At 42.3% G+C, this 130,551-nt stretch overlaps 1 protein-coding gene across 3 annotated transcripts; it reads left to right on the forward strand.

Annotated features, from left to right (window-relative positions):
- The first annotated feature begins 9,466 nt into the window (after positions 1-9,466).
- On the forward strand, positions 9,467-121,524 carry Ube3c (ubiquitin protein ligase E3C). 3 transcript variants are annotated; one of them, XM_006988920.4, is made up of 23 exons: positions 9,467-9,636; positions 24,260-24,313; positions 27,136-27,210; positions 29,576-29,722; positions 33,898-34,013; positions 37,903-38,060; positions 40,144-40,297; positions 40,612-40,832; positions 41,711-41,862; positions 44,468-44,655; positions 55,231-55,317; positions 59,264-59,421; positions 59,760-59,992; positions 69,637-69,741; positions 71,522-71,609; positions 73,414-73,511; positions 75,069-75,201; positions 78,573-78,820; positions 92,254-92,466; positions 98,479-98,667; positions 98,768-98,834; positions 103,593-103,723; positions 120,088-121,524. In XM_006988920.4, the coding sequence occupies exons 1-23, from the start codon at positions 9,571-9,573 to the stop codon at positions 120,256-120,258; spliced, it is 3,252 nt and encodes a 1,083-aa protein (XP_006988982.2). In that variant the 5' UTR covers positions 9,467-9,570; the 3' UTR covers positions 120,259-121,524. The 3 variants fall into 3 exon arrangements, with proteins under 3 accessions (XP_006988982.2, XP_076422839.1, XP_076422840.1); XM_076566724.1 differs by having other exon boundaries at positions 9,625-9,919; XM_076566725.1 differs by lacking the exon at positions 9,467-9,636 and adding an exon at positions 12,081-12,241.
- The last annotated feature ends 9,027 nt before the right edge of the window (positions 121,525-130,551 follow it).

Below are 130,551 nucleotides of genomic sequence, written 5' to 3' on the forward strand. Positions count from 1 at the left end.
GGGCACTACTTGACCGGCTATGGTGTAGCAATTTCCTCAGAGTTGAAACATTGCACCCTGCCAGGAGGATCTTTAAGGCTTAGGAACTTCTAAATTGAAGCATTCCACCCTGGAGGATAGCTTCTTAAGACTTAGGAGGTGGACTAGTAAAATGAGTCAGCTGGTAAAGGTGCTTGCTGCCAGGCCTGAGAGCCTGAGTTCCATCCCTGGAAGGAGACAGCCAACTCAGGACTAGCCAGTCTTGAACACTCCACAGACACCTCAAGACAAATGTACAAAGATGTCACTGACTGCCCTGGCTTCTGAAGGCCCAGCCTCAGCCAGGCCTATTAGACACAGCTGATGCCAAGCTTTACAACCATAAGCCTTAGGAAAACATTTCTGTGGCCTGAGGGGATGCACTTCCCCAGAGGAGGAAATGCTGTGATTGGTGCTCAGAGGCAAGGCTAGGGGTGGTACAAACACCCGACAGAAGCAGGCGATTATGCTCCTCACGAGTTGCCTGGGAGACACTCTCTTATGCTACCTCCCATGGTTTTGCAACACCAGTTCCAATGAAAGTTTCTCTCCAGTGCTCTTTTCTTGTGGACCTTCAGCGGGCTGAGCTGGGACCATGAGGAAAGAAGCAGCCGCAAGCTGTGTTAGCGAAGACCATGGTGACAGCTGAGAAAATGTGAACTCCACAATAGCATGACAGTTGAAGACCCCACAGGTGTGACCAGGACCCCAACACACAAGCTTGATCCCACTTGGCACCACCTGTGTGGTCCAATGGTATCCATGGCTGCCTGGGAGCCTGAACCCAGCTGGTGGTGGTTCAGCCATGGCTGCCCATGTCTGAGTAATCCTGACGATCCCTGGTATCTTGTTCCTGACTGACAGTGGGAGTCTTGGCTGGCACGCAGCCTCCCAAATGCAGAGGAGGGCATATTCAACGGGACCAACGGCAGCCATTGAGTTGTAGATGTCGGGTAAGGGAGCAGCTGAACAGCTGGACAGCAGCCAGAGCAGTGAGCCCACTGAAGAAAGCTGGAAGAAAAAGAGAACTCAGAGGCTCAGCCCCCAAACACGTCCAACCAAGAAAATTGTCAAGTTTTCAGACGACGGGTCTCAGTCTCCCACCCCTAGCCAAGGGTCCCATCCCTGAGGCCGCCGCAGGAACACTAGAGGGCTCCACTTGCCGCTGCTACTGTGTGACCTACTGGCACCGCTCCCTGCTGTCAGAAACAGGAGGAAATGAAAGCTTCCAGAGACTAACACTTGAAGAGCTTCTCCTTGGCCAGCTAGGACGTCCATGGAGAGGAGCAGAAGGAACGCAGCCAGCCGATTCATGGCAGTAAGTGCACGCAGAATTTCTCTCCCCGTGTCCGGCTCACTTCACTTCCTGTAGTGTCCTCTGGGTTCACTCATGTTGCTGCAAATGGAAAGATTTTCTCTTTTTGAAGGTTGAAATGGTGCTGGGTGATGGTGGCGCACACCTCTAATCCCAGCTCTTGGGCCGTTCAAATCACCCAGTCTCACAGACTTCCATACATCATAAAATCTGAGGCTTTAGTGTAGCACAAATCCTAATTAGTCTTAATAATAAAAACCCATGCTGGTTGGTGGTGGCGCACAGCTTTAATCCCAGCACTCAGGAGGCAGAGGCAGGCGGATCTCTGTGAGTTCGAAGCCAGCCTGGTCTACAAAGCAAGATCCAGGACAGCCAGGACTAAACAGAGAAACCCTGTCTTGAAAAAAACAAAAACAAACAAACAAACTGGAGCCAGATATTGGGGTAAATGCTGCAAGATCAGAGAAGCAGAGTAGCAAACCACTAGAGAGTTCTTACCTCTACAACTCCCCAGACTGAAAAAGAGTGAGCTCCTATCTGCTCCCACTTTATACTCCTCTCTGCCCAGCCATATCACTTCCTGTCTCTGCCTCCCTAGTGCTGGGATTAAAGGCCTGAGATCCCAAGTGCTGGGATCAAAGGTGTATGCTGTTACGCCCAGATCTCAGGGACCCCCAAAAGACCACCACAGAGACTGAATCCAGCATGCAAAAGCAAAGAACCTTTATTTTCAAGCTCTGAGCTTGGTGCCTCTGTCTGATGCAGCGGTGAGAGGAGACAGCTCTCTGAACCCAGGCGGGGCAGAGTTTTTATCACAGCAGTGGTTGGAGTGAGAGGATTTCCAGGGTCCAGGACCTCAATTGGCTGACAATTGTCTAGGGGTATCTATAAAACAGAAATAGATGTGTGCTAGACTCAGGGACATCTTGCCATCTTATCTAACCTTATCTAATGGTTGGAATGTTTGGGATGTCGGGTAATTCCCCTTAGATGTAGGCCTTCCCTGGGTGGGATCAGTTTATGGCTTTTCCTGGGTCTGGGTGTTGCCTGTCAGTACAGTAAGCCTGTCACAGAAGTTGTGCCTGGGCCTCTAAGCCTGTCATGGCAGCTGTGTGGTCAAGCTGTTTGGGGGCCCCCCTACATGTGCCACCACTGCCTGACTCTGTTTCGATTTTAGATTGAATCTCTCTTGTGTAGCCCAGGGTGGCCTTGAACTTGCAAAGAGCAGTCTGCCTCTTCCTTCTGAGTGCTGGGATTAAAGGTGTGTGCCACTGCCTGGCCTCTCTGGCTAACTAGTGGCTTAGCTCAGCACTCTGATCTTCAGGCAAGCTTTATTTGTTAGATCACAAATAAAACATCACCACACTTTAGCTCTGTGATATGTCCCTTTTTTATTTTATTTTATTTTGAGACAAGGTCTCTCTGTAACTCCGGCTGTCTTAGAATTCACTATGTAGACTGTAGATGAATTTCTTTCTTCCTTCCTTCCTTTCTTTTTTTTTTTTTGAATTTTTTTGTCATTTTTAAAATTTTTTTTTGAATGCCGAATGCCATTTATTGAAGGAGGAACGAGGTCTTAAATACAGGCTTACAGCACAATGGGAGAACCCTGGAGGGCAGAAGTTAGATACCAATGTTTTACAATCTTGCATCTAAGCTGTTAACACCCATTATGCAGGATACACAGACAAGGAACTTCTCTCTCTCTTTTTTTTTTTTTTTTAGTTTTTTGAGACAGGGTTTCTCTGTGTAGCTTTGCGCCTTTCCTGGGACTCACTTGGTAGCCCAGGCTGGCCTCGAACTCACAGAGATCCGCCTGGCTCTGCCTCCCGAGTGCTGGGATTAAAGGTGTGCGCCACCACGCGGAACTTCTCTTAAGCATTCAGGAGGGTGGAACCCGGCAGGAAATTAGCATAGGAAGGATATCAAGGTCAAGGTCAGCAAGCAAGGCAACAGCTACCCAAAAAGGGGGCCAGGATGTAGACGAATTTCTAAACAGTCTTATTAAATAAGAAACACAGAGCCAAATACAGGGGTAATAGCTGAAGAGATCAGAGAAATAGCAAATAGCCACGACTAGCCTTAGTATACCAACATGCAGTATCTTCCCCAGAGAGAGCGTCTTCCTGTCTAACCTGCACTTTTATTGCCTTCCTGTTCTGCCTTCTCATTGGCTCTAAGCCCAGCCACATCTCTTCCTCATCACTGCCTGTCTATACAGACCTCCAGGTCTCTATGGTTGGTACTGGGATTAAAAGCGTGTGTCACTTGGCTGTGTCCTTGACCACACGGAGACTCTGCCTGCCATGTGATTGGATTAATGGGATGTGCTACCCAATGCCTGACTTCTGTTTATGGCTTGCTATGTGACCTCTGGTCTCCAGGCAAACTTTATTTATTAGCATACAAATAAAATATCACGTTTCAGAACAAATAAAATATCATCACAATAGACCAGATTGGCCTCAAACTTACAGAGACTGTCTGAGTGCTGGGATTAAAGGTGTGCACCACTACACCCAGTTTGTGATAGGTCCCTTATCTAGCATGTATCAGGCCCTAAATTCAATTCTCAGAACTGAAAAACAAAAAGTCTACAATAGTTTAAAATGTGTTGATTAAAGTGGGCTGAGAGAAACGCAATAGAGTCTGTATTGGTAGACAAGGAACCTAAACCAGCCACAGGAAAGAAGGCGTTGCTTTAGAAATCAGCCTACAGGAGAATCAGGGCTGAGAGCGAAGGTACAGCCAGCTGCAGAGATCCAGAGCAGGAACAGTGGGTTCAGGTCCTGATGAGGAAGCAGGTGGGCCTGCTATGAGGCTGAACCGACAGAGGGGGACTGCGCCAAGCTGAAACTCCAGGGATAATCGTTAGTTCTCTGCCTGTTGGTCTTTGACCCACACACCAGGAGTCAGATCAGCAGAACTGTGCCATCACGGTGCTGGGTGTCCACCACTTTATAGGGTCCGGGTGAGGGAGTTATACTCCTTCTGCAGTCTGGCATGCTGGGTAAGTTCTTAGGCCTGGTTTCTCTGATATGATTTTAAATCACCCATGTGCTCCTACAGTCTCAATGCACCCCTATAAATTTTCTACTCCCAGGAATAATTCATTTATCAGTCTGTGATCCGTGGGAGGTGTAGGGCAGATGGTGGTGTTTGTGCATTCACCCAGACCACCCTCAATCTAGAGTCCAAAGCTGTTTGTAAAAAGGCAAGGCACATCTGAAAAACAAAACAAAAACCACGTTTACACAATATGGAGTAACTTAGAGGAGGGCACAACCTGATCTCAGGAAAGTGATTACGTTATGGATACTGGTAAAGGTCATCCCTGACATCTGAAATCCAGAGACCCGGCGGGACAGGTGGTGTGATTCAGCCTGGGCCAGACGCTGGGGCTGATGCAGCCCCCATAGCCATGAATCTGGAGCTCCAAGATGTGGGTGACAGGATGACAGGAGATGGCTTCCTGGCTTGAGAACTAACAGGATCTGCCCTCCCTCAGCCCTTTGTCAGACCTGCAGTAACTAAAGGATGCCGGCCCACAGAAGTGAGCAGATCTTTAATCAGTCCTGTTCAAATGCTAATCTCTCCTGGAAACGCCCTCACAGACACAACTGAAAATAATGTTTTACCAGCCATCTGGACATCCCTTAGCTTCCGGACACATAAAATGAACCATCCCAGTAGTCTACACACACACCACCTGCCATGCAGGATAGTTATTATTTTAGGCTGCATTTAAAATTTGTTATTTTGAGTCAGTTATACACATTCACAGCAAATTGCAAGAATACTGCTTGCTGCACAACCAGAGAAGCTGAGTAGGATGAGTTTGTAATCTCAGTTCTGGGGAGGAAGAATGAGGAGGCAGCCAGTCTAGTTCCAGCTAGTAGGAGATCCCCATCTCAAAAGACAAAGTCCAGGTGCCCGAGGAACAACAGCTAAGCTTATCCTAGATGCACACACATACACACACACACACACACACACACACACACACACCACATTCACACCTGTGCACATGTGTGTAACACGAAAATGTTACAGATGAGTTGGAAATCCTGCATTAGTTTCTGACTGTGATTATATTTTAGATCAGCATGGCCCAATATCCAAGTCAGGGTGACATTGTGTTTATATAGTTATTGGCTGTTTTCTGTACAGTTGGTGTATAAACTTCTCAGGTTGTGGTTCCTGAATCCAAAAGGCTGTGTCCTTAGTGCTGTGGGATGTCCTGTAAGTTGTGAATAAATAATGCTGATTGGCCAGTAGCCAGGCAGGAAGTATGGGATAGGCGTGACAGAGAGGAGAAAGGCTGGGAGGTGGAAGTCTGGAGGAGACGCCAGCCTGCCGTCCAGGGAGCATCTTGTAAAGGCAGCAGGTAAAGCCACAGAACATGTGGTGACGTATAGATTAACAGAAATGGGCTGAGTATAAGAGTAAGAGCTAGACAATGGTAGGCCTGAGCTAATGGCTGAGCAGTTTAAACAATATAAGCTTCTGTATGTTTATTTTATAAGTGGGCTACGGGACTGCTGGGGTTTGGCAGGACACGGAGAGAAAAACTGTAGCTATACCTCAGTTCCTCAGTGGAACTCTGAAAGCATGGATAGTACTGAGCCTTCCTTATACATAGTGTTTTCCCCACACATACTTGATAGACTTGCACCTTTTCCCTTGAAGGAGGCACTTGACAACCTCACAAGTGTTAGAATTCTTCCCCCAGCTACATAACCAAGCGGGCGCTGGCAAGATGCTTAGTCATGCCAGGGCCTTACGTCCTATGTGCGATGCGTGGTCACATAATTTGCATGTGGCATCATCATGTAATCTATGTACATGCGTGGCATAGCTACATAAGCCCATATGCGCATGTGGGGGGTGCTATAAAAGAGGGTTCCCCTATTCCTTCTCTCTTCCTGCACGGTCATTCTATAGGCCTATGCACACCCTCTCTCTATTCCCTCAATAAACTCTTATATGGGTTTTGCTGTACCTCTTGGCTTTTCTCAAATGGTAAACAGAACCGCTTAATGAATAACATTGCGCTGCTTAATAAATAACAACAAGCACTAAGATACTATGAAAACTGATAATGAAGGTGATTACTAAGTATCTAACAGGAGGATAGCAAATACAATGTGTATATCAGATGAGGCATCATTCAGGTTATAGGAGGAACAGCAGGATTTCACCCCATTACTTAGATAGTGCACAATTTTAAAACTTGTGAGTTGTTTGTATCTGGAATTTTCCATTTAATATTTTCGCATCATAACTGTAGGTAGCTGATATGACAGACAAGGGGAGCTGTCTGTGTTTAGTGTATCCCACTTATTATTTTGAGCATAAGCCCCATGATATCACCACCACAGCTAACATAACAAGACATGCAATGCCTCCCCCAATAGTTGTGTGTCACCCCAGCAGACTTGGGTCACCTTATCACATATGTATTTTTGTGCAACCACTATCACATCCAAAGACTTTCCTGCCACCAGAGACCATTGAGTTCTCTTCTGCCCCGTTCCCAACTCTCACACCGTGGCTCTGTTCTAAGTGGAATCTCACAGTGCCGGTGTGACCTTTGGGGACTGGTGATTTTTGGTCAGTGTGACATCCTGTCCTCAAGGGCCATCCAAGGTGTTGTGCAATAGTTACTTTTTTTTTTTTTTTTGACGTTTTGGTTGTTTCCAGATTTGGACAATTACAAAGATGCTGTGAGTGTCATTTTCCTGTGTGGTTTAAGTCGTAGCCCTCCTTATTCTTGAACAAATGTGTAAGAGAGCAGTCGCTGGGTCATACGATCAGAGTGCGTGTTTGAATCGTTATTAGAGAAATTGCCAAAGCATTTTTGCAGGCAGTTCTGCATTCATTCTGCATTCTCAAGAGAATGAGAGGTCTGTTTCCATGGCCACCTCACTTCATGTGGTGGTGTGACTCTTCATCTGGTTAATAGCAGCATGTATCTATAGGATTTTGACCTACCTCTTCCTGCGGCCTTTTAGTCATTACATATTTATTCAAACAATATTTGGGGCCCTGTTACTTAGTGCTGTTGCCAGTACAGCACTAAGCTTGAGGCTGGCAAGACGGTTGAGTGAGAAACGCCTGATGATTCAACTCAGTCAACCTCTTGAATCCTCACGGTAGAGAGCAGACTCTTGCAAGTTGTCCAGTTGTCCTTTGACTTTCACATATGTATACACACACACACACACACACACACACAGTGGGTGGGTAAAGAAAATGGAGCTGGTGAAATGATTCAAGAGGTGAAAGGTAAAGGCTACTTGCTACCAAGAGTGATGACCTGAGTTTGATCCCTGGTATCCATATGGTGGAAGGGGAGAATCCACATGGACAAGTTGTGCTCTGACCTCCACAGGCACCCATGGCACGTGCCTGCCTCTGCCCCCCACAGACACTAAATGCATAAAAGTGTAATTCTTTATTTTTTAATTAAAAAAGGGGGCTTGCCTGTCATGCTGTGCACATCTTTAATCCTAGCACTCGGGAAGCAGTGGAAGGAGAATCTCTGTGGCTTCTAGGCTAGCCAGGGCTGTACAGTGAGGCCTTATTTCAAAAACAATAGCAAAAAATAAAAATAAACTAGACTAGAGAGATGGCTCATCAGTTAAGAGCACCTGTTGCAGAGAGCCTGGGTTCAGTTCCCAGCACCCACATGGTAACCCAGTTTCAGGAGATCCAATGCCCTCTTCTGGCACTAGGCACACATGTGGTGCACAGACACACATGCAGGCAAAATACTCATAACATAAATAAGTATTTTGTAGAAAAAAAACAAAACCAAAAAGATAACATTCTCAATCATGTACGCATGGTATATACATTATATGAGATATATTTGTTTGTGTATATTCTACATATTTATGTCATGTATACACAATACACATACATTTGTATGCACACAGAACATATGCTATATGATATACATGCTATGCATGTATAAGACATATATGTGGATATGATATATATCTTATCTATGCTATGGCATGTATTTATATACTTGTATTTATCAAACTCTATGTATATGCATATTGTTTTATGCTAATGCATGTATATACATATGTACATATATATGCATGTGCACATGATATATATTTATGGTGCTTTGTATAATGTATGTGTAAATTTTATATTGTATATGGTATAGATTCATCTGTATTGCTTTGTGTATAGTTATGTTTGTGTATAGTCTATGGTGTTTTTATACATGTGCATGCATATACTAGATATACATTCATGTATATAAGTGTATAGATATATGTTAGGGTATTTTTGTGTGTTATGTAAGTATCTATGATGGCTTATACATGCATTTATGTATATTAGATATTCATATATATAGCGTGGTATATATAGTGTGTGTGTGATGGTGTATATTTGTGTATCTGTATGAGACTATGATATCTTAAGCATGTGTACGTGTATATTAGCTATATATTCATGCATATGTGGTGTGGTATAACTTACGTGTGTTGGTGTACATTTACGTATCTGGATGTGCATGGTGTACATTTATGTGTCTGGTGTATGTTCACAAATACTTTTGTTCTTATGTCATATATTATTCGTCTCTGTCTGGGTCATGGTGCAGATTCTCTGCGTTGGCAACCTGCTCCCGCACACCTAGCTTAAGGGCGGGTGCGGCCTCCTCCGCGGGGCTCTCAGTCTCCAGGAGCGTGCGCGACCCCGTCGTTGTCGCTTGGGGGGCTCGGCCGGCGACGTGACGCACGTACGGAAGGGTGGTTCGCCCCCCGCCCCGCGGAGCCGCGCACGCAGGCAAGCCCAGAGGCTGCTGGGAAGAGCGCCGCGCTACTGATGGCCAGCGCCGGCGCTCGCGCTCGCGGGGGCTGCCGGGAAGAGCGCCGCACTGTCGATGACCGGGCCGCGCACGTCCGCACGGCCGCGCGCGCGCGCGCGCAGTGCGGGCGGTCACCATCTTGGTTCCGACGGCAGCGCGGTGCAGGCGCGAGTCGGGGCGCCCCTCGCTCGGCGGTGGCGCGCCGCGGAGGAAGCGGCGCGGACAGGCCGGCCTCCAGCGTCGCCGCGCTCGCGCCCGCGGGCAGGGCGGAGAGCGCAGAGCCGCAGGCGGGGCGGCGCCGGACCGCGAGGCCGCGACCCTGCCGGGCCCCGCCCAGCCCGCCGGGCCCGCCCCCGGCCGCTCCGCCGCCTGCCGGGCCGCGCAGATGGGATAGGCGGCGAAGATGTTCAGCTTCGAAGGCGACTTCAAGACGAGGCCCAAGGTGTCTCTCGGTGGCGCGAGCAGGAAGGTGAGGCGGTGCGGCCCGAGGTGTTAACCGAACCCGGGCCTGAGGCGAACGCCGGCCTGTCAGCACCCGGGTGGTGTGTGCTCGGCAGGCCGCTGCGGAGCGAGCTCGGGCCGGGCGGTGCTGGGGCGCAGTCCTGACCGGAGGAGGCTCCTGGGGAGCGCTGTCGAGCCGCGGAGAGAGCGACGGGGTCATTCATCGCGACCTCGCCGCGCCTGTCCGGGGGCCGCAGTTTTGACCTGGAAAATACACGTGCACCGGCAGTCTCCGGCCGGGGCGTTACACGGTTAGCTCTCCAGCTGTGCGAGACAGGGTCCCCCCCAACCCCCGTCCTTTCAATAAGAACTCTTACTTGACATACTCGCTCATCACAAGCTTAGAGGGTCCTGTCCCCTAGGACAGCCTCGGGAACAGTCCCTCGTGCCTGTGAAGTGGACGGGGGCAGGAAGGACAAGGTCTTCGTAGCCAGCGCCTCGCTTTATAGCCTGTCCCGCTCAGGGCATTGCGGAGTTGTGCCTGCCTGAGACCTGGGGCCCGGCCGCATCTGGACGTGCCCCCGGGGAAGGTGGCATGACACTTCTGGCATCCCGGGCAGGCTGAAGCAGGAGGGCAGCCAGCCCCGATGCTCTAGGTCGAGTCCGGAATCCAGAATCCAGACAGGACCCCTAGAGTTCAGTTAAGAGGATTTTTCTTTTTAAAGCAAGTTTTAAAAGTTTTATTTAAAAAACACTTTTATGGCCGAGCGGTGGTAGCGCATGCCTTTAGTCCCAGCGCTCGGGAGGCAGAGATAAATGGATCTCTGTGAGTTCGAGGCCAGCCTGGTCTACAGAACGAGTTCCAGGACAGGCACCAAAGCTACAGAGAAACCCAGTCTCACACCCCACCCCCAAACACCCCTCATTTTTTATGTTTGCTGGCATATATGTATGTGCACCACATGCTTGTTTAGTTCCAGCAGAGGTCAGAAGAGGGTTTCGGATCCCCTGGAACTGGAGTTAAGGACAATTGTGGGCTGCCATGTGGGTACTAGAACTGAATTCAGGTCCTCTGTGAGAGCAGTAAGTGATCTTAACTGCTCGGCCATCTCCTCAGCCCCTTAATGTAAATTCTTTTCAATATTTATTATTATTATTGTGTATGAGCAGTGTGCTGGACCATTGCTCCAGCTCAAAGAGTTTTTATGTGGACACACCCATATGTAAATGACCATCCCCTATTTCTCATAAAGAATATTCCTGGCATTCCTATCCATAGTTGTTCTTACTGAAGGTGACTGCTTTTCTGACTTCTGTTAACCACAGGTCAGTTTTAACTGTTGAATTTGGTACAGGTGAGGTCAAATGAAGTGGGTGCAGCTTGATCAGCCTTGCTTCTTCAGCTAGGTATTGTTTTTGATAGATCCTCTCATCCCACTGTGTCCCCATTGGTCCAGGACAACACAGTTAACCCATGCTGCTTTTCATGGGTGCTTGTTGTCTGTGTCGTGGTGACTGTTGCTAGTGAGCTGGGTCATACCTTACACATGTTTTCTGCTGGTGTTCATTGCCTGTTTGTTTCCCTAGCTGCTGTGCCCACAACCCTGCAGCCAGCAGTCATAGGGCACCATTGGCTCACATCCTTGCCAACATTCGGTATGAGAGTCTTTGGAATTTTCACCATTCTGGTGGGTGTACTTTTTTCATGTTAAAATTTTATTTGAAATCTTCCCCTTCTTGAGCTTAGTGGAAAATTGGAATTTTTTTTAATTGAATAGGTCTTTTCCTTTTTTAAAAGTTAAATGAATATTTTTATGCTTATTATCTGTAAAGGGCTTTATGTTGGAAAAATCCAAGACTTGATGAGTTTATAATAGTTTTGTTGGGGAGAAAAGACTTATACCTTGAAAAGTTAAAGAATCGTATACTAATGACTGGTTTTTTATTTCCCTCAGGCTGATACAGAAATGCAGAATTTCTTGGCTTGGTCTAGAAAGGTGGGAAGGAGTAGGAGGGGTTTGAAGGTGTGTGTGCTGGATTCCACTGCTTCAGTTCTGCCATCTACTTATATTTTGTTACATTTGAGACAGGGCCTGCCTCAAGCTTATGTACAATCCTCCTGCCTCTGCCTTCCAAGTGCTGAAATCTCAGACAGGAATGTAGCAACACTCCCAGCTACAAGTCAGTGTTTTTGAAATCAGGATACATCCTGATGGCACAGTTTATTTGGCAGGTGTGTGTGTGAGAGAGAGTGACTATCTTAGCAGTCATTTGATTGCAAGTACACTGAAACTAAGTGCAGAAAAACAAACAAAACAACCCATGAGAGGCATGATGATATTTCATAGAATGTACAAGTCAAAAACTGGCCAGTTTCCATGTTGCCAGTACCACGGTAGTTTAGCTCAGCCATTCTCCTTGAGCTGCATGCTTGACTGTATATGGGTTCTGTTCATTTATTTCATTCTATCCAGCCAGTGGCCATGTATGACTTCCTGGTTGAGTGCCTTGATCTCCATTCCTGAATCTCTGGAGAGGAAATCTGCTTTGCTGGGTCATGGTTTCCATTTGTGAGCTGAGTCCCAACTTCTGAGGCATGAGGAGATGGAGTCTTTCAGCACAGATTATTCTAGGTGTGTGCCCAAGCTAGGAGAAGACTACAGAACAGGGCTTGAGAAATGAATGCTGAAGTTCCTGTGGGGTTCAGGCATGTGTGCCCAGAGGAATCTGGGTAGACATGCATGTATGGGGGATGTCAGTGAACTGGTGGCTTAGTTGCTGACTCAAGTTTGAGACAGCAAGGAATACAGATGCACCTTGGGGATCTAAGGAGACTGGTGTCTGGGGAGTGGCTTTATAAGAGGAGGAGTGGGCCAGAGGTGCTGAGTGCTGAATGGGTGCTTCCAGATAATGTCACAATCTAGACTTGGAACTGGAAAACTTTGTGACTGGAGAGTGTGCCCCTTAGGGTAGCAGGAGCTGAGGTCCAGACTTGCAGTTTGGTGAGAGATGGAGGGAAGGGTGCATTGCCTCTATAAAAGACCACAAGATTGGATGACAGGAAAAAAGAATTGGAAGTCTAAGGAAGATTTGGGTGATAGGGCAATTTGACCCAAGTTTTACAGAATGAGACAAAGCAAGGAGAGGTAGGGCATAAAAACACAGGGAAAAGCCTGGGTAAACCAGATGTGTCTAGTTGGGAACTACTTTCCGATTGAAAATGAGGATAAGCCGGGTGGTGGTGGTGGCGCACACCTTTAATTTCAGCACTCGGGAGGCAGAGACAGGCGGATCTCTATGAGTTCGAGGCCATCCTGGGCTACAGAGTGAGTTCCAGGACAGGCTCAAAGCTACACAGAGAAACCCTGTCTCGAAAAACCAAAAAAGAAAAAAGAAAATGAGGATAGATGTGGATTTAGAAAAGTTGTAGGTGGGAGGAATGACTTTAACATTATCTTTGCAAGTTTCCATAGCTACTTAATCTAATAGTGGTAGTAAATTATAATCCCTTCAATGTTTGTTGCTTTATCCTTCAGAGCAGCTTTAGGCTACAGACAGTGGAGCAGGTCGTAGAGTACCTATGTGTTGATGATTTTTTTTCCTGTGTAGTACTGCCAACTGAAGTCCACAGTGCTCTGCACTGTGCATCTTGATTCTGATAATGACTACTGTGATAACCTAACGCTAACCCTGTATTATACAGAATAGTTCCCATTGCCTTTGAACCCCATTGTTCTCTGTATAGCCACTGCCCTCCCTCTCTGTACTCCTAGCAACTGCTGATCTTTTCCTGTCTACATAGTGTTGCCTTTTCCAGAATGTCAGTGTTGGAATCATATTTAAAAAAAAAAAAAAAAACAAAACACAGCCTTTCAGAATGACTTCTTTCACTTTTATATGCGTTTTAAGGTTGCTCCATATCTTTTCATGCCTTGCCTGCTATTTTATTTTAATTTTTAAATTATATTTATTTTATCTGTATGCGCATTTGTGAGGGCTTATGAGCACCATAGAACTCCTGTGGAGGTTAGAGGGCATCTTGTTGAAATCAGTCCTTTCCTTCCACATGTTGGTCCCAGAGATCAAACTCAGGGTGTTAGGTTCAGCAGCAAGTACCTTTACCCACTGAGCCGTCCCACCAGCCTGCATTTTATTTTGAATTAATTAATAGTATTTCATACACATACATAAAGTATATATTTTTTAAGAGTGGTTTAAGGTTTATAGAAAAATGGGTGGGAACATAAAGTTCTCAAATATCCCTTCTCACTTTTTACTATTTACTACAGTTTTTTTGTTTCTGTCATTGGTATTAAACATTTTCTATGGTTTGACTTTTGCATATTGTCTGGGTTTTTTTGTTTGTTTTGGTTTGGGATATTTTGTTTGGTTTTTGCCCGCCCCCCCAAGGTTTCTCTGTGTCATTTTGGTTCCTGTCCTGGATCTTGCTCTGTAGACCAGACTGGCCTCGAACTCACAGAGATCCGCTTGGCTCTGCCTCCCAAGAGTGCTGGGTTTAAAGGCCTGCGCCACCACTGCCAGGCTTGTTTTGTTTTTAAGACAAGCTCTCCCTATGTAGCCCAGGCTCACCTAAAACTTGTAGCAGTTCTCCTCTTTTAAGCTTCTCATGTGAGCCACCACACCTGGCCCTGCAAGTCGACTTCTTGCCCTTAGCAATCTGCTTGTCTTTGGTACCTAGATAACTCTTCTCCTATTTAATATTTCATGATATTATACCAGTTTGTCTTACTCAGCTGTATTGAACGACTCATGATTGCTTCCAAATTCTGGGCAATTATGAATAAAGCCACTATAAACATTTGTGTGTATATAAGTTTTGAATTGGGGTAAATACCAATGAGTACCCTTTTTATTCTTACTGTTTTTCCGAGGTATTAGAGACTAAACCCAGAGCCTTGTGCATGGTAGACTGTTCGACTGAACCATATCTCCAGCCCCTGGTGTTTTGAAACAGCTTCTTGATATATAGCTCAGGCTGGCCTGGAACTCCTGATTACTCTGTGCTGGAATTACAAGCAAGTGCTAGGATTGTAAGTGCACTAAGTATGCATCACCACACCTGGATGCCTGTATGGTTTTTGCTGTTGTTGTTGTTGTCATTGTCTGGAGGCAGAGGCAGGTGGATCTCTGAGATCTAGGCCAGTCTGGTCTGCAGAGTGAGTTCCAGGACAGCCAGGGCTGTTATACAGAGAAAACCTGTCTCGAAAAACAAAAGAAACAAACAAACAAGAAAACAAACCCTAAAATTGTATTTTGGTTTTGTTTTGTTGTTTGTTTGTTTGAATGTATATATTCTGAACCTTAAGTCTGTCAGATATTTCTTCCTGTTCTGTAAGGTATTGCCTTTTTGTTGATGGTTTCTTATGCTGTACAGAATTGTTTTCATTTTATTTTAAAAATTTGTTTATTTTGGGTGTATGTGTGGGGTTGTGTAGCAATATCCTAAATAAAATATTTCTGTTCTAGAGGGAGGGTCAGTAAGACATGGAAAATAAACAACTCACAACTCTCTGAACCTTGTTAAGATTCACAAGATCCCTTCCTGTTTATATAAACAGTAAGGAGACTTTCTAACTTGTTGAGTGGTCAACATGTCCTGCAGAAAGCTCCAGGGATGCTACTTTTGTGAGGGTCTATAATGGGATGAGGTTTTTTAGTGATACAGCTGTCTTTGAGCTGTCCATATTCTACAAAGAATCAAGTAAACTAATTGGTTCATCAAGTTAGACTTCGGTGGAATTGTTTCTTTGGTCTGTTGTTGGTGCCCAGTCTGCAGTGAATAGACATTTGTTCAGTCTCTCCAGGAAAAGTCACACAACAGAGTGTGTATTTAGGGGAATTGTTGTGTATACCATGGTGGATGTGTGGAAATCAGAAGAGATCTACCTTAGTTTGAGGCAGGGTCTCTCTTGTTTCTGCTACTGGGCTGTGTATTCCAGCCCCCTTGTTTAGTTTTACATAATCTTGTTTGTCCACTATTTTTTTTTTTTTTTTGAGACAGGGTTTCTCTGTGTAGCTTTGTGCCTTTCCTGGAACTCACTTTGTTGACCAGGCTGGCCTTGAACTCAGAGATCCACCTTCCTCTGCCTCCCGAGTGCTGGGATTAAAGGCGTGCACCACCACCGCCCGGCATTGTCCACTATTTTTTAAAAGACTTTTAAAAATTGTATGTGTTTAAGTGTTTTCCTGCATGTATGTTGTATGTGCATTATGTGTGAGCTTCGTGCCTATGGAGGTTAGAAGATCCGAGGGCACTGGAGTTATGCATGGCTGGGAAACAAGAAGGTGCTGAGAATGAGAACCAAACCTGGGTCCTCTTTGAGAACTTCCGAGTGCTTTTTACCCCCCTCCTTTCTTTTTTAATTTTTTCAAGACAAGGTTTCTCTGTAGTCCTGGCTGTCCTGGAGTCCACTCTGTAGACCAGACTGGCCTTAAATTTAGAGGGATCACCTGTCAAGAACAAGTGCTCTTAATCACTGAGTATCTTTCCAGCCCCAGTATCCTTTCTTGTAAGGACTATTGTCTGTTTTTATATTTTTAATTTTTATTAATTTTATTACATTTATGTTGTGCCTGCATGTATGTTTGTGCGTACGTGCATGCTTAGTACCTGCAGAGCCAGAAGAGGGCATTGGATCTCCTAGTACTGGGAGAGCCTCAGGGCATTTTCTTTGGAGGCTGCTTGCTTCTGTTTCCTTGTATATTGCACTAGACAACTGTTGCCCTCAGTTGTCCCTTCTGCTGGGTGCTCTCTTTCATTGTGCTCTCTTTCATTGACTCTTCTGTGAAGCAGAGCTGTTAGTGTCCTATAGAGGAACCTATAGAGGGTAATTAAGCAGAACCTGCTATAAACTGGGATGCTTGAGCCCTGGTCTGCTCTCAGTCCACTCTGGGACTGTACTGTGCAGCTTCCTTGCTGTGAGCACTGCTGTACCTGTGGTTGGATGTTCAGGACATGAGAAAGGAATGTTTGGCTCTAAATCTGTCAGAGTATGATTTCCTTAAGTCTGGCAAATAGCTTGGTGCCTGTGTCATTTATGTGTTGTAGAACTATTTATTACAAAGGATGAAACTGTCAAAAGTACCCTGGGAACTGGTCTGTGGCTTAGTTGTGTGCTTTTTTGTTTGTTTGAGACCGTCTCACTATGTAACCCTGGCTGATCTGGAACTTCTTACTTACCAGGCCTGCCTCTGTCTCCCAAGTGCTGATCTGAAGACCTAAATTGCCATGCCTGGCATGACAATATAAATTTTACGTTTTACTTTATTTTATGTGACTGAATGTTTCACTTGTGTATGTCTGTTTACCACATGTGTGCCTGGTGCCAAGAAAAGAATGTCAGATCCCCTGAAACTGGAGTTACAGATTATTATGAGATGTTGTGTGGGTGCTGAGAATTGAACCAGGGTCCTCTGGAAGAGTAACCAGTACTCGTAACCGCTGAGCCTTTTCTCTAGTCCCTGAAACTGTAATTTTTGATAATGAGGAAGCGAGCTTTCCTTGTTTTAATTAAACATTTCCAGGGCTAAGGAGATGGCTCAGGTAGTGGTAGGTAAAGTACCTGCTGTACAAGTTTGAAAACCTGAGTTTGGATCCTCAGAACCAATGTTAAAATTGCATGTGGTGGTATATGTGCGGAGAACATGGACCTATAACTGTAAGGCGCTTAGCAATTGGGATGTCCACATGAGATTTGTCTTTTGAATATGCTCAGTCTATTCATACAAACATTTCTCTTTTTTTTTAAATTTATTTTTATGTGCATTTGTGCTTTTGCCATGGGTGTCGGGGTCTCCTGAAGCTGGAGTGAGCTGCCATGTGGGTGCTGGGAATTGAACTCAGGTCCTCTGGAATAAGAGTCAGCACTCTCAACCCCTGAGCCATCTCTCCAGCCCAAACATTTCTTGTGATATCATGCTAATATAAGAGTTAAACAGACATCAAGTGGGGACAGTTGTTTGGGTAGAAATGCTGCTGCAGGGTCCCATTGGAGAATCTTTTCTGGTGAGAGTGCTTCGGAAACTTGCAGGCTGGATGCATGTCCTCTGAAAATCCTCCAGCTGTAGCAAGCTGAGAGGGTGGCACTGGTAGAAGTCCTGTGTGGGCCCGGCCACAGTGCCAGAAGCTCAGTGGTCACTGAGGCTAGGGCCACTCACAGGGTCTCAAGTCCTCTTGCTGATAGGTATCAGTACAGAGGCTAGAGAAGGCCAGAGACCATTACCAAGCCACACAAAATGTCTTTAAAATTACGTTCCTTACAGCATGCCTATAACTAACCCTAATAATGGGGGGAGACGGGACAGATGAATCCACAGGACTTGCTGGCTAGCCAGTCTATCAAAGCAGGAAGCTCTGTGTTCAGTGAGAGGCCCTGCCTCAAACAAACAAACAAACAAACAAAAACAAAAAACAAAAAAGATAGTGGTAGAGGAAGGTACCCAAAGTTGATCTGGCCTCCACATGTGCATGCACAGGAGAGTACATTTGCATTCATGTTCACAAATACGATATATACACATTTCCAATTTCTAGTCAGTAGTCTTTGAAGTGTGTGAGTGTGTGCATGTTGTGGTATTTTTGAGGAATTCAGAGGACATCTTTTGGAAAGTGGTTCTGTTGGAAACAAAGATAATAACAAATTGAAGAGAGTAGTGAAGGCTAGGTATGGTGGTGCATGACAGACAGACAGCAAGCACTTGGTAGGTAGAGGCAAGACTATTTCTGTGAGTTAAAATAATAAATAGAGGCGGATCTCTGTGAGCTTGAGGCCAGCTTGCTCTACAGAGTGAGTTCCAGGACAGCCAGTGTTACACAGAGAAACTTTGTCTTGGTTAAAAAATAAATAAATAAATAAGTTCAATTAAAAAATTAAAAAGTAAGAAAATAACTAGTTTACATGGGCAATAATTCAAACGGTGGGAAATAAAATAGTCTGCTTATCTTTTTATTCTGTCCTCCCCTTCCCTCCCAGCTATTTATTTTAGACTTGACTTCTAGACTTTCCACAGCCTCCCAGTGTTGTGCTCTGTGTGTTTAATCATGTAGGTATCCACATCCCTTTTTTACAACAGTCTGAAGCTCCTTGAGCTGCTCTGCCTGTCTCTTCCACCTAATCCAACTGGGAAAGGCAAGGCAGGCAGGTCCACTGCATTCTTCTGAGTGGCTCTGGGACTGGCTGCAGTGAATGTTCCCACTGCTGATGGTTTAAATGGCCATTAAAGTTGCTTTCAAGATTGATTAGTTTAGGTTCGTGTGTGTGTGTGTGTGTGTGTGTGTGTGTGTGTGTGTGTGTGTGTGTGTGTGTATTTTAATTATTGACTAGTCAAACTTGCTGTGTATAGACCCAGATTGTCTGAAATTTGTAGCCACCCTCCTGTCACTGCTTTTTAAATGCTGACATTATAGGCATGTACTACCATACCTGGCAGAATTTTTCATCTTCTCTCTAATTCAAATAACATCTCAAGGAATATTCTTGTGATTGTCATTACTGTCTGAGACTAAATTCCTTGAAGTGAAATTTCTAAGTACAAGGCTTTGGATTGAAGAGGTGTTTCTAAGTTCAGTGTTCAGTGAGAGGCCCTGCCTCAAACAAACAGGAAGTTATGTCAGTGTATAAAAGAGCTGTTCTTCCTATCTGCCCTGCACATTGCATTAGTTAACTTTATATAATCCCAAACACATGTTAGAAATAAGTTCAGGATCCAAAAGAAAGAGACCGCTAGGCTGGACAGATGGCTCAGGGGTTAAGAGGTCCTGAGTTCAATTCATTACAACCATTACAACCGTCCATAATGAGATCTGGTGCCCTCTTCTGGTGTGCAGATATACATACACACATAACACTGTATACGTGATAAATAAATAAATCTTAAAAAAAGAGACAGACTTTACTCCTGCTCTCTGGGAGAGCAAACATACACCAAGACAGGGAGTGCATTTGGTTTTTATACTAAAGAAGGTGGTGACTGTGCCTTTTCCCAGTTGGCTAAAGTCTGACCTCACTATCTTGTTCAGTGGGCTAGTCTGAAAAGAATTGGTGCATAGGAAATGGAGGGAGGGGGAAAGGAGTCATTTCTCCTAGGAGAAAAGGATCACTGCTCCAGGCCATCAAATTCCTAGAATGGAGCAGTGGGCCTTTGAATAAACAGGTTTTACTGGATGGGGAGGCAATGGAGACACAAGTTTTATAGTTTAGAAAAGACCCATATTTGATATTTCTTACACATATAGGTTAAAAATCCTTATTTCTTTATAATTTTTCACTTTTTTTTCTTAAAATAAGTGAACTTGAAGTTCTTATGCTTAAAATTTTCAATGGGTCATGGTGGCACACACCTTAATCCCAGCACTCGGGAGGCAGAGGCAGGTGCATCTCTGATATTGGTGCCAGCCTGGTCTACCTGAGCGAGTTCCAGGACAGCCAGGGCTGTTACATAGAGAAGCCCTGTCCCAAAAAACAACAACGACAAAAGATTTACTTTCTGTTTGGTGCATATACTTTTTGCTGATTTCTTTCTTTGGTTATTGCTTTTCATGTTATTTCTGAGTGAGTCATGTTTGTGCTGTTACAAATACTTGTTCCCATTTTGTCACTTGTCTTGAATTTTGGTTATGGTTTGCTTTGTGAAAGATCTGAATTCTGTGATCAGATTTACCATTCAAAGCTAAGCTTTGCAGCTGTTTTAGAGAATGCTATCCTCCATATTGAGATTTTTAACATTCAGTGGCAGTGGTTTGGTGATGCAGCGACAGGATGGGGCTGCATAGCCCATGTTACTTTGTGGATTGTGATTGGAATTTCTGTCTGCCTTGTTTCAGGCTGGTTCATTTTCAGCAACATGGTGAAATTGCACTTACTAGTATGAGTCATATTGGAAATTAGGGTCATGCCTGTGCTTTTCATTCCCATAGACTGCTGAAACTGATACTAGTTAGATATTATAGGAAAATAGATCTTTTTAAAGTTTGAAGGTGAAGATGGTTATGTAAACACAGGTATTGATTATGACTAGGATGGTTGTGTATCTCTATCACATTTCTGACTCTTTGGAGGCATCTTTTAGTCTTTGTTGTAAACTTGCCATCTACAAGAAAAAACACAAGTCAACAAATAGATTGAGCTTTTTGAATGTTTTGGGTTTTTTTTTTTTTGTGTGTGTATGTGTGTGGTGAATGATAGAATGAACTTGTCTTATTATGTACCCCAATTCCAGGGGAGGCCACCTTCATAGGTTTTATTGTGCAGCCATTTCAAAACCTCTGTTGGATCCTGCTGAGCTGTAAAGGTTATGGCTGCAAAATTGCTAAATGGGTAGCCTGCTGCCTAAGTTAGGATTGGAAGTGATGACTAGTGACAAAGCAAATAAGATGGCCAATGAGATTCCTCTCTGATGACACAGTTGCCGTCTGTGTGATAGACAGAACCAGATTGTGGAGCCACTGTTCTTCAATGCAGACAGTTGATCTGTTCTCTGGGAAGGAGCAGCCTGTGATAAGCTGGATCAATGGCTCCTTTACTGAATAACCACAGCTGTGAAGACTTTCCTAATCCCTAAACTAGAGGAAATCCTTTTCAGTCTATTGATGATGCATGACCAGAGCATGCTGTGTGTTGGCTAAACACTAGAGGGCATGGTCTGGTTTGCTCCAGTACTGGAAACTATCCAAAACCAAATCGGCTTCCTTCTGTAGGCAGCATTCCTGATCTTGATGTGCAGGAACGTTTTAAATTATAACAGTGTCAGTGCATGCATGGAGTGTCCACTCTGGTTAAATGCAGATGACAGCTCCAGATTTGTGAAGACAGGCACCTGCTTCTCTCTCACACTGGAAGCTGTCAGAGCCCTTCTTTGTCCAGGAAGATGCCAGATTTCTGGAGTGTAGGGTTTGTCTGATTTGTTTTTTGTTTGTTTGGGGGTTTGTTTTAGTTTTATTCCTAATCCTTTCGTCTCTCTCCAAAGTGCTGGTATTACAGTTCTTTATTTAAAAAAAATCATTTGGGAGCTGGAGTGGGAAGAAACAGCTTAGTTGGTAAAGTGCTTCTCATGTAAGAATGAGGGTCTGAATGTAATCCTCAGTCATGGTAGCAATGAATGAACTTGCAGTCCTAGTGCTGGGGAGGTGGACCCGCTGGCCAGACAGTTTAGCCAAATCAAGGGGCTCCAGGTCCTAGTGGGAGACCTTTAATCTACAGAGGCAGACAGATGCTGTGAATTCAAGGCTACCCTGGTCTACATAGTGAGACCCTGTCTCAAAACAAAACAAGGAAACAAACGAAAACCCCAAGGTGGACAGCTTGTGTGCAATGACACTTTATACAACCCTTAAAATTAAATTTAAAAATTGTCCAGCTGTGATGGTGCATGCCTTTTTGACAGCACTTGGGAGGCAGAGGCAGGTCAGTCTTAGAGTTCAAAGCCAGGCTTGTCTATAGAGTGAGTTCCAGGACAGCCAGGGATACACAGAGAAGCCTTGTCTTGAAACACTCTTCCCCCAATAATAATAATTTTAAAATTATTTTGCAAAATGTGGTGATGTGTACCTTTGATCCCAGCACTCAGGAAGCAGAAGGTAAATCTCTGTGAGTTGGAGGTCAGCCAGGGCTACATAGAGGGAACCCCTGCTTCAAAAAGCCAATAAAAATAAATAGATAAATAAATAAATAAATATCTAAGTTGCTTTTGGTAGTACTAGGGTTTGAACTGGAGGCTTCATACAGACTAGAAAGGCACTAAGATATATCTCTCCAGCTGCACTCATCAAACCTTTTTTTTTTTTTTAAGATCTCACTAAGTTACCCAGGCTGCTCTTGAACTCACCCTCCTAAATAGCTGGGATTATGGGCCTTTGGTTTAAAATGTAATTTTAAAGGTAATGTATTTTGTTCATGTGTTTACTACAAGTGTTGTACATTTTCCACATAGAGATGTAAGATCTTTTTTTCAAATAAATGCATATGCTTGGTTTTTGTAAGATTATAAGAATAGTCACATTGTGTCCTCTGTTCTAAGCTGGAGTTGATGGCCTCAGGTTTTATTTCTGTAATGTTTCTCTGACTCCTGGGTTGGTGTTCACAAGGTTTCTTTGTGGGAGGCCTGCTCCCACCTTTTACATGGTTCCTATGAAGAGGAGAGAGGAATAAGGAATTTGTAGATAGAAAGATAGCGGAGATGAGACAGACAGAAACACAGGATAGCTTCGGGAGGACCTGAATCAAAATCCACCGGTCCCTTCTGTTTTTGCAAAAGGCTTTTTATAACAATGCCAAGGGGCAGGGCAAAAAACCTCCCCCTTGCTAGATCAAAGCATACCGCACAGCCCAAGTGCAGACAGACCCTTACACACATGGTACCCATGCACATGGTCAATCCATCCCCTTATACAGCCCTACTGGGTAAAGCAAGCTCAGATCTAACTAGGAAACCTCTGTGGGCCCCCACATTTCTTCATTGTGATTTGCCATCTTTCCCTTGGTAATTATGAATATCATGAGATTGAGGCCAGGGAAACCCTTGTTCTTAAGCTTTGGGTCACTGGTATTAGCATGCTTCAGTGGGTCTTAGCTGCAGCAGTTACTGCCTGGTGCTTAAGACTGTTTATTGACTAGTTGTAGTGAGGATGAGATTGGTTTGTTTGGGTTTTTTTGTTTGGTTTGTTTTTGTTTTTGTATTTGTTTTTTGAGACATGGTTTATCTGTGTAACCCTGGATGTCCTAGAACTTGCTCTGTAGACCAGGCTGGCCTCGAACTCACAGAGATCCATCTGCCTCTGCCTTCCCGAGTGTTGAGATTAAAGGTGTGTGTCATCACTGCCTGGTAAGGATGAGATTTGTTCCCCCCTGTATTTATTCAGTTATTTGTGTAAGTATGGAGTCATGGAGATAGACCTGATCCTATGGATTAAAACATAATAACTCATTATTGTGTAATGTCACTTGAATCATGAGAGAATGTTGGAAACCAAAGCAGGTAGACAGGGTCAAGACATAAATTCAAGACAGGAACTGTTATGAATGAGTGTTGGGGTGGGGGGCTAGTAAGTGCTTGTGGGATGCTGAGTGGGCTTTAGTGGCAGGTAAAGTCCATTAGTAGGAAGCCTATATAGTTAATGTTGTACCTGTGTTAGTTTCCTGTTGATAGTCTGGTTGTGTAGGGAAGCAGAGAAGGAATATACAGACAAGGGAAGCTCAATTTGAAAAAGGACAATTTTGATAGCTTTTGTAGCTTTTCTTTGTCTAAGGAGTTGAAAAGGCCAATTTTGAGAACAACTTTTAGTGACAGTGGGGAATCCTTGAATAAGTTTAAAGCAAATTGTGTGTCCTTTGGACATAATGTTAGATAAAGGCTTTTATTTGAAGTTATCCATGACGAAACTGTAGGTTTTCTTTAGCTTTGCATATTGGTGGAGAAGCTTGGTTCTATATATTATGTGTTTCATGTCAATGTATATGCTGATTTCACAGTCTCATTTGTATATGTGATTCTTCATGTGTCAGAAAAAGCTGGGAGTGTTAACTTTAAGTAGATTTTTGGGAATCCCTTTTGGGCCAAAACATTCTGTAATCTTTGTATGATAATGTTTTCAGGCCTGAAATTATAATCCTAATCTTGTGTCTCTTTGGATTTAGGAAGAAAAGGCTTCTCTTTTACATCGGACTCAGGAAGAAAGACGGAAGAGAGAGGTAATGGTTTTGACTTGTCTATAGATTACTCTTTACAAACCTTTTTCTGCAGCTTTTTTTTTTTTTTTTTAAAGCTTTGCTTTACAAGTGCATGTATGTATGTTATGTGTGCTTAACAGTTTTGGATTGTGTTAAATTTTACAGTAAGCTTTTCATTCTGGAACCACTGTACGAAAAGATAAGATAGACTTAAAGGTTGAGTTCTAGCTAGAGAGGAATGTGGAGTTTTAGTTGCCTTTTTTGCTTATTTGTATAGTGTTTGTATTTCTCCATATACGGAGGAAACTCAACTTTAAGGTATTTGTCTTAGCTGCTTATGAAAAAGATAAAAGGAGCTAATGCCATTTTGTTCCTTTTTTTTTTTTTTTTAATGCCTATTTCGTGCCAGCCTAGCTATGCCAGAATGGTTTCAAACTCCATTTTCCTGTCTCCTGGATTGCTGGAATTGCAGTTGTGTGCTATTATATCTGGCTTTGATGTTACACCTTTTGGGGATAGTTACTTCCAACAATTTTGGTGGTTTTATCATAACATGAGGCCTGCTTTTCTAGATAAGAATTTTGGGTCTTGTTATTTACTTGTTTGTTTGCTATTTATTTATTTATGAGACAGGGTTTCTCTTTGTAGTTTTGGTGCCTGTCCTGGATCTCACTCTGTAGACCAGGCTGGCCTCATACTCACAGAGATCCGCCTAGCTCTGCCTCCCCAGGGCTCGGATTAAAGGCGTGTGCCACCACTATCCATTTGTTTGTTTATTATTTGCTTTTTTGAAACAGGGTCTCTCTATATAGTCCTAGCATGGGTCTTGTTATTTCTGTGTAGCCCTGGCTGTCCTGGAACTTGCTGTGTATATCAGGCTGGCCTCAAATTCCTAGGTCCACCTGTCTACACCACTGCCCTGGGTCTTTGTAGAGGCCCACAAAGGTTTCCTAGTGAGATCTGAGCTTGCTTCACCCATCAGAGCTGCATTAGAGGATTACTTGATCATGTGTATGGTTACTAGGTGATTGGAAGGGTTTGCACTTGACTGTGCTAGGGGGAGGTCTTTGCTCCACTCCTTGACATTCTTATAAAAAAGCCCTTTAGCACAGACAGAAGGGGCTGGTGGATAATGATCCAGGCCCTCCCGAGGCTATTCTGTGTTTCTAACTGTCTCTCTTCCCTCTATATTTCTATTTAAATCTCTTATCACTCAATCTTGAAGAGTACCTTGGGGAAAAATGTGGGAGCTGGTCTCCCACAGGTCTTGTTATTTCAACAACTCATTGCTGTATTTAATAGATGTCTGGGAGCTTGTGGTTTTGTCAGGTACTGTTGTGCTGGCTGGAGATACAGATGGTAAACAAAACAGATAAGGACCCTGCTCTGTGGTGGTTACTCATGGGTAACAGCCAAGGACTAAGATGGTATTGAGAGCTGTTAAGACAGGAGAATCATGGCTACTCACTGAGGAGGCTGAGATAGATGGGCACTGGAGGTAGGTTCCTGAGAAAAAGGCAGAGTGGGTGATACTGAAGGTCTAGAGGAGGCCGCTGTTCAGGATCTCCTGCCTGGGGAATGGTGCCACCCACATGGAATGGGTCTTTCTACACCTACACAACATACCCACAGACCAACCTGATCTACATAATTCGTCATTAAGATTCTTCCCGGGTGATTCTAGTTGTGTCAAGTTGACAGTTAAAGCTAACATCTTTTTTTGGTTAACTGAATTACTAGAATTGATTCAGCTTAAAATTTTAGGGAAATTCCTAGCATTTTTAAAAGATAAAGCCTTTCTGTATGCATTCCTAGTAAGGGGACATAACAGTAGCAGAAACTAATTTCCAGCCTCATCACTGGTGACATTTCTGGCTAGGACATTCAGTTATAACACATGCTACAGTGTGTATGAACCTTGAAAACACCATGCCAAGTGAAAAAGGCCAGAGATTGAGACTATAGATTGAGTGATTCTATTGTATTAGCTGCTCAGGCTAGGAAAATACATTGAGAAAAGTGTATGAGTAATGGCTTGGAGGTCCGGCCAAGGAATGAGGGGTGCCCCTTAAAATAGATAAGGGGTTTCTTTTTGGGAATGATAAAATGCTCTCAAATAAGACAATGGCACATGTCTTTAATCCCAGCACTCAGAAGGCAGAGGCTGGAAGATCTCTTGAGTTGAAGGCCAGCCTGGTCTACAGAGTTTCAGAACAGCCAGGGCTACACAGAGAAACCTGTCTCAAAAACAAAAAACAAAAACAAAAAAAAGTGATAACGGCTACATAATACTCAGCACATTAGAAATATGTTCAGTGATGGGATTGGAATGATGGCTCAGCGTCCAAGAACACATAGTACTCTTACAGAGGACCCAAGTTCAATACCAGTAGCCATGTTGGGCAACTTACAACCACTTATAACCACAACTCCAAGGGATCCAATGCTTCTGGCCTCCAGGGGGCACCTGCACTCACATGCATATACCCACACACAGGCACAGACAGTAACTTAAAGTAATAAAAATTCTGGGAGTGGTGACATACACCTTTAATCCTAGCACTTGGGAGGCAAAGGCAGGATGATCTCTGAGTTTGAGGACATAAAGAGACCCTGTCTCAAAAAACAAAAACAAAAGTAATAATAAAATGAATTATTAAAAACAAACAAAAATAATAATAAAAATGAGTCATTAAAATATATGTTCAGAGAGTAGTACATTTAAAAGAATGAATTATATGGTTTTTGGATCATATAGCTAATTACCAAAAAAAAAAAAACTTTACTAAATGTCATTTTCACCAGTTCTAACCAATTGTTACTTCTTTCCTTCCTCCATTCAGGAAGAAAGGCGAAGATTGAAAAACGCAATAATAATCCAGTCATTTATTCGAGGCTATAGAGACAGAAAACAACAAGTAAGTTTGTTTTTAAAACTGAGAGGTGGGCACCTGTGGCCCAGCCTGACAACCTGAGTTCAATCTCCACAACTCACATGGTAGGAGACAACCAGCTGCTTCAACCTCCACATAACATGTCATCACAAGCATACCCACACATATACATAAAATCAATAAATATAATATAAAAATTAAGAAAAATGAACCAGGGCTGGAGAGATGTCTCATAGGTTAAGAGCACTGGCTGTTCTTCCAGAGGTCCTGAGTTCAGTTTCAGCAACCACATGGTGGCTCACATCCATCTATAAAGAGATCTAGTGTCCTCTTCTGGCATGCAGGGATACATGCAGGCAGAACACTGCATACTTAATAAACAAATACATTTTTTTTTCCCTTCGAGACAGGGTTTCTGTGTGTAGCTTTTGGAGCCTGTCCTGGAACTCATTTTGTAGACCAGGCTGGCCTTGAACTCACAGAGATTCACCTGCTTCTGCCTCCCGAGTGCTGGGATTAAAGGTGTGTGCCACCACCGCCCCGGCAAATTTTTAAAAGAAGTAAAACATACAAATGTATGCAAACATACCCTTAAGAAAAAAAAGAAAAATGAACCAGGTGTGGTGCACACCTCTAGTCTCAGCATTGAAGAGGCAGAGGCAGGCAGATCAATGTGAGTTCAAGTCTATCCTGGCATACATAGTGAGTTCCAGGACAGCCAGGGCTATGTAGAGACCCTGTCTCAAAACAACAACAGATGAACAAACAAAAAAAGAAGAAACAGGATTTATTTGAAGAAGAAAAAAACTGAGAGGGAAATAGAAGGCTGTATGAGAAGTTAATTTAGATATAGTATTGTTTGTATAAGTAGCATCTGTCCAGTTGGATCTCTGTGAGTTCGAGGCCAGCCTGGTCTACAGAGCAAGTTCTAGAACTTATGCAGAGAAACTGTGTCTCAAAAAAACAAACAAACAAACAAAAAACCACAAACAAAAATGTAGCATCTGTCTTATATGAATTTTGCATGCCCACTTTATGAAATTTAGTGTTAATAAATAGTATTTTTCTTAATAAATAATTGTATTTGTTTTACTTGAAGATTTATGAATAGGTGAATTTTTGGGAAATTTTAAGTAAGACAACTGGTAATTACAGAGAAGAAAGGAGTGGGTAGTCCTGTTATTAGACATTTTAGATTTCCTCTGCATCCCAAGTTAGGAAATTTTGTTTCTGAATTATTTTTTATTTTATTTTAGAACATCACTGTCTTCAATTTCATATACATATATGATGATTACATTCCACTTTTTTTTTTTTTTTTTTTTTGGAGCTGAGGTCTGAACCCAGGGCCTGGCGCTTGCTAGGCAAGTGCTGTACCACTGAGCTAAATCCCCAACCCCCTACCTTATTTTTTTAAATGAACATAATATTTGCAATTGTAACCATTTTTAAGTTCACAATTCAGTGGCATGAATTACATTTAAGATATTAATTACACTCATGATATTAATTACATTTGTAATTGATTGATTCACATCATTGATTACATTCACAGTATTCATTCAATAACTATATTTATGATATTCATTAATTATATTGATTTATTACATTCATGATATTATGTCCTGATACTGCTGTCCATTTGTGGGGCTTTTCTATCACACAAAACAGAAAGTCTGTACTTACGAAATCATTGCTCTATATTCCTTTCTTAAGATAACTTGAGTCTAATCTTTCTGTCTCTATGAATTTGTATATTTTATTTGTATATTTCATGTAATGCAATTGTATAGTATATGTCCTTTTTTTTAAAATGTAAAGACATTTTATGTACAACTGCAAGAGAAATAATATATAGATAGCTTGAACATAAAAATAGATTGTAATTCCAAAGTCCAGGGTTATTTGAAACTGGAAAATATTTCCTCTAGAAAATAGTAAAAATGATAACATTTCCCAATAAGCCCTTTTAAGCCAAATAATAGCTGAATTATACATATAAATATTGATTAAATTTTGGGATACAGAAGAAACTTATCTTCATCTGTTCAGAGACTTATGTTTTACATAAGTTGTGTAAGTGAGATTCCTATTCATCTTCCACTTCACTGTTTGATTTATGGCAGACATTTTTCTATAGGCTAATCCATAATCTAAAAAGATTTAGCCTCCCCTCCTGGAAGTACAGCCAGCATATCCTTTCATCAGCTTGATACGGTACAAATTCTTATTCTAATAGTGGGGTTTTTTTTGTTTTTTAAATCTTTAACTGATGGTTCAGTAACTATTTCTTAGTTTTTGATCACCATACCTATAAAACACTCAGTGCTTATTTCCATCATGAGAACTATGGGGCAGTATGTTGATACATGGCTTCCTGTACTTACAGTATTCCATCCAAAGAAGTGCATTTGACCGATATGCCGACTCAGCTCAGCCTGGTGGTACCTTCTGCCTTGCTGACGGTCCCAACCTTACCCTCTTGGTAAGGCAGCTTCTATTCTTTTACAAACAGAGTGAAGACTCCAAACGTTTGGTGAGTATAGACACATTTTCACTTAACTTTGTTTACATATTTTTCCATCTCCTTTTTTGGGGGGATGTGTGAAAGTGGTGCGTGTCTGATCAGGAAGCCAGATAACCCCTCCCCGCCTTTTTTTTAAATCTAGGTGACCTCAGTGTTAATGTATTTTACTTTTAAAAGTCAATGTACAAGCTGGGCAGTGGTGGTGCATGCCTTTAATCCCAGCACTAGGGAGAGAAAGCCAGGCAGATCTCTGAGTTCGAAGCCAGCCTGGTCTACAGAGTGAGATTTAGGACAGGCACCAAAACTACACAGAGAAACCCTGTCTCGAAAAATAAAAAAAAAAAAAAAAAAAAAAAAAAAAAGAAAAGAAAAAGAAAAAAGAAAAAGAAAGTCAATGTACATTTTTAATTGATATTTATTCTTTTCTTTAGTTTCTTGAGACAGCGTTTCTCTGTGTAACCACTGTGGCTGTCCTGGAACTCACTTTGTAGACAGACCAGGCTAGCCTTGGCCTTGAATTCACAGAATTCTGCCTGCCTTTGCCTCCACAGCCCAGAGCTGGGATTAAAGGCGTATATACACATAAAATAAATAAATAAAATGGGGGGGTGGAGGGGCACAGTAGTCCACCATTCTGGACTTTGCTTCTGGGCAGCTGTTTGGAATCCTGTCTGAAGTCCAGAAGAAGAGGAATAAAAGCCACAGTAGCAGGCATCTAACTTTTCTTCTCAACAGACTAGACTTGACTTAGGGCTCCCTATTCTTGGATATGGAAAAATTACCAAGGAGCAGAAAACATGTAGGTGTTGTGTGTCTCCCGAGCACCTTGGTATATGAGAGCTCATTTGTGATCTGGTTCTAAAGAGGCATGCACAGATGTGCTTCAGAAGCTGGACCTTGGGGTGAAGTGGAGGCTTTGACCCCAGCCCCAGGCACATGCAAAGCAAATAGTTCATGTGCAGATTGTGAAATCCTAAGTAGAGCAAAATGTCATCAAACACAGTTCATACAAGAAAAGAGAGTTTAGGGAATGGAGAGATAGCTCAGTGATTAAGAGCACTGGCTGCTCTTCCAGAGAACCTGGGTTCAATTCCCAGCATCCACATGGCGGCTCACAATGGTCTGTAACTCCAATTCCAGGGGACCTGACACACATGGCAAAACACCAATGCACATAAAATGACATAAATTTTTTTTTAAAAAAAACCTGCAATTTAAAAAAGAAAGAAAAGGGCTGGAGAGATGGCTCGGAGGTTGAGAGCGCTGACTGTTCTTCCGGAGGTCCTGAGTTCAATTCCCAGCACCCACATGGTGGCTCACAACCATCTGTGATGAGACCTGGCACCCTCTTCCGGTGTGCAGGCAGAGCACTGTATACATAATAAATAAATCTTTAAAAAAAAAAAAGAAAAAAATAAAAAAAAAAAGAAAGAAAAATGAGTTTAAACCAGATGTGATGGTGAATGCCTATGATCCCAACACTAGGGATTGTGACAAGTTCTGACTAACTGAGCTACAACTGAGACTCTTTATCAAAAATAAATAAATAAGGAAGTTCAGAAGAGATCGTGAATATTTTTAATTTGGTAACAAAAGTGCAAGAAGTTTTCCTGTGGCAAAAGTCAACTAATTAGTTCCTCATTCCCACTTAGAAACAAGCAAGATGCCTCCTTGTATAATTTTTTAGTGGTACTAAATTCAGAGTTAATGTTTACATCTACCCTTACCCCTTTATCTATCTCTCCCTCTCCCTCTCCCTCTCCCTGTCTCTGTCTCTTGGCATGCTCCCAAGATAGGGTTTGTACCTTTGGCTGTCCTGGAACTTGGTCTGTGGACTAGCCTAGGCTGGCCTCTGTCTGAAATCCACCTGCCTCTGCCTCCCAAGCACTGAGATTAAAATACACCACAACTGCACCACAACTATATTTCTTACTATGACTTTAATATGGTCCTCGGTCAAGACAATAATATGCTATGACTGCATTTTTTTCCTGTATGTAGCTTACTTTTAACTTTTCTTAAGTTAATACTTGCCTCACTTTTTAATTAAGTGATTTCCTTTGAATCTCTTAATCTCTTCCACCTGGCAACAGTTCTATGTTCCATTTTGGTGCAACTTTTCATAAGACTTGGGCTGTTCCTGGCTTCATGCTATTCTTCCTAGCACTCTTTAGGCCTGCTGTTATCCTGGGAAAGCTTTTGTTTTGCTTTTCCTGATTTCTTTATGTCTTTCTATTCTTCTTGTTTTTGTTTTGCTTTGTTTTTTTTTTTTTTATGTTACTGATATTCATTCACTCTTGGTTGACTCTTAAGACAAGATATGTAAGGACAATATGGGGCTCTTAATTGGTAGAGTACTTACCTCGAATGTGTGAGACCATCCTGTCTTAGGATTTCTGTTGTTCTGATGAAACATCTTGGGAGGAAAGAGTTTATTTCAATTATACTTCCATATCACAGTTCATCATTAAAGGAAGTCAAGTCAGGAATTCAAACAAGGCAGGAACCTGGAGGCAGGAAATGATGCAGAGGCCATGAAGAGGTGCTGCTAATTGGCTTGCTTTTTATGATTTGCTCACCCTGCTTTCTTATAGAACCCAGGACTACCAGCCCAGGGATGACCCTACCCACAATGGTCTGGGCCATCCCACATCAATCACTAATTAAGGAAATACCCTATAGGCTTACCTGCAGGATCTATTGGGGGCATTTTCTCAATTGAGATTCTGTCTCAGATTACTAGCATAAAAACTAGCCAGCACTACAGAAACAAACACAAACAAAAAAGCAAAATAGTATTAAATACTCATGTGCCTTTAGTAAATAAATATTAAGCAAAACAAATGTTTACTTAGTGTAGTTTTTTAGATAATAATGGTGCATCTGTCACTTGTCAAATTCAGGGTATGGCAAAATGGCTTAGCAGGTTAAAGGTACTTGTGCCCAAGCCTGATGACCTGAGTTGGATTCTTAGGACCAACATTGTAGAAGGAAAGAACTGACTCCTGCAGGTCATTCTAAACTGTATACACATGCCATGGTATATACTCACATACATACAACACGTAAATAAAAATTAAAGGAAAGAATTTTAGAAAAGATTGCCAAATGTAGAACAGAAACTAATTCAGAAAGTGTTGAAGATAGTATAGTATTCTTACTTTAAGATGTTTAAATTCACTTCAAATACTTGGTTAATAAAGTAAAACTTTATTCTTGGAGTTCCTACAACTGTCCTCTAGTTTTTTATCATGTATAGTTTTTGTATGTCTTATTTTTGTTAATTGGAGCCACAAAATTTAAGATAAGCCCTGTGTCAGGTAGTATAAAAAGTTTATATCATGTTGGTTCCCATGAAAATGGACAGTGTGGCCCCAGATCAGAGCGATGTTCTACTTTTAGACAGTATTAAATAGGCCTTATGATCTGAAAGCAGAATATGAGTCTATTTCATAAAAATATAGTGGAGAAAATAGAAGAGAGTTCTTGTTAGGTATTGAAGAGTCAATTCAGAATCAGCCACATACATAGTGTTTACAGCCAAGCCTTGTGAACACAAAGGACAGACTCTGACATTCCACTTTACTAAACCACAGGCCAATCATCATTGTGTCGGCACCAAAAGAGTGGACTCCTCTGACCAGCCCAATTATGTGATTGTCCTTGGCCTGGGAGCCATGTGATTGCCTTCCTGTGAGGAGTATGTGAGAGAAATTTCTCTTTAGTAAATCTCTGTGTGTAACATAAAAACAAAAACAACAACAGAAAACCCTTAAATGGTGCATGGAGTTAGGGAAAGGAAACAGAAAGAAAGGATGCTGAAGGAGACTGCACACCTGAACACAAGAAGGGCAAAGAGTTGTTCATGCAACTTGAGGGTGGTACTCTACTTCCTGTGTGGTGTTCTGGTGTATTGGTTCCTTTTGCTTATGAATTGTTGTTTCAAGTAGAATGAGCTTTATGTATTCTTTGCTTAGAGACTAATGTAGTAATGTAAATTAACATTGATGTTATCAAAATGGAGAATACAAGTCTTGTTAAGAAAATCCTGACTTAAAAGCCTTACTCTTTATCAAGTTTTGATTAAAGTGTGGAAACCGTGTAAAGACATTTTTAGTATTATCTAAATAAGTGAGCAAATTTTATGGATTAAACATTGTATTTTTATGTTTCACTCTTAACAGATATGGCTGTATCAGAACTTAATTAAACACAGCTCTCTGTTTGTCAAGCAGTTGGATGGATCAGAGAGACTGACATGCTTATTTCAAATAAAGAGGTTGATGAGCCTCTGTTGCAGGTAAGTTTTTGTCATAGTTGAAAACTTAGAAAATGTGTGAGGTATCTTTAGGGGCTAAGTGATTTGGAAAGCAGCTTTGTTTTGTTTTATTGGTTAACTGATTTTTTTTTTTTTTTTTGATGTGTACGGATGTTTTGTGTAGTTGCTTGTTTTTGCTCTTTTGGGGGACCTGCCACCCAGCAAATAAATCACCTGGAGGCTTATTACTTATAAATGCGTGGCCTTAGCTTGGCATGTTTCTTGCTAGCTTGCCTTAAATTATCCCATCTACCTTTTGCCTCTGAGCTTTTACCTTTCTTTTACTTCTGTATTCTTACTTTTACTCTTCCTCCACGGCTGGCTGTGTGCTGGGTGGCTGGCCCCTAGCATCCTCGGCTCCTTGTTTTTTTGCTCTTTTTTTCTTTCTCCCAGATTTCTCCTTCTGTTTATTCTCTCTGCCTGCCAGCCCTATCTATCTTTTCTTCTGCCTCTCTATTGGCCATTCAGTGCTTTATTAGACCATCAGGTGTTTTAGACAGGCACAGTAACACAGCTTCACAGAGTTAAACAAATGCATCATAAACAAAAGTAACACATCTTAAAATAATATTCTGCAGTTTTACTATGTATATGTCTATTCACCATATAGAGACTAGAAAAGGGTGTGAGATCCCCTGGACCTGGATTTACAGAGGTGAACTACTTTATGGTACTTGGAACCATACTTCCAGTCCTCTGGAAGAGCATCCAGCACTCTTAACCACTGAGCCATCTCTCCAGCCCTATGGTTTTCTGGGGGTTTTGTTTTGTTTTTTTTTTGTTTGTTTGTTTTAAGATAGGATCTTGTTTTTCAGCCCATACTGGCCTTGAATCAAAAGCAGTCTTCCTTGCTTTGGCCTCTCAAGAGCTGTAGTAAAATATAGATACCTTTATAGGAAGACATAGATGTTAGTAAGTACTGGGGGGATTAAAAAGGAAAAGAGAGGATATGAGGTACCTAGTGGGGAGGTCTTTGTGATGAGATCAGTTAGAGATGGGGATGTTTCTTGATGTGCTAGGTCAGAATCAGTCTGTAGGGGAGAGCCAGTGCATCTTGGCTTTGTATGAGCAAGTAGGGAGCCAAAGGAAAGTTTTGTCCAGGGTCACACAGCCTGAATTTTCTCCTAAAATTTTCAACCTAAAAGAATAAAAAAATGATGCCTCAAGTGCTCATTGCCTACCGTCTTGAGTCAGCAGCTCCTTTTTGTTTGCCTGTTTGCTTGTTTGTTTGTTTGCTTGTTTGTTTGTTTGAGACTGACTATGTAGACTAGGCTGTCCTTGGGATTAACTAAACCACACCCAGCATGGAGTCTGTACTGCAGTCAACCAGTTGAATGTTTTGCTGAACCATTGTAATTTCTTTCTTTCTTTCTTTTTCTTTTTCTTTTTCTTTTTCTCTTTCTCTTTCTTTTTCTTTTTCTTTTTCTTTTTCTTTTTCTTTTTCTTTTTCTTTTTCTTTTTTGAGACAGGGTTTCTCTGTGTAGCTTTGCACCTCTCCTGGGACTCACTTGGTAGTCCAGGCTGGCCTCGAACTCACAGAGATCTGCCTGGCTCTGCCTCCCGAGTGCTGGGATTAAAGGTGTGCACCACCCGCCCGGCGTAATTTCTTTCTCATAGTGGCACTCTACTCCCCAGATACTTCCACACCCAGTTCTAGAAAGAAAAGTCCTTCTACAAACCCCAATATCATGATCAGTCTGAAAATGATTTGAGATGTTGCCTGAATGCAGAGAGGCCCATTTGTAACAGCTGCTTTCACTCAGCAATAGGCATTGGGTGAAATGCTCAGTCCATTCTCAGGTTCCTGAGTTATCATCACAGATGGAATCTGTGATTACATAATACCATTGATACCTGTATCCAGACCTGCACCCTCCAACACGTTCCTCCAGGTTATGCTTCAGAAATGTGTTGGAAATGACTGGAGGGTAGTGATAGCTGAATCTGATGGGTATGGGCTACAGAATATAGCCAGAACAGGCAGTAGTGAAGCCTGGGGCTTTGATGAAGGTGAGTTCAAGATACATGTGAGCCGGGCGATGGTGGCGCACGCCTTTAATCCCAGCACTCGGGAGGCAGAGCCAGGCGGATCTCTGTGAGTTCGAGACCAGCCCGGCCTACCAAGTGAGCTCCAGGAAAGGCGCAAAGCTACACAGAGAAACCCTGTCTCAAAAAAAAAAAAAAAAAAAAAAAAAGATACATGTGAATTTTCAGTGGAGCTATTTGAAGTGAAGGGTTTTAGAGACTACAGGAACATCAAACTGGATAGGACTCAATGGATTGGATTGTGTGAAAGATAACAAAAGACTGGTCCTTTGGGGACTGCTGAAAAGAGCAGAAGGAACCAGCCGATTGAAACTGAGGTGGAGAGGAGGGATAGGTCAAAATGAATACTTTCATCTGAGCCCTAATGAGGTTAAAGCCCAATTCTCAGATGAGTATGAGTCAGGTCTTCGTGTTTTAATGTAAGGCTGGTTGATGCTGTAGTCAACTCAAATATGCTTTCTCTTCCTGAATGAAACCTTTGCTTTGTGCAGCCTATTTAGTTCTTGGTGGGAGCCATGGCTCTGTTCTCAGGCATCTGCCAAGTAAAGAAGCAACCTGTATGAGCTGGGCAAGATGCTCAGGAGCCTGTTTGGAGCTATTTCAGTTATTCATTTTTTCCTTCAGCAGTACCCTTGGTCTGATACAGCAGTGCAATGTGGAGTGGCAGAAGCATCCCCAGAGAGAAATGATGAGGAACGGATTGAGGGTAGTAGTTGGGGAAAAAAATCATACTTGGTCTTTTGAGGAGTTAGCCTTGATGGTACAGAAGGAAGAATTCCCGAATTAAGAAAAAAGAATATTCTATAGCTCCAGGGCCATGCATGACATACGTCCTTGTAAAGGTGAAAAGGCAGTTTATCCATACTGTCAAGAGGCAAACAGTGAGAAATAGGCAACAGTTGTGAGCCCAACTTTGAAAACAAGACCTCTCTCTGAGTTGGATCAGCACACACTTGAAAGTACTATCAGTATTAGTTGGAGAAATAGAAATCCATGTTGTGATACATACTCATAGACTCAGAGTTGCTGAATTCTAATGCTTCCCACCAAGTGCTAGGATGTGGTGCAGTGGGGACTCCCTCTCACAGTGTCTGTGGGAACCTGGTGGCTTCACGTGCAATTTAGACCCATTTAAGATCCAGTAGTTCTCTCCGTAGGGAATACCCTGGGGTTGGGGATTTAGCTCAGTGGTAGAGCGCTTGCTTAGCAAGCGCAAGGCCCTGGGTTCGGTCCTCAGCTCTGAAAAAAAAAAAAGAAAAAATACCCAAAAGAGATGAGGCATAGTATACACTGGAGCTTATCCTTAAACACCAGTACCAGCCTCACTCTGAGACACAATTTCCCAACCCCAGATACAACATTTTCACATGGGAGACAGTAGTAGCAAGAGGGGAGGCTTCAGTCAAGATAGTGCCGAACCAAAGAGAACATACTGTAGTCAGTACTGTTGGGAACCTACAGATCTGAACAGACCCGATGTCAGTGGTCGCAGAGGCACTTTTTCTAGAAAGCCTTATCCAGATGAAAAAATGCAACCTCTCTTGCAACAATCCATGAGTTATGATTTTCTGTCACTGTTTGCAATCTTTGGTCCTCGACTGTCTCTCCCTCTGAGATTGTATATTTTTCATGTCTACCTGATAAAAGGATACTGTTAACACATAATAAAAGACTCAGGAAGTCTGAACATTGTTGCTTGAGCCCTGCCTGTTTTCAGAGACGCTGGCAGTGGTGCAGTGGCTCACGTGCTCATCACAGGAACTGGAGAAGTCAGGGAAACTGGCAGCCCTGTTTTTTTAATAAGTGTGTGAATTTGTTTTTACAGGTTGCTGCAAAACTGTAGTGATGACAGTTTGAATGTTGCACTTCCAATGCGAATGCTTGAGGTGTTTTCATCTGAGAAAACGTACTTGCCTGTTTTACAAGATTCCAGCTATGTGGTGTCAGTGATTGAACAAGTTTTGCACTACATGGTTCATAATGGTAAGTGGCTGGGGCAGACCTGTGGAGGTGGGCCTTGTTGTAGAGGCATGCATTGGCTTGTGTGCTATTGAGGGGGATGGTACTGCTCTGAACAACACACTATGATCTTGAGAATAGAAGCTGTGTGTGCCTTCTGGGAACGTGATAGCAGCCACTGAGTCTAGTGTTGTTACTAGCCTCTGGAAATGCAGAAGCTTTTCACTGTCTGTACTTGATTATTCATTGTTTTATTAAAAAAAAAAAAAAAAGTTCCTCTGGTTAATGGTGATGTATTCCTTTAATCCCAGCACTTGGGAGGCAGAGGCAGCTGGATTTCTGTGAGTTTAAGGCCAGCCTGGGCTACAAAGAGTTCCAAGACAACCCGAGTTGTTAGAGAAACCCTGTCTTGAAAAACAAAAAACAAAAAAAGGAGCTGATTGTTGGTTGTTCTTGAAAGTCATAAGTTAAAGAGCTTGCTTGTTTTATTAAAGTATTAACCTATATAGATTAACTCTAACTGATATAGGTTAAAGCCACAAAAATTAATGGCTCATGCATTTTCACTGTTTGTAGAGCTGATTAAGTGTAAACAACTTAAAACTTCGTTTGTTAAAAATCTTAGAAAAGTACTGACTTAGTTAAAAATCACAGTGAAATTTACAGAGTTTGATCTTCTAAGAAATAGATTCATGATGGCAGTGAACTTGAGTGAACTGGTGTACTATATATACCCAATTCAGGCTAAGCGTTTGATGAGAATTTTATTTTTCTCGTTTTCTAAAACTGTTAGGAAGATAATCATGAGCTGTGCCTTCTTTGAACTGTTTCTAAAAATAAAAAATGATTGAAAATCTTCCATCAAAATTGCTGCTTCTGTTGTCTGCAGTGGCACAGCTATTTTTCACTTGTTTTAATGAATTATTTCGTGGCATTACTGCTGTATGTATAACCTGTCTTCAAGTCACTGAGTCCAGGCTGTAGTCTTTAAGTATGTTGTTTCCTCTAAAAGAAATTCGGAAGCCCCTACAGACAAGCAAGTCATGGTCAGGCTAGCAAAGTGAGACAGGAGACATTTCCTCCATCAGAGCAAACTGCCACCAGCAGCCACTGGGTAGCATGAAGGTCTTGAGGATAACAACTACTGTCGACTGAAGCATATGAATGTGTCTGGACCCATGAATTCATTGTAACACTAAGGGAGCCCACAACATTAATTCCATACTGAGGTGTTTGGGAAAGGGATCAGAAGGTCACATTATGGACCTTACTGGGATTATGGGACTAGGAGTTAAGCATGTTGATTAAATAAAATTAATAATACCAGACAGTTGGCAACTTGATTACTTAGTAGCTTTTTGTGATATTAAGAAGTATTAATTCACTTTTAGCTTTGATAATGGTCCTCTTAAAATATTTAATCTTGCCAGTATGTGGTGGCACACGCCTATAATCCCAGTACTCAGAGGCAGAGGCAGGCGGAACTCTGAGTTCAAGGCTAACCTGGTCTACAAATCGAGTTCCAGGCCAGTCAGAGCTGTTACATAAAGAATCCCTGTCTTGAAAAACAATCTTTATCTTTTCATGATATACTGAAGTAATTATGTCTTAGATTTGCTTCTGAATGAGTGGGTAGCAGTGGTTCAAGACTGGCATAGTAGGCATTGTTGATGCTAGCTAAGCACTGGATGTGTGAGTCTATGTGCTATTCAGGTCTTAGCCAAATGAATGTAGCTGGATGTCATGGCTCACCTGCTACCATAGCTCTTGGGAGACTGAGGAAGAAGGATTGCTGTGAGTTTGGTGCCAGACTGAACTGGAGAGTGAGACTCTCTTCTTCCCCTTTCCACCCATATAGCTTTATAAAGACGTTTAAAAATTGATGATGGCAGGTGAGATAGCTCAGTGACTAAGGGCACTTTCTGCCAAAAACTTGATGATCTGAGTTCAATTCCTGGGTTCATCAAGGTAGAAGAAGAGAACAGATTCCTCCAAGTTGTCCTCTGGAAGTTCCCAACATAAATGTATTTAAAAAAATTTTAAAATATTTCTCCATTGTAGTAAAAAAGGGCACTAAATATAAATGTATTTTCCCCCCTTTTTTTAGGGTACTATAGATCTCTCTACTTGTTGATTAATAGCAAGCTTCCATCAAGTATTGAATATTCCGATTTATCGCGAGTTCCTATAGCAAAAATTTTGCTGGAGAATGTCCTAAAACCATTGCACTTTACGTACAGCTCCTGTCCTGAAGGTGCAAGGTGGGTGAATGGAGACTGGGCAGTCACATGTTTTCTGTATTAGTATGTCATGGCTCACAGGGAAGTGTGCAGTGTACTTTTCTCTGTCTTGCCTGTGCCTAACATAAATCTGAAATTCTGATGATCTGGCTATTTATTTCCTGATCTTTAGTATTGAAAAAAAATTATCTTAATAGAAAAGATAAAAATCAAATTCTAGTCTCTACTTTAGAATATAGATTATTTACTTAGGAGGACATTTGGGGAAGTGATTTTATTCTGTGATTTGATGGTTAGGATGTTTTGATTCTCTTTAAATTCCTTTTCCTTTCCAGACATCAAGTTTTCTCAGCCTTCACAGAGGAGTTTCTGGCAGCACCTTTTACTGATCAAATTTTTCATTTCGTCATTCCGGCGTTAGCAGATGCACAAACCGTGTTCCCTTATGAGCCCTTTCTGAATGCATTATTGTTACTAGAGAGTCGAAGTTCAAAACGGAGTAGCGGAGTGCCATGGCTCTTCTATTTTGTTTTAACTGTTGGCGAGAACTATTTGGGTATGAAATACAAGATGTATTTTTTCTAACTCCTGTATAGGTAGCTGGGCAGATGAGTCAGGAGAAGACTGCAGTGACATTTTAGCATGAATTTCACAAATCGTTAGAAATCTAGAAATCCAGGCTGTTTTCCTAGTCTACATGCCACATCTTGGACCTTGATGCAAGATATGGGCTTTCCCCCAACCCTCAGTACTTTAGTTCTGATACTGGCTACTTGAAGAGAAGGTCAGACCCCACAAGTCAGGCTTAGTCCCATGAACCTGCCTGTACTTCAGACCCCGTTGCACAAAATGTGGTGTTACCTTTGCTTCTGACCAAGTAATAAAAATTGGGGTTACTGCAACCCCTTCCTTGAACCTCGTAGTTTACTAAGAGTCTGAGAATCATGTTGACTATTGTATTATAATGGTTACAACTGAGCAGCCAATAGACTGGTCAAGGTCTGTGGGGAGGGTATGGGGCTTGAACATTTATCTGGTATGTTCAGGGGCTCAGCACCTTGTTCCAGTTTCAGTAGCCCTTCTCCTGATTGCTTCTCCTTAGAAGCTGGGATTGGGTTTAAAATTAAAACTCTAGCCTACTTATCACTTTACCTGTCTAGGTATTAGCATACCTTTAGGCTGTTTAAGCCTTCAGTAACCTCTAGCAAGACTCGGTGGGTGTGGCCAGAAGGGGCTTACAGGAGTGACTGACCTTGCTGGTGCTCCGGTCTTAGGTTCCCTGAGACAAAAACCAAATACATTGCATAATGTGTGGCAGTTTGAATTTAATTAAAACAGTAAGGCCCATTCAGAAGTACCTCTCTGGAAGAAGATAGTGATGCCCAAGTGTCTGAAGAAACTCTCAGTAACCCATGTGCTGATTGTCTCTCAAAGGAGCACTCTCTGAGGATGGCCTGCTGATTTATCTACGAGTGCTCCAAACCTTCCTCTCTCAGCTACCTGCTTCACCCACCGGTACAGGCCGTCCTGATTCCACCAGCGACTCTGAGGATGATAATGAGGAGACTGACCAGCCTACCAGCCCTGTAAGCCACTATACTAGAAGTATTCTAGCTTCTCACCTTCAGTTCTACAACCAGGGGAGCAGGCAGCTCTATTAAGATAAACTGGTCAGTCTTGTCTGTATGCCCTTATTTAAAGTAATCCCAACCCCAGAATCAAGTTGATGTCTCAAGTTGCCAATAGAAATGAAAAAAGGAAATGCTGTGCTTATGGCTCAAGCAGCTTCCTCAGCATTGCCTGAGCACTTTCAGCTCCCTCTGAGAGAGGCTGGGGAAGTAAGTTGTATACAGTCTGTTTCCTATCTATGCTAAGATGTGGTATAGGCTTGTTATAGAAAGCTCTTCCTTCCTGTGAGCAGAGCTGATTTAGGAACTGAGGCATGTGTTTCCCCCTGCCTGATGACCTTTGATTACTGCTTCCATCTATAGAAAATATTAGTCCACTTGCAGTCATCCCCTTCCCATTGTTCATAATTGTTTTAGGGGATCTCTTACACAGTTTTGTGTTTTAATTCCTCTTTCTTCTGCCTTGGAGATTATTCTTCTTTAGGGTGAGAACTAATTATCCAATTATAAATAAGCCAAGAACTACTCATTTCTGGGCCAGATCTTTTGTTCTGCCCCCCCAACCCCACCCCCTACATGTGTATGGGTTGTTTTGCCTGCATGTCTATCTGTATACCACATGCATGCAGCTCCTTCAGAGGTCAGAAGAGGGTGTACATCCCCTTGGGGCTAGAGCTATTTGTGAGCCACCATGTGGGTATTGGTGATTGAACCCAGGTCCTCTGAAAGAGCAACTTGTGCTCTTAACAACTGAGCCATCTCTCCTCCAGCCCCCCTTTTTTAGATTTTTAAAGACAGGATCTTATGTGGCTCTAACTGACCTAGAACACTATATAGCCCAAGATGACCTTGCACTTACAGTCATTCTCGTGCCTCTGACTACTAAGTGCTAGGATGACAGGTGGGGACCGCCACACATAACTCTTTGCGGGGTGGAGGTGGGGTGGGGGGTGGTACAAAGTTTCACTGTATAGCCCTGGTTGGCTCCAGACTCATAGAGATCTCTGATTCTGCCTTCTGAGTGCTGTGAGTTCGAGGCCAGCCTGGTTTATAGAGCGAGATCCAGGACAGGTACCAAAACTACACAGAGAAACTCTGTCTGGAAAAAAACAAAACAAAAACAAAAAAAAAATAGAACCAGTTCTAGGATAGCCAGAGTTACACACACACACACAAAAAAAAAACCCTGTCTCAAGGAAAAAAAAAAAAGACATGATGGCAGTATGGCAGTGGAACTGAGGATGTAGTTCAGTGGTACAGTGGTAGACTGCTCTCTTGCCTAGCATGCTCCAGGCCCTGGGTTTCGTTCCTAGTGTCCCCTCTTGGGGGGGGGGGGCACCCTGGAGTAGGGATATATACGATATCTTTTTACTGAGGGGATAACTTCGGACAATTTGTCACTAATCTTGTTTATATTACTACCTTTTCTCTTCCTCTGATATCTGATAATTAATTAAGTAGAACTTAATTTGATTGTAGGAGACCTTTCTAAGGTCAAAGTTGATCTATAAGCCAGGTGTCATGGCTCACTACTAAAATAATGGAAAACTGAGGCAAGAGGATCTTAAACTTGAGCTCAAGACCACCTTGAGCTACCTATTGAGTTTGAGGGCAGCATGAACTATATATATAGGAAGACTGTGTCAGAAACCTCCTCACCAAAAACATTCACCCTCAACTCTTTTTTTTTTTTTGGTTTTTTTCGAGACAGGGTTTCTCTGTGTAGCTTTGCGCCTTTCCTGGAGCTCACTTGGTAGCCCAGGCTGGCCTCGAACTCACAGAGATCCGCCTGGCTCTGCCTCCCGAGTGCTGGGATTAAAGGCGTGCGCCACCACCGCCCGGCTCACCCTCAACTCTTTTTGACTTTTAGACTGCAAAATTATATGTATCAAAAACAGCAGGATTAGTAGAATGTTCTCAAGGTTCAAGTTTAATGGCTGGAATTTAAGGCTTTTACTTTAAGAGAGTGTTAGATTTGGTAAATTACTATAATTTGAATATTCAAGTTTTCAGATAGTTGGCAGTACTGTCACAGATGCTCATTTACACACACACACACACACACACACGTTTTCATGTACATACATCAGAAAACATGTATCTTCACTTAATACTCTAAATTAGTAAACCACATAGCATAGGTTTTATTCAGTAAATTAAACCTAGAGAAAATACCAAATTTATTATGTATTTTACATATCCTTTGAATTTTTTGTTGTCTCATAATCTAAAGTAGAAGTGTCATGAGATAATAGTCTCATTGGGTTTGTGTCTTAGTACAACTAAGAAAATGATACATGGAATGAATTTTTCTTAAGATATAAATGCCAAAATAAATGCTGTAGGTATTCATAGTTGCTGTGTTACTGTAGAGAACAAAGTGGAATGCCTGATGGTGACTGTGTTACTCGAGGAGTTAGATTACCTCAATGGGTATGTTAGAAACACTATTGGGAGGTAATGGGACGTGGCTCGTTGTTAGGGAAGGCTTGTGTTTCCTCTTCACAAAGATGTAAAGTGATTGCACTCTACTCACTCCAACTCATTTCTCTGTTGTATTTAGGAAGATGGCAGGGTCTCAGCCCCATACATAACCGAAGAATGTCTGAGAAAGCTGGATACGAAGCAGCAGACCAACACCCTGTTGAACCTGGTGTGGAGGGACTCAGCCAGTGAGGAGGTCTTCACCAGGATGGCTTCCATCTGCCACACCCTCATGGTGCAGCACCGTATGATGGTGCCCAAAGTCAGGCAGGTCTCTTGGGGTCGGTGTGCACAGGTGGGGGAGTGTGCCATCTCCCTGTGAATCATGGAGTGTGAACTGTGACCTGTTTGTCTGTTTTCTGATAAAAGAGGACAAAGGATACTGGATTCACCAAACCATTTCTAAAAAATGAGAGTCTGTTTTCCTTTTTGGAACCATTTATTATTATGTATCCTTCCTGGCCCTGAGTGTGGTATAGTAACAAATTCATTCAGCTAGCTTTGCTTACATATGTCTTGCGTATGAGTGTCTTGCATATGAATGTTTAGGCCTCAACATCCATTTTTAAAATTTTGACTCATAGCTATGTGCCAGTATGCCGAATTTCTTTTTAGGTTTTCTTCATGGTGCCTTTTTGTTTTGTTTTGTTTTGGGGTTTTTGGGGTTTTGTTTTTGTTTTTTTTTTTTGTTTTGTTTTGTTTTTTTGAGACAGGGTTTCTCTGTGTAGCTCTTGGTGCCTGTCCTGGATCTCACTCTGTAGACCAGGCTGGCCTTGAACTCACAGAGATTCTCCTGGCTCTGCCTCGAGTTTAAAGGCGTGTACCACTGCCGCCTGGCTCATGGTGCCTTTTAGTTATGTTACCTGTAGTCAGTAAAAATGAATGAATGAATGAATGAATGAATGAATGGAAGGAAGGAAGGAAGGAAGGAAGGAAGGAAGGAAGGAAGGAAGGAAGGAAGGAAGGAAGGAAGGAAGGAAAGAAGGAAGAGAGAAATGTAAGCCATGAAAGAAAGCCACCTTTTAACCGGGTAGTGGTGGTGCAGGTGGTGCAGGTGGTGCAGGTGGTGCAGGTGGTGCAGGTGGTGCAGGTGGTGCAGGTGGTGCACACCTTTAATCCCAGCACTTGGGAGGCAGATGGATCTGTAATTGTTGTCAGCAAAAAGGAATGAATGAATGAATGAATGAATGAATGAATGAATGAATGAATGGATGAGAGAGAGAAGGGGGGGGAGAGAGAGAGAGAGATGGAAATGTAAGCTATGAAAAAACTTTTAACCCGGCGATGGTGGTGCACACCTTTAATCCCAGTGCTTGGGAAGCAGATATCTTAAGTTTGAGGCCAGTCTGGCCAAGTTCCAGTACAACCAAGGCTACCCAGAGGAACCCTGTCTCAAAAACAGGAAGGAAGGAATGAAGGAAGGGAAGAAACAAAAACTAACTTTTGGGACAAAACAAAATGTGCACATTTTTAAATGCAACCTGTCACCTGGGCTCTCTGCTCTAGTGAGCCATTCATTCCTTGTAGTCAGTTGCAGTAGAGCAGGTGTGAGACCCGAAGGCTCTTCACCTTGATGGGGACACGTGATCTGTAATAGGATTCCCTTGCTTTGGATGATGAGTTTTGGACATACGAGCATTGCTGCCTTGCTTGTGCTGATTCCAAAGGTGTTTAAAGAATAAAGCAACTTGCTGTGTTGCCTTAATTTTATGAGTACAGCCCTGTTCCATCTCAGAGCAACTTATCCAGGATTTTTATTTATGTTCTAAATATAGTAGGTTTTAAAATTTAGGCTGTTTTTTGTTTTTTGTTTTTTTGCAGCTCATGAAACAACAAATGGACTTAAGGCTTTAACTGCTTTCAGTCTGTTTTTTGGTTTTGTTTTTTGAGTATTTTCTATTTTCAGAGCTGAGATTGGTGGGTTTAGTTTCTCTTTAGCGTTGACTGTCAGAATTATAAAGGGTGTGGTAGTCATTTTTATACGATAGAGATTTCTGAGAAAAGCATGGGTGTGCAGAAAAGAGACAGAGAACTCTATGTGCAGGGATACAGTTCTGCATAAAATTGGAGAAAAGGATGATAGTGTATTATTCTGTGGTTGTATAAAGAAAAATTGGTTGCATCTACAAAAACTCAGAAAAGTATTAGCTAGCTGGAATGTTCCAGAGATGGGGAGAACTCTTTTAACTGCTGTTTTATGTTGAGTTTGCCATCAAGTCACCTAAATCATCTGATTAAATTATAAGGGTGGCAGAAGTACCGTTGTGTCCAGAGATCTGAAGTTGGGAGGGAGTATCAGCAGAAACATGAGGTGTTCCAGCCTTCCATTTCCAGCAGCACTGAGTGGATCTGTGCAAGTTTGCACATGTGCTGCACTGTTGGCCTACCCAGTCTGCATAGCTGCTTCTCTTGATGTATCCAGATGGCCAACCAGGGCCCCGTTAGCTCACTCCCAGGTTTGCTGCCTTACTCAACAAACTGTACCATTTTTGATGGGCCTAGTTAGTGTATATGTCTATATATATAAGAAGTATCTGTCTGCTTCTGAATCAGGCTAGTGCTCGTAAATTAGGAAATTACTCTAACCAGGCTAACCTGATGAGTAAATGAGCTGATTAGGGAAGGCCTACACAGCTGTGGACAGCATTCAGGCAACTATATTCACTAGTTACAAGCCCAACCCATGCTCGTTTATAGAGCCCGGCGTTTAAGTACCACCTACCAGAGGGCAGAAACAAACCAGATTTAGAAGAGTTACATGCTGTTATGAGGTTATCCTTATTCTTAGTAAGTTCATTAAAGGTCTCAGTGAGGGCTGTCTAGCATTGGGAGGTTTGTTTTTATTCTGCTGCAGTCTGGCTCATAGTCTCAGTGTGTGAAACAACTGAACAGTGGCCTCTTACAAAACAGCATTGCTTTTACTGGAACTCACAAGACTGTTCCCACTACGTTGTCCTGACCTCTTTTATGGGCTCCCTTTCATAGAGAACTATATTTTCATTCTTTTTGGTGGTGGCTGGTGGTAGTTTTTTTAAATACTTGTGGGCTTATCTTGCTTAGTTTCCCTCATGGGTTCTTTTTTTGTCTCTGTTTTTACTAAACTTCACTTTTTCTATTTACCTTTATAGTTCTTCTCTTTCATCTGGTAGTACTCTTGTGTGTCGTCGTCCGTCCCCCGTGTCTCCCCCCCCCCCCCACTTTTTGAGGGGAGCGGTTTTCAAGACAGGGTTTCTCTGTGTAGCTTTGCACCTTTCCTGACTCACTCTATAGTCCAAGCTGGCCTCGAACTCACGAAGATCCACCTGCATCTGCCTCCCGAGTGCTGGGATTAAAGGCGTGTGCCACCTCTGCCCAGCAGTACTCTGGCTCTTAAATTTTGTCATTCATTTAATAACTTCCTGGAGTTCCAGACTCTTGTTGAACTGCTAGAGCCGTGTCATGTGGGACTTAACCATGCTGTCCACCAGGAATCCTCCATCTCCCAGAAACTTACTTCCTTCTTCATCCCAGTAAAAATGGGCTCATCTTTTACTTCTCTGAGCCCTGACATTGAACTACTACTATCCCCTACACAGTATAAGTATTATAAATATACTCAAATCCTCAGTCAATTAGTCAGTGTGGTTGGGGATCACTGCATAAACAGCAGATTAAAACCCTTCCTTATAGGAAGTCCATTGGACACAGTTTAAGCTGGATCTATCTTCCTCAATGAGCCCCATGCATGTTGAGTCAGCATACTTTGTCAGAGCTTCATTGTTCAGGCCATGTTTTGACAGATAGATGGCTTATCAAAACCAGAAATAGTTTCATAATCTGAAGGCTCATCTGTGGATCCCCTTTGCTTTCAGAACAATTTCATATTCTTTGCATTGTTGCCTTACAGGGTCATCTCTTCGAGCATTATCAGTTACCATTCTACCTTTACTTTTGGCTACAGAATGCTTTTGCCTAAACACCCTTAATCACTTGCTTTCTTTTTTTGATCCTGGTACTCTGTGCACCTGATCTCTGAATTCCTCTTCCTTCTTCTTTTCTACCTTAAATGGGGCTAGCATGCTCTTCATGCTCTTGGAGACTTGGCTTTTTGCTCTCTTGACTGAGCTCAAAAGCTAGCAGTAAAGTTTTGGATGTGTGTAGTAGTCAGTAAGGTTGCCTGTAGTTTTAACATTTTAAATATCTATGAGGCATCCAAGTTAGTTCTGTCTCAACATAAACTTAATTTTTCTCTAAAAACTAACAGACTGAGCCAACTTAATTGTGAGAATTCACTTTACCAATGAAACTGGGGTATCTGGCCCAATAGAGGCGTGGTTTTTCTGGGTACATGACTGCTTAAAACTGAGGAGGGGGTGTGCGTTCTCTCTCTCTCTCTCTCTCTCTCTCTCTCTCTCTCTCTCTCTCTCTCTCTCTCTCTCTCTCTCAGTGTAGCTGCTAGGATCTGAACTTAGGTTCTCTGCAAGTGCTTTTAACCTCTGAGCCATCTTTCTAGCCCTTAGGTTTTGCTCTCAACACAGGCTTGCAGATTCCCATGTAGCCCAGGTTGGCCTAGAACTTCCAATAATACTCTTTTCTCAGCTTCCCAAGTACTCCAATGTGAGATGCCACATTTAGTGTGTTTTTAGAGTCTACTCTAATAAAAAGCCAATTAGTTCCGAAGGCAAACTGTTCAAACTGGTTGTAGTTTTGGTATTGAGTTGTCAATTTAACCCAGCTATGTATTTAAAGATTTTCTTCATAGGGCAATGGTGGCGCTTGCCCTTAATCCCAGCACTCTGGAGGCAGAGGCAGATGGATCTCTGTGAGTTCAATTCGAGGCCAGCCAGGACTTTAACAGAGAAACCCTGTCTCGAAAAAGAGATTTTCGTTTATACTTCTAGTTTATCTGTGAAGGTTTTTCAGTAACTTACTCAAAATGAACTATATTTTAAATTTTTTATTGTCTCTTAGGACATTTGGGATTTATTTTTAATCTTGCATATCTCAGAAGTGAATTGTTACATATCTTATTTTAATACTTCTTTGCCAAGAAATGATACCTTCAGCAGCAAAATGCAAAGTGTGGCATTTCTACCTACATGCTAGAAGGATTGCAGATGTCTAGCTATGTTTCTAAAACCTGTAAGGCTACCCACAGAGGGTCTCAGGAGGCCAGGGATGTCTTGGGTATGAGCCATGTCTCCACTGTGTTCACCTCCGTGGCTTCATATGCCCCAGAAGCACTGGCCTGAGTTTATAAAGTCATTCCTTCCATAATTAACTTAGAGGGTTGTTACAGTGAATAAAGTATGAGTGCTTTTAATCTATCTCAGTATAGGGAAGGACAAGTCACTTCTTTACCTCTTGGAAATAGAGCTCCAAACTAAATTACCTTTAGTAATTTAATTAAAAGGTCTAATAATTTGTTTTATTATTGCCCATTGAATAAATACAAGTATTTCAAAATTAGCCTTAAATATAACTGAACTATGTAGCTATTAAAATGGTGTTTTAGAGCTGAGTGTGGTGGTGTACACCTTTAAGGCAGATCTCTCTGAGTTTGAGTTTGATGCCAGCTTGGTCTACAAACAGAGTTCCAGGACAGCCAGGGCTACACAGAGAAACCCTTTTTTGAAAAACAACAACAACAAAAAAGAGATGTTCCAGAAAGATGTTAATCTTAGAGAATTGCCATAAGATGTTTTTTGAGAAGAACATCTAGTATGAAGTATACACAAGGGTATATATTAGAGAAGATTATTAGCTCTGATTATTTCTGAATGGATGAAGTGAAATACTGCTTTTTCCTTGTTCTGTTTAGACTTTGCAATTTCAGATAAAAGCTCAAAAGAAACAAGCATTTTGAAAACATAAAATTACTATACATTTTTAAAATTTAATTTCTTGATTGATGGAGAAATAAAACAAGCAGATATGGACTATTAGGATGTTTTCATGTAGAAAGTTTGTGGGTTTTTTTCTTTTGTTTACTTATTTATTTATTTATTTATTTATTTATTTATTTATTTATTTATTTATTTATTTATTTGCGGGAAGTGGCATTTGTGTACCATGGAGTGCTTGTGGAAGTCAGAAGACAGAAAACCTTTGTCAGAGAATCAGATCTCTCCTTCCACCATGTGGGTCCTAGGGTTTAAACTCAGTTTGTCAGGCTTGGTTGGCAAGTTCTTTTATCTACTGAGCCATCTCGTTACCCATTTAAGGAATAACACTCTTGTGTTTTTAAACATCTCAGATACAAGGTATATGTATAGCTCTAATTTTCAACAGAATGACCCCCCCCCCTTTTTTTTTGAAGGTAGTACTGTAGCTCAGGCTGGCTTAGAGCTCATTGTGAAGCCTAAACTGGTATCAAACTTGATGACAGGCCTTCTGCCCCGGTGTTAGATTATAGACGTGAGCCACCAAACCCAACCCTTTTTTAAAATTGTCTTTTTCTGCTTGGTATAGTCTTTCTGAAGTAGCTTTTCATGGGTAATCATGCCAGGAGCCCGTGTGCTTAAAGGCTTAATTGGTCTCATGGGTTTTTTCAAATTTTTATTTTGTTTTGAGACAGGTTCTCACTATGTAGCCCTAGCTGGCCTAAAACTGTGTAGACCAGGCTGGCCTCAAATTTACAGAGACCCACTTGCTTCTGCCTCTCAAGTTTTGGGATTAAAAGAATGCACTGCCATGCCTAGCAACATACACGTTTTTAGTATTTTTCCTTGCTTCCCTAGGATTCTTTAAAGGTTCCCAGTATAATTTTGAGTCTCATCCAGTTGTGTTTCAATGTGGAATTTCAATGTTGATACCACTTCATCATGAACCTTTGACAGACATTTTTATGTTTATAATACTTTTGAGATGGGTAAGAGTTCCCTTTCTGATACAAGCAGATTGTGAAGGGCAGTTGTACAAAATAATCTTTTTTTAAATATTTATTTATTTATTTATTTATGTACTTTATATTTATATGGGTGTTTTGTCTGCATATACATCTGCATACCAGAAGAGGACATCGAATCCCATGAGACTACAGCTACAGATGATTGTGAGCCACCATGTGGGGTTGGGAATTGAACCCAGGTCCTCTGGAAGAGCAGCCAGTGCTTTTAACCACTGAGTCGTCTCTCCAGCCTGCAAAATAATCTTACTAGAGCCTTGCCAGTTCAAGATTTTATGATTGCTCTGTGTGGGTGCACAGGCTTGAGATCCTGATTCTTAGGCAGCTGAGGTAGGAGATCATGAGTTCTGTTGTTTTTTTGTTTTTTTTCAAATAATTTATTTGTATTTTGTGTACATTGATGTTTGCCTACGTATATGGCTGTGTGAGGTCGAATCCCCTGGAAAAGAAATTACAGACAGTTGTGAGCTGCCGTGTGCGTGTTGGGAATTGAACCCAGGTACTCTGGAAGAGCAGCCAGTGCTCTTAACCTCTGAGCCATCTCTCCAGCCCAGCAGATTTTTTGGTTTTTCGAGACAGGGTTCTCTGTGTAGTTTTGCACCTTTCCTGGAACTCCCTCTGTAGTCCAGGCTGGCCTGGAACTCACAGAGATCTGCCTGTCTCTGGTTCCTGAGTGCTGGGATTAAAGGCCTTCGCCACCACGGCCCGGCCAACCATGAGTTCTTAATCCCAGGCTAGGCTACATTGTCAAACCCTATATCAAAACAAACAGAAAATGATTTCATGTTTCTGTGTAAATGTAACACTTTTCCCTGGTTTCACTTTTTTCTCTTTCTTTCTTCCTTTCTCTCTCTCTCTCTCTCTCTCTCTCTCTCTCTCTCTCTCTCTCTCTCTCTCTTTCTCTCTTTCTCTCTTTCTCTCTCTTTCTTCTTCTTCTTTTTTTTTTTTTTTTTGAGTTGGGGTTGGCCACAAACTTTCTCTGTAGACCAGGCTGGCCTCAAACTGAGAGATCCACCTGCCTCTGCATCCCAGGTTGCTGGGATAAAAAGTGTGTGTGACACACACACACACACACACACACACACACACACACACACACACACACACACACAGAGAAAAGTGTGTGACATTACCCTACCTGGTTTCACTATTTGTTTTTCTTAATGAAATTTTTTTTGATTGTATGTGTGTGTAGTGTGTACAGTAGAGTACATGTGCCACAGTAGAGTGTGGATGCCAGAGGACAGTTCTTTGGAGAAACTTTGTTTCTCCTTCTACCTTTATAATAAGTTACAGGCATTGGACTTGGTTACCAGCCTTGTACAGCAAGCACATTTAACCACTGAGCCTTCTAACCAGCTCTGGTTTCAGGTGTTGTTTTTTTGTTTTTTTTTTTTTTTCAAATAATTTATTTGTATTTTGTGTACATTGATGTTTGCTTACGTATATGTCTGTGTGAGGTTGTCGAATCCCCTGGAAAAGAAATTACAGACAGTTGTGAGCTGCCTGTAGCTAGGTTCTTACTAGCCTAAGCTGACCTAAAACGTGCTATGTAAACCAGGTTAGCCTTGAACTCATAGAGAACTGCCTGCCTTTGCCTCCCAAATGGTGGGATTAAATGCTTGTGCTACCACACCTGACCCCAGTTTTATTTTTTTTCTTTTCTTTGTTTTTGTCTTGTTTTATTTTTGTATTATTTGTTTTTACATCCTGATTGCTGTTTCCCCTCCTTCCTCTCCTCCAAGGCCTCCCTCCCCCCAATCCACTCCTCCTCCTCCTCTGTTTCTCTTGAGAAAAGGGCAGGCCTCCCATGGATATCAACCAGCCACAGTATATCAAATTGCAATGAGACTAGGCACCTCCTCTCCTATTAGGGCTGGCCAAGGCAACCCAGTAGGAGGAAAGGGTCCTAAAAGCAGGCAACAGTGGCAGCCTCTGCTCCTGTTGTTAGGAGTCCCACAAGAAGACCAAGCTACACAACTGTAACATATATGCAGAGGCCCTAGGTCAGTCCCATGCAGACTCTCTGGTTGTCAGTTCAGACTCTGAGAACCCTTTAAGCCCAGGTTAGTTGATTCTGCCCTCCCTTTTTCTTAATGATTGTTCTCTTAAATCTCATTTTTTTTCTCTCTCTCCCCTTCTTTCTTTCGTTCTTCCTTTCTTTCCATTTATTTATTTTATGTATGAGTGCCTTTTTGAATGTATATGTGCCACATATGTGCCTTGTGCCTGAGGACAGAAGAAGGTATTAGATTCCCTGGAACTGGATTTACAGGTGATTGTGAACTGCTATGTGGGTGCTAGGAATTGAACATCAGTCCTCTGCAAAAACAGCCAAATGTTCTTTTTTTTTGGGGGGGGGGGGGGTTCGAGACAGGGTTTCTCTGTGTAGCTTTGCGCCTTTCCTGGGACTCACTTGGTAGTCCAGGCTGGCCTCGAACTCACAGAGATCCGCCTGGCTCTGCCTCCCGAGTGCTGGGATTAAAGGCGTGCGCCACCACCGCCCGGCGCAGCCAAATGTTCTTAATTGCTGAATAGCTCTCTAGCCCCTCTTAGGGCCATTCCTTATTTAAAAAAAATAAAATAAAAATTTAAAAATAGTATTCATAGTTCTGATTGTGTACTCAGAAAGTGCTAATACCGAGTAGTATGTATGAAATACTGGATTAAATACAGGAAATTAGCTCATCTACTTGGGATTTTTATGTTGAGATGCCTTGTATATCCAAGCCTTATTATTTATTTCCTCCTATGGGCTTTTAAATTAACACTCTTCTTGCAAAATGTAGTCAATTAAAACATCTTTCAATATTGTAAGTTGTGGCACTCACTCACTACCTAGTGTTTTTACTCGCCCTCACTGCTCTTTCCATGGGAGAAACAAGAGGCATCTGAAAAGTGTGTGGGCCAGTGGTTTGGTTCTGAGACATTCCAGGGAGAATTAACTCTGGGCTTGCTCTGCCACAAGCTGATGTGTGTGCTAGTTATTTGGATTCCGTGCCCCTTGCTTTGTGTTAGGCTCAGTGAATGACGGGAACAGAGGTGTCATAAAAAGGATATGTGATTAATGGATATTTAAGATAGTCTTCCCTTGTGCTGAAACTGCTTTTAGATTTTTATCTCATGATCATTCCTAATGTATCCCTATTCCATTGTGAAAATTGTTGTTTAGTTGCATTTACTTAACCAATTGGTGTTTTCCTACTTTGTTTTAAAGTGTGTCTAGTAAATCACATTCCTGTTTTTTCCATCATCATTAGCTTGTGTTTTTGTTGGTTTCATCTCACATACAGGGGGTTGATTTTTTTTTTTTCAGGTTTAAATTCTTGGTTTTTTGTTTTGTTTTGTTTTTGTTTCTGAGACAAGGCCTCATATAGCCCAGGCTGGTCTTGAACATATGTTATGTAGCCAAGACTGGCCTTAAACACTTGGCTGGCCTTAGACATTTGGTCTTCCTTTTTCTGTTTCCTAACTGCTGGCATAAAAGTCTATGCCACTGCATTGAGCAAATTTAAATTAATATTATTGTATTTTAGTAAGCCTTATTGTGGGGAGGGCAGCCTAAGCTTAAGTGAAAGCAGCCATGAATCCTTGGGGCTGATGGTTCTAGGACTCAGTCTCAGGGCAGTAACAGTAGATGAGAGCCAGACCTTCCTGCAGCTGGGGCACATGTTTTTTTTCAGTTTCTTTACCAAGGGTCCTGTGTCAGACATGAGCTTTTGTAGTATTAATATGAGTGTTCTAAATTGTATACTGTCTTTAGTTTTCAGAGCTTTATTAGGAGGGGAAGGGAGGGAGGGGAAAAGGAGACCAGGCCTGGAGAGAGAGAAAGATGGTGGGAGGCGGGGAGCAGAGCAGAGTGAGTTTGTGTACTGTCTACTGCATAGTTGTATAGCTTTGTTTTTTTAAGTTATGATTTGAGTGAATAATTTCTTTCTTTTTCTGTTTCTCTGCAGGCTTCTCTACAGTTTAGCCTTTAACGCCAGATTTTTGAGGCACCTTTGGTTTCTCATCTCTTCAATGACAACACAGATGATTACAGGGTATGTGCTACACAGGTTTACAGATTGAGCCTAAGGGCATGGAAAGTGGCAGCTTAAAGAAAGTGTTGTAAGAGTATTTTAAATTACTGCTTACACTTGTTCTGTCATGTTAGAAAATTGTATTCTGAATGGCCTCAGTTACACACACACACACACACACACACACACACAGAGAGAGAGAGAGAGAGAGAGAGAGAGAGAGAGAGAGAGAGAGAGAGAGAGAGAGAGAGAAATTAGTGCCTAATTTTACAATTACCTTATTTCAGTTACCTTATTTGTAAACTTTATTAGAATGTGGCTTTATCCGAAGGGAAATTTGTTTTTAAGATCTCAGACATTGGGGTTTTTCTCTGAAAATTGTATTTCATTTTATGTGTGGGGATGTTTTACCTGCATGTATATCTATATAATACATGTATGGTTGGTGCCTGTGGAGGTCAGAAGAGGGTATTGAATCCCCTGAGACTGGACTAGTAGTTGTGAGCTGCCATGTGGGTGCTGGGAATCGAACCCTAGTTCTCTGGAAGAGCAGCCAGTGCTCTTAACTGCTGAACCATCTCTTCAATTCCTGCTCTGCTCCTGTTTTTGGTTTTTTGTTTTGTTTTGTTTTATTTTGTTTTAATAAAGCAAAAAACTAACCAAGTCTCACTGTGCAGCTAGCCTGGCTTGGAATTTACCAGTCCTGCCTCAGCTTCTGGAGTACATCCAGAAAACCTCTTCTTAGTGGTAGGGAAACTTCCTTTCATGTGTAGTATTACACTCTGAACTACTTGGATGTTTTTCATTGAGCCTTAATGATTCTTACATGAATAGAGAGTTTTTCTCAGCCCACTGTGATTGATGACTGTCATGAAGGCCGAGTGATTTATCTCATATCAACAGATGAAAGACACCTAGATTAGATTCATACTTAGAAAATTGAATATAAAAGGTTTGGATGCATTTTAATACCCTCATGTGACCTTGACTTTCAAGAACAACAGTTTACTTAAGGCAAGAGGAGATTGGAGATCATTAGGACAGGAAATTACCATTGACCTGTAAGTACCCCAGCTTAGCAACATAGATAAATGCTATGGTCTGCCTGATAAATTGCCTGTTTGTTTATGACATTTGTCTTTTGGTGAGGAAATGGAGTCATGATGTGTGAAAGAAAAATGATAATGTTAATTATATTAAATTACTAATACTATTTTACAGTGGATAAAGCTATATGGGTTTTTTAAAAGCAATTTTAAAGGTAGTTGAGATTTTGGAGTTTCTTGTTACTTGTTTACTTTATTAAATTCCAGGAACATAAACAATGTATTAATATAGTCCTACTTAACATCTCATCATACTACTTTTGGGAATAAAATTAAAAATGAAACACCTAATTTTTCTGAAAGTAACAGTGAATTTAGTTGGAGAATAGTCTCACAGCAAGACTAGGTCAGCAGGGAGACCTGGGAGCCTGTCTCATTGTCTCATCAGGTAACCAAGAGGTTCCAGGCCCAACTGAGATGCAGCCTGTACCTCACCCCAGGCCCACAAGTCTAGGAGTGGGGTGGGTAGATATTTTGCAAGGCTTGGGTGTTTTTTTTTTTTTTTTTTTTTTTTTTCTCTCGAGACAGGGTTTCTCTGTGTAGCCTTGGCTGTCCTGGAAGTCACTTTGTAGACCAGGCTGGCCTTGAACTCAGAGATCCACCTGCCTCTGCCTCCCAAGTGCTGGGATTAAAGGTGTGCACCACCACTTGTCTCAAGACTTGTTTTGATTCAAGTGTGTTCTTTCCAGTATTTCCCATCAAAATGAGACAGTTTAGTTTCTGACTTACTGAAGCTAAAGCAACCGACAGCCAGCATATAGCACCTCTACCAATGACTACTTTTCTTGTGGTCACTGCACTGTCCACAGAGGCCCCCCAGGGCATCCTTAGCATCCATTCAGCAGGAAAAGTTGAAAACTCTTCAATGGAGGGAGGGAGTAGTCTCCACAGAGAGGTGCAAATCCTTATTCTGAGGGTGGATACAGATGGCAGGGATTCATCTGAAGTCTGTAATCCAACCAGCTTTTGATGTCCTACCCGTCACATTAAATTATAGACTTTTTATATTTGCTTCCATGTCTCTTGAGATTGACCTAATTTCAGAAGGATAATTGAGTCTGTGTTTATAACAGTAAGAATGGCCTGTTTTTCATTTGTCCCTGGCCTGAGAGTCCACTGGTGCACTGGTGACTCTTACTTCCAAGTTCCATTTTCCATCATTCAGGTGAGAGTGATTAACTTCTTTTGCTCACCTCATGGAATTAAGGAGAAAACAAATAAGTTAATATTGGATAGCAGCCTTAGTCATCTACCTGAGTGATCCTGCAGTTGCTTATGGTAATGTAAGGACCAGGATTCACAATTGGAGTGATTCTTCAGTGCTGGCTCAGCACTGCTTAAATGTAGGATACACTGGCTACTCAGCAACTGTTAACACTTGCTGGGCCTTGTTCCCTTCAAAAGCATATGCTCCTTGGTTTGATGTGATTTTTGTGGCTCTGCATTGATGGGCTAGTGAGCTAAAGGGTACTAACCATTATCTTTACTAGTATCAACAAAATAAATGGTAGTGAATTAATTACTTTTGTGTGTGCCAAGGAAATTTTTGTGGGTGGCCTTGTGGCACAATAAGGACTCTCTCGGAAAGTGGAGGCTAAGACCTGTTCTCATGGGACTGGGCAGGGGAAGAAACCACTATTGTGCGTGTTTAAGTCAGCCCCCAACTTTCCTGACTGGTAGTGAAGTAGGACAGTGTATCTGTCTGCATGGGTGCAATGCCCAAGGAGGCTGGAAGAGGGCATCAGATCCCCTGTGACTAGAGTTAACGAGATTATTGTGACCTGCATAGAGTTCCTGTTCTCATTCTAGATCCCCTGAAGGCAGTACCATGCAAATTCAGAGTCCCATCTTCATCTCCCTCACCCCCCAAGAAACATACCTCCAACCCCACCCCCTGTAAGAACTAGAAGACTTCTACTCTTCCATCATGCATGTGTGGTGTCAGTTTCTTGGTCTTCACTCCTGCTCCTGTCTTTAAAATGTAACTTTTAGGAGCTGGGCATGGTGGGGCACAGCTTTGATCCCAGCACTCCGGAGCCAGAGGCAGGTGAATATCAGTGAGTTTGAGGCCATCCTAGTCTACAAAATGAGTTCCAGTACTATCAGGGGTGTCACACAGAGAAACCCTGTCTTGAAAAACAAACAAAAAAAAACTTTTGTGGAAAAGATCCCCAGAGAGGCAAGAAGGTGTAATGTAATCCCATGAGGTGACTCGAAAGTCTCCATTATAGAAGGCACATGATGTTTGTTTGTTTCGAAAGAACTAGCCATGTTTCCATATGACAGACTTCTATTAGAAAAAAAGGAACAGATCACAGCTTATGATAGGTAGTAGAGACACAGAGTTTTCTACAGACCCATTCTTGTGACAGGCAAGGAAGCCACTTATAAACATGGACAGGAGAAACAAGGTACTGAGAGGCCTGGAAGCTGTGATTCCTGAAGGTTCTAATTCAGCTTCAATGTAGAACTGTTATAACCCTTCCTGAAAGCAGGGGACGAGGTAAAGTGTTCTGTGCTGCCACAGACATTGGCCTTTGTTAAATGGAAGTTTGGGAAGAGAGGGTAGTTCTCCATGCAGGAACCGAATCTTCAGCAAAAACTCTCCAGGACTTTGGCTTGGGACTAGTCTGCTCTCAGTAGCTGCCTAGTCCTGTGGGTGGCAGAAACAGGGACCCATCAAACATGTTCATCTGGTTACTAACTTGTGTTGTCTCAGGGAGGGACCTTTCTTTCCTTTAAGTAGTTTGATTGTTGATGTAAATTTATTTTCTTTCACTGAATATATTTATCTGTTATCTTAATTCCTAAGCTAAAACTTACCTTGAAATACCATTTTGTTTCTGCTTCCCCTGCTTTAGATCTATGGTGCCGTTGCTTCAGGTGATATCAAGGGGTTCACCCATGTCTTTTGAAGACTCTAGTCGGATCATCCCACTCTTCTATCTCTTCAGCTCCTTGTTCAGTCATTCACTGATTTCCATACATGACAATGAATTTTTTGGTGATCCCATAGAAGGTGAGAGGGCTTTTCTGTTTTGTAAAGATTTATTTATTATTTATTATGTATATAGCATGTATGACTGCATGCCAGAAGAGGGCACCAGATCTCATTACAGGTGGTTGTGAGCCACCATGTGGTTGCTGGGAATTGAACTCAGGACCTCTGGAAGAGCAGCCAGTGCTCTTAACCTCTGAGCCATCTCTCCAGCCCCGGTGAGAGTTTTGAAAAATGGGTTTGCTGCTGGTGTCAGTGCCTGTCAGTTTGAAAGAGGCTTTTTTTTTTTTTTTTTTCTCCCTTACTGTGTATATTGATTTAAAAAAAAAAGAACCTGGTGGAAAATTGGGTTGTTTCAGTTGTAGGTCAGAGACAATCATCCATGATGCCTTTCACTCTGGAGGAGCTAATCCTGCTGTCTCGATGCCTTCGGGATGCCTGCTTGGGGATCATCAAGCTAGCATATCCGGAAACAAAGCCAGAAGTTCGGGAAGAATATGTCACTGCATTTCAGAGTATTGGGGTCACTACTAATTCTGAGATGCAACAGTGCATACAAATGGAGCAGAAGCGATGGGTTCAGTTGTTCAAGGTATGTGGCGTGTGGGAGAATGAGTCCAGCACAGACTTGTTTCTGCTTAGTTCCTTTCAGAAGAGTAGAAACGTGGAGGTTGATTTTGGACATAATTTTAACTTACAAAACTTTTAAAGAAAAGCCGTATCTTTATTTTATAACTGCTTTTGGGCTGGTGGTCTTTGCTTTGGGGCTGGTGAAGTGGCTCAGTAGGTAAAGGCTTTGTGCCAAGCCTTGAGACCTGAGCTGAGTCCTGAATCACACACAGTAAAAAGAGGGCGCTGACTCCCAAACATTGTCTTCTACCTTACACATAAGTGCTACAGCACAAGATGAAAAAGGGGGAGGAGGGAGGGAGAAGACAGGAGGGAGGGGAAACTGCAGTTGGTATGTAAAAATAAATGAAAAAATTGTTATTTAAATAAAATTTTAAAGAGGAAAATGGAAAAAAGATAAGTAAAAACCTTGCTTTCACAGTTAATACATGTGTAAAATGTCTTAAGACTTTCTTTGACAGGCTGAAGTAGTAATAAGAAATTTTAAATATTTCCACTTTTATTTTTCACTAAAAGATCTTTTTGGTAGTAAAAATTATTTTTGAATAATTTTTTTTGAATATCTTTTGTAAAATGGAATCATAAAGGTAGAATTCGTCTTAGTTCTTGATGCATACTATGTATAAATTACTCTAGAATGTGTTCATTTCTCATCATGGAGAAAAAGAAGTTCTGGGGTACCATGGATGGCATGCTGGCAGGAGACCACTACTGACTTGGAGTGGGGAAAAAAAGAGCAGGAAAAGGGTGCTTGACTCTGACCCCCATGCAATTTCTGCTGCAAACACATCTAGTCAGCTAAAATGGCTCGTTAAAGGAGTGAGAGCAGAAGAAATGCATCTTCCAAATTGAATGCTAGATTTACAGGCCCTTTAGTACCAGCGACCTCTCGCACACTAATGTTCCATGAGAGTCATCAGCTGTCCCTTCAGGTCTTTTATCACTGCTTTTGTCAAGCTATCTATTTAATTGAAAGAAGTTAATTGAATGAAAATGATCAACTAAGCTTGTATTAATATTGCTAATGGAACTTTCTTCTTGGCCATGTTTGGAGAAAGATGTCAAGCTAGACTTTAGGAAAGACCCATTAATGCTTGCACTTAACCTGATGGGCTAATTAAGGACTGCTTATTCATCCTACAAGTCCATGAGAGTCTCTCTGTAGCCCATTCTGCCTGATTTTACAACACATTTCACTTAGAAGCATAAGCATTAGCAGCAGTGAAAGTAACTGATAATGTTTTGATTGCGTGAATACAGGGCTAATGCATCATTGAATTAATAATTTGTGCAGATTGATGTAATACATGTTTGCACAATTTATTTTAATCACCTCTCTGTGCATTTGTAAGTAAACTTTAAAAGTTGCCTGCTGTGCCCTTCCTTGAAGGTGGGGTATTTTGTACCTTTTCTAGGTTATAAATAAGCTACCTCACCTACTTCAAACTTGGAATGCTTGTATGAGCGTTCATGGATTTAGGCCATATGGTAGCATGTATGTTTTCTTGTCTATGTAATTAATTAAGCTCTGGGATCTTTGCTAGTAACCCTTCTGTGGGACACCGGGTTTTGTGTACACTGGAAGATAACTTCACTGTTTCACAGTTTCTACTGGGTGTTTTATAATTTCATATGATAGTCTTATCTTTGGGGCTTAGGAATATCTGAATTTAATAATGCTCCATGAGATATTTTTCACTCTGACCCTATTTTGTTCTGCTTAAACATTAAATAAAAATTTTGTGGAGCCAAGTGTAGTGATGCATGCTAGTAATCCCAGATCTCAAGTTGCTGAGGCAGAATGATTACAAGCAGGGGCCAGCCTGGGTTATATTGAGTCCAAGGTGAATTAAGCAAGACCCTGTCTCAAACACACTCCTCTCAAATTTAGGTCATTGTTCACTCTGTGTACTTGAACCTGACCCAGTGAAGAGAAACAAAATCGTGCTTGATATGTCTTTGTATCTGGCTACCACATTTAATGGGCCTTATCAAAGGCAGTGTGTCAGGGAGGTAGGCACATCTGTATGCATTGCCGCAAAGAGAGCAGAGAGTGCTGTGGTAGATGATTTTGCTTTCTTGATGTATGTGTAAGTGAAAGAGAGATTGAACCCAGGGCTTTGTACATGCTAGGTAAGCATTCTACCATTGAGCTACATACAAAATCTTAATAGTTTGCTTTTCTTTTTGATATGGGATTGGTTTAGGTTTGAAATTGTGTTTTAACAATGACCTTTGGCCTTAAATGGAATTAAATAGGGAGTTGTCATGGTATTGATTCTGTGTGGGAGATGTTAAATGTTGTCCCTTTACAGAGCCAGCCATGTTCTCCTGAAAGTACCAAAATAAAATGTCAGCACCATTTATGTATATTACTATATCAAATTAGAGTAGAAATATTCGTAATAAAACCAACCAAAGGAGGTGAAAGCATTTGCCATTGATTTTTGGCTCTCTGTTGACTGACAGAGTTGCAAGCACCGAGACCTGACTTTGTCCTTCAGTGCAGCCATTTTCATTCTTCAGTCAGAGATGATCCTCTTGAATTAATTTGAGTGAGAGGCTCTGTTGGCTGGTCACAGAACATAGAATTTAAGTGCTTAGAGTCATCTTTACTTGTCACTGTAGGAATTGAGGTTGGTTCCCAAGTTCTGCTTCAACATTGTTAAAACAGATCATGCATTTATCAGCTTTATGTAAACTTCTTTTTGAAGTGTAATTTATGGTTATAATCACTTTGACCCTGTGAAGAGGCAGTAATTCTGCTTGATATGTCTTTGTATCTGGCTACCACATTTAATGGGCCTTATCAAAGGCAGTGTATCTGGGAGGTAGGCACACATCTGTATGCATTGCCACAAAAAGCAGAGAGTGCTGTGGTAGATGATTCTCTCTTGATTGTCAGTTTGTATTTTCCACTTGAAAGAAAAAACTACACTGGGTGTGGTGGTAAGCCTGGTACATCCCAGTACCGGGAGAGAAGGCTGGCTTGCTCATAGGACATAGAAAAACAAAGCTGAAACTTGGCTGTTAGCTCCCTTTCTGCTGACTAGTCCTCATACTGTAGACCTAGTCAAAAGCCCATGTCTAAGGAAATCTTATGCCATAATGGAAAAGCTACTGTTGTTCTTTGCTAACTGAACATGTTACCTTCTAAATATATGCCTATAGAATAGTGCTGCTGTCAGCTTTGGTCAGAAAAGCTTCTCTTTGCAGTGATGAGCGATTACTGCAGAGACTCACAACTGGCCAAATTACTGAGAATAAATGACCCATAAATGGGACATCTATATCTGTCTTAGTGATTGTATTGCTGTGAAGAGATACTATGACCACAGCGTCTCTTATAAAGGAAACCATTTAATTTGGGGCTGACTTATAGTTCAGAGGTTTAATCAGTCCATTATCATCATGGTGGGAAGCGTGGCAGCATGTAAGCATGTGACATGGTGCTGAAGAAGTAACTGAGAGTTCTATGTCCAGTTCTGAATGCGGTGGGAAAAGAGGTTGACACTGGGCCTGGCTTGAGCATCTGAAGCCTCAAAGCCTGCCCATAGTGACACACTCCCTCCAATAAGGCTATACCTCCTAATAGTGCCACTCCCTATGGGCCTATTTTTATTCAAATCACTACAATATCCAAGGCTATGGAACATAATGGAAGAATGGTCAGAAAGAATACAAGAATTAGAGGAAGGGAATAGGTGTGGAATACTGACTTCTGGCATGACATGGCTGCTGCACTCTTGAACTCACAGCAGCTAACTTTACAGTGTTAGATCCTTCAGTAGCCTGTCATTGAAATTCGAGGAGCTCCTGAGATAAGATTTAAGATGTGCAGTTAATGAGAGAGTAGCAGAAATTTTCTTCAGTAATACAGCCACTGGGAAGGTGCTCAGGATTCTGTAATCAAACTCACCTGTGCTCCTGATAATAACTATAACAGATCTTATTGGTGTTATGCCCAGATCATGGGGACCCCCAAAAGATGACCACAGAGACCGAATCCTGTATGTAAAAGCAAAGAGCCTTTATTTTCAAGCTCGGAGCTTGGACTCTCTGTCCGACACAGCAGTGAGCAGAGAGCCCAGAGCCCAGGTAGGGTGGGCTTTTTATCATAGCAGAGGTTGGGTGAGGGGATTTCCAGGGTTCAGGACCCTCCCTGATTGGCTGACATTTGTCTAGGGTATAGGGAATGTTTGGAATGTCAGGTATTTCCTCTTAGATGCAGGCCCCACTGAGTGGGGTCAGCTTATGGCTTTTCCTAGGTCCAGGTGATGCCTGCCAGAAGCTGTGTCTGGGCCTCTAAGCCTGTCATGGCAGCTGTGTGGTCAGGCTGTTTGCCCCGCCCCCCTGCACAACTAGGATGCTCACTTGAGAAGATGTGAAAGGAGTAGGGATAAGGAATTGGGGTGGGGGAGACTAAGGAGGAGATGAATGTGCTTGAAGTATTATGTGTATTATGAAATGTCATAAATAAAACTCAGTTTTAGCAAGGCGGTGGTGGCACACACCTTTAATCCCAGCACTCTGGAGGCAGGGCCAGACGGATCTCTGTGAGTTCGAGGCCAGCCTGGTTTATAGAGCGAGATCCAGGACAGGCACCAAAACTACACAGAGAAACCCTCCCTCAAAAAAAAAAAAAAAACAACCAAAAAAAAACAGTTTTGCTGGGCATGGTGGTGCAGTAATCCCAGCACTAGAGATGCAGAGGCAGGTAGATCTCCGTGAGTTCAAGGCCAGCCTGGTCTACAAAGAGAGTTCCAGGACAGGCTCCAAAGCTACACAGAGAAACCCTGTCTCAAAAAAACAAACAAAACCCAACAACCCAGCTTTATTTGAATTAATGCATACTAATTTCAGAAACATTATGAAGATGTGGCTTAGTAAGTAGACTGTTGGTCTAGCATGAACAAGCTTTGGTTCTGTCCCCATTACCAAAGAAAAAAGACAGAGAAAACAACAACACAAATTTTTAACCAAGTAAATGGATGCAGCACAGTGTCCTGGCTGCAATCCTGATGTGCATTTTTCACCAGGAGTCCCAGAGGGGTAGACCTGTGTCCTGTTCTTTCAAAGCTAGGCCTGTTCTTATTATTGAGGGTTGGCTTGGGGGCTAATTGAAATGAATACTTAAGGAAACAATTTTGTGGTATTTCAGACATGTAACAAAGTTGTGACTCTCAAAATACACCATCTTTAACAAGTGATAGCAGAGGGCAGCTCACACCTAGCATTCCAAGCCTTCACCATTGATTCCTTAAGAAACACCATGCTGACTGCCCTGTGCCAGAGAACAAAGGATGAACTCAGGCTGGGCCCTGGGAGTATCATTGTGTAGTGATGGCTTTCAGTAAACTCTTGTGATGTGTTGTTCTTCTCATTCCCTGTAGGAGAACCTTGTCTATCTGGTGATGCTCCTGTAGCTGCCTGCCACTGGTTTTCTCACATTCCTGTGAATATGTTCTTAATTTGAAAATCAAATCTTTAAGAAGTTCTCCTGTCATGTGTTTATCAACATTGCACATTTGCCCCCTTCAGTACCTAGAAGTTTTTTGTTGCTAGACTACTAAGGGAGTTAAGATCCTCCTAGGCAACTTACTGAGACCCTGTTTCAAAAAGTACAAAGAGAACTGGGAATGTAGTTCAATGATACAGCCCTTATCTAGAAAGCACGAGGCTCTAGATTAAATTCCATCACCAAAAAATGAATTAGCTGTGCTGTTTAGTTTTAATTAATAATTATGGTTTCATCTTGCAGTTGTTTTTCAAAATAGGCACACACCCCCTCTTATTTATTTTTTAGTTTTTCGAGACAGGGTTTCTCAGTGTACTGTCCTGACTGTCCAGGAACTCACTCTGTAGACCAGACTGTCCTCAAACTCACAGAGGTCTTCCTGCCTCTGCCTCCCCGAGTGCTGGAATTAAAGGTGTACACTACTACACCAAGCTCCTGATGTTGGGATACTCTTAAAAACAATCAACAGCAACAACAAAAATCCAAACAAAAAGTGGGGTATTTCAGCATCTTCTGTACTTCCTCAACAGTCCCACTAGCAATTCAGTGCTAATATAAAGGGTGTCTCCCAGAATAAATACTCCTAAGCACACATCACACCAGTTGTCTCCACACCTTTCTATGAATTGCATCACCAGATAGACGAAGTTCTCCTACAGGGAATGAGAAGAACAACACATCACAGCATTGGTGTCTGTGTGTAACAGACGAGAGAGCTGACATTGAGAATTGGAGAGAATTGTCAAGGTTTCCGTGGTTAGTAGAAAGAAGATTGCAACAAGCGGCACCTTTTCCCTAAAGATGGAGTCACAGTGAGAAATGTGTAATTCAGTTTGTTTCTGTGCAGACCTCGTGGAATGTGTTTACACAAGCCTAGATGATACAGGCTGCCTCACTCCTTGATGTATTAGAGATTTCCAGGAGGACCCCATTGTAGGAGAAAGTCATCCTTGGCTGAAGTGCTATGACATAGCTCATTTACTATATTCTCTTCTGACTCCAAGCCAGTGTTCTTTTTGTCATGGTATCCTGTAGCCCCTCAAACTGAAAGCCGAAACCCACCCCTCTTCCTTTGTTCTGCTGCTGCTGCTTTTGTGTATGTATATGTGTGCATAGCTTTGGCTGTCCTTGAACTCGCAGAGATCTGCCTGCCTCTGCCTCCTGAGTGCCAGGATTAAAGGCGTGCGTCATCACCCAGCACATGCTTTCTAATGGCTACCTTTGCAGACTTCTTCCTTTTTGCTAAAGGTTCCACTGCAGTTGAATGTTTAATGGATGAGAGTGTGGACAGAAGGAATGTGAGAATGAATCCAGTCATATTTTCATGGTTTCATAAAATTTATATTTTTCTTTAAGTCTCAGAAGAAAAGTAGTTTCTATAGAGGAGTGTTTAACACTAGTTGTGCCAGATAAAAATACAGATTATCTGGTTCATTTGAATTTCAGCTAAATCACAAATACTTTAATAAAAGGTAAGTTTGCCTCTTAAAATTTTGGACAAACTAGTTCTACTTACATTTTTTCCCCAAGATTTTATTTTTAATTATGTCTAAGTTTCTGTGGATATGTGCACATGAGTGCATGTTACATCAGAAGTAGAGAAAAAGATGTTAGATCCCTTGGAGCTGGAGTAACAGGCAGCTATGAGTCATCCCACTAGTGTGGATGTTAAGAACTGAACTCAGGTCATTTGGAAGAACAGTATGCAGTCTTAACTGCTGAGCTATCTCTCCAGCCCCTCTACTTATGTTTTTAAAATAAGAAATTGGCACTAGAAGATTTTATAGATAATATATGTTTACAACATACTATTTATTTGGGGACTGTACATGCTACAATGTATATATGAAGGTTATTATACAACCTGGGGGAATCGGTTCTCTTCATCATGTTGTTCCTGGGGATTTAAACTTTGTTGTCAGTATTGGTAGTAAGCATTGTTGTTCAAATCTTAGATGGTCTTTTAATGAAAAAACAAAAACCCGGAACCAGATAATGGGGTGAAAGCTGAAAGATCAGAGAAGCAGAGCAAGCCACAGCCAACCTCACCTCGCCAACTCCTTAGCTGATCCTGTTTCCTCAGACTGAAAGCCTCTGAGGACCCGAAAAGATCTCAGCTGAACTGCTTTAGTTCCTGTTTCCTCATGCCTTATATACCTTTCTCTGCTCTGCTGACACTTCCTGGGATTAAAGGCTTGTGTGCTTCCCAGTACTGGGATTAAAGGTGTGTGCCACCACTGCCTGGCTGTTTCCAGTGTGGCCTTGAACTCACAGAGATCCAGACGAATCTGCCTCCCCAGTGATAGGATTAAGGGTGTGTGCTGCCACTGTCTGTCCTCCTATGTCTAATCTAGTGGCTGGCTCTGTCCTCTGATCCTCATGTAAGTTTATTAGGGTACACAATATATCACCACAAACAATCTTTATTCACTGAGCAGTTTTGCCAGTTCTACAAAGTATATTTCTATGTAGCATAGAGAGTAGATCTTTTTTAGATAGTATTGCTAGATTTCTTTAATCCTATCAAATAACTTTTGATCCCAGATTAGTAACTGAAAACTACTAGGTGCCTAGATAATTTGTTGGGCTCTCTTCTCAAGGAGCTCATAGCATAGCCAAAACAGAGCTATTGCTCCAAGAACATGCAAAGGACACATAGATGTGATGTTGCAGTTGGGCAGTATGACCAGCTTGAGAATTATACCAAGATAAAAGACTAGAAAATTGATCAGAGGCACAGGCAAGGTGTGTGGGGAAAATAAAGATTTAGGATACTATTTCACCCACATCCCTCATGTGATATTTCTCAGAAAAACTAAACTTAAAAAAAAAAATCTGCATAGTGGTGGAAATGAGCTTCATTATAGCCAGGTAGCTATTGCACTGCCAGAGTTGTGTCTTAAAAGCTCTAACCAAGAGGTGGTACACTTCTTTCATCCCAGCACTCAGGAGGCAGAAGCAGGTGAATCTCTGTGAGTTTTAGGCCAGTCTGGTCTACAGAGTGAGTTCCAGGACAGTCAGGGCTATACTGTCTCAAAAAAAAATTCTAGCCAAGGGGATGAAGAGATGACTCAGTAGTTATGAGCACTTGTTCCTCTTGCAAAGGACCCAGGTTTCTAGGACCCACATGGTGATTCACAAACACCTAGAACTCTAGTTTCAGGAGATGCAGTGCTCTCTTTTGACTTCCAAGGGCACTAGGTACACACATGGTACACATACACACATGCAGGCAGAACACTTATACACATAAAATAAATCTAAAGGGAGTACTGTTAAAGAAAAGAATTCCAAACAAAGTGTGGTGATGCAATGCCTGTAATCACTGGCACTTGGGAATTAGAAGCAGGAGGATTTGGAATTCAAGAGGATGTAGACTGAGCTGTATGAGACCTTTTTTGCAAAAAGAAAAAAATAGCAATTTTACCCACTTCATGGGGGGGCCGGCATTTAAAGTGTGTGTGTGTGTGTGTGTGTGTGTGTGTGTGTGTGTGTGTGTGTGTGTGTGTGTGTGATGTGTGTAGAAGGTCTAGATCCCTGGGAGCTAGAAGTACATGTGTTTGTGAGCCACCTGATATAGTGCTGTGAACTGAACTTGGATCCTTTACAAGACAGGGAAGCCATTCTCAATAATGGAACCATCTCATCTCTTCAATCCCCTGGCCTCTTTTTTGTTTATATGTTTTTGTTTTTCAAGACAGGGTTTCTCTGTGTAGCTTTGTGCCTTTCCTGAAACTCACTTGGTAGCCCAGGCTGGCCTCAGAACTCACAGAGATCCGCCTGGTTCTGCCTCCCGAGTGCTGGGATTAAGGTGCGCACCACCACCACCGCCCGGCTCCCCGGCCTCATTTTTAAAGAGCACTTTGTGTGTGCCCTTGTGTTGCTTTTCTGTTTGGCAGACAACTGGTTTACTCCTCCAGCATGCTCTTATGGTCCCTGAAGGAGGCTTTCTGTAAGCTTGGGAAGTCCACTTCCATTTTATCAAGTAGGAAAGCACCTGTGCCAGTGTCTTCTGGCATCTGGTTGGTGGTGCTGCCTGCTCTGTCACTGAGCTGTTTGTATGACAATGCCCTGTTCTTCCTCTTCAGGTTATCACCAACCTAGTGAAAATGCTGAAGTCCAGAGACACGAGGAGAAATTTCTGTCCTCCAAACCACTGGCTGTCAGAACAAGAGGATATCAAAGCAGATAAAGTTAGTGTAAAATCTCCCTAATAGTTTTCATTAAAGGTGGTTTCTCAGCTTTTGTATTTCTGGGGAGAGTAAGTCTTTTAAAATTGTTTAATTCTTCACTTAACTTTTGAATAAATATCAGTGTTGTCTGTAATGCTAACTCTTGGTCAGAGGGAAAGATATGTAGCAACAGCATTGGCCTAGACCACTGCTGATTATCTTTATCTGATTATCTGACTGGTTTTTTTTTTTTTTTTTTTTTTTTTTTTTTTTTTTTTTTGCCTCTGGTTGGATTGAAGCCCAATAATTGTTAGTTTAAAACAATTTCACTTTTAGTAATGCTACTAAATGAGTAATTTTTAGTAATGAAAAAGTATTTTCATTAGTTAAAAGAGATGGGCTTTATCCTAGGTTTTCTAAGGGGGCAGACGCAATAGAACATTGCTAAGATTGTAACCTAAAGCAGACCAAATCTTCCAGACCATCAGGAAGAGATTATATAGCAGAGGGCATCAGGTGCTCCCAGAGAAAGTCACCACTCAAGCATTTTAGAGTCTTTGAGAGTGGAGAGCTAGAGGAGAAACAGGGATCCGAGTGCAGCAAGAAACCAGCACAGGAATGTGGCAGGACAGTGGGGGTATGACTAGAAAAGCTATCTTCAAGTTGAGCCTGAGGCCTCCAGCTCTGCCCATTGGCAGAGTCTGCAGATGGGCAGATCTTGCAAAGTGAACAGCTCCAGGGCCCAGGTAGGTGACCCTAAGGAACTTTTCCCACCAACACAAAAGTTTTAGCCCAGTAGTAGTTCTAGATTTGAGGTGTGGTAACCTGTCACAGTAGAGGCTGCTGGGGCGTGAGAAAAGTCAGGGACTCCTGAGAGCCCCTCCTCCCAGACATAGAAACTGTCCTGGGAACTCTGAGTAACACTGAAAATAGCTGCATGGACTGGTCTCATATAGCAACTCCACAAATTCACAGTGGCACTAAAGAGGAAAAGACCTCCATCCATCAGCTTTATCGAGTATGAAGGAACCATCTCCTTATTTTGTAGACTGTTCTGGAAAGGAAGAAGTAGTAAACATTTGACCTGCCTCTCTAAGACTATGTCGATAGCATTGATGCCTTCCTGTGGTATGTCTTCCAGATAATGGGTATCCTGTCTTGTAGGTTCAGGGAGGGGTGTAACATGCCACCACATATACTGGGCCCGCTGCTCTAAGCTTCTTCAGGTACCTCTGTAAGTAGAGAGTATGATCCAGACTAAAAGCAGAAGCTTATACCTTCATTTAACCAAACAAACAAACAAAAAAAATTACAAAGACCAAAACTACAGGATGAGAAAAACTTATAGATTAAAGCAAAACTTAAGAGAAAATAGCATGTGATATGCTTTGTTTTGTAGTTATATCATTGTGTTAATTTACTCTGCCCAGATACTTATCAATTTACTTTTAAAGTACTTGAGGCTACGGGCTGGAGAGATGGCTCAGAGGTTAAGAGCACTGACTGCTCTTCTAGAGGTCCTGAGTTCAATTCCCAGCAACCACATGGTGGCTCACAACCTCTGTAATAAGATATGGTACCCTCTTCTGGCATACAAACATACATGCCGACAGAACACTGTACACATAATAAATAAATCTTTTGGGGAAAAAAAAAGTATTCAAGGCTAGACTCTGAGGACATGAGAGGCACGCTGCATTGGCTAGGGATCGACAGCCCGCTCCCGAAGGCACTGTAGGTCACGCTTCTGTTTAGACAGTACTGGGGCAAAGGCAAATGCTGACGGCAGTTGGTTCCACAGGTCACCCAGCTCTATGTCCCTGCATCTAGACATGTGTGGCGGTTCCGGAGGATGGGCAGGATTGGGCCGCTGCAGTCCACCTTGGAGGGTAAGTTCTCCTCAGTTGGAACTTCTTTGCACAAGGGTGAATATACTGCAACATTCACTCCTTCTACTGTTAGCTCTGATTTTTGCTGAACACCACACAGTATTGTCATCATCTCGATAAAAATTAGCTGATATACCCTGAAAGGTGGAACTGAAGGGCAAGCAGCAAGAAACAGTAGGGTTAAGTGGATCATAGCTGTTTCTTTTGATCACTCCACAGAATGTCATTAGTAGTTATGCCATAAAGAAGATACTTTGTTATTTTGCCAGTTTGGTGGTTATGAATGTAGCTGCTATTATTAGCAGTGTACAAGTATTTGTGTGAACATAAATACTGGAAGAATCCTAAGTCACTGCAAGCATGTGCTTAACTTTATAAGAAACTGCAGAACTGTTTTCTGCAGTAACTATATGACCTTACATTCAGACCAGAGATGTATGATTTATGCACAGGTACTTTGTCATTCCAGTCAGTACTTGGGATTGTCATGTTTTGTTTTGGCTGGTTTTTGCTTCTTTGACACAGAGTCTCACTATGTAGCCTTAGCTGGTCTAGAGATCTCCCGAATACTGGGATTAAAGATGTACTCCACCATGTCCTCCTGGGATTGTCATTTTAAAAAGACCATTATCTTACGGGTATGGCTGGCCATTTCAGTAATGAATAGTAGCTGTGGTTGCCTGGCCCTTCAGCATACTGGTGTTGATGAGAGAGGAACTCATGGGGCTTCACAACTTCCTGAGGAGCTGTTAGCACTTAATGTTTGGTAAGAGAGTGGGAGTCATTTTCTTTAGTAACATAGCCCATGATAGGTTGCCCGTGCTCCAGAAAAGATGAGAATTGGGAGACTAGTTGTGAGGCAAGTGGTCAGCAGGAGTGGGAGGAGGATAGGAGAGGATATTGGGCTATGAATATAATCATATATTGTGTACATGTGTGAAATTGTCAAGACTTCTTTTAAAGAAATTAAAATTAGCCATTTAAAAGTATGTGTTAGACTGGAGATGTAGCACACTTGGTAGAACACTTGCTTAACCTGGATCAAACCCTGCATTTCATTCTTAGCTCCACCAAAGAGTGAGTAATACAGTGGTATTTCATTGTGATTTTAATCTTCATTTCCCAACTGCCTAATGGTATTGAGTGTATTTTCAGGTGTTTGGTGGGTTTTTTTTTTTTAATTTTTTTTTTTTGCATTTGTAGGCTTTAAAATATGTTATAGATATAATTTTTTTCTGTTTGTCTTTTTTTTTTTTTTTTTTTTTGAAACAGGGTCTCTCTTTGTAGTCCTAGCTGTCCTGGGACTCACTGTGTAGACTAGACTTACCTCCAACTTAGAGACGCCTCTGCCTCCCAAGTTAAAAGTTATCCACATTTTTATTCTCATTCAAATGAGTTTGAAAGATTTTCGTTGTGCCAGGCTGTTTTCTCTCTGTTAGGAAAGAGCAGGCAGGGTCTAAGTTTTCTAGTGAAGTACCCATACAGGCCCACTGATGCACAACCTTCTCCTAGGTACAGGGACCTCCCTCTTTAGCACTGGCATCCCGAGCCTCACTCCGTGAGTGCTGGCTGTGTTCGTAGGGTGAGCAGACAGATGAAGATGGTGCCTGTGTCACTCACCTGGCTGGAAGAACCTCAGAGATTGCAGATTGGGCCTGCAGGGTGTGTTCGTGGAACTAGAAAGAGATGGAATCACTAGTTTGTTTTAGAGTCTTAAAATGATTTTATAAATCCTGATTTTAGTAGCTGGCAGTGAATGGAAAGGAAAACACAAGCGGACTAATGAGTTTAACATGTATTGCAGTGGGTCTGGAGTCCCCACCCCTGTCTGTGTCTGAGGAGCGACAGCTTGCCATTCTGACAGAACTACCTTTTGTGGTTCCATTTGAGGAGCGAGTGAAGGTATGCCATTCCGACCCTGTGATGCTAACTTACCACAGTTAAAAAGTTAACACCACAAGTAAAAATCTCCAAGTTCATACTTAAAATTCAGCCAGATACTTCTTGTAGTTAGCTGAGCAGCTTGTTAGACTAGAGATTTCTCATAGTTGGGCTACAGAAGGTTGTTTAAACTGTCAAAAGTTTGCATTGTTACTAAAAATGCCAATTTTTTTTGTAAAGGTGCTTTCCGTACCTTCGTTTAAAAGTTACTATGACCATCACTGCATTGAAAAAATTAGCTCCTTGCCAGATGATTTTGACAAATGTATAAAAGATTGCATATATATTTCCAATTTAATTTGGACTGTTTGTTTGTTTTTGAGACAGAGTTTCTCTGTGTAGCTTTGGTGCCTGTCCTGGATCTCCTTCTGTACACCAGGCTGGCCTCAAACTTACAGAGATCTGCTTGACTCTGCCTCCCGAGTGCTGGGATTAAAGGTATGCGCCACCACCTCCCAGCTTAGACTTTTTTTATATTAGAAATTTTCTAGAAATTGGTGGATCCTTGATATTTTTCAGGTCTACATTTTTTGTCCAGGATAAGCAAAAAAAAAAAAAAAAATGGACTGACCAACCTAGAGGCTCTCGGTCAGTGACCCTTTAATACAGGTCCTCATGTTGTGGTGACCCTCAACCATAAAATTATTTTCATTGCTACTTCATAACTATAATTTTGCTACTGTTATGAATCTTAATGTAAATATTTTTGGTGACACAGGTTTGCCAAAGGGGTCATGACTCCCCAGGTTGGGAACTGCTGCTGCAAGTGTTCATAAAAATGCCAACATACTATAGCACCCCACTCCTGAGCTCCCTCTGCTGGTGTCTCCGCATCATAGACATTTGAATTTCATTCTTGGGGAAAATAGTCTATGATTAGCATACTGCTTTAAGAGCTTCACTTCCCTTCTAAATAATATTTCAACAGTGAGTGTATGTGTGTGTGCATTCTACAGAGTCCATGTGGAGGCTGGGGAACAACTTTTAGGAGTCTGTTCTTTATCTCTTTCTATCATTCAGGTCTCAGATCAAACTCAGGTCATAACTCTTTTTGGTTTTTTGAGACAGAGTTTCTCTGTGTAGATTTTGGAGCCTATCCTGGAACTCGCTCTGTAGACCAGGCTGGCCTCAAACTCACAGAGATCCACCTGGCTCTGTTTCCCAAGTGCTGGAATTAAAGGTGTGCGCCACCACCACCCAGCAGGTCATGACTCTTAACAGAAAGTGTATTACCCACTGGGTCATCTTAATACCCCTGTCTGTCTGAATTTTAAGAAGTACTCAATAAATGAATACATACCATGGCATGGGTCGTTCAAAAGACTGTAAATGCAGAGGAAACAGCTTTAGAGATACTCATTTCTTGAAAAAGTTAATATTTGCTACCTTGTATATATAAAAACTGATGCCAGAATTTATAGAGATACAAAGTTAAAACGTGTAACAGTTTTGTTTAGATTGTTTGTGCTTATAACAGCAAATCTGTTGTTTCTAATAACAACTTTACCTTTTTGTTAGATCTTTCAAAGGTTGATTTATGCAGATAAACAGGAAGTTCAAGGAGATGGACCATTTCTGGATGGGATCAATGTCACAATAAGAAGAAATTATATTTATGAAGATGCTTATGACAAACTTTCTCCAGAAAATGGTATGTGTATGTGTGTGTGTACACTGTATATATAGTGTTCTCTGTGTGCCTGCATTTATCAGGGGGAAGTGGGGAATCACTATAGAAAAAATTGTTGCTGGGCATAGTGATGCACACCCTTAACCCTGGTACTAGTACTGGAGAGGAGAGGCAGGTGGATCTCTGTGAGTTTGAGGTCACACTGGTCTACATATTGAGTTTCAGGACATCCAGGAGTATATAGTGAGACCCTCTCTCAAAAAAACAGATAAAGGAAATAGTAAAAAACAATTCTATTGAGCTGGTGCAGGGTGTGATGGTACATGCCTTTAACCCTAGCACTAGGAGCCAGGGCTACATAGGGATATATATATAATCAGTAGTAGACTACTTGACTAACAGACTAGCATGAGTGAGAGCCTAGTTTCAGTTCCCTGGGAGGAAGGGTTTTTTTTTTTTTTTCCTGTTCATAATTTATTATGACGTTATTTGTTTGTTTGTTCATTTTGTACTAAGGAGGGAACCCAGATAAGTGTTTTACCACTGGGCTGGACTCCCACCCCTCTGTATGTTTTTTTAAAACTGAAATGTAGATAAAATTTAGTAAATGTGAACTACCAAATAATATTACTAAAATTGATAGGTACCCCACAAGCATTTTAGATTACCAATTTTTGTTAAAGATAACCCCTTGCCCTCATTACCATGTTATGTATTGTATCTTGTTCATATTGCTGCCTATAATTCCAAACTGCAGGTGGCACTCATTTCATTATGTTGGTTTTGTTGTTCTTGAGACAGGATCTCCCTATGTAGTCAGGCTTGTCTTGAGATTCATAATCCTCCTGCTTCAGCTTCCTAAGTGCTGTAATAATTGCTTTACATTCTGTAATTTTTATATAAATGTGTGACCAATTGTAAGTCTCATTAAATAAATGCTGCAATCTATATTTATTTTTTTAAGAAGTGCTTCAGTAACAATACTGTAAAGAAAATTGCACTTCAGCTATCTGAAGGCCAGTGATACATGTTTTATCTTGTTTTAATACTTAGACAGTCAGTGTTAAATACTGTAATAGGAACAATTTAAACTTTAGTATATCATGCCTGTGTTTCTACATACAATCAGTGTTCGATCAGTACAATGTACTCAGAATAAAAGCTCTGTCACCTTCGTCCATGGTAAAGAGTTTGATGAGAAGTCATACTTGCTTCTCTTTGAGGGAGCTATTTAATTTTTCTAAGGAAAACTAAGCCTTCAGCTTGTAATAATTTTCACTGCCCAGTTGAAGAGTAAATGTTGTCAATATGGTGATAGTAGAAGAGAACTGGTGCCAGCTGGAGATGTGGTTTTGCATAACTTATATTTGTCATTTGAGCAATGCAGTGCTCTCTCAAGCCTTGTGTGCTGAACTGTTGCAGTTCAGGTCTGAGGTCAGACTGTGAAATCCGCACCAGGATAGGTTTCTCTTGCCTCAGGATTTGTTTCCACATATTGTGGATTAGGGAGATTAGGTACCTAGAGTCTAGAGAAGCATGCTCTCCAAAACCTAAGTGTCTCTTCTTTGGAATCCTATAGCAGCTCATAAGTCAGGCCTCATTCGTACTTCATTATCCAATTCCATGCTTGTCTCTCCCATTTACCAGATGTACCCTTTGCTAAATGCACTCAGCAGATGTTCAGGCAGTGCCTGTTGAAGTTGTAGCTGAACCCTGGGGGAAAAAATATATGATTAGATAGGACAACATGAGAAGTGTGAATGATTGGAGGACTTTCTGAAGAGGTGGAACTGAAACCAGAATGTTTGGGAAAAGTTGACACATGGGGTATAGGGCTATATCTAACCTCTGCCTCCTGAGTGCTGGAGTTAAAGGCATGTATCACCATGCCCAGCTTGTTTTTCAGACATTTTGATCAGGAAAATGAGGTTTCCTGAAACTTAACAAATAATTTTTTGTTTGTTTGTTTTGTTTTTTTGAGATATGGTCTCTTTGTATAGACCTGGCTATTTAGGAACTCTTTGTAGACCAGACTAGCCTTGAACTCATTGAGCTCATCCTACCTCTGCCTCCTGAGTTCTGGGATTAAAGACATATGTCACCACACCCAGCAACAAATACTTTTTTTTTTTAATTAAAAACTTTCAACACAGAAGTAGTGACATGAAATTTAGTTCTTTTGAAAAGAGACACTTGTCATCTCAGAGTATGATTCTCTTGTATGACAGAAACATTCTTAACACAACTTACAGTTTCCTGTGTCACAAACCAGTTCACTCCTTAGAGTATCTCTCAAGGCCACTGTTGCCTGCAAACTTGATGAAGTGAATGTTTCAGCTGTCAGAGCCATAAACACACTTGGGTTTCACAGAGCTGCCTAGTGTGCATTGTGTCCTTGTGGTGACTAAATCCCAGCAAAGGTGGGCAGTGAAAGGCTCGACTCATTCTCAGACTGAAAGCGTGGAAGTAAACGTTTTTTCATTTTGCACTTACATGATTAGAAGTCAGGATATTAATATAGAAAATAAACAGCTGTGTATGTATTTCCACCACACACGAAACAGGGTGGAACAAAAGATATCAGTAGTTTGCTTCCTTCTTCAGATACTTTTCTAGCTTGTTGTGAGTCTTCATTCATAGTAAATATTGAACTCTAGAAAACTGGTTTGTGTCCTTTCAGATAAGTAAGACGATATCTTAAAGCCAGGCAGTGTTGGCACATGCCTTTAATCCCAGCACTTGGGAGGCAGAGGCAGGCAGATCTCTTGTTAGTGGGCCAGCCTGGTCTACAGAGCGAGTTCCAGGACAGGCTCCAGAGCTATACAGAGAAAAAAGGACAATATCTTTAGCTTGTATTCAGGTTTGTCTTTGATTGGAACTGCTTTGTGAATCATTTCAGTGATGAGCTCTATGACAGGGTTGTTAGGACTATTCACTATTACCTATTAGTCTTGTCCCCACAAACCTATATCTCTTTAGAAAAAAATCTTTTTCCCCCTGTCCAACATGGGCATCTAGTTCAGTTGCCTAAGTTTCCTCTTCAAAGATAGTAGGTTGTTCTGACTTAGAATCTTTCTCCCACTGGCCCACTAACCGACCATCTCCTGTGTGATATATCTACAGAAAAAGGCTTTCCTTGTAGGCCCTGGGAAAATTCCCATCAGTTTTATTGGTTGCTAATATTTTTAATGGGACTTTCTACATAAAAATTGGTATTTCTAGGTTATGTGTATTTTGTTGATTTGCATTTTAAGTAACTTTGATGTCATTGTCTCTTTAGTATTGCCGCTTTGTTGAACTATAAATGTTAAATGCCCCTGATTGATAATCTTGGTGCCTTTACATAATGCTTCCTGTAATACTGTTTATTTTATTGCTCTTTTTTTTAACAGAACCTGATTTGAAAAAACGGATTCGTGTGCACTTGCTCAATGCCCATGGCCTGGATGAAGCTGGCATCGATGGTGGTGGTATTTTCAGAGAGTTTTTAAATGAACTACTGAAATCCGGATTTAACCCCAACCAGGGGTTCTTTAAAACTACTAATGAAGGGCTTCTCTACCCCAACCCAGCTGCTCAGATGCTTGTGGGAGATTCTTTTGCAAGGCATTACTACTTCCTTGGCAGAATGCTTGGAAAGGTAAACTTTATATAAAAATAAGGCTCAAAACAAAAGATGTCATTTCACTGTTTTTATAGAATTGTGGTCTAAATTTCATTGATTATTATTATTCAAAATTGTTAAAAGTCATTTTGGTGATACCTAGCTAGTACTTATTTATATAGCAACTACAGTTCATCATCATATATTGCATGGGCGGTAGTTAGACTAAAAAAGTAATTGGTATAGTACAAAACCAGAAAGTACTATTTTAAAAAAGTACTATAAAAGAGGTTTTCTAGTAGCTACCTGTATTTATTTTTGTTTGATTTCTGTGTGTATACATGGCCATAGTTTGACATTGGGTGTCTTCCTCATGTGCTGCCTATCTTTCTTACTCTTTGAGATAGGGTCTCTAGCTGAACCTAGAGCTAGTTGGTTCTGTTAACTGACCACCAGGCCTCAGCTTTCTCCGCCGCCCCAGCACTGGAAATAGATGCATGCTGCCATGCCTGGCTGTTTATGATTTTGTTTTGTTAATGTGTATGCTAGGAAGGGAACTCCTTCTGTTTGCATGGCATGCACTCCATCTACTTAGCCGTCACCCTAGCCCCAAAAGTAACGATTTTCAATTTGTTCAGTGTGGTTTAGACATGTTACATGAAAGGGGAATATGGACCTGAATGCAGACTTAAGGTTTAGTGGTGAAATGTGCCAAGTATTCCCTCTCATTCAAGTCATAAACAAGACAAGGGTACAGTGGGCCCTGGGGATCTACATTGTAATTGCTTTCCATAAGTAACCAACAAAATGTAGTTGTAATATTTACTGGTTACTAATGTTTTTAGTTTTTAGATTTTATTTATTTATTTTTTTAGAGCTGAGGACCAAACCCAGGGCCTTGTGCTTGCTAGGCAAGCGCTCTACCACTGAGCTAAATTCCCAACCTCTTACTAATGTTTTTAAATGTGGAGCTTTTACATACAAGCATGTATTTCTAGATTACATTTATTTTGTTTGCTTATTTGCATTTTAAGTAAAAATGTTGGTTACTGCTAATTATGGAAGAATGTGTCTAGAAGGCTGTTTCAAGTAAAATCAGGAGCTGAAATTCAGGCCTATTGTGTCCTAAATGAGTGTATATTTGAGCTTTAATTTGATCCCAAAGACATGCAATTTTGTAGTGGAAGGCATGGTGTATCTGAGGTATGTACAATGGATCTCTGCTACGAGGTTCAATATTTTTTTCAAGATTTATTTTTATTTTTAATTATGTGTCTCTGTATGGATATATGTATGTGAGTGCAGGTGCCCTTGGAGGCCAGAGGCATTGGATCCCTTGGAAGCTGGAGTTACAGACAGTTGTGAGCTGACTGACGTGGGGACTGTGAACTGAACTCAGGTCCTCTGTAAAAACAGCATGCTTCTCTTTATCACTGAGCCATCTCTCTAGCCCTGCCTTCAGGCTCTTAACTACTCAGTTCTAATTAGTATGATATAGGAAAGAGTTTACACCAACCTCTTGCTCAGAAACCCGTTTTGAGTCCTTGTAGCTTGAGGAATGAAGATACAGACAGAGTACCCAGCCAGTTGTAGCAGGGCAGCTGAGGACGCAACATAGCTGAGGGAGAGGTGGTTCATCTGCCCTCCCTCTTCTTCTGGCCCACTTTCAGTTTAAGTTAGGCCCCCAGGCCTTTCCCTTTTTTTGGACACAGGGTCCCTCTACCTAGCCTTGGTGTCTTGGAGCTCACTGTGTAGACCATAGACTTGGCCTCAAACTCACAGAGATCTGCCTGCTTCTAACCTCCTAAGTGCTGGGATCAAAGACATGAGCCATCATGCCCAGCCTGAGTTATGGGTTTTAAAGTATAGAAGAGAGATGTAGCATATTTGGTAATATAAAGTAACATTATAGTGTACACACAACATACCCACTAATGACACTTATCACCAAACCTGATGACTTGAGTTTGATCTTTGTAATCAACATGGTAAAAGAAGAAAACCAACTCCAATAAATTGTCCCCTAACTTCCATATGCATGCCATGATGTGTGCCTCCTCCCTAAATAAATAAATGTAATAAAAGGTGAATGTGTAAAACTCTAGTACTTTATCTGTCAGACAAATGCAAATTTTTAAAAAATACCATCTCCCCCAGTTAGAATAGCTACTATTAAAAGACATTGGCAGACATGGTGGCTCATGCCTATAATCCCAGTATTTGGAATGCAAGACAATTATTTTAAATTACCCCTAGCCTGGGCTGTGGTTGGGTGAAATGTTTATGAGAGAAGGAGAAAAAGAATTTTGATACGTAGTTAGCGAGGATGTGTAAATGGGCTCTAGCATGGTTTCTCAAAGAATAAGTAGAGCCCTTAGATCTGGAAGCTCAGTCTTATAAAGCCTAATATATTTCCAGAAAAAATGAAGTCAGCATGTCAAGTCCTTGTTGCCCATATTCATAGCTGCACTAATCATAATAGCTAAGATGTGAAATTTACCTAGGTGCCCAACAGAGGAACAGATAAAGAAATTGTAGTATATGTACATGATGGAATAATATTCAGCTGTAAAGAATGAAGTCTTGCCATTTTCAGCAAAATAAATGGAACTCCTTTAGTCCCAGCATTTGGGAGACAGAGGCATTTTGATCTCTGTGAGTTCAAGGTGAGTGAAGTAGTTGGCACACAGAAAGACAAATACCACATGTGCACTCTGGTATGTGAAAGCTAAAATCGAATTGTCCCAAATGTAGAATCATGATGAATAGAGGTTGGGAAGAAAAGAGGGTATGTGTAGAAATGTTCACACTCTGAACCCCATTCATTTTAGAGTGTGATATCACATGCTTTAATTTCAGCACCTAGGAGGCTAAGGCAAGAAGATTGTGAGTTCAAGGCCAACCTGAACAAGATCTTGTCTCAAAAAGCAAGGACTGGGCACATAGCTCAGTGATAGAGTGCTTGTACACATTGTTTAACCCCCAAGACTGCAGAAATAGAAGTGAATTAATTAAATTATTTTTAAAGCTACCTCCTTGAGAATAGTGGTTGATTTAGTTCCACAGAGTTTTCTGCATGGGAATTCCTTAGGGGTTTCTGAATTATCTGTTTACCATCTGATTTTAAGTGGTTAACTTTGCATCAGCATGTCTGCATCCAGATGAATGTACCCATACAGCACTAATAGTGTGCACCTGAACATTAAATCTGCAAGAGAAGAAAACTATCTATTGATTGATTATGGTATTTATTGGGTCATAATATATTTAAATTTTCTTAATGCATATGTTAGTGATTGTTTACTGTGATAAAGTGCACAAAGGTCTTCAGAGCAGCTTTGCACAGGAAGAATTACCTCCCGTCACTGGTCACTTCTCAGTTAAAAGTTCCATTAGCAGATGGTTCCTGCCTGGGCTGTGGGTCATGGCTGCACTTTGTTGCCTGTAAATCAGGCTCTAGACAGGGATAAGTAAACAGGCTGGGATGTGGTCATGTCATGTTGGACTTTTTTACAGACAGAAGCACCTTAGTCCATTTAAGCCAATTAAGTTCAGAATATTTATTGGAACAAATCCTTTATCGTATTTGAATCCTACTTGAAATTTTTCCCCTTGATTCAGAATATTGATTTAATTGGAACAGAATGCCTATAAATCAGATTATTTGTTAATACCATGGTCATATATTTGAAAATTTTAATTAGCAGATTGTATAACTTCAGCATGCTTTATAATTGTGTATTTCAGTAGAGTAAGTATGCAGTTAATGTATCATAAAGTGTGATGTTGACAGTTAGCAGTTGATCTTGACCTTTCTGGAAGCTGAAAGAATTTATTCTTATATGTCATTAGTGTCCCTTTTGAAAATGCTCTCTGGGTTCCGAGATTTAAATCTGTAAAGCTTGAGATAAACATTAGGACCCTTACTTGCCTCATCCTTCACATGACACAGCTCCTCTCCTCTGCAGTCATCTTTGAGCCCTAGGCTTAGTACATGGTGTTCCCTGCCTCACCCATTGCCATCAGACTAAGTCCTTAGACTTGTGGTCTTGACAGTAGTAGCACATGCTTCCTAAAACTGAGACAACGCCTTTTACACAAATACTCATTGAAATTCAGTGACTGCCAGACATGATTGTGCGTACCTTTAACCCCAGAACTGGGGAGGCAGAAGCAGGAGGAACTCTGAGTTGAAAGCTAGTCTGGTCTACATAAGCAAGTTCCAGAACAGCCAGGACTAAATAGTGAGACCCTGTTTGAAAAACAACAACAACAATTTAATGACCATAACTAGATGAACATGTGTTTTGTTCTTAAACAAGATCAGCTTCGAAGGCAGTGATAAGTAGGTGAGGCCAATCTCTGGGGTGAATTAAACCAGGTAAGGAACTCCTGATCTTGATTGCATGACCTGAAATGTCTTTAGCTTTGATGTTATAAATAGGTAGAGCAAGCACTCAAATAGGAAGTGTCGGTAGAGATTGGTGACAGTGGATTTCAGCCCTGGTAATGTAGAGCTGAAAAGGAGTCTGTGCAAGGGCGTTATTGATGAATCAGGGGTAAAGGGAAGAGGAGAACAGAAGGGTGGAAGTGGTATTGGCTAAGCTAGGGAAGGTTAGATCAGGATAACCAGTTATTCAGTTTAGATACCTGAGACATGCCTAGGTACTTTAGGCAGGCACTGTATTCAAGAACAAGGTCTGGACTGCGGTGCAGGATAGAGGGGATTCACACAGAGGTTGGAACTTGGGAGCCAAGGTCCATGGAGCAGCAGAATTCCACAAAGGAAAGAAAAAACAAGGAGAGTTCAGTGTCTCAGAAGCCTGATAAAGACTGTCTCGGGAAAGAAGGATAATTACTATGTAATGTTACTGATGAGGTGGCCTTATTACTTCTCATTGTGGACATCATTTTGGAATAGAAGCAAAGCCTTAGCAGATGGTCAAGGACAGTAGCATCACTGCAGCTAAGGTACATTCTGTGCTCTGCACCTGTGACTGTCATCTGGGAACTGTTATGGCCATTCAACTAACAAGCAGTAAAATGAAGGACATTTTCATAAGCGATAGACAAGTAAACTGCTGCTCTTATTCTCTGCCTGAAGCACAGACCTGATGCTTTGAGGAAAGTGTTCTCTGCAGGATCCCATTGAGGTGTATTTAGTTCAGGTAGAGCTAAGTGGTATTTGCGAACATGACTGGAGGTCTGTGGCTGGAAGAAACAGAAGGACAGCCAGGGTGCTAATGAGTCTCAATGCTTCTTCCAGAGTGTGTTCACATGTACAAGCAGAAAAACCTCAGTGAAGTTGTGGGATGTTTGCTTCAAAGGGTGCTAAGATGAGTGAATAGAGCCTATATGGGAAAGAGGCTGGTATTCTCCAAGGATGACCCAGGAATAGCAGCTTTACCTGGGACTTGATAGAAATCTATGTGTCCCTTGGGCTAGCTAGCCAGACAGCCTGTCAGCTGCATTCTGCCAGTCCTCACAGCATTTTCTGGACTGACCATGAGAGTAACTCCCCAGAGAAACATGGGTTGTCAGTTAACTGAGTTCTGAGTTAGAGTGAGCCAAAGTGGCCACTAACTATAGGGAGGCAAGAAAGGGTGAGCTGGGCCAGATGTGGCATCACCTGTAACTCAAGCATTTGAGAGGTAGAGGCAGAAGAATTGGGAGTTCAAGGCAGTCTGGGCTATATGAGACTCTGTGTCAAGAAACTAAAGAAGCCAGGCGGTGGTGGCGCACGCCTTTAATCCCAGCACTCTGGAGGCAGAGGCAGGCGGTTCTCTGTGAGTTCGAGGCTAGCCTGGGTTACAGAGTGAGTTCCAGTCAGGCTCCAAAGCTACACAGAGAAACCCTGTCTCCAAAAACAAACAAACAAACAAAAAAAAAAAAACCTAGCCAGCACAAGATTCTTGGGGTTGGGAATTTAGCTCAGTGGTAGAGTGCTTGCCTACCAAGCACAAGGTCCTGGGTTCGGTCCTCAGCTCCAACATTAAAAAAAAGAAAAAGAAAAGAAACTAAAGAGAAAGAAATGAACTGGGTGCAAACAAATTAAAAGCACAGACAATGATTACAAGATCCCATTCTAAAGTCTGGACTGTTTAGAAAGGAAATCAGGAGGCTAGAGAGATGGTTCAGCAGTTAAGAGCACATACTGCTCTTGCAGAGGACCTAGGTTTGATTCCCAGCACCCACATGGTGGTTCACAGCTATCCGTAACTCCAGTTCTGGGGGATCTGACTCCTCCTTCTGACACCTAAAAGCACCAGGCATGCATGCGGTACACACATTCAGGCAAAACACTTAGACATGTTAAAAAATAAGACATGAAGGAAGGAAGGAAATCAGTCTGTGAGTGGAGACCAGAAGGGAAGAACAGGTGAAAAGGAGAAAAGGGGCCAGCGTTAGGGTAAGATAGGGAGTCGGACAGGGATTAATTAGCCTGGGCTGTCAAACCCAGAGGGTGAAGCGGCTCTGGGTGAGAGTCAGTACACGGTGGAATAGACTTAAAGACCAGGTGGTCATGGTAAACTAGTGAAGGTGACAAGAACTGAGTAGCTAGAATGTTAGATCACGGCCATCTGGGTCACTGAAGTCCCCACAGGTTGTCACAAGACTGTTGGAGTAAAAAGTTTTTGCTTTTTCATTTTATCATCCTTGTTATTTTTGTTACGTATAATGAGAAGGTGGACATGTGCCACAGTGCACTTTTGGAGGTCAGAGGCCAACTGTGAAAGTCAGTTCTTTCCACTACAGGTTTTGGAAGTGGGTCTTGGGTTCTCGGGCTTGCATAGGATTCACTTTTACATGCTGAGCCTAGGAGTGAAAATCTTGAATTAAAGAGGGCCTGACAGTGCTGGCAAGGTGCCATGGGCCTGGCCCAGTGCAGCCATCACAAGGAGAATGTGCTCTGCAGGCAGCAGTGCCAAAGGGACAACTGCCTCAGATCTGACCTCAGGCCTTGAGATGTGAGAAAGACGTCAGGCACCAGGTATCTTTTTGGCAGGCACAGAGCAGTGCAGCCCAAGCTGTCCACTGCTAAGAAGACCAGCACTTAGCTGGGCATAGTGGTGCACGCCTTTAATCCCAGCACTTGGGAGGCAGGTGGATCTTTGTGAGTTCGAGCCCAGCCTGGTCTACAAAGCGAGATCCAGGAAAGGCGCAAAGCTACACAGAGAAACCCTCTCGCAGAAGAAAAAAAAAAAGAAAGAAAGAAGACGACAACGACCAGCACTGGATGTGCATCAGAGTCCCCAGTGATTCTTGAACCTTAGGTGTGAAACCAGAACAGTCCACAAAAGAAAAAATCAGGCCTGGAGAGACAGTGCAGTGGTTAGGAGTGTACAGTGGTTTAAGAGTGCTTACTGCTCTTGCAGTTACCAGCACCCCTATCAGGTAGCTGACAGACCCCTGTAACTACATTGAGGTGGGAGGTTTGTGCCCTGTTTTGGCCTCCAAGAGTACTGAACTCACATGCGCAAACCCATACTCTTAGATACATGCATCTACACAAGACCTGAGTAGATTAATTTTTTTTAATCATTTGATTTAGTCAAAACTTAAAGCAGTTGTACCTCTAAGAATATCAGTAAAGATCTCAAACTGTTCTGTTTGAGTAACAGAACAGCCAGGCTGTGTTAGTTGCTTCTCTAGTTACACCTCTGCTGGGTCACTACTGAGCAATTGCACTCATTGAAGCTAACATTCATACAGGCAATAAATCAGGACTCTGGTGGATGAGACATGGCTGGGGACCCAGTCCCAGCTCTAATTTAGTGTCAGGTAACTGTGTGGGCCTAAATGCTACAGGAGTTGGCTATGACTGAAAACCAAAGTTTTATTTTGTTGTTTTTTTTTTTTTTTTTTTTTTCCAGAGCTGAGGACTGAACCCAGGGCCTTAGGCAAGTGCTCTACCACTGAGCTAAATTCCCAACCTTGAAAACCAAAGATTTTAAATGAATCTTTTCATTGTTGTTTTATTTTGTTTTTTGTTTTTTGAGACAGGGTTTCTTTGTGTAGCCTTGGCTGTCCTGGAACTCTCTCTGTAGACCAGACTGGCCTGGGACTCAACAGAGATCCGCCTGCCTCTGCCTCCCAAGTGCTGGGATCAATGGCGTGTGCCACCACTGCCGGCTTAAATGAGTCTTGATGGCATGCACAATTGTAGGTAACCTGAAAGGGTCAAAAAAGGACAAGTGGTTTTACAACCAAGCTCATAGAAGCAGCCCTGGCTGTAAAATGTTGTCTGACATAGTTGGCAACTAATAAGTGTTTTAATGGATGTTGATATTGGTTCTACTTGGGCCCCTATATCAGAGACAAGGTGTATGTCCTGCCGAGTAGGAACTTATGGCTCCAGATCCTTATGGGCTGGCCAGTCCAGTTCCTACTTCCAAAGCTCAGTTCTAGGGTGTGTTACTCTGGGTATGCATACTTAACCCAGAGCTCTGTTTTGTTTTTCAAGCTATGTGGTTAGCATGATTGGAAATAATTAAAATTATTATCTGCTTGCTCATTTAGGATGACTTTAAAGCAAGACATCATCTCCTATAGTTTTTAGATTAAGTTATAAATGTTCACTTTAGAACTACCTGAAGATTGATAGAGATGCATTTGAAAAGCATTATTTTTTTTATTGATTCTTAATGTAGTAAATTACCAAAGTTATTTGGCAGCAAACAGAAGTGGCCTGTGCTATGGCTCACATTTTTTCTCCTGATAGAGCCACAATTTGCATTAATTACATTGAGACTGCACTCACTTATATTAAAAGGCTTCTACTATAATTAATCCTTTTCATTTCAAACCGTTTTGGCACAATTTCTGGCTATAAACACTCATAAAGGACAGATAGCTGGAAAACACAGCACAGGGTTTTCTGTATACCTATCTTTTTTTCCTGTGACAGGTAGTTATTGATACGTTTCTAGGAACAAGTGTGGTGCAATGGGCTGGAAAATGCTAAGTGGATTATTTTGCATAAAAAATAGACAGTTTTAGAGTAGTATAACTAACCTGTATTTAGAAAATACCTTGATTTATGCCTACATTTGTATCTCAGTTGCATACATTATGGAAATTTAATTTATAATCCATTTAGCTGATGCAGTCATAGTTTTCAGTGCTATCATTTACTAGTGCTTGTATATTAAATGCTCTAAAGGTTTAAACCTGCCTTATGTAAAAAATTATACCTATGCATTTACATTTTATGAGTCACAGTGGGATTTCTGCTTAAAATTCAGGTAGCCCTGATATATTTAACGAATTTCTCTGGTTTATTGTTACTAATGCAGAAATGGCAAACAATGACCTTCCATATTGAACATCCAATGATTTACATTCCAGCTTACTTTCAAAGTCCACTGTGTAAATGAGGGCTTTTTCTCAACACCTGGGATCAATCATGCAGCTTTATGCAGAATGCTCTCCTTGGCTTTGAACTCATCTTTCATTTAGAAGTAATGGTGCTTATAAGTACTCCAGGTTAATTGTATTAACCGTTTTTGTTGTTGTTGTTGGTTGGTTGGGTTTTTTGTTTGTTTTTGTTGTTGGGGGTGTTTGTTTGTTTGAGACAGGGTCTCACTATGTGGCTCTGTCTGTCCTGGAACTCACTATGTAGATCAGATTAGCCTTGAACTCAAAAAGATTCTGTTGGGTTGTTTGTTGTTGTTTTTCTTTTTTCTTTTCTTTGGCAGGGTTTCTCTGGGTAGCCCTGGCTGTCCTGGCACTCGCTCTGTAGACCAGGCTAGCCTCAAACTCAGAGATCCACCCGTCTCCGTCTCCAAGTGCTAAGATTAAAGGTGTGTCCCACCATTGCCCATGTATTAACCATTCTTGAGTGAGCTGTGACTTTTTGGAACAACTTCTTTATATTATCAGTAAATACTATGTGGGTAGTTGCAGTTTTATTATTCTCTCATGTTCTGTGTTGTCAACTTTTTAAAAATTGATTGGGAAATGATTCATCTTCAGATTGGCTATATATCACAAGGGCATGCACCTTGTTTTCCCTAGCTAAGGTTGACAAGGTCTTTCTAGGGAAGACCTCACCTCTGGAGAGGTGTATTTTAGACTGTCTGGTAGTAGCCTTCTGAAGCAAAACACCGGTGATATTCAAACTGTTTACTTTTGGAGAGATGTTTTCAACCATTTTCTAGAGTCTTTCAATCCTCTGAGCTAGTGAATTTTCAAATTGTGATCCTCTCCCAATATCTGAGCACACTCTGTATCTAGGCTTCACAATGTATGTTTGAGAGCTAATGACATCATAGAGCACAGTATGAAACAGGTGTATGAGGGCTGTGGCTATATGGGGAACTGAGAGTGGATGAAGGATGACTTACCTCTTAATGTCTTACTATTGGGTCTCATATGAAGTGTATGATGTGGCTGGTGATGGCCCCTTGGCTAGGAGAGCTGGGTAAGGGATTGCTGTAGAACATAATTGCCCATGAAGGAAATTGTTCTTTGTTTTTGTTGTGTCGTCCCCGCCCCCGCCCGCCGCACCACCCACCCCCCCCCCCAGCTGAGGACTGAACCCAGGGCCTTGCGCTTGCTAGGCAAGCGCTCTACCACTGAGCTAAATCCCCAACCCCTGGAAATTGTTTTTTATTTGGGCATTGCCTGGACATGCAACTGCCCTGGGAGGTGGCACAGACTCACCATGAACACTGATCTCTGGGTTAGACATATCCCAATAGAAAAAGCACTTGTGAAGGAACTCAGATTTCTGTGGCTCAATAGGAGTCAGTTTCTTTTTCTTTGTTTTTGTTTTTTTGGTTTTGGTTTTGGTTTTGGTTTTTCAAAACAGGGTTTCTCTGTGTAGCTTTGGCATCTTTCCTGGAACTCGCTCTCTATCCCAGGCTGGCCTCGAATTCACAGAGATCCACCTGCCTCTGCCTCCCAAGTGCTGGGATTAAAGGTGTGCCACCACCACCCGACAGGAGTCGGCTTCTTAGCACGTTAGGTCTTGAGGAAATGAGTCGGTCATGGCCTGCTCAATGTGATGCTTGGGTTTTTACAGGTGTTTAAGAGTAGGCTGGGAGCTGGTGTGGTGCATATCTTTAATCCCAGCACTCGGGAGGCAGAGCCAGGTGGATCTCTGAGTTCGAGGCCAGCCTGGTCTACAGAGTGAGATTCAGGACAGGCACCAAGAAACTACACAGAGAAACCCTGTCTCGGTGGGGGGAAAATAGTGTTTAAGAGCAGCAGCCAAGTTTTTTACTAGAAAACTTGACAAAGATTACAGTTTCCAAGTTTGCCTGTCAGAATAAGACACTAAGAATATGGGGGGGGGGGGGGTTGTTTTGTATGTTTGTTTGTTTGTTTTTTGTTTTAATTTTATTTTTGTGCTTTTGTGTGTGCTCATCTGCCATGTGGAGGTAGAGCTAAAGTTCTCTCATTCTACCATGTGGTCCCAAAGATCTGGCTTGGCAGCAAGAGCTTTCACCCTCTGAGCTACCTTGCCACCAACTTGAAAAATGTTCTTTTAAATCTCACCACACATTTCTGAGTCCTTATTGCATTTTACAACTGTGGGCTATTGGAATATTTACCGTATGGCATGAATCTCTGACCTGATATTGGAAACCTTTACATAATTTTACTTTCCATCTCTGCTAGGGAATCTCTGGAGATCTACATAGTAACTAACACTAATTAATCCAATAGTTTTCAGCTTCCAGCCACGGTGAAATGCTCCAATGCCTCAACCACCAGGGCCAAGATTAGAAAGCTGGCAGTACTGACAGGTGGAAGCATGAGGGCCAGCAGGAGTCCTCACACATCACTGGTAGAGGAAAAGTGCTAGCATTTTAGAACTTTTGGGGCAGTGTCTTCCTTGTGCTGGCCACCTCTATACTGTTTTCTGCGCCTAAGTGTGGTGATGTATTGTGTATGCCTGAGGATCAGAAGACAGAGCGAGCCACTAGATTAGACATAGAGGTCAGGCAGTGGTGACACACACCTTTAATCCTAGCACTTGGGAGGCAGAGATCTGTCTAGATCTCTATGAGTTCAAGGCCACACTAGGATACATGAGATTGATCCAATCTAAGAGAAAAATAGAGCCAGGCAGTGGTGGAACACATCCTTTAATCCTGGGAAGTGATATGGCAGGGCAGAGAAAGGTATATAAAGCGTGAAGAAACAGGAACTCACTCTCTTTAGGCTGAGGATGTTGTAGAGGTAAGAACTAGTGGTTGGCTGATCTTTCAGCTTACACCCTGGTACCTGGCTCTAGGTTTTTTATTAAAAGACTATCTAAGATTCGAGCAACACCTAAGTATATGTTCATGAAAGTTCAGAAATGAAAACACCACATATGTCCCTCACCAAGTAAATAGGTGAACCTATCACACCTCCGTAAATGAAAGAATCTCCAAAACCTGATATGTGCTATCTTATAAGAAGTCTTAGATTTGGTGAAACTCACTGTAGGAGAGAACAGACTAAGGGTACATCTGTGGAGGGGGTTCCCTAAAGTTACTTAGGTATAACCAAGTAAGAAATTTATCAAATAGTCGTGCAAGGTTTATCTATCAATTATACCCCAGTGCAAAGCAGCGAAGACATATTTCTTATTTCTCTTTTTTCTTTTTTAGGGGTGTGTATGTATATGTGTGTATCTGTGTGAACATATGCCATGTGTATTCAAAAGCTCACAGAAACCAGAAGAGTATATTAGATCTTCTGGAGCCTAAGTTACAGGTAGTTGTGAACCATCTGATGTGGGTGCTGGGAATTGAACTCAGGTCCTCTGGAAGAACAGCAGTCTTCTGAACTACAGAAATAGAGTGAGCAGCTGTGGCTTATGTGACCACGTCTATAACCTCCAGAGAGCTGTATTCAGGCTTTAGTACACCTTGTCTGTGAATGTGCCCTCATTTGGAAATACATAGTCAAGTTAAAATTTGAAGTCATGCTGAATTAGAAGAAGTCCCAAAATCCAATGACCAGTATCTTTCAAAGATAAAGGAAAGATGTAACACAAAGAAGACAGACAGTGAAGACAGCAGGTGCAGAGGCAGGAAGTAGAGAGATGCTGCTGAAGCCATGGCTGGTAAGGGTGTCCAGAGCTGCCAGGAGCTTGAAGGATCCATCTGTAGAGTTGTGAGACAGTACTCTGCTGTGTTTGAGTTTCCTATTTTTGGTCATTTGGTGCCTAACATACTACAAACTCTAGAGCGCTCATGTCTGGCTCTTTATGGAAAATATTTACTGACCTGTTTATTGTGGCATAAAGGACTTGGCTCTTAGAAATCCCATTTGGTATTAGCACTCAGGTTTCAGCACTGGCCTGGCACGTGGTAAATGCATTGGCCTCACTTAGATTGTCTCATTATCATGGAGACAGAATCTACTTCTCAGGACCTCTGTCACCCTTGAATCAGCCTAAGTTCTGGTTATAGGAAGCATGAGAATAATGTTGAATGTTAATCCCTGTCTGCCCTCTGGTCTGTCTGAAGGCCCTGTATGAAAACATGCTGGTGGAGCTACCCTTTGCTGGCTTTTTCCTGTCTAAGCTACTGGGAACCAGTGCAGATGTGGATATCCACCATCTGGCCTCGTTAGATCCTGAAGTCTACAAGAACCTGCTTTTCCTCAAGAGCTACGAAGAAGATGTGGAGGAGCTGGGACTGAACTTTACCGTTGTGAACAATGACCTGGGGGAAGCACAGGTGAGCTGGGGCTCATTTCATCCCGTCTGTGGGACGGTGTTCCTCCTACCGCCGTCACCATGGCAGTGTCCTCAGTTGGAAAAGACTTTTGGTGGGGACTTGGCAGCCGCAGCAACTCAAGCGTTCCGGCTCACTCCTGTTCTCAACATCTTTGCAGGGACAGCATGCCCTGCCTGGCAGTCCTTCCCTGTCTAAATTGTACCTTCTAGCTGTGCTGAAGCCAGAACTTCTCATTTCCATGCTGGGGAGTGACTGCCAAACCTTCCTTCCCTCACATCTGCCCGTTGCTCCTGCTGCTTTCATCCTATTGGGGGAAAAAAGGCCTAAATTAGTGTCACCCTAGGTTTTGATGTTGTTTTTGGTTTGTTGGGCTTTTGTTGTTTGGTGTGTGTATACTTTTGTGTGCATATGTATTTTTTATGAGACAGAGTTTTGCTATATAGATGAAGCTGCCTGGTCTCAAACACACAGATCTGCCTACTTCTGTCTCCTAAATGCTGGGATTAAAGATGTGCCACCTCATGCCTGGTCCAAACTCACTTTTTCTTTTCTTTCCTTTTTTGGCAGAGTAGTGGTGAGACAGGGTCTCACTGCATAGCTCTACATGTCCTGGAAATCATTATGTAAACCAGGGTGGCCTCTACCTTGGATCCACCAGCTTCTGTTTGTCGAGTGCTAGACGTGAAGTCATAAACCATCACATCTAGCTCCAGACCAGTTTTTTGTTTTGTTTTTTAGTTTTTTTTTGGTTTTTTTTTTTTTTTTTTTTTTCGAGACAGGGTTTCTCTGTGTAGCTTTGCGCCTTTCCTGGAGCTCACTTGGTAGCCCAGGCTGGCCTCGAACTCACAGAGATCCGCCTGCCTCTGCCTCCCAAGTGCTGGGATTAAAGGCGTGCGCCACCACGCCCGGCTTTGTTTTTTAGTTTTTTGAGACAAGGTTTATCTGTGTAGCCCTAGCCCTGGCTGTCCTAGAACTCACTCTGTAGACCAGACAGGAACTCACAATGTAGCTCTGGAAATCATTATGTAAACCAGGCTGGCCTTAAACTCACATCTACCTGCCTCTGCCTCCCAAATACTGGGATTAAAGGCAGGAGCCACAGTCACCACCTAGCATCCAAACTAGTTTTCTTGATACCAGCTCTATCATTATAGAAGTCACATTTCATGAAACTCATTCCCTTGGAGTAAGTAGATTAAGAGTTGGTAGGCATCACTGTAGCCAATTGCAGGATATTATGTTTTCCTAGGAAGAAACAGAATTGTTTTCTGCCCAATCTTGGCATAACAGTGTACTATCCTGTCTTTTGTGGTATGTGTTAAAGTGTTTCCAGAACTTAGAAAACTCCTTAAAATGCTTGCAAAGCTGTACATTACTGATGAGTGCAGTAATCCCAGCATCTGAGACACTAAGGCAGCAGAATAACAAGTTCTAAGACAAGTTGGGCTATATCCAGAATTTGTCTCAACAAAGAGCAGAAAAATATATGTCATCTTCATGAGTGGATCATTACTAGCCCCCAAACCAATTGTGAGCTAAAGCACAGATTATAAAGTATGAAGTATTAACAAGCGTGACTTATAAGTTGTAGGTGGAAAAGTTAGAACTGGAACCCAGGCATGTGCTAGGCCGACACTGTGCCTCCAAACAGCATTGTTAGCCCTTGGTGTACAGCAGAAATCTTTTTCTGAATTCAGTAGTAGTAGCGACTTTAAATTTTGTTTTTCTTTTTTTGTTGTTGTTTTGTTTTTTCAAGACAGGGTCTTACTATGTAGCTCTTGCTGTCCTAGAACTCACTATGTAGACCAGGCTGGCCTCAAACTCAGGGATCCACCTGTCTCTGTCTCCTAAGTGCTGGGATCAAAGGCATACGCGACTACACATAGCAATTTTTTTTTTAATTTACATTGTTACCTGTTTCTAATGTAGATTTTCAAAGGTCATCAGTGTATGAAATACAAGTAAAGTTCTGGAGTATATTCACATAGTAAGGTGACTGTAGAGAATTAGTCACTATGTATTTTAAACATTTAGAAGAAAGGAATTCAGTTGCTTTTATCATTGAAAAAAATGATAAATGTTAGTGGATATGTGTTTAACCTGATTTAAATATAATGCAGCATACATCATGACATCACATCACATAGGAACCCATAAATGCATACAGTTTTTGTTTTTATGTATCAGATGAAAAATAAATTTAGAGAGGGTTGGGGAGAAATTTCAGTTCATAAAATGTCTGCTGCTCAATGAGGACCCCATTGCCCACTTAGAAAGCCAAGTGTTGTGACCTGGAAACATCCTGAGTGTGTTCTGTGCCAGGGTTCCAGAATTCACCAACCAATCACACCTAGGGAGTAAGCTGTAATCCCAGCACAAAGAGGGCAAGGGGCAGGGTTGGCTGGAAATTGAGGTTTGTACCATCATAAAAATGTTTTTGGGCTGGAAAGATGGCTTAGAGGTTAAGAGCACTGGCTGCTCTACTAGAGGTCCTGAGTTCAGTTTCCAGTAACCAACCACATGATGGCTCACAACCAACTATAATGAAATCCAGTGTCCTCTTCTGGACTGCAGGCAGAACACTGTTTACATAATAAATAAATAAATCTAAATATCTATTTTTTAAAAGGGGGTTGGGGATTTAGCTCAGTGGTAGAGCTCGTGCTAAGGCCCTAGGTTCGGTCCTCAGCTCCAAAAAAAAAAATAAAATGTTTTCACTGTACAGCCAGTGTGTATGTTACTGCTGCCCTGTATCTTGGTAGCATGATCTCTTAGTTAAGGTTTCTGTTGCTGTGATAAAACACTGACCAAAAGCAACTTAGGGAGGAAAGGATTTATTCATCTTATATCTTGTAGTCTATCATCTAGGGAAGTCAGAACAGGAACTCAAGTAAAGAACCTGGAGGCAGGAGCTGATGCAGAGGCAGTAGAGGAGTGCTGCTTACTGGGTTGCTTCTTGTGGATTACTAAGCCTGCTTTCTTATAGAACACAGGACCACCAGCCCAGGGATGACCCCACCTAGTGTTTTAGACCCTCTCATATCAATCACTAATTAAGAAAATACCTTATAGGGCTAGAGAGATGGCTCAGAGGTTAACAGTATTAACCTCTTCCAGAGGTCCTGAGTTCAATTCCCAGCAACCACTTATATAGATCTAGAATGAGATCTGAGGCCCTCTTCTGGCATGCAGGCAAATTTGCAGACAGAACACTGTATACATAATAAACCTTTCAAAAAAGAAAATACCTTAGCCGGTCTGATGGGAACATTTTCTCAATTGAGGTTCCCTCTTTCCAGATGACTATTCTGTGTCAAGTTGATATAAAAACTAGTTGTCACACTTGATTAGTACTGTGAAGTTCTCCCTGAGGCAGCTGATGGTGGCATACAATTTTCCACTGAGTTAAGAAGTGATAAATGGTCATGTAGAAATTACTAACCAAGGATCTGATTAGAAGAATACGGAAGTACAGATTTAAGGGACTTCTGCAGAAGTAGATAGAAACAGGCAACCCTCTGTGCCGTGTGCCACTACTTTTCCTCTGTAAAATAGCAGTTCTATTCCCAGAGTATTTCCTTTATTTGAGCAATATGCCTGTTTGTTAGTACACTAATGAACTCAAGGTTTTAGGTGCTGCCAGGCGGTGGTGGCGCACGCCTTTAATCTCAGCACTTGGGAGGCAGAGCAGTCAGATCTCTGTGAGTTCGAGGCCAGCCTGGGCTACAGAGTGAGTTCCAGGACAGGCTCCAAAGCTACACAGAGAAACCTTGTCTTGAAAAACAAACAAATAAAAAAAAAAAGTTTTAGGTGCTAATTTATGCAAGCTTACTGGAGGAAAAAGCCAAGGGTGTAACTAGACCGTAAGTAATCATGAACAGTTGGGCTGGAGTCATAAGACCTTGATTAGAGTCCTCAATTTTCTTGTTGGTTATGTGGCCTCAGATAAGTTACAGGATCTTCCCTGTTGGAGGAGCAGCTGTGATGTCACAGCTGACCCTCAGAAGTGCCAGAGGGAAATAACCTACAAGGAGAGCTTCCTTGTGCTGTCTTTTTATTATACTGCTGGGGGTGGAACCCAGGGGCTCGCGATGCTGATCATTTCCTCTACCACTAAGCTATGCCCAGAGCCTTCCTGTTCAGTCTTCAAAGGGTGTCTTAATGTCCCTGTCAAACCTAGAATTGTGGCACATTTGGGTGACTTTTAAATAAGCATTGATAATTTAGATTTAGTCTAAGAGGGGATTTTAAATTAAAGGTAGTATCACCATTTTATTAAGTTACTAGAAATTCCACTGTTGTCTTATTAGGCAAGATAATTGGTGATCTTGGAAGTACCTTTAACTGAAAACTTGATTGTTTCTTTGTCTTCACATCATACAATCACATCATCTATTACCTCCCTTAATCCATTTAAAGGAAGCAGTGTTTTTATATATGGAAATAAAATAGCCAGCCTCAGGAGGCCTGGTTAACAGATGAACTGTCAGCTGAGTACAAGCAGAGGAATTAAGGTAATGAGCAGTCCTCACTCAGCCCAGAGACAATGGCTTGAAAGCCCATTGTGAGATTTGATGGGTCCCAAACTGAGAAAGCAAATTAGTAAGAAAGATTGAATGTCTAAAATGTGAAATATTGCAGGAAGGAATCAGCCAAGTTTAGCACTGCATAACTTTCATAAAATGGGAATTAGCAGACTACCCTGCCTGCCCTCCAGTAAGTACCAGATACAGGTTGATTTAAGTAAAAGTTCTTCACCTCACACTGAAATACCCTTTATGTAAAGTGGTAAGCTCGGGGGATATAAAAGCCACTACTCAGCTCATAGTATGTTCTTGTTATGCTGGAGATTTTAAGGAGCCATGAAAAAAAGTAGAGCTGGGGTGGTGGTGGTGCTAGTAGGTCTGTGATCTACATTATAAGCACCCTATAGCCAAAGCTTGCCGCCTGCTTCCCCAGACACTGAGCCCATTTTAAACCATCACTCTTAGTTCACTAGCAGAAGTGCCCTTGCTAATGTGGATACACAAAAATGCTTTTGCTCTTTTGTTGTGTGCCTACACCCCTGCACTGCCAGTATGTGGCCCAGGATGGCCTTTAATTAGCCTTTGGCTTTCCAAGTGCTGGGATTATGTGTGCAGCCCTACACTTGACTATTTTATTGTATGTGCTTTATCCATGGCATAGGTAACTTCCACTGACCCCAAAATGCGTTTCTTTTATGTTGTTATAAACAAGGCATTTCAGAGCATGCTCTTGTAGCTGATGGTACTGCATCTCTGGTGACCTGTGGTGGTCTTTTCTATATGTGAAAGTTCACACGGTCTCGGCACCTACTGCTGAGGACTCACTTGGAGGCGAGAGCTGCATTCCCACTGCACTACTTTCATAATGGCCCTGCCATGACAATTCCAGAGCTGTTCCTCAGTCATTCTAAACTTAGAGACATGGTGTGGCTGTGGGGGGGAAGGGGGGGTGCATTTTGTTTTGTCTTTTTCTTTATTTTTTTGGTTTGTTTTAAATTTTGTTTTTAACAGAGCTTTCACTGTATAACTCAGACCAGAAATTTTCCTGCCTCAGCCTTCCAAGTGATGGGATTATAGGCATGTCAGTATATCTTATTCCCTTCCCCCTCAAAAATTATTTACCACTGTCCTTAAATCAAACATTTTTCAGTAGAGACAACATTCTAAAGATGTGAGGGGAAGTATGATGAATATTTATTATCCAGAAGGAGTACCTTGTTCTCTCTGGGACTAAAATGATCCTCTGATTATAAGTTTACCCTTAATGACTCTACTTTTTTTAGATGAAGTTGTTGTAATTCCATTACTGCATGATTCCTTAGTGCTGGGAGCGGACAGGATGCTTCGTGAGGAGAAAGGCAGAGGTGCTGCCTGTTGCCGGGGCTGTGCTGTGAGCTGGTGCTGCTGTTGTATGTTGGACTCCTGTGCCTGGAACTTTGGTTTCCCCGTTGTCACACCTCTCGAACCCTGTGCTCTCTCTTCACAGGTGGTGGAACTAAAGTTTGGAGGGAAAGATATCCCAGTAACTGGGGCCAACCGCATTGCCTACATCCACTTGGTGGCTGACTACCGGCTGAACAAGCAGATCCGACCGCACTGCCTAGCTTTCCGCCAGGGCCTGGCCAACGTTGTTAGCCTAGAGTGGCTCCGAATGTTTGACCAGCAGGAAATTCAGGTGCCAGGGCTACTACTTTCAAAGACCATTGTCTCGGGAAGTCAAACACTTTCTGAGAACTCTCCCTTCGAGTTTACAATTTAACCTTTCCCCCCCACAGGTATTAATTTCTGGTGCACAAGTTCCCGTAAGTCTGGAGGACCTAAAATCCTTTACAAACTATTCAGGTATGTGACACCACACTCGAGTGTACCTTCCCCATAGGTCAGCTGTCACTATAACCTCTTCTATGGGTAGTGTGCTGAGAGACACATGACACTGCTCCATCCCTATCTGTCCACCTTACTGTTAAGAACTCTTCTCAGGGCTGGGCGGTGGTAGTAAAGGTACATGCCTTTAATCCCAGCACTTGGGAGGTAGAGGCAGGCAGATCTCTGTGAGTTCCAGGCCAGCCTGGTCTACAGAGCGAGTTCCAGGACAGGCTCCAAAGTTACACAAAGAAACCCTGTCTCAGAAAGAAAAGAAAAAAAAAACTCTACTCAGTCATTTGCAGAGCTACCAGCAAGTACAAGTGTGAGCCTGTTCTGATTTTTATACTGTTCTGTACATTGTGTATTTTCTTCTTTATGACCTACTTTTTTTATTTCTACTCATAGACATTTGGTTGCTTCCAGTTTTGCTTTTAAAGGGGATGATGTGCTGGGAATGGTAGTGCATGCCTTTAATCTCAGCACTTAAGAGGCATAAACAGGGGGACTTCTGTGAGCACTAGGCCAGCCTGGTTTATATAGTTAGTGAGTTCCCGGACAGCCAGGGCTGTTACCCAAGAAAACCTGTCTCGAGGGAAAAAAGGAATTGATCATTCCACGGACAGCATCAAAAAATATAGACCACAAATGAACCCAGTAATGTAAGTAAGCACAGAGCGTAGATAAAGAAAACTGCAAAAAGAGTTGTGAGAAACTAAGGGAGATCTAGCAGAGCACACCTTCAAACCCAGCACTCAGAAGGCAGAGGTAGGTGGATCTCTAAACTGAGTTCACCGCCAGCCTGGTCTACTGAGTTCTAGGATAGCCGGGGCTACACAAAGAAACTCTAAAACAAAACGGGGTGGGGGGATGGATTAAAGGAATAATATCTAAATAAATGGAGAAACTATTTTCTTTGACTGGAAAACTTATATTGTTAAAATGGTAATTATCTCCAAATTGACCTATAAATTCAATCTAATTGTATTATTTTATGTGTCTGTTTTGCTTGCAATTTATGTGCATCCCTGGTGCTCACAGAAGCCAAAAGCATTAGATTCCCTGGAGCGAGAGTTATCAACTGTTGGGCTGGAGAGATGGCTTGGTGGCTAAGAACACTGACTGCTCTTCCAGAAGACATGGGTTCATTTCCCAGCACACAACTGGCAGCTCACAACTGTAACTCCAGTTCCAGGATTCCCCCTTCTGGTACCATGGGCACTGTATGCACATGGTATGTTGACATACCTATAAGCAAAACATTCATATACATCAAATAGAGTTACCAGCTGTTGTGAGCCACCATGTGGGCGCTGGGAACCAAATCTGGGTCCTCTGCAAGAGCAGCCAGTGCTCTCGCTGTTCAGCTATCTCTTCAACCCCCAAAACAGTTGTTTTTTTTTATTTTTTTTTATTTTTTTTGGTTTTTCGAGACAGGGTTTCTCTGTGTAGCTTTGCGCCTTTCCTGGAGCTCACTTGGTAGCCCAGGCTGGCCTCGAACTCACAGAGATCCGCCTGGCTCTGCCTCCCGAGTGCTGGGATTAAAGGCGTGCGCCACCAACGCCCCGGCCCCCCAAAACAGTTTTAAAGAAGAAAATAGTTTGCCTGATTTAAAAATTAGGAAATGCCACAGTGGCAGTGAGTCAGTTGGCATGGAGACATACACTCACTAACCAGAGTTCACAACACATCCTGGTGTTCAAGGTTGTCTACTTTCCCAACAAGCACCAAGACAGTTCAGATGGCTTGGGGGCATCTTGTCATTAGGGTAAATGAGCTGACCTTACACCATTTCCCAGTAGTAACACAGAATGGAATGCCTATGGGTATGAGTAAAATCTGTGAAACTTAAAATGAACAAGAAGGTCTTCATGTATTTGGACTAGTCAAAGTTTCAGTTAGAACACAAGAAACTGGATAGATTGGACTAACTCAAAGTTGCAATCTTTGGTGAAGATACTGTTAAGAAAATGAAGTAACCAGACAGTGATAGCACATGCCTTTAATCCCAGCAATTAGGTGCCAGAGGCAGGTAGATCTCTGTGAGTTTGAGGTCAGCCACAGCTACACAGAAACACTGTCTCAATAAGTTTTATGTGCACCACTTAGTATCATATCCCCTGGAACAGGAGTTCTAGGCAGTTTTAAACAGCCATGAAGGATGCTAAGAATCCAACCAGGGTCCTCTGGAGGAGTAGCTAGTGCTCTTAATTGCTATACCATCTCTCCAGCCCCCTCTTAAAAATTTTTATGGTGCGCGCATGTGTGGGTGTGTGTGTGTCTAATATGTGGGACCCAGGAATCAAACTCAGATCATCAGGTTTGCTGGTAAGTGCCTAGACCCACTGAGCTAACTACAGGCCCCAACAGGAATGAATCTTGAGCTCATAGTGCTACGTGAAAGAGACCAGACCAGAAGGACAGATACTGGATGATTCCACTTTTGTTTTGTTTTTGAAACAGGGTTTCTCTGTGTAGTTTTCGAACCTGTCCTGAATCTCGCTCTGTAAACCAGGATGGCCTCGAACTCATAGAGATCCTCCTGGCTCCGCCTTCCGAATGCTGGGATTAAAGGCGTGCGCCACCACTGCCCGGCAATGATTCCACTTTATAAGGCACCTAAAAAGGAGTACAAAAAAAAAAGCCTTACAGACACATAAAGGAGACTGAACTTGAGATAACTAATGAGAAGGAGATAGGATAGGGGTCCTGTAAGAGATGAAAGTGATAGCTGCATGGAAAGGTGAATGTAATCAATACCCTTTGAACTGTCACATAAAAGTGGTTTAAGTGGTGAATTTTATGTTGTATGTTTTATCACAAAAACAAAACTTAAATTTAAAAATCTAGGTCTGGAAGGATGACTCAGTGGGTGAAATGTTCTTGCTGCCAGGCCTGAGAACCTGATTTTGGCCCCAGGGATCCACATGGTAGAAACAGAACCACAGACAACATACTAATAAATATACAGGGGAGCTGGAGGAATGGCTCAGCTGTTAAGAGCACTGCTTGTACTTCAGAGGTCCTGAGTTCAATTCCCAGCAACTACATGGTGGCTCACAACCATCTGTAATGAGATCTGATGCCCTCTTCTGGCCTGCAAGCACACCTGCAGGCAGAACACTATACATAATAAATAAATCTTTTCAAAAATAAGTAAGTATGTAAATGTAACATTTAAATTAAGAAATCCAAGCTAGGTGTAGTCCTTAGGAGGCTGAGGCAAGATGATTTCTGTGTAGCTCTGATTTAAGGCAAATCTGAGCTACAAAGTGAGACTCTTTCTCAAAAACAGAAATTGGCAGGTAGAAAGGGAAGAGAAAGGAAAGGAAGAAAAGAAAAACCCAACTCGGGTTCCTTTGTTCTGTTAAATGGCATTTTGTATACACCATCTGTGGAGTTAGAGGTCAGAGATGGCTGTAGGATCTTTGTGAGAAAATGGAAGTGTTCTAAATCTAGATGTGTTGGTGATTCTAAAGTTACTAAAAATCATTTAAATTTGCATATATATTTATTTATGTGCATTTTTTCTTCTGTTGTTGCTGTTGCTTTAAGCCTGAACTTTAATCTCACATAAAAGCAAATAATGCCAAAAGTCAGTGTCTGCACTCTCAAGTCATATTTTTAAGAAAATGCCATTATTCTGACCTTTCTTTGCCAAGAACTTGCCCTAGGTTGTTTGACCTTCCTTGAATTGCACTGAGAGCTTATACCTTTAAGGATCTCAGCTATTCCAGTAAATAGATTTAAAATATTACCATAGTCATTTTGGTGCCAATTAATGCACTTAAGATATCTTATTGATGTTATTTCTGTAGTGGATTAACAATGAGGGAACAATATATAGCAATTATTTTAGTTTTAGGAAGCACTTAATGAGATTAAAAGCTGTAAGTAGCAGATAGTACATTTTAGAATTGTGTCTAATCACAGGCAGGGCTGGTTGTCAGCCGTAGTCAGAACCTTATTATCAGAAGGAGAGGCAATAAAATTATTAAGACAAGGAGATCACATTGGCCAAATGCCTAGCTCTCTGAGACATAAGATGTGTCTACCATTTTAGATATGTAGCCAAGTGTCAGTTCCTACTCAAGAAGGGTCTACTCCACCTGTTGTTCTTTCTAGCATTTGCTAGGCATCATTTCATGCCCTCATGCCTTCTGACTCTGAGACTTGTAGAAGGTTTCACTGATGAGTTGCTCCATTATGGATGGTCACATCTGCCTTCCGCCAAGGACCAGAGGCAGGTGTCTTAGTTTGGGTTTCTATTGCTGTGAAGAGATACCATGACCATGGCAACTCTTATAAAGGAAACATTTAATTGGAGTGGCTTGCTTACAGTTTCAGAGGTTCAGTCCATTATCATCATGGCCCAGAGCATGGATGACAGCATGCTCTTCTGGCTGCATCTTGGCCTACATGGAACAGGAAGTGGACTGACACACTGGGCGGTACTCCAAGCATAGGAAACCTCAAAGCCCGCCCCCACAGTCACACACTTCCTCCAACAAGGCCATACCCACTCCAACAAAGCCACACCTCCTAATAGTACCACTCCCTGCGATTATGGGGGCCAATTACATTCAAACTACCACAGCAAGTGTCTTCTAGTTTGGCTCTTAGAAAACCCACTCCCCTCTGACAGGCCCTTAAAACATGGGTGTCGTACTCCCAAGTTTGTTGCTCCTGCTTCTGCATTTGGTTTTATTTTTAATGCATGTGTTCATTTTGTTATAGGGGGCTATTCTGCCGATCATCCTGTCATTAAAATCTTTTGGAGAGTTGTAGAAGGTTTCACTGATGAAGAAAAGCGCAAGTTACTCAAGTTTGTAACAAGTTGTTCTCGCCCCCCTCTCCTGGGGTTCAAGGTATGCATCTTCATGCCATTTATTTTAAACCATACAGACCTGGCCACTGCATGTTTGTTTTTGTCCTATTCTGAGTTCTAAGTGCTGTGATAATTGTATTTCGGCTTGTGGTAGCTAAAGAGCCTGTGTCCAGATAGGCTGCCTGGAGTTGAAATCAGCCTCAGTCCATGGTGATCCTTTTCCACTCAAAATTGAAGAACACACAACCTAAAAATGTTGGTGCAGTGGTGATGAGCAGCAGTAGATTTTTGGTAATGGTTGTTATTACCACTTGTTTAACATTATCCTAGCCTTGTTTGATTACTTCTGAAAATTAGTATTAAACTCATATAACTTGGCCTACCTGTCATTTTTAGTAATTAAAGTTATTGGGGGTTTGGGGAAATAGTTCAGATAACTAGTAAATACTTGCCATACAAGCAGGAGGAGCTAAATTCATTATTATTACCTACCAGGCAAGGTGTTTCATGTCTTCAATCCCAGCACTCAGATGGACAGGACTCTGATATCTGTGGGTTGGAGGCCAGTCTGGTCTACATATTGAATTCCAAGCCAGTCAAAGCCAGTGAGACCCTGCTGACTCCAAAACAAAACAAAACAAACAGATACCCAGTACTCAGTTGAAAAATATTGGGCCTGTAATCCCAGCACTAGAAAAGTGGAGATGGGAGAATTTTTGGAGCCTGCTAGCCAGCCAGTCAAGCTGAATTAGCAAGCTTGAAGTTGAGTGGAAGACCTGCCTCAAAACATGAGTGAAGGGCCAGCAAGATGGCTTAGCAGGTGAAGTCGCCTTCCCTGCCAGTTTGACTACCTGAGTCCAATCCTGGTTCAATACCGTGCATCAGGAATGCCAACACTCCCATAGTACGTTGGGAATTGCAGACTGGAAGCTCCCAGGTAGCTAGCCTGGATTATGCAATGCAACAGAAATGAGGCATTCTGCTTTGAAAGAAAGGAGAGAATGTACTCCTTAAAGTTGTCCTGCGACCTCATTATACACTATACTACACACACACAGACACGACATATATATATTTTTTTAAAAGAGGTAGGAGACAATTGAGGAAGTCACCCAACCTCTTGCTTCCACATACACACTCATACCCACCCACACAAACATACCATACACAAAAAAAATGCTTGAGAGACATTTAATGATATTTCCTATATTCATTATAAAATAAGATGAAGCAGCATTCATACTTAAAGAATATACATAGTGGAGCCAGCAAGATGTCCCAGCAGGGACTGATGAGATAACTCACTGAGAAAAGGCACTTGCTGCCAAAACTGACACCCTGTGCTCAATCCCCAAAACCCATGTGATGGAAGGAAAAGAACCAACTCCTGAAAATTATCCTCTGACCTCCACACCCTTGCTCACACACATATATCATGCAAACACACAATAAATAGGAATAATGAAAATTTTAGATGGACATGGTGGTGTGCACCTTTGATCACAGTATTTGAGGAGGCAGAGGCAGGTCAATTTCCAGGCCAGAGTTATATGGTGAGATCCTGTTTCAAAAACAAAGATGGGTGTGTGTGTGTGTGTGTGTGTGTGTGTGTGTGTGTGTGTGTGTGTGTGTGTGTGTGTGTGTGTGTGTACACGTACCTACATATGTGGAACCAGCAGAATTACTCAGTGGTTAAACTACTGCTAAGTCTGGCAGACTGAGTTCAACCCCTAGGACCCACATGGAGAAAGGAGAAACTTTGTTGTCCTCAGACTTCCACATTTGTGCTCATTGAATGAGTGGGTGGGTGGGTGGGTGAGTGAGTGAGTGAGTGAGTGAGTGAGTGAGTGAGTGAGTGAGTGAGTGAGTGAGGTAATTTTAAAAAGTAGTATACTTAATGAACAAAAGAGAAACCCTGATTTCAAACAAGGTAGAAGGCTAGAACTAACACCCGAGGCTGTCGTCTGCCCCCACACATGTGCTGGGGCAAAACTGGAAGGCTTTCTTTGCCCACTTTAACCACTGACCTGGCCATGTTTACTCCATAGTTCTGAGTCATTTCAAAGCAGGTCAGGGCATTTCTTTTTCCCTCTTGTTGGATATTGTAATTCATATTTCCCTAAAATAGAGATATTCCTGTAAGTCACCACAATTCAGTGATCAACAATAGAGGCATTTGCCCATGGTGTACTGACACCGTGGTTAGAGTCTGGCTGTTTGATCTACAGCTCTAGCAACATTGGAGAGCTTGTTAGAAACAGACATTTGTAGGCCCTTGGGACCTGCTGCCTCATACTGCTGTGTGGAGCTAGGCAGCCATGTTTTTAACCTGTTCCAGATATCTGAGGCTTGGTGAAGTGATGTCACTTGTCCCTTAATGTCCCTGTAGAATTTGTCTTCTAGGGAAGGATCCAGTGTGCTCCATACAAGATATGCATGGGCATGATTTTTGCTTTTTGTTTTATTTTCAGACAATACTGCTCTGTGGCTCTCTAGTTCCGGCTTCCCTTGAATTCACTATTCAGCCTAGGCTGGCTTCAAACTCTTTAGTCCTGCTGCTTTGGTCTCTTAAGTGCTGGGATTTGGGGCCTGTGTTACCTTACTAGGTTAGGTATGTTCTTTAGTTTCTTTACATCTATGTGTCCTGGACAGTTTGGATAGGTATAAGCAGATTCTTTTGAGAGTGTTCTGGGCTATGATCTCAAGAAGTGTCCTCAGGACAGATGACAGCATTGGTTATGATGGCCCAACCTGGAAGAAGGCCGAGGGTCATCTGGTAATGGACACCATGAACTGGAGATACTCAGAAATTTAAAAGAAGCAAATTACTGTAGTATGAAACAAAGTGTAAGAATTGACATCTTGCTGTGACTTCTACCACATGAAATACCCTTAAAGACACAGCTCTAAAAGTAGGTGTAGGGCTGAAAGCAGAAGAACCCATTGAGGGTAGTGGAGATAGTGGCACAAATCTAGCTATTGCTGGATTACTGAATCATAAATGTAATGGCTAACTCCTAAAATAGGCCAATTAGAGTTTACTTAAGCTGGTGGGTTTTTGTTTTTGTTTTTGTTTTTTCCGAGACAGTGTTTCTCTGTGTAGCTTTGGAGCCTGTCCTGGAACTCACTCTGTATCCCAGGCTAGCCTCGAACTCACAGAGATCTGCCTGCTCTGCCTCCAGAGTGCTGGGATTAAAGGCGTGCACCACCACCACCACCACCACCACCACCACCACCACCACCACCACCGCCGCCCGGCCATTTAAGCTGTTTTTTAAAAAGTGGACAGTGGTAGGTTAATAAAGCCTCTCAGTTAGTACTTGGGTCAAGATTAGAGGAGGATCTGCACAACTGCCAGGAGCTGGTTTTTCACAGGAAGCAGCTGTCCACTGCTGGGTTTGGGGAGAGTGAGTAATAAGAAAGATCTGTTCAGCGCACGCCTTTAATCCCAGCACTCAAGAGCCAGAGCCAGGTGGATATCTGAGTTTGAGAACAGCCAGGGCTACACAGAGAAACTCTTGAAAAGAAAAAGAAAGAAAGGTGTATTCATGAAATAAGTAGACCAGTAATCATGAGAATCTTCCAAGTTACTGAGCAAGGTAAACAACCAGTTATATTGGCAGGAATAGAGAGTAAAGATAATGTCAAGTGAGCTGGAGAGGTGGCTCAGCAGTTAAGAGCACTAGCCACTCTTGGGACAGCTCACAACCATCTGTGTAACTCTAGTTCCAAAGGATCATCTTCTCGCCTCTGCAGGCACCAGGCAATGTGGTGCACAAACATAATGCAGATAAGACACCTACACACCTAAAATTAAAATAAATCTTTTTTTAATTATTTATTTATTATGTATAGTGTTCTGTCTGCATGTTTTGCCTGCATGCCGGAAGAGGGTGCCAGATCTGATTACAGGTGGTTGTGAGCCACCATGTGGTTGCTGGGAATTGAACTCAGGACCTCCGGAAAAGCAGCCAGATGGTCTTAGCCACTAAGCCATCTCTCCAGTCCCAAATCTTTTTTTTTTTTAATGTCAAGATTGGAGGTTAGCATGGTTTTCAGAGTGAGTTCCAGGACAGCCTGGGTTACACACAGAAACATTGTGTCAAAAAACAACTACAAAAATGTTGTCAAGAATCACAATGTAAGCCGGGCAGTGGTGGCGCTGGAGGCAGAGGCAGGCAGATCTCTGTGAGTTTGAGGCCAGTCTGGTCTACAGAGGGAGATCCAGCACAGGCACCAAAACTACACAGAGAAACCCTGTCTCAAAAAAAACAACAACAAGAATCATGAGGTAGAAAATCTTAAAAACAAGAAAAACTTGAACTGTTTAGTAAAGAATGTACCAAGGCTGAACTGAACTCAACTATGAAAAGAAAAGCCTTATGGTAACACATGCCTGTAATTCAGCATTTTGTAAAGCTGAGGCAGAACTAGTAGTTCCATACCATTCCATAATACATAGCAAGACCCTGTCTTCCAAAAAAAGAAAAGAGTTCCATATTAGTTTTTACAGTTGTCATGTCAGACACCAGAGTTAAAAAAGCACATTGACCTTGTAGCTTCTCAGAGGTGCCTGTGAGTGAGTGCTCCAGAGCACAGAGAGGGAGGAAGAGCATAGATCTAATGTGCTACAGATAGCAAGAACCTCACAGAACACCTCTGTGCCCAGTTATTGGAGAAGAACAGCATCTGCTAAAGCTAATTAGAACTTGGTATGTTTAATAAATGGGATTGTTGCAGACCAAAAAAAAAAAAAATCATTAAATGCTGTAGAAAAATTGTTAAGTTACCATCAGGCCACACACTAAATTGATTTTTTTTTCTCTCTGAATTAATGCAAATTTCCATTGTAATGTATTTAATTATGTATAAAGTGGTGCCCTTGACTCAAATTTCAATAAAGAACTTCATTTTTTCACTTTTAAGACTCTTAGGTAGGAAACTCAATTAGCATTATGAAAGAAATAATAAAATATGGAATTTGCTTGGCAGTGGTGGTGCACACCTTTAATCCCAGCACTAAGGAGGAAGAGGCAATCAGATCTCTGAGTGTGAGGCCAGCCTGGCTACTTAGTGAATTCTAGGACAGCCAGGGCTACACAGAAAAACCCTGTCTCCAGAAACCATAAAAGAAAGAAAGAAAACAAAAACACAGTGTTTACAGTGTTTCACTGTGGAGTGTATCTAGAGCTTCCATTTACAAAGAAACTGCTGACCCTGCCATCAGATCTTTCTATCTTGTTGGTGGTAGGTTTGTTATTTTGGTTGTTGCTTTGGTTTGGTTGGTTTGGTTGGTTGGTTGGTTGGTTTTTTGTTTGTTTGGTTGTTTTTTGTCAAGACAGGGTTTCTCTGTGTAACAGTCTTAACTGTCCTGGTACTCATTGAGATCCTCCTGCTTCTGCCTCTGCCTCCCTAGTCCTTGGATTAAAGGCATGTGCCAGCACCAACCAGCAAGTGTTTTTATTTTTGTTTCTTAGTGTGCATGAGAAGCTGGCTGCCCCTGTGTACTCAGAACTGCATATGGACTGTAATGCTGCTTGGCTCTCCTTTGTTTCCTATTCCTCATGAGAGATTCAGAGTGGCACAATATGCTGTAATTAGGGATAAAAAGAGAGTGCTTTGTTGTTGTTTGTGGTTTGTTTTTGAGACAGGGTATTGCTGCTATATGTCAGCCAGCTTCTGTTTCACCGAAACAGAACTTCAAGTTGTCCAGGCTGGCCGAGGATTCCCATCAGACCTCCTGACTCAGCCTTTCAAGTGCTGGAATTTGCAGATGTGCAAGCCCCACACTCACACCCCAATAAGGGTTTAGCACATTATATGCCAAACATAGTTCATCTAGGTCTTTTTTTTTTTTTTTTTCTAGAGCTGAGGACCGAACCCAGGGCCTTGCACTTCCTAGGCGAGCGCTCTACCACTGAGCTAAATCCCCAACCCCTAGGTCTTGTTTGTTTGAGACAGGATCTCTATTATGTAGCTCAGCCTCTCAAGTGCTTGGACTAAAGACATGTACCACCACACCTGGCCCTTTTCAGGTTGTGTTCTTTCAGTGAAGAAAACATAAAACACATTGAGTTCAAGAGGAACATGCAGCAGTCTGCTGAAGTGGCAGTTCGAGACAACTGAGTGTCTTATGCCTTGGGCCTGGTTCCTGCAGTGGCCACTGTTAAAATGGGGATCTTGTTTAAATTTTATTCTCTGTTCTGCTGTAATGGCTGTAAGGAAACTACTATTTCTTACATTGTTGGATTTGTTTTTCCTTCTAACAAAATCCGTGTTTTCAATATAGCAAATGGGAAGCAGTGGTTAGGTAGAAGAAAAAAAATCTGTTCTTTCCCATTTGGGCCACTGTTACATTTTGTTCATTCACTGTCATAGCTGCTGCTTTTATTCAGCATTATCTTGGGCTCGAGATACGGTTTATGTGTAAGGCACTTACTTAGCATGTCCAAGACCTGACTTAGATCTCAAGTACCACCTCAAAAAACAAAACAAATCAGGACCTTTTTTTTTTTTTTTTTTGGTTTTTTTTTGGTTTTTTTTTTTGGTTTTTTTCAAGACAGGGTTTCTCTCTGTGTAGCTTTGGAGCCTGTCCTGGAACTCACTCTGTATCCCAGGCTGGCCTCGAACTCACAGAGATCCACCTGCCTCTGCCTCCCAAGTGCTGGAATTAAAGGCGTGCACCACCACTGCCCGGCAGGACCATTTTTATCATGTGTTAAGTATTTTAATTTAGAAGAGGGAAGATATCTTAGTCGGGATTATTATTGCTATGATAAAACACCATGACCAAAAATAAACTGGAGAGGAAAGAATTTCTCTGCCTTACATTTCCACATCAGTATTCATTGAAGAAGCCAGGACTGGACTCAAGCTGGGCAGGAACCTGAAAGCAGGAACTGATGGAGAGGCTATGGTAGAGTGCTGCTTGCTCAGCCTACTCTCTTACAGAACCAAGAACAACCAGCCCAGGGGTGACACCACCCACAATGGGTTGGGCCCTCCATCAATCACAAATTAAGAAAATGCTCTGAAGCCAGGAGATGGTGGCACACACCTTTAATCCGAGCACTCTAGAGAAAGAGACAGGTGGATCTCTGTGAGTTCTTTGCCAGCCTGGTCTACAGAGTGAGTTCCCAAACAGCCAGGGCTACACAGAGAACTCTGCCTTTAAAAGAAAAAAGAAAATGCTCTACAGCAGTGGATCTCAACCTTCCTAATGCTGCAGCCCTTTAACACACTTCCTCCTCTTGTGGTGACCCCCAACCATAAAGTTATTTTCCTTGCTACTTCATAACTGTAATTTGCTTCTGTGTTTCACGAATCCTAAATGGTCTTACAATAAAAACCCAGAGCCGCCGGGCGGTGGTGGTGCACGCCTTTAATTCCAGCACTCGGGAGGCAGAGGCAGGTGGATCTCTGTGAGTTCGAGGCCAGCCTGGGCTACCAAGTGAGTTCCAGGAAAAGGCGCAAAGCTACACAGAGAAACCCTGTCTCGGAAAACCAAAAAAAAAAAACCCAGAGCCAAATATTGTGGTAAATGCTAAAAGATCAGAAGAAACAAGCCACTGCCACTCCTCACCTCACCAACTCCTCAACAATCCTGTCTCCACAAATCCTTAGACTACATGCCTCTGAGTCCTCAGCTAAAAAAGCTCTAGTTCCTGTCTCCACCCAGCCATTTCACTTCTATCTCAACTTTCCTACCGCTAAGATTAAGGGCGTGTGTGCTTCCCAAATACTGGGGTTAAGGATGTGTGCCATCACTGCCTGGCTCTGTTTCTCTCCTAGACTGGATCAATCTCATGTAGCCCAGTGTGGTCTTGAACTCACAGAGATTCAGATGGAAAAACTATATACAATAAGTACAATAACTATATACAATATATACAGTCAAGAATTACATTAACAATGTCCAGTCCATTAACATTTGACAAATTCAGAGAAAATACTCCATTATTTATCATATTTTGTTGAGTCCAAAGTGTTGTACCTAATTCATTTTGTTGTTTTTTTTTTTGGGGGGGGGGGGAGGTGAGACAGAGTTATTCACTTTATACCCCTTTAGTGAGTTTTTTTTTCTGATATTGTTAACAAGGAAAATTATAACTATGACTAACTAGTCTTCCACTCCCTCAGAGACCTGAGAAGGAAATAATATTACCTAAGTAAACAGGAAGTGCAGGCAAGAGACTTCTAAAAATTGTGAGAAATGACAGAAACAGCTGGCTGCCTGGACAGTCACCCTAGGTTTCTCTGCAGCTTTGGGGCATCCATCTTTTGCCTACAGGCCTGGCATGTCTAACATACTTATCTGTGAAGCAGGCTATTATGAAGGTCCTTCCTACTTTGTCTTGGCAAAATTCAGCAATCCTTTCTTTTGTGTCTTGCTTTTCCGTTTTGGACAGCATACTGTCAGCAGTCGAGGCAAGGGCATGCGCGCCACCACTGCCCGGCTAAAACATCTTAAATGCCATATTCTGTAGATCTCTGAAGTGTTTGAAGACAACTTGTCTATTTTAAATATATCTCTTTGACCTTGAAAACATACCTAACCTGACATGTTCCATTGTAATAGGTGACTATCAACTAACCTGCATTTTTTTTTTTTAATTATATGTATAGTGTTCTACCTGCATGTATGCCTGCAGACCAGAAGAGGGCACCAGATCTCACTACAGATGTTTATGAGCCATCATGTGGTTGCTCTTAACCTCTGAGCCATCTCCCTAGTCCAAACATGGGTTCTGGGAATCTGAACTATTGTTTGTTTGTCTCTTTGTTTGGTTTTGGTTTTGGTTTAGGTTTTGGTTTTGGTTTTGGTTTTGGTTTTTTTCCGGAGCTGAGAACTAAACCCAGGGCTAGGCAAGCTCTCTACCACTGAGTAAAATCCCCCAACCCTGCATTTGTTTATATCCTAATTAGTTTGTAATAATAACTTTCAAGGACTAGCAAATTGCATTACATTGTTAAATGAGCTGTGTAGGTGCAATACCTTGAACAAGAGTAGAAATATATGTACAGTATGTCCAACAAAAAAATACCAACTTTGTATCAATATACACAATTTGTATACGATATACAAAAATCCAATCCAATGTAAAATATTCAAAGCTTTTTAAAAGTAGATTCAATAATCTACCTTTTTTTTATCTTATATTCATATTCGCCCTTTGTTTGTTTGTTTGTTTGTTTGTTTGTTTGTTTCAAGAGACAGGGTTTCTCTGTGTAGCTTTGCGCCTTTCCTGGAACTTGCTTTGGAGACCAGCCTGGTCTCAAACTCACAGAGATCCGCCTGGCTCTGCCTCCCGAGTGCTAGGATTAAAGGCGTGCACCACCACCGCCTGACCCCTTTTTTCTTTTCAGAGTAGATTCAGTAATTTATCCTTTTTATCCTATCATTCTATATATCTCTTTTTTTTTTCCAGAGTAGGTTCAATAATCTACCATTTAGCTTATCATATCTATATTCTCTTTTTTTCTTTTTCTTTTTCTTTTTTTTTTCCCCAAACAAGAACCCTGAATCTAAGCCAGGGTGGTGGTGGTGGTGGTGGTATATGTCTTTAATCCCAGCACTCAGGAGGCAGAGCCAGACAGATCTCTGTGAGTTTGAGACCAGCCTGATCTACAGAGCAAGTTCCAGGACAAGCTCCAAAACTACAGAGAAACCCTGTTCTGAGAGAGAGAGAGAGAGAGAGAGAGAGAGAGAGAGAGAGAGAGAGAGAGAGAGAGAGAGAGAGAGAGAGACCGAGAGAGAGACCGAGAGAGAGAGAAAGAGAGAGAGAGAGAGAGAGAGAGAGAGAGAGAGAGAGAGAGAGAGAGAGAGACCTGAATCTAATTTCCTTTGTTCAGCTTTTTTCCTGACCATTACCAATGACAACTTGTAATCAACCACCAAAACAATGACAGATATCCACAACTCATTGAATGACCAAAAACCACCCACCACATCTCTTGGGAATATGGGCAATGTGTTCTTAAAATTACTTTCTGCTGTCTGGGGGGCAAAGGTACCTTTAGGGGATCCTGAAAAGAAAATTTTGGGTTAATTGTTAAGTCTTGGGAGAGGTAGCTGTATTATTTGATGTCCAGTCTCTGCATAATGGGAAAATGCAGGGTTTGTCTCAGTTCCTGGATAGAATAGTCTGTGAGATTGGATTATCTCAGCTAGCCGTCTTGAAATTGTCCTAAGTAGTTTGTAGTCCAAAACTGATCTCTGGGTGGTGTTTGTTAGCTTGATGGCATTATTATCCTGATAGAATCGTCATTGTTGGGCCCCATCATCCTTTTGGAGACTTCAAAGGTCGCTGTAAGGTATGGTCATGGTTCACTGCAGAAAATCTTTTTCATGCAACGTTTTTTCTGGATGATTTGTCCAGTGTTCTTCAGATTCCTTAGCCTTCATTGTCCTGAAAGACAAAAACAAAACCCTTCCCCACCCCTAATTTTGGAGAGGTTCCCTTTTGGCAAGTTATATCTGATCAAATGAAAAGCATTTGTTAGTCATATAAGTTAATTTAAATTGAATGGTCACACTGGTTGATGAACTTTCACCTCTTCTAATTAAGAGATCTCTCTTGTTCAAATCAAACCTTTATCAAATTTGATAGTATCCATAACTTTTCTTCTCCTGTAGAAACAAAAGCAAAACCTCGTCCCCAGAGTAACACATATCCTGGTTTCCATTCTGAGGTCAACACATCCTTAAAGTATATAGGCTGTTTTAATTCTGTAGTTTTTTCTATTATCCAATGTCTCCACAGCTGTTGTTCCTTTCTCATTAGCATTGAAAAAAATTCAAAGTTAATAAAGCATTATATAATCTATTTCTAGGGGGTTTTGTTACTCCTTACTGTTTATTTATCATATCCTTTAGAGTTCTGTTTGATCTTTGGCCTGTAGGATTGTGTGATATACCTGTAATGTGCTTTATATTGTAATAAGCAAAAAAACTGTTTCATTTTACCAGAGACATATGCTTGGAGCATTGTCAGTCTTAATTTGTACAGGTATACCCATGATGGCCATAACTTCCAGCAAATGCGTGATTACAGAATCAGCCTTTTCAGAACTCAGAGCAGTTGCCCATTGAAATCCTCAATGGGTATCAGTAGTATGGTGTCATATTTTAATTTTCCAAATTCTACAAAATAAAACACATCCATCTGTCATATTTCATTCCTTTGAGTACTCTTTGGGTTACTTCCTGCAGGTAGTGGAGTTTGATTGTATAAAGAGCAAGTAGGCCATGCAGTGGTGGTGCACACCTTTAATTTCCACACTTGGGAGGCAGAGCCAGGCAGATCTCTGAGTTCGAGGCCAGCCTCGTCTACAGAGCAAGATCCAGGACAGGCACCAAAACTACACAGAGAAATCCTGTCTCGGAGGAAAAAAATAAAACATAAAAAAATTAAAAAGAAAAGAGCAAGTAGGACATTTACTTAGAATTTCCTTGACTTGTTGCCAGGTTATGGAAAAATTCTTTTTCAAACCCTTACTATTGACATGATGTTTTTTATGAAATTCTGAGGCCTCCAACACATCTCCTATCAATAGTTGATCAGTCTCGTCATTACCTTGTGCTAGAGAGCCTGGCAGACCCATATGGGATCAGTTATGTGTTATATATAAGGAATGATTCCTATTCCTGATTATTTCTTGTAACTGAATAAATAAAGTTAATTCTGACTCATCAGGGATAAATTAAGCAGTTTCAGTGTGTAAAACAACTCTTTCTGCATACTAAGAGTCAGTAACTTATGTTAAGAGTTTTCATAAAATTCATTAATACCATCAGAATGGCATATAATTGTGACTTTTGGACAGAATTATCTAAGAAATAAAGTTTGCCTGAAGATCAGAGCCACAGAATTAAATATAGAGGTCAGGCAATGGTGTCAAACACCTTTAATCCTAGCACTCTGGAGGCAGAGATTCCATCTGAATCTCTGTGAGTTCAAGGCCACGCTGGGCTACATGAGATTGATCCAGTCTAGGAGGGAAACAGAGCCAGAAAGTGGTGGCACACATCCTTAACCCCAGTATTTGAAAAGCACACACGCCATTAATCCTAGCACTAAGAAGGACGAGATAGGAAGTGAAATGGCTGGGTGGAGAAAGGCATATGAGGCCTCAGAAGACAGGAACTCAAGAGAGCCTTTTGGCTATAAGACCATTTGGGATTCATGCAACACTACTGTGTGAACCATAATGTAAATATGTTTCCAGTGTTCTTAGGTGACCCCTGTGAATGGGTCGTAACCCACAGATTAAGAACAATCTGATCTTATGGAGACTTTTTCCTCAACCGAGGCTCCCTCCTCTCTGCTGACTCTAGCTTTGTGTCAGTTGACATAAAACTTAGCACAGAAGGCTAAGGCTTTTCAAGTGCTGGGATGACAGGATGACAGACACAGCTTGAAATGCTTTCAGTGAACATCATAGTGTCCTATCATGTGACCTTAAATAATTTGCCTTCATTCCAGACACAGCACCTGAAAAGTAGACCTCCAAAACCCAGTCACCAGCCATATGTACATGTACCATTTTGCTCCCCAGGGCCTCATCTTGTTGACAATTGCCATGACGGGTGAGCTAGGTAGGCATCTGAAATCTGTACCAGTTAGTTGAGAGAGTAAGCCAGTTCAGGGCAGTCTCTGCTTTGTTCTGTGTTGGAGAAGAGCACAGTCACATCTCAGGTATGAGATGGTACCTGATGGTGCTCATGGGTAAAAATGAGGTGTTGCTGTTAGTTACTTGTACTGTCTTTCCTTTCTTTAGATCCCATGTACTGGTCTGCAGTTACCATCAGCATCTGACAGATATATATTTAGCCTACAGACAAGTATAATTGTGAACTTAATCACACAATTCTTGCTAAATGAAGAGATACACCTGTCATCCATCCTAGCTCCTGGGTGGTAGAGGCAGGAGAAGCAGGAATTAAGTCATCCTTTACTACATAGTTCAGGGTCAGCCCAGAATATACAAATGAGTCTCAAGCAAACAAGTAGTTTTCACGGTCTTGTTATTTATGCAGTGTTGAAACTGCATGTGTGCCTCTCGGCAGTTTGTGTGCTCCTATGCAGTGGGAACACTGTGCTACTCAGTCGTAAGACATGGTAACAAAAAAACAAAAAAAAAAAAAAGGCACAGAGTGGTGGCTATGACGTGCTGATACAGAATGAGAGAAGAAAACATACTTTCTTCTTTGTATTAAATGTCTGTGGACACACCTAAAGAGTCTGGGTACCTGCACATACAAATGAGGGCTTCTGTGTTGTACATTAAAAATAACCACCTGGCAATGGTGGCCACGCCTTTAATCCCAGCACTCAGGAGGCAGAGGCAGGCGGATCTCTATGAGCTAGAGGCCAACCTGATTTACAGAGTGAGTTCCAGGACAGCCAGGACTACACAGAGAAACCCTGTCTGGAAAAACCAAAGTAATAATAATAGTAAAATAACTGCTGGCGGTAGTGGTGCACGCCTTTAATCCCAGCACTTGGGAAGCAGAGGCAGGCAGATCTCTGTGAGTTCGAGGCCAGCCTGGTCTACAGAGCAAGATCCAAGAAAGGCGCAAAGCTACACAGAGAAACCCTGTCTCAAAAAAATCAATCAATCAATAAATAAATAAATAACCAACATGGAGCTGGAAAGATGACTCAAAGGACCTGGTTTCTGTTCCCAACACTCACGTAATACCTCACAGACATCGTTTAACTCCAGTTCCAGAGGATCGGACTCCCTTTGGCCTCTGAGGGTATCACATATGCATTTGGTACATATACATGCAGGCAAACATTCATGCATTTAAGATAAAAAATGAATCTTTAAAAATAATAATAACCAACATGCACAGTCACGTCTTTAAATAGCATTCATTGGCACCATCCTGTCCATATACCTGTTAGCATGTACTTAATACTGCCATAAACAAGCTGCATGCTCTTGGCTCATCTTTATGTTCCTGTCTGTAACATGATAAAATGGGAGACATTAGAAACAACAGATTTGCTCAGTTTTTAGGTTTGAATTTTCCCTTTTCGGCAGCAGCACTGCACAGATGTAACCATTTCCTCAGATCTGTTTGTAGGCAGGGTGGGAGACTCATCCCTGTGCTGGGTCTAGCACTTGAGTCACCTCTAACTGATGCTAGTAGCCACCTGTGACTATGACCATGTTCAAAGTACATATCATGGGCTGAGAGATGGCTCAGTGGTTAAGAGCACTGGCTGCTCTTCCAGAGGTCCTGAGTTCAATTCCCAGCAACTACATGATGGCTTACAACCATTTTTAATGAGATCTAGCGCCCTCTTCTGGCATGCAGGCAGAATATTGTATGCATAATAAATAATCTTTTTTTTTTTTTTTTTTTAAGTATATATCATTTTATCACCAACTGAAAGTTTCTAGAAAGAACTTTTCTGGTCAGCTGTTAGGTTACATCCAGAAATGATTTGTACAAAAAAAGCTCAAGTCCTCAGAGCTATCCCTTTCATTGAGTACCATCTCTGAAGGGACCATGTATTGGTCATTAATACATCCATCCACTCTTGTCCTTCATCACACACGTGCAGATTGGTCTTGCTAGTTCAAAGCAAAATAAAAAATTTGTGGGGCTGGTGAGATGGTTCAAGCAGGTACCTGCCACCAAGCCTGAGTTTGATTCCTGGATCCCACATAATTGAAAGCAGGAACTAATTCCTGCAAGTTGTCTTCTGACCTTCATATATTCATGTCATGGTGTATTTGCATGTGCACACACATTAATTCAGTGTAATTTTTTGTTTTGTTGTTTTTTTTCTTCGAGACAGAGTTTCTCTTTGTAGCCTTGGCTGTCCTGGAACTCACTGTGTGTAGACCAGGCTGGCCTTGAGTTCACAGAGATCCTCCTGGCTCTGCCTCCCAAGTGCTGGTATTAGAAGCATGTGCTACCACCACTGCTCAGCTCAATTTCAGTTTTTTTAATGACTTGAAATCATGCTGGCTATGTGGCTCACCTCCAGTGAATAGTTACTTGCTGTCTGTGTAGACGTTGCACTTTGCTCCCATTTCTATCATGTTTCCTGTTGATGTGTGTTGTTGACACATCTACATGGCTTCTAAATTCAGTGTGTATACCGCAGCTCATTTGAAGTGTCCACCTGACCCCTGCCCTCTCCTGTAAGTTTTCTCCCTCTTCAGTATGCACGTTCTCTGCCCCCCCCTTCCCTTCTTCTCTGTAGCATGGCCTGACATCAGCTCATAATCCAGTCCTAGTCCTGCCTTAGTTTCCTCCGTATTTGATAGATGTGGACCAGGGCCTGTAGAAATGACTCACTTGTTAAGATCAGTATGTGGTTTTATTTATTTGTTTGTTTGTTTATTTCCGAGGCAGGGTTTCTACATGTGGTTTTGGTGCCTGTCCTGGATCTCGCTCTGTAGACCAGGCTGGCCTCGAACTCACAGAGATCCACCTGAGTGCTGAGATTAAAGGTGTGTGCCACCATGCCTTTTGTTGTTGTTGTTGTTAGCAATGAGTGTTCTTAAAGAATACCCACGTGGTACCTTACAACTGTCTATAACTATAGTTCTGGTGATCTGATGCCCACTTCTGACTTTAGGGCTCAGGTACACATATGGTTCACATACATACATGCAGGCAAAATGCTCATACACATAAAACAAAAATAAATGCATTTTTTTTTTTAAATCTTTTTTAAGGGGGTTGGGTAGCCAGGCTGCTGGCACACGCCTTTAATCCCAGCACTCAGGAGGCAGGAGCAGGCAGGTCTCTGAGTTTGAGGTCAGCCTGGTCTACGGAGCAAGTTCCAGGACAGTCAGGACTGTTGCACAGAGAAACCCTGTCTTGAAACACAAAAACAAAAAGTGTCATAAAGAGGCCGGGCGGTGGTGGCGCACGCCTTTAATCCCAGCACTCGGGAGGCAGAGCCAGGCGGATCTCTGTGAGTTCGAGGCCAGCCTGGGCTACCAAGTGAGCTTCAGGAAAGGCGCAAAGCTACGCAGAGAAACCCTGTCTCGAAAAACCAAAAAAAAAAAAAAAAAAAAAAAAAAAGTATCATAAAGAAAGGCAAGGGTTTAGAGAAGTAGCTTGGTGGTTAAGAGCCCATGCTGCTCTTGTAGAGGACCCAAGTTAAGTTCTCAACACCCATGGCAAACAGCTTCCAACCACCCGTAACTGAGCTTCAAGAGTATTGCCAACACCTCTGGCTTCTGGGGGCCTGCACTTAGCATGCACAGACACAAGTACATGCACATACATAATTTAAAATAAAACCTTCTTTAAAAGAAAGAATAACTACTTTTGAGAAAGGCAGATGCTAGAGCAACAGTACCTCTCTGGCAGAGCAAGCTCAGGCTGTGCCTAAGCCCTCTAACCATGTCCTGTGCCCTGTCTTCCAGGAGCTGTACCCTGCGTTTTGCATTCACAATGGAGGCTCGGACCTTGAGCGGCTACCTACAGCCAGCACCTGCATGAATCTGCTGAAGCTCCCAGAATTTTATGATGAAGCCCTGCTGCGAAGCAAACTGCTTTATGCCATCGAGTGTGCTGCTGGCTTTGAGCTGAGCTGAGTTGAGCCCAGGGAACTTGATCTGACCCAAAGGCAGCCAGCACCTGCCAAACCCCCCGAGAGCACTCAGGCGGGACCCGCGGCTCTCCTCAGGCCTTCTTTCTGGCATTCCTCCCTTTCTGATTTTTTTAAGATAATTTTATTGTGACACAGTCACTTACATAGATGGACATTGCTTTTCACATAACTTAACCACTGTTATGTGCCGTGTGGCTGGTTTAGTAATTTTTGCCAAGAAGAGCACAGGTTTTAGACTAGTGGCAACTCAGTGAAATTAACCAAAGATGAAGCTTTGGCCTTGCTGACCTAGTTCATATCCCCTCTGGGTCAGGCCCCATATCTGCAGACGGAATCTGGGGCTGATATGCAGAGCCCAGAGCCACTGCTTCTCATGTGGTTGATTGTTTACAAGCCTAATTGTAAAAACTGAAGGCATTTTTCCTGCTGCCTTTTCCCAAAGTGATTAGGTTTGGAAAATGGATAACGCTAGTATTATTTTATTTGTGCTTTGTAAGCCATGTCCCCCAGGCGGGACTCGCATGCTTGTCTTCAGACTCCTACTGACCTGCATCATGAGGTTTGGACATGGCTGTGTGGGTGTGAGGTGGCTGCTGCCTTCATTGCTCTTTTCCTGTCTCTGCTCTGTACCTGGAGAGCTTTCCGGGGAGGCGGAGGAGGAGGGTCCCTGCACTTCCTGAGGTACTGTGTCACCTACAGTGAGTTGGCGACTGGGGGATGTGAGCACTGCAGCTTTTATTAAAGTCATTTGAACCAAAGTGGCGGGCTGCGTCTCTCCGTGATCCACGCGCCCTCCTGGCCCGGCAGTACTGCCCATCTTAGGCATCTTCGGGGGGGACTTGCCAGGCCTTAGCACCTCTGCTTCCTGCTGGTGCTTTGATAAGAAGACAGCGTCCCTGGAGTGTGTGTCAGGGAAGAACATCAGGCCAGGTGATTCTCACTTAGGCACTTTTTTCAGGGTCCAACTTGTTGCCAGGTGACCACAGCCTCTGCAAACAGGAAGCAGGGGAGCATCTAGGAGGCCAGCATGCAAGGACCAACATGGAGCTGGTTGAGGACTCCAGACCCCGCGTCTCTGCCAAGTCCAGCATCTTTGCGCCTGGAGGCTCTTTGTGCTGTTGGGTTAGGTGACCAGAATTAGCAATATACTTTGAAATGTGGGAAAACTGAATGACACTTTTAAGACAATGACCATTATCAGACAAAATGTATAATTTCTTAATTTGAATAATAAAGTGTTTAAATGCTATTTGTAGTCTTGATACATAGGAAGAAATAGCATTTATCCTTGATTTTATTTTTTGTTTGGGGATGTTTATGTTGAATGTCCTATTATCTTTTTATTAGTTAATTTGTGTATTAGTATTTTAGAAGTGAAGTATCTGAGACTGGAGATAAATTGGCAGTTAACATATTTGTGTTTTTTTTTCTGTCGGCTCTTCTGAGCCTATTTATTTATTTGTACATCCTAATGGGTAAATATTTACATTAAATCTTTTCCCCCAAGATTGTGTTGGAGTGCTACCCCAGGTCACTGGTCAGTTGTGTTCTGCTGCAGTAGACAGGTCACATATGTGTGTAATATAGAAAGCCATGAAGCCTGTGATCCCTTGCATTCAGCCATTTGGGACCAGCATCAGCCCTGGAATATCTGTTAGGAGTACCAGGTACCCGTTCTCAATGGGTCTTATATTAAATTGCTGAGGAAAAAAAAATCTTCCTAAAGGAAGATTCTCATGTCCTCATTGTTGTAGGTGCCTTTGTCCCTCGTCCCCTCCCCCAGCTGGCCTTGCGCTTGCTAGGCAAGTGCTCTACCACTGAGCTAAATCCCCAATCTGTAGATGCCTTTGTGTTTGGTCCTATTTTGCTTACTTGGGGTGACTTTTTTCTGAGATTTAAACATTGGGCTGGTAGTTGGTTATTATAGGTGTTTCTCACAGGCTCTTACATGCTCAGAGAACTTTGCTTTGGTGTCTGTGGGTGGACTCACCACATAAGTGTTCTCTCATCAAATCATAAGCGCCAGGTGTGTGCTGTCACTAAGTAGTCACAGGTAGGTGGAATCACCTAGCGTGAACTGTAGTGCACTGAGATGCTGGTGTTTGTGCATGCTCGAGAGTGCTTGTTGTAGAGTTAATCCTTGCAAAAGTTCATAAGCTTAAAACTTGATAATTACTCAAATGGAAATTAAGAAAGCCGGGTGGCAGTGGTGCACACCTTTAATCCCAGCACTCAGGAGGCAGAGACAGGCGGATCTCTGTTAATTCGAGGCCAACTTAGTGTACAAAGCCGAGTTTTAAAACAACCAGAGCTGTTACACAAAGAAACCCTGTCTGGGGTGGGGGGCAAAGCCCACTGCTCTTTCACATCTATCCAGATGGCTACAGGAAACAAACTGTTTATTGTACACTAGTGTCAGTACCTCCAGGGCATGCTTATCACCCACCCACCCCAAGGGCCGCAGGCCTCCAGAAAGAAGACCCCCGTGGTACCGCAAACATCACTGCAATTGAGCAGGCCTGGCTGGCCTCAAGTTTTGGTGTTGGATAGTGACCTAAACAGACTGGGGGCCCAGAAGTCCAGTGCAAAAGATCACTGAACACATGGAAGCCTCTGTTCCAGAAAGAAAGAGTTGGGTGACTCCGGGTTCCAGCATACTTCTACTGAGCACACTTCACAGGTGCCACACTTCCTGCAGGCTCTCCCTAGCAAGTCCATGAATGTGGGCTCTGGATGTCTGTGTTGCAGGTTTAACAGCTGTAACATTTCAAACTTACTGTACCATTGTTACTCTGTAATGATTGTCTGTGATCAAGAGTTTTGTTACTCCTGTAAGAAACTTTTGCTTTGGGCCGGTGGTGATGCATTACTTTAATCCCAGTTTGAGGTCAGCCTGGTCTACAGCACCCTGGACTGCCAGGACTTCACAGAGAAACCCTGAAACCCTGTCGGGGAGATGGGGAGGGAGAAGAAGAAAAGGAAGAAGAAAGAAGAGAGAAGGAGGAGGAGGAGGAAGAAGAAGAAAAGAAGAAGAGGAGGAGGAGGAGGAGGAGAAGGAAGAAGAAGAAGAAGAAGAAGAAGAAGAAGAAGAAGAAGAAGAAGAAGAAGAAGAAGAAGAAGAAGAAGAAGAAGAAGAAGAAGAAGAAAAAAGAGGAGGCAAGCAGTCAAGCAGTGATGGTGAGCACCATTATGGTGAGCACCATTAATCCCAGTAGTACTCTGGAGGCATAAGTAGTTGGATCTCTGTGAGTTCAAGGCCATCCTGGTCTACAGAACAAGTTCCAGGACAACCAGAGCTACACAGATCCTGTCTTGGAAAAAGGAAAAAAAAGAAAACTGTGGGCTAGAGAGATAGCTCAGAGGTTAAGAGCACTGACTGCTCTTCCAGAGGTCCTGAGTTCAATTCCCAGCAACCATATGGTGGCTCACAACCATCTGTAATGAGATCTGGCTCCCTCCTCTGTATCCATAATAAAAAAAATCTTAAAAAAAAGAAGAAAAAAAGAAAACTGTAACATCACAGGCTGAACCCAGGTAAGATAGTAAACTTTATGTATAAATATCATTCTGGCTACTAACAGTCATCTCCATGTCCCTCATTAGGTGTCTCTGTTCCCACAAATACAACCATGTCGATGTCCAGTTAGTAAGTCTACAGTAGCCTTTGCGTATAAAGTAAAAGGAAGAGCTGCATGCTTCTTTCACCAGAGAGACAGGGATATGCCACAGTGGAAGAGCACTGTCTCACATGAGTGAGAACCTGTATTTGTACCTCAGCGACTTAAAAACAGCAAACACAAGAAATGTGAAGACTTAGTGAAGACATGTTAAACATTACAGTGAGGTTCAAGTGTGGTTTTACACACCTATCATCTCAGTACTGGGGTACTGAGAGCAAAATGCTACAAGTCCAAGACTAGTATAGATGGTGTAGTATCAGGCTACTAGGGCTACCTACCCAAACCATGTCTCAAAGAAAAAAGAAAACTCAGGCTGAAAGCAAGGCCTCCTGTGCATTAGCCAAGCTGCTACTGGAGGAAAGCTCCTGAAGAGCTGATCTGGCTGCTCTGACATGTGCAAAAGAGAAGACAGCAGGGCCTTGCTGAAGAGAAAGTCTGAGCAGGGTAGACCATACTAGCCACATCCTGGCCAGAGGAAAGACTAAGGCCTTAGGAATGAGATTGTTGGTGCAAACAAAACAGATCTTATCCTAAAGGAAATACGGAGATGCTTTATTCTGGAGCCATTTTGAGTGACCATAGATAGCCTGGGAACACAGATTTAGATTGCCCCAAATTCTACGGTTGAGCTATCTATACCTCCAGCCCTTTCTAATTTGAAAGTTTCACTGTGTAGCCCGGCTGGCCCCAGACTCACAATCATCCTACCTTAGCATTTCATGAGCTGTGTTTATACGTGTAACTACCATGCCTGAGTATTTTTTGTCATTCTGCTCATTTATTTTCTGTATAAGTGTGTGAGCACATGTGCCACAACCATGTGTGGAGGTCAGAGGACAACTTGCAGAAATCAGTCCTCTACTATGGAGGTCCCAGAGATTGAATTTAGGTTGTCAGGCTTGGCAGCAAGTGTATTTACCCACTAAGCCATCTTGCCTGTTTTTGTTCTGTTTTTTTTGTTGTTGTTGTTGTTTTATTTTGTTTTGTTTTGTTTTGAGACAGGATTATTCTGTGTAACAGCAGTTCTGGCCATCCTGGAACTCATTCTGTAGACCAGGCTGACCTTGAAATTTCCATGTGCTTGGATTAAAGGCATGCACCACCACCTCCCAGCACCTGTTTTTGTTTTTTTATTTGTTTGTTTTTCAAAAAATTTTTAAGGTTTAATTATTTAAGGTGGTCTGCCTGCAGGCCAGAAGAGGGCACCAGATCTCATTATAGATCGTTGTGAGCCACCATGTGGTTGCTGGGAATTGAACTCAGGACCTTTAGAAGATCAGCCAGTGCTCTTTAACCACTGAGCCATCCTTCCAGCCCCCATTTGTTTATATATTTATTTATTCATTCATTCATTCTTTTTTTTCCTTTTATTTTATTTTACAATACCATTCAGTTCTACATATCAGCCACGGATTCCCTTGTTCCCCCCTCCTGCCCCCCTCCCCTTCCCCCCAGCCAACCCCCCCCCCCCATTCCCACCTCCTCCAGGGCAAAGCCTCCCCCGAGGACTGAGATCGACCTGATAGACTCAGTCCAGGCAGGTCCAGTCCCCTCCTCCCAGACTGAGCCAAGCCCACAGAAATCCACAAAGATACCCCCACAATAGACTGCTGGCAATGGTTGAGAGACAGCCGGAACTGACCTACTCTGGTGATGGGATGACCAAACACCCTAATAGTCGTGCCAGAAACCCCATCCAAGGACTGAGGAATCTGGATGCAGAGATCCGTGGCTAGGCCCTGGGTGGAGCTCTGGGAGTCTAATTATCGAGAAAGAGGAGGGTTTATATGAGCGAGAATTGTTGAAACCAAGGTTGGATAAAGCACAGGGACAAATATCCAAACGGATGGAAACACATGAACTATGAACCAAAGGCTGAGGGGCCCCCAACTGGATCAGGCCCTCTGAATAGGTGAGACAGTTGATTGGCTTGATCTGTTTGGGAGGCATCTAGGCAGTGGTACCAGGTCCTGTGCTCATTGCATGAGTTAGCTGTTTGAAACCTGGGGCTTATGCGGGGACGCTTGGATCATTCATTCATTCTTTTTTTTTTTTTTTTTTTTTTTGGTTTTTCGAGACAGGGTTTCTCTGTGTAGCTTTGCACCTTTCCTGGAACTCACTTGGTAGCCCAGGCTGGCCTTGAACTCACAGAGATCCGCCTGCCTCTGCCTCCCGAGTGCTGGGATTAAAGGCGTGCACCACCACCGCCCGGCCCCATTCATTCATTCTTAAAAGGGTAATACACATTGTGCTTCATAGATGACTCCCCAGGTCTGGACACACATCACCTGCCTACTTCCAGATGTCATGGGTGGCAGGGCCTATAGAATTGATCATCCTCAGCTGATCAGTGACTGACAAATGTCCATCATCCAGGAAGTTTAAATCTAATAATGGTGTGAGCCTCCTCAGAAAAGAGCTCCTGCCCCACCTGCCTGATCCATACCAACCCGCCAGGCTGGGCAAACAGGAGACCATAGTATAATGCACCAAGTAGACCTGGTGCTAGAGGCCAACACACCAGAAGTCACTAGGCCATGCTCAGCCACAGAGTGAGTTCAAAGTTAGCCTAAGCTATATGAGAGTCTGTCTCAAAAGAAAGAAAGCAAAAAAAGCTATTCTCTCATGCTTTTAGAGACAAATGTGAGGCTTAGGTGTCTGTGGGCTACACTCCCTCTGTGACGCTGGGAAGAGTCCACATTTTGTTAGCTTCTAGTAGGTACTGTATCCCTTGACTTGAGGCCACGTCACCCCAATACCTGCCTCCACGGCCTCTGTCAGTGTGATGTGTGTGTGTGAGTGACCTCCTCCTTCACCTGCCTTTTCTTCCCATAAACTAGCTTGATAGACATGCACCACCTCCATGCCTGGCCTCTCTCTTTTTTTTTTTTTTTTTTTGGTTTTTTGAGACAGGGTTTCTCTGTGTAGCTTTGCGCCTTTCCTGGGACTCACTTGGTAGCCCAGGCTGGCCTCGAACTCACAGAGATCCGCCTGGCTCTGCCTCCCGAGTGCTGGGATTAAAGGCGTGCGCCACCACCGCCCGGCCTCTGGCCTCTCTTAAGAAAATAGGCATCTACTAGAATTAGCCCTCCCACAAAATTATAATCCAGAATTATCTCATCTCAAGGTCTTCAGTTACATATACAAAGATCCTTCCACCAAACAAAGCCTCCTTTATTGGGCTTAAGATGCGGGGTCCCATAGGTGGACACCATTCAGGCCACCAAGTATTTCCTGCTATGGTATGAGGTGGCCTTAAACTTCATCTGAAAATCAAAGCAAGTGGCACCTGGGATCTGAAAGCTTGGTCCCAAGCTTGGAATTGTCCATTTGGCCTGGAGCAAAGCAAAGGAGCCAAAAAGAAAAGGTGAGTCCAAGGGAGAGTTTCCCAGCTCATAGTTTCCAGTGTCCTCGATAACCCTACCCAGGTAATTTCTGGAAAACATATTTCTTTCTAAGCTGGGTGTGATGGTATATACCTATTATCCCAGCTCCTGGGGAGACTGAAGCAGAACTATTTGTGTCTAGAAGTTTGAACCCAACCTGGGCAACATGGCAAGACTACATCTCAAAAAGAAAGAAAAAAAAAGTCACTGCTACAACCTTCTAAAGTAGAGCTGCAAAGTGTCCCAAACTGAAGAACTAGAATAGGTTGTCGTCAGTCACCTCCCAGGTCAGATACCCTCCAGGGTCCTGGAGGTTAGCAGGGTGCAGGCTCTCACATCGTGGCCTGAGCTGCACCCTGCCAGCAAACACGGATGCCTGCCCAGCCCTCCTGGTTTTCTAGGCAGCTGCTCATCCTTGGGCCATCCTTGCCTTCCATCTAAGTTCCTTTTCTCATTGCTTTGACCAAATCTCTGCCAGAATAAAAGGGAAGAAGAGTTTGGTTTGGCTCCTGTTTTTGAAGAGTTCAGTTTATGATCACTTGCCCCATGCATGTGAGCAGACCATCACTGTAGAATATACAGCCATGGAGAACTCATCTCAGGAATGGCAGCAAGGGGCCAGGACAGGATTGCCCCCAAGGACATGCTCCCAATGACTGCTTCCTTGAACTGGACCCCACCTCATTTTCCCCATTCTCAATAATGTTAGGAGTCCATCCAAGTATTAATCCATTCACGGGTCAGAGCCCTGCATCTAACTGGCTCCTGAAACATCCTCACAAAGTTGTACTCCACTAATCCAGAGTCACACTCCAGTCTTCACCATCACATTCTTCAGTTCCAGACCATTATGTTACTATGCTTTAACCACCTTGAGGGCCCTGTTCCCTGCCATCTCCTGTCTCCTAACCTGGGACTGCAAGAGGCAAAGGGTTCTGTGCCCTGCCTTTGTCCCCATCTACCCTGGGAAGTCCTCTCCCCATGAGACAGGATTTCTCTGTGTAGCTTTGGCTGTCCTGGAACTTGCTCTGTAGACCAGGCTGTTCACTTGCCTTTGCTTCCCAAGTGCTGGGACTAAAGGTGAGTGCCATCACCACTCGGCTTGAGAAGTCCTCTTGATGTCTTCTGTCTCATCCAGAACTGAGGTGTACATGTCTGAGACAAGGTCTCAATACCTAGTCCTAGCTATTCTAGAACTCACTACATAAACTGGGCCCACAAATGTTGTTCCATTACTGTATCTGTTTAATATATTGCCAAGTTCTCAGCACCTGGAGTAATACCTAGTGCACTGTAGGTGCTCAGAAATATTTGGTGAGTGATGGATCTGCTCAAAGAAGAAAGGCTTTGCTGGGCCTTCTAAATGGCTCAGGTGCTGTCTGTGTGCAGATCTTCCCACCTGAGTTGGATTCCTGGATCCCACAAGGTGGCAGAAGAGAATCAACTTCTGAGAATGTTCTCTGACCTCCATGTGCTAATCATGGCACATGCACACCTGCACATACACAACTACACACTAGGTTTAAGGAAAGGCTTTGTTGAGCTCATTTCAAATTAAGACCTACATGTGTTCTTATTCTCACTGATGGTGCTGTTTTCTACCCAGCCCCAAGAACGTGCCTCTGGTGCTGGCCTGCACTGATGAATGCAGGAAGTGGTTGCATGCCACAGGGGTCCTTCCTAAACCAACTGCCACTTGCAAGGGCTGTCTAAACAGGGAGATTGTACCACCTAGTGGCCAAGGTCATTCAGGTTCAGCCTCAACAAGGAGCGTACGCCACCTAGTGGCCAATGAAAGTCTGCAGCCGGAAAGGCACAATACCCACACTCCAAAAGAGGTCCCGGCTGCTGGGCCATCGTGGTTCACACATTTAATCCCAGCATTTGGGAGGCAGATGGATCTCTGTGAGTTTGAGGCCAGTCTGGTCTATAAAGAAAGTTCCAGAACTGTTACACAGAGAAACTCTGTCTTGGAACAAAACAAAACAAAAGAGGTCCCTGCAGCCCCCTACCAGCTACTGCTGGCAGCAGCTGACAAGTCATGGCATTTTAATCTAGTTACAGGCTGAGCAGACTTGTCCCCCTTGTATCTCTCCATCACGAGGTGACCACCAGATGGTAGGAATGCAAGCCCTCCTTTTCTGGTGCCTAAAAGTACTGCCAGAGCAGCTTTCCTGGCCAGCAGTTCCACTTAGGCAAGATGTGGGAACCTGTGTCCACACATGATAGCACACCGGTGTCCTCAGCCTTCGTCACATTAGCCAAGGGTTGCACCCAGGTGAGCCATGAGGATAGCACCGAGTAGAAAGCAATAGTGCCAGCCAACAAATCCTGGCTGATTCCCTTCAGTGAGATGTGCAGGGTGGCAGGCACATGGAGATGATGAAGGTAGGGGGCTTGATGTGGCTAGGTGGTTTCAGGGCTGGGGGAGAGTGACCAGGAGTGACAACATGTCAGGAAGTGACTGCAATTGGGTAGTGATGCTGTTTGTGCAATCGTGTGAACATACCAAATGCAAAAATCATTGACTTTTTATTTTGAACTGATTTATGTTGACTTGTGGAGACAAGGGAAGGTGTTGTACCTGTGGAGGTCAGAGGATGACTTATGGAATCAGCTCTCTCCTTCCACTGTGTGGGCTCCAGGGATCCAACCCCGGCCGCCAGTCCCTGTGGCCAGCACCTTCAGCAGTGAGCCATCTCACCATCTCATCCTTAAATTTTGTTTTGTTTTAAGACAGGGTCTTAGGGCTGCAGAGATGGCTCAGAGGTTAAGAGCACTGATTGCTCTTCCAGAGGTCCTGAGTTCAATTCCCAGCACCCACCTGTTGGCTCACAACCATCTGTAATGAGATCTGGTGCCCTCTTCTGTGTACGTAATAAATAAATAAATCTTTAAAAAAAAAAAAAAAGACAGGGTCTTAGGACTGGAATGATGGCTCAGTAGTTAAGAGTATTCATGGCTCTTTGGAAGGTCCTGAATTCAGTTCCCAACACCCACATGGCAGCTCACAACTGTTGGGTGCCATCTTCTGGTATACGGACGTATATGCAAACAAAGTATCCATATACATACTTGGCAGCCCTTTATTTATTTATTTATTTATTTATTTTGATTAGCCAGGCGGTGGTGGTGGTGGTGGTGGTGGTGGTGGTGGTGGTGGTGGTGGTGCACGCCTTTAATACCAGCACTCTGGAAGCAGAGGTAGGC

Source organism: Peromyscus maniculatus, chromosome 3, assembly GCF_049852395.1.
Source record: "Peromyscus maniculatus bairdii isolate BWxNUB_F1_BW_parent chromosome 3, HU_Pman_BW_mat_3.1, whole genome shotgun sequence".
Lineage (NCBI taxonomy): Eukaryota > Metazoa > Chordata > Mammalia > Rodentia > Cricetidae > Peromyscus > Peromyscus maniculatus.

Excerpts from the sequence above, each read along its gene's own strand:
- Ube3c (XM_006988920.4), top strand. The coding sequence starts at position 9,571 with ATGTTCAGCTTCGAAGGCGACTTCAAGACGAGGCCCAAGGTGTCTCTC. Across the intron at positions 24,314-27,135 it reads AAGAAAGACGGAAGAGAGAG|GAAGAAAGGCGAAGATTGAA; the intron begins GTAATGGTTTTG and ends TCCTCCATTCAG. Across the intron at positions 59,993-69,636 it reads GATGGGTTCAGTTGTTCAAG|GTTATCACCAACCTAGTGAA; the intron begins GTATGTGGCGTG and ends CTTCCTCTTCAG.